The sequence below is a fragment of the Papaver somniferum genome, unplaced genomic scaffold (assembly GCF_003573695.1).
Source record: "Papaver somniferum cultivar HN1 unplaced genomic scaffold, ASM357369v1 unplaced-scaffold_21, whole genome shotgun sequence".
NCBI classification, from domain to species: Eukaryota; Viridiplantae; Streptophyta; class Magnoliopsida; order Ranunculales; family Papaveraceae; genus Papaver; species Papaver somniferum.
The window spans coordinates 17,675,496-17,819,674 of record NW_020631041.1 but is presented as its reverse complement, the minus strand read 5'-3'; the positions used below and the strand labels follow the sequence as shown (position 1 = coordinate 17,819,674).

General features: G+C 36.7%; 6 protein-coding genes, 4 long non-coding RNA genes and 1 pseudogene across 11 annotated transcripts; 5 read left to right on the top strand and 6 right to left on the bottom strand.

Annotated features, from left to right (window-relative positions):
- Positions 1-27,835: 27,835 nt before the first annotated feature.
- On the top strand, positions 27,836-31,407 carry LOC113340003. Its single transcript, XM_026585214.1, has 8 exons — positions 27,836-28,021; positions 28,169-28,514; positions 28,662-28,859; positions 29,002-29,274; positions 29,473-29,575; positions 29,656-29,774; positions 29,890-30,066; positions 30,252-31,407. Exons 2-8 carry the CDS (start codon positions 28,200-28,202, stop codon positions 31,095-31,097), a joined length of 2,031 nt encoding a protein of 676 aa, XP_026440999.1. The 5' UTR covers positions 27,836-28,021; positions 28,169-28,199; the 3' UTR covers positions 31,098-31,407.
- Positions 31,408-31,672: 265 nt separating this feature from the next.
- LOC113340004 (polyadenylate-binding protein-interacting protein 7-like) lies at positions 31,673-35,692 on the bottom strand. Its single transcript, XM_026585215.1, has 6 exons — positions 35,467-35,692; positions 34,064-34,921; positions 33,465-33,915; positions 33,295-33,365; positions 32,742-32,866; positions 31,673-32,427 (listed from the first exon to the last, which is right to left on the bottom strand). Exons 2-6 carry the CDS (start codon positions 34,817-34,819, stop codon positions 32,133-32,135), a joined length of 1,698 nt encoding a protein of 565 aa, XP_026441000.1. The 5' UTR covers positions 34,820-34,921; positions 35,467-35,692; the 3' UTR covers positions 31,673-32,132.
- Positions 35,693-49,677: 13,985 nt separating this feature from the next.
- Positions 49,678-50,904, top strand: LOC113339812. Its single transcript, XM_026585036.1, has 2 exons — positions 49,678-50,093; positions 50,189-50,904. The coding sequence occupies exons 1-2, from the start codon at positions 50,087-50,089 to the stop codon at positions 50,629-50,631; spliced, it is 450 nt and encodes a 149-aa protein (XP_026440821.1). The 5' UTR covers positions 49,678-50,086; the 3' UTR covers positions 50,632-50,904.
- Positions 50,905-73,736: 22,832 nt separating this feature from the next.
- LOC113339701 lies at positions 73,737-74,543 on the bottom strand. Its single transcript, XM_026584934.1, has one exon. It carries the CDS (start codon positions 74,541-74,543, stop codon positions 73,737-73,739), a length of 807 nt encoding a protein of 268 aa, XP_026440719.1.
- Positions 74,544-84,441: 9,898 nt separating this feature from the next.
- On the top strand, positions 84,442-85,439 carry LOC113339790 (copper transporter 5). The gene has a single exon (XM_026585018.1). The coding sequence runs from the start codon at positions 84,557-84,559 to the stop codon at positions 84,986-84,988; it is 432 nt and encodes a 143-aa protein (XP_026440803.1). The 5' UTR covers positions 84,442-84,556; the 3' UTR covers positions 84,989-85,439.
- Positions 85,440-85,912: 473 nt separating this feature from the next.
- LOC113339357 lies at positions 85,913-87,995 on the bottom strand (annotated as a pseudogene).
- A 3,980-nt stretch (positions 87,996-91,975) lies between these two features.
- Positions 91,976-93,787, bottom strand: LOC113339433. The gene is made up of 2 exons (XR_003355085.1): positions 93,655-93,787; positions 91,976-92,319 (listed from the first exon to the last, which is right to left on the bottom strand). It is a non-coding gene; the product is annotated as an uncharacterized LOC113339433 (long non-coding RNA).
- Positions 93,788-101,761: 7,974 nt separating this feature from the next.
- Positions 101,762-102,983, bottom strand: LOC113339761 (protein LURP-one-related 6-like). The gene is made up of 3 exons (XM_026584988.1): positions 102,611-102,983; positions 102,255-102,497; positions 101,762-102,064 (listed from the first exon to the last, which is right to left on the bottom strand). Exons 1-3 carry the CDS (start codon positions 102,854-102,856, stop codon positions 101,921-101,923), a joined length of 633 nt encoding a protein of 210 aa, XP_026440773.1. The 5' UTR covers positions 102,857-102,983; the 3' UTR covers positions 101,762-101,920.
- A 2,058-nt stretch (positions 102,984-105,041) lies between these two features.
- Positions 105,042-109,317, top strand: LOC113339422. The gene is made up of 3 exons (XR_003355079.1): positions 105,042-105,330; positions 106,349-106,651; positions 109,256-109,317. It is a non-coding gene; the product is annotated as an uncharacterized LOC113339422 (long non-coding RNA).
- A 21,815-nt stretch (positions 109,318-131,132) lies between these two features.
- On the top strand, positions 131,133-135,696 carry LOC113340326. 2 transcript variants are annotated; one of them, XR_003355443.1, is made up of 4 exons: positions 131,133-131,427; positions 131,533-132,682; positions 133,570-133,604; positions 133,702-135,696. It is a non-coding gene; the product is annotated as an uncharacterized LOC113340326 (long non-coding RNA). The 2 variants fall into 2 exon arrangements; XR_003355442.1 differs by having other exon boundaries at positions 133,570-135,696.
- Positions 135,697-138,511: 2,815 nt separating this feature from the next.
- LOC113340327 lies at positions 138,512-140,191 on the bottom strand. The gene is made up of 3 exons (XR_003355444.1): positions 140,041-140,191; positions 139,269-139,518; positions 138,512-138,857 (listed from the first exon to the last, which is right to left on the bottom strand). It is a non-coding gene; the product is annotated as an uncharacterized LOC113340327 (long non-coding RNA).
- Between the last annotated feature and the right edge of the window lie 3,988 nt (positions 140,192-144,179).

The following is a 144,179-nucleotide window of genomic DNA, read 5'->3' as shown; positions in this document are numbered from 1 at the left end:
GCACGCTCCATTAGGGAGCTGAATTGTGTCAAAAGACGTCAATATCATAGGGCTATGACTCAAGGGAGAGTATAGGCCAGTTGTATTGGTGTGTCAATTAATACATCCTGCAGAGGCTATAATACGAAAGATGATAAGGAAAAATCAATGGGTCATTGCATGAAAATGTAAATACCACGTGTGATTTTGCCGCCCGGCTGATAGACACATTTTTGTGTCTAATTTTTCCTCAATGTCAGTATTGTTGGAATTCTATTTTTGTACTAATATTGTGTTTTTATGTATTTTTAGGAAATAAACATTTTTGGAAAATTTGGCTCGAAAAGTTGATTTTGGTACCCGGAGGACACGTGTTATTCGGACTCCGAAGTTTGGATAAGGGGTAACCTAATTACTCAGGGGCACCCCCAGGTCACCCCAAGGCATCTGCTATTCGCACCCCAGTCCAGGATAAGGGGAACCTTCTTCAACAATTCAAATTCTCAAAATTGGCGGGAAAAATGTTCACACACAGGAGAATTTTCAATCGAAGAAATGAAGTAGTGGTAGGTCGATTCAATGGCTCAAACTTGGTAGGAAGATGTGATATAGCTTAAGAAACACATTTTGGGCATATAATTCGATCGGATTTGGCTGGATAATCACCAGGTGATGAAAACATCAAGAACAGTTTTGGCGGGAAAAATTGTCTTGAACTGCCGTTACTAGGGTTGATGATTCGAAGGTGTTCCAGTGAGATTCAATGGCCCAAATTAAATGGGTTTGTTCCTATGGCCTAGACAGAGCTGGTATGTGTGTTGTATTCGGTCAAGTTTGGTTAGATAATCGGTGGGAATCAAAACAGGGAAGATATTCTCAAATAGGGAAGATATTCTATTTTTGGAATTGTTGGATGGAAGAGACGTGCATGAGTTAACTCTATTGGATGGAAACTTCTCCTACAACTCAGAGATGATGCGTGAAAGAGATAAACCAGGAAACAATCCGTAACGAATCAGAGAAATAAAGAAAAAAAAATATCGGAAAATATTCTTTTATGGTCGGATATTCTTGGAGTTATTACAAGGATTGGAGTGACCTGTTGTGTATAAATAGGTCCCTAGTGTCGAGCAGAAGGGGCTAGTCAAGTTTAGGGAGAATTGGGAGAGGTTTAGAGCACTACAGAGAAAGAAAATTCAAGTTGCAGAGATTCTGGTTCTGCTGCTGCTGCTGCTGCGAGGAGGAAGAACGTGAAGAACAGACTCTCCAAGACAGTCGTTTATCGACAGTAACATCGACTTTCTCACGTGGGTCGTAGTTCTTCAACGACAACAGCACTTCAGCTCTGTCGTTGATTCTGGACGCCTTCTGTGGGTCGCATAATCCTGTTTTACATCATTTTCTTGTCTTTCTCTCATTGTAAAACACTTTTGAGCATCAATGAAATATTTTGAGAGGTTTTCCAACATGATGAGCGGCTAAATTCTTGGTGATTGAGGCAATGGAGGATCTATTCACTCATGTTTGATTGGTAATATTTTTATTTATAATTTCTTTAATTATTTACTTTATTTAATTCACTTGGATAAATATAAAAAAGAGGATAAAATGGTTTTCTTAATTAGTTGTGAATCAGTTTGATGTTTTATGCTTAGAATAATTCTTTGATCAATCATGCTTAAGGATTACAACTTAATATTTGGACACCTTTTAAATTAAAAAGTGATTTAATAAGAAAAAGAGCTTAATAATAATTTATGAAATATTATTTATAACCAATCAACTTGGAGTGGTAGTGAATCCTGAGCCTTAATCCTTCTAAATCTTGACATTACTATTAATTTACTACATTTCTGAATTTATTTAAATCTAAAAAAAAAAAGAGTTACCTTCACAAGTTCGAAAAGAACCCAGTTTTTACCACTATCTACAACAACATTTGAAAATACATCAAGTTTTGTGCGCCGCCGACGCGGACCTGTGCTTAGGTAGATTTTTTTTTTTTTTAGGTTTATTATTTTTTTTCCTTTTTACTGGTTCTTTTTGTCTTTGATTTGCAGGTTCGAAGTGGAGTACTAAGGACCTTGGAAGGAAAAGCTTAAAGCGGAAGGAGCGAAAGAGGAATTTTCTTTTTTTTGTTTTATATATAGAAGAGAAAAAAAAAAGAGAGAGATTTTTTTTATATTTTTTTAGGTTATTTTTCTTTTTCTTTTGCACTTTACTTTATTTGGACTTTGGACTGGACTCTTGGACTTTATTAATTACGGAAGGAGGGTAGTTAAATACAAACTGTGTGCAGGGAAGGACGGTGATTACAATATCACCTCGGCCCCTCGGGTTCGCACACGGCATAGGAGTCGTGGCCCGAGTCGACGACAACGGTTCATCCCCCGTCTGGTACGGGAGGTAAGTCCAATCGAAACACTCGCGAATCCCCTGCAAGCGAGTTACTGTATTCCTTAAGGTGATCATTGATTGAGGACGAATTTGGACTGTCTTTATTTTCCTAGTAAAGGGCAAGGCCTGGCCTAAACAAGATAAGGGTTCGGATTTCATCACCGCTCCCTTCTTGCCCGCTTTAGGAGAACAAAACCTAACGCGAACCCAAGCTTTAAAATCTGATTAGAAAGAGACCTATAGGGTATCGAGCTTGTTAGGAAAATTTTTCGAAGGATATTGGTTATTCTTTTAGCATACTTCGAAGTTCATGACGGTTTCTGTGAGTTGAATGCGTGACTGCGCCGCCTTGTACTGCGGTGAGGCCTTGGGTATCAAAGCTCCACTAAGCTTCCCTCGCCTCGATTCAACTTACTTTGACTCGGATTGATTCCAGAGGGGTTTGCTTAAATTGTAACGAATTCCCCTTCGAGAGATAGAAGCTGGTCTAGAAACAATCTAAGTGAGCCATCATGCTTGTTGTTTGCTAGAATCTCTAGGTTTGCTGTGGTAAAGTCGAGTCAGCCTGCTGTGTGATTGCTAGAACCTTCCTGTTAGGATTTTTATTTTTTTGATTTTTTTTAGTGTATGCCCGATTTTGTTAATAGGGCTTGGAAAAGAGATACTCTAGGTCGATTGATTAGCGAAAAACCTAGTAGTTCTTCTGATTTAAGCAGGGAGCTCGAAGATTGTTCTTTTGAGAGCCCTGTTTTTGGAAACTTCAGTTTTGAGAATCTGTCTCTTCGTGAAAATCTCATAACCCCTAGTACTTCTGTTGTGCCAGCGATGGCAACTTTGAAAGATTACATGTTCCCAACTAGGACCAACCGAGCTTCGTGCATTAAATTGCCAGCCACTACGGCTAATTTCGAGATAAAACCTAGTATTCTCCAAATGATCCCTATATTCTTAGGAAAAGATGATGAGAACCCTTATTTCCATATTAGGGACTTTGAGGAAATTTGTGGGACAATTAGAATAAAAGACCTTACTGATGAAGTCTTGAAACTTAAGATGTTTCCCTTTTCCTTGAGAGATAAAGCCAAGACCTGGCTGAACAACCTACCATCTGAATCCATTGAAACATGGCAGGAACTTATTGCCGCTTTCTATATGAAATTCTACCCTAAGCATAAAACTGCAGCTGTTAGGCAGACAATTAGTGCTAGTGTGCAACAAGAGGGAGAGTCTCTTTATAGATTTTTAGAGAGATTCAATGATCTCCTATCTCAGTGTCCTCACCATGGATTTGATAAGATGAAACTCGTACAAATTATTTATGATGGTTTAGACTATTCGACCAAAGCCATGGTTGAGTCTATGTGCGCTGGTGAGTTCACTAGTAAAAGTGCTGATGATGCTTTTACCTTCTTAGAAGTTATCGCTGAAAAATCCCAACAGTGGGAATCTTGTGTTGAACCCCCTAAAAGACTCTTGGTCAATAGAAGTAGCACCAATGTGGTAGATACGAGTTTTGCGTCTGATGCTAAGTTTGCTGCTTTGTCTAGAAGGTTAGAAGCTTTGGAAATGGGTCAGTCTAAAAATAGGTCCCTTGTTGAACCTAATAGAGCCTCTCAAGTCTCTAGTTGTGGAATAGAGCCCGATAATTCATTTTGGGAAGGTCAGGTTAGTGAAGAGCAAGCTCATGCTGTCTATAACAATGCTAGGTTTGAGAACCGTCAGAAGATTGACCATACTCGAGACCTACAATCCTGGTTGGAGAAACCATCCTAATTTTTCTTGGTCTAAGGGTCAGAATCAAGGACAGTCTAGTAATTCTCAGCCTCCCCCAGGATTTGGTTTTAAGAACTCTCGGGTCAAACTCAGTTTCAGAACATTTCCGAGAAAAACATCTCTGCCTTAGAGGAAAATCTCATAATGCTATCAAAGAACCACATGAGCTTTCAACAAGAAACTAGGCAAGAATTGAAGAATTCTCAAAGTCTTGCCGAATTAAACTTCAAGTAGGACAAATAGCTAAGTTTATAAGTGAGAGAGAAGATGGAAAGTTCCCTAGTCATACTGAGCCTAATCCCAAAGGGGAGAAATCGTACATCATGTGAATGCTGTCACAACCCTTAGGAGTGGAAAGAAAGTAGACAACAAGGTTGCCATGCCTGATAGTGAACATGTTGTAGTTCACCCTGACCAGAAATGAGGAGACTGATAGAGTCCAAAGAGACCAATGAGGGTCTGATGAGTCGGCTTTGTTCCCAGAGCCCCGTTCCCCCAGCTGCTAGTTCCGACTAAGAGGGAGTCCAACTTTAATGATATATTGGAGGTTTTTAAGCAGGTTAATATCAACCTTCCATTATTAGATGCAATTAGGCAGATTCCCTCTTATGCCAAGTTCCTTAAGGACTTGTGTACGCGAAAGCGTAAGCTCAGTGTCCAGAAGAAAGCCTTCATAGCTAGTCACGTGAGTTCTATTATTCAGAATACCACTACTCCTAAGTATAAAGACCCAGGGTCCCCTACCATTGCTTGTACAATAGGTAAGTACCGTGTTGAGAAAGCGTTGCTTGACTTAGGAGCCAGTGTGAACTTACTTCCATACCATGTGTACCTTAAGCTAGGACTTGGTGAGATGAAACCTACACAGATGACACTTCAGTTAGCTGATAGGTCCGTTAAAATTCCTCGTGGTGTGATCGAGGATGTTCTCATAGAGGTGACAAGTTTATTATCCAGTGGATTTTGTTATCCTAGATACCCAACCTGTCCCTGACCTAGAGAACCAAATACCAGTGATTTTAGGTCGCCCGTTTTTAGCACGTCAATGCGATCATAACTGTCGAAATGGTATTATGAATTATCTTTTGGTAATATGACTATTGAGTTGAATATTTTTAATGTCAATAAGCTACTCTGAGCTAGATGACACGTGCATTGAAGAGGTCAACATGATAGGAACCTTAGTTCCGAAGTCTGTACCAAACACCGAATCGGAAGATCCATTAGAGAGTTGTCTAGCCCGTTTTAGCATGGATTTCGACGATGATAGCAACATTGAACAAGTAAATGCTCTGTTGGATTCTATTCCTATGTTAGATACCGATAGATGGAAATCTAGGTTTGAACCATTACTAGCTACCGAATCTACCTTAAGCCCTTATTTCGAAGAGCCTAAAGATCCTCCTAAGTTGGACCCCAATTATGCATTTGTAGGCCCATCTGAGATTTTGCCTATAACTTCCGATTTGGATAGTGATCATGAGATTAGGCCAGTAACCGTGCTTCAACACAATAAGGAAACTCTAGGGATGACCATAGAGGATATGAAACATATAAGTCCTATAGCTAGTATACCTCAAAAGAATTTAGAGGATGAACCACCTGATTATAACTCAGAGAAAGCAATTGACCTTTTTCAGGAACCGGATGGTCTAGAAATTAGGAATATTGTGACTAGTTTATCTAGAGACACCCAAAACTCTAATTTGGGGGTAGAGATTGTCAATTATCCCCAGTAGAAGTCCTAACTTGGGACTCAAGCCTAGTGCATCTGAGGTATCGCTTGAGTCTATTCAGACTCCACAACCTGATCCGCCTGATACTGTTCAGGAGGAATCCATATATTAGAAACCCGTTTTTCGGATGAATCTATTTTTCAAGACACTCTTATGAAGCCCAACTGGAGGCTCTGGATAGATCCGGTTGTCTTGCAAGAAACCTTAGATGAGGATGTGCTCCTTCTGTTCATTTTTCTGACCAGTGCAGTTGTCTCATATTGGTGTTAGCTCTATTTGGTATTATGGACCCACAACTTTTTCGGCTATTGGTATATGACTTTGGAAGGTGAAGATCCTTTTTGAGGTATTTGATGTCTGGCTGAAGACTTTAAACTTAGCACTTCTTGGGAGGTAACCCAATCTCATGCAACACGGTAATATCCTTCCTTAACTCTTTTGCTTCAATAGTAACCGTTTCTCCTTGTTCATGCTTTTAATTTCATCTTTAGAACATTGAGGACAATGTTAGATTTAAGTTTGGGGGTATGGGAGAAACTTTTTAGTTGCAATAAATAAACTCCAGAGCCTAGAAATTTATGCTATTAGGATGGCACTAACCAATCTAAGTGGATGGAAACATTTTTGTTTTAGGAGTTGAGGAACCAATCTGACTAGATGGAAACATCTATAGAGTCTATTCATAAAAGCACAGAGCTCAGGTGTTAAATAACATGATAGTTTCGCCATATCTCGTCGAGTCCTTTTCACTTTCTATTTTTAGTTTTCTTTTATTTCAAGTGATTTGGTGGGGCACACGATTCAAGTTGTTACCTTTGCTAGGGTGAAATAGAGTGACTGAGTTACCTTTTCAAAAAAAAAAAAAAAAAATTAGACCGACCAGTAGACCAATCGGAATAATACTAACACTTGGATAGCAATATGTGTGTGTTCTCCCTGTTTCCGTCGCCTAAGCAAGCGTGGAATGCAGGACCCGTGGGAACTATCGTGTAATCTGCTGACAAGAAGCATGCGCTTGGATCCAAAAGATCTATTCATGCCGTTAAGTTAAAAAAAAATGATTATTGTTATGTGTAGTCAACTGCTGGTTCCCTTGTATTTGCCAGTTTGTTGATCTAGATTTAAGTTATTGACCATTGGTTCCCTTGTATATGCCAGTGTGTTAATATTAGTCAGACCGGTATCTCAGTCATTTAGGTTAGGTTCATCTTGGCAGAGGCCTTCAGACAGATATGGGAAACACCGTTCACTTTTCAACCATCTACATTTTTCTTTTTCCATCTTCTTAATCTTTTCATGTGATTAGTCTGACTCCGAGTATGATGTCCATCGTGAAACTATCTTAGTAGAGCTCTGTCACTTATATGAATTTTAGTATGCTTGAGTGCAAACTCGTGTACAGCAATTGGAATTTTGCATCAGGGTTCTTCCTCTTAAAGTCAATTATTGTATGCCAACCAAGGAGGTTCTTTAGTGCTTTCCAAGGTTCTGCGTAGATAGCTAGGGTCTGGAGTATTGGTTTTTGTGGGTACACCTCTGATAAACCCACCCGAGATTTACTCGGTCACTTTTCAAGAATAAATTTGCTCGAGGACTAGCAAATAATAAGTTTGGGGGTATTTGATAGACACATTTTTGTGTCTAATTTGTCCTCAATGTCAGTATTGTTGGAACTCTATTTTTGTACTAATATTGTGTTTTTATATATTTTTAGGAAATAAACATTTTTGGAAAATTTGGCTCGAAAAGTTGATTTTGGTACCCGGAGGACACGTGTTATTCGGACTCCGAAGTTTGGATAAGGGGTAACCTAATTACTAAGGGGCACCCCCAGGTCACCCCAAGGCATCTTCTATTCGCACCCCAGTCCAGGATAAGGGGCACCTTCTTCAACAATTCAAATTCTCAAAATTGGCGGGAAAAATGTTCACACACAGGAGAATTTTCGATCGAAGAAATGAAGTAGTGGTAGGTCGATTCAATGGCTCAAACTTGGTAGGAAGATGTGATATAGCTTAAGAAACACATTTTGGGCATCAAATTCGATCGGGTTTGGCTGGATAATCACCAGGTGATGAAAACATCAAGAACAGTTTTGGCGGGAAAAATTGTCTTGAACTGCCGTGACTAGGGTTGATGATTCGAAGGTGTTCCAGTGAGATTCAATGGCCCAAATTAAATGGGTTTGTTCCTAGGGCCTAGACAGAGCTGATATGTGTGTTGTATTCGGTCAAGTTTGGTTAGATAATCGGTGGGAATCAAAACAGGGAAGATATTCTCAAATAGGGAAGATATTCTATTTTTGGAATTGTTGGATGGAAGAGACGTGAATGGGTTAACTCTATTGGCTGGAAACTTCTCCTACAACTCAGAGATGATGCGTGAAAGAGATAAACCAGGAAACAATCCGTAACGAATCAGAGAAATAAAGAAAAAAAAATATCGGAAAATATTCTTTTATGGCCGGATATTCTTGGAGTTATTACAAGGATTGGAGTGACCTGTTGTGTATAAATAGGTCCCTAGTGTCGAGCAGAAGGGGCTAGTCAAGTTTAGGGAGAATTGGGAGAGGTTTAGAGCACTACAGAGAAAGAAAATCCAAGTTGCAGAGATTCTGGTTCTGCTGCTGCTGCTGCTGCGAGGAGGAAGAACGTGAAGAACAGACTCTCCAAGACAGTCGTTTATCGACAGTAACATCGACTGTCTCACGTGGGTCGTAGTTCTTCAAGGACAACAGCACTTCAGCTCTGTCGTTGATTCTGGACGCCTTCTGTGGATTGCATAATCCTGTTTTACATCATTTTCTTGTCTTTCTCTCATTGTAAAACACTTTTGAGCATCAATGAAATATTTTGAGAGGTTTTCCAACATGATGAGCGGCTAAATTCTTGGTGATTGAGGCAATGGAGGATCTATTCACTCATGTTTGATTGGTAATATTTTTATTTATAATTTCTTTAATTATTTACTTTATTTAATTCACTTGGATAAATATAAAAAAGAGGATAAAATGGTTTTCTTAATTAGTTGTGAATCAGTTTGATGTTTTATGCTTAGAATAATTCTTTGATAAATCATGCTTAAGGATTACAACTTAATATTTGGACACCTTTTAAATTAAAAAGTGATTTAATAAGAAAAAGATCTTAATAATAATTTATGAAATATTATTTATAACCAATCAACTTGGAGTGGTAGTGAATCCTGAGCCTTAATCCTTCTAAATCTTGACATTACTATTAATTTACTACATTTCTGAATTTATTTAAATCTAAAAAAAAAGAGTTACCTTCACAAGTTCGAAAAGAACCCAGTTTTTACCACTATCTACAACAACATTTGAAAATACATCACCGGCCAAAAAGAATACCTTGGGGAAACATAAGGCCTATCAACAGGGGGAGGCATAATAAGACCTCTATTTAGGGAGGCTCAATAAGACCTCATAAGAAACACAAAGGGACCTATAAAATGTTACTAACATTATTTTGCAGAAAGGCAGATCAATTGACGCACAAATATATGAAATGGAAAAGAGAAGAATAGACAGATACTAAAACGCGAAGATAACACCTGAGGCATGAACCAACAAAGACGCATGGGAATGTATAAAAAGGTAAAATAAGCAAGAAAAAATTCAGGTACTATACAGAACTCATAATTTCATTAACGCGAAAAATAACGCACATATAATACGGATAGTAATTTCATTACACAACGCACCCATATGTATGTAAGCAAATAGTAACGCACACACTTAAAATTAATCAAATTAAGGCGAATAACAGAGGCAAGAATGGGAATGCAAGCATAAATATGAAATTTTATTCACCTTCATATGATAGATTTTTGCAATATGTTATTATCGCTGGATTAATTCTAATTATTAGAAAGAATAGCACTTTGTTTTTGGCTTATGGTTAAGTGTAGGATTATAACACAAAGATAAAGATAGAAGAAGAATTCGCATTGAAGAAAAAAGCCCCAAAAGTTTGAGAAGATATATATATACATCATATACAAATGAAGAAGGAAAATGTAGCACAAAGAAAGGACGGACACTATACAAGAGAAAAGTATAGCAAGCGAAAGCAAGGCTATTTCCTGCCCATATCGACTTCACTACTTTTGGAGGAATCTTCTTCGAACTCAGATTCTCCTCCAGCAGTCCCTGAACCGCTACCATCTTCATCATCAGTTTCTTCACACTCCTCATATTCCGCTTCGCTATCAGAAATTTCAGAGTCTTCTTCATTAGCAGGAACTTCAGGAAAATCAAAATCCGGTAAAGGAATGTTATGATCAACACAGATTCTCTTTGCGTACTTCTTAACGTGCGTGTTACGCAAGCGAAGTGCATCCTTATTCAAATTAGAGACAGTAACCATTAGCTTATTCTTGAGCCTGCGGTATTTAGAATCTCTGGAAGAGAATTTCACCTTCAAACTTTAAATTTCCTCAAGATGCTTCTTCTCGGTGTCTACAAAGGAAAACAAAAAGATTAGAACCGTATGAAGATCATAAAGCAGCACAAAAATTGAAGATGTTATCAAAGAAATATGAGCAACCTTCTTTTTCAGAAATAATAGTCTTAATGATGAGTGCTAAAAAGTGCATATTTCTATATATTTTTCTTGGCATTTAACTCATCTTTTGTGCATTAATTCTACATTTTATCCCATATTCTGTATTTTTTTTGTTTTCAAGAATAAATATTTTTATTAATTAATTTTGCATCTTTAGGTAATAAATAAAGTTTGGATGAATAGCGGAGCGGAAAAGAGCAGAAAAGCGGTGAAAAGCCGGGAGGAATTACACAAGGAAGCCGCGAAGAATGTTGTGCACAAGACCAAAAGGCTAGAAGTGGGCTTGAAGAGGAAGAATTGTTCTTAAATAAGATATGGGCTTGGCATAACCAATGCCCAAAACCCTCACCCAAGTCCATTTCCTATATCCATACCCGTTTCTCATGTAGCCGTCAGATTGGATCCATATCATCATCCAACGGTCGCCTCCTCTTCGTGCATCAAAGTCTGAAATTCCTGACCAACACTACAGCACCTAACTCCATCTCACGCCGTTAGTTTCGTTGTATCTCTTCATCCGACGGTCGCTGAAGGCTATGTTCCATCTTATCGTTGGATGCATTTCAGATGTATCGATCCAACGCCTATCACTCGCCTAACATCGAAATCTGATGAGCCCGCCTCACACTCGAACAACCTAACCCTATACCCTTCAGACAAACACACCCCTAATCCCATCGACCTTCTCTTTCTTCTTCCCCCTTCTTCTCTTCTGCAACTCGATGTCCAGCGCCATCACCACCACCTGCTCCGTCTGCCACCACCTCATCCACCACCAAAGCCATCATGGCTCCTACCAACCCTAAAACCCATCATCACTACCACTTTCACCAACTCTATAGACTTCTATTCCACCAATTTCACGCCTCACCAATCTCATGAACCCTAGATGTGAAATTGGTAGAATATGTTGAAATAGAGTTGTAATTAGAGCATGGGAAAAGCAGGAGAAGAAGAGAAGGAAGCATGGGTCGAGACTATTGAGATGAAATCAGAGAGTTAGGTGAGTCAATTTCACTTTTTGGTGAAACCCTAATTTTCTGATAATTTGGGGATTTTTGGGTTTTTGCTTGCTTGTATAAATAGAAGGTGTTGGGTGTGAAATTGAGGCATACCTGGACTAGCCAGTGTGTCAATTAGGTTTAGTTTTAGATTTCTTTGTTTTCCAATTTCAATTTATGTTTCACTGTTTGGTTCTTAGGTTTTGTTTAAATGTTAGTTTCTTCAATTAAATATCAGTTTCATCATGTGAATGTATTGTTCATGTTATGTTTGTGTTAATTAGCATGTTTGTATTGTTTCTTCACATGATCATGTAATTTCCCTGTTTAAACCTCAGAGAAGACAACTGAACTTTGATGGTTAGCCATTAGGATAGTTTTTGTTGAACTCAAAATAGCTTAGGCTAGTTAGATTCCTAAAAGCCCAACTGACTTGTGATTAGTGGTGCTGTAAGAAGACCACTAATTCTAGGGGTCAGTGGTGGCTCTAAGGGGTTAATTAGCTACATCAGTTAGTAATCCACTGCCTAGTTGACCTGTGATTGCTTATGCCTTAAACAGACAGCCAATACTAGGGGTTAGCTAAGGCTGTAAGGTTAGTTAACTAGCCATATGACAAAAACCTGACCTAGGCAAACTAGCTAGGTGAAGGGAATTCTCATCCATCTCCATACACTTCATTCCCATCCACAATTTCTCTCCCATGTTCTGTTTTGGTTGAGTTTTTCTTATTCTTTGCCACTGCCTTTGGCTCACTGCCACTGAATTTTCTTTGTTTCTTTGTCTCTTAACTTCACTGCCTGTCACTAGCTCAGACTATCTAGGAAACTTTAACTCACACACACCTTGTCTCTGTGGATCGACCCTGCTTGCCCTGTTCTATACACTAGACCATGTGCACTTGCAGGTATAATGTTTGTGACTCTTTTAGAGAGCCACCAAGTTTTTGGCGCCGCTGCCGGGGACTTGGTTGTGTTGTGTTGAATTTTTTCTGGGCTGTTTTTGCATGTTAGTTCATTTGCATCATTGCATACTCTTTTGCATATTGTTTCATTCTAGCATACTCATCATGCATTGCATTCTTGCATTTTAGTGTAACTTGCTGTTTTAGTAGCTGCTGTGTAGTGCAGCTGAATTTCTTAGCTTCTAGCAAGAAACTTACATCTCTTTTTGAGCCAACAGGTGTTGTTGCTGCTGCTGATTCCTGTTGCTTCTTTTCTTCCTTGCTGTCTGCTGCTGCTGCTGCCAAGGCAAGTGCTGGAGAAGCTGCTGCTGTGCCTGAGAGCCTCTTGCTGCTGAGGCTGCCCCTGAGTTGCTGCTGAACTGCCCCTCCTGAGACTTGCTTGCCAAGAACTGCTGCCTGAAGCCTACTTGTGCTGCTGCTGCTGCTTCCTGTTGCTGCTGCCAGCCTCTGCTGCTGCCAAGACTGTTGTAAGATAAAGCCCAACTGGGCTTGTGAAGTGAACTGATTTGAACCAATCCCAACTGGGCCTTAAGTATTGAAGCCAAAGCTTAGGATGATCCAAGGCCCAACTGGGCTTTTGCAACCAAACTGAGCAACTGGGATGTGCTTAAGCAAGTAAGCCTAAACCCATTAAGAGAACCCAACCTGTGGGCTTCCATTTTTAATTTGTGGGCTTGTAATAATTTTTTCCATTTTTTTTTGTTGGGCTTGTAATTTAAGTTAACTTTTGGGTTTGTATTTGAGCTTAACTGTGGGATAGTCCCTATCAAAATTTTGGGTTTCAAAAACCCAACAAACAACCTAAACAAGGTTAACTGAACCTACCAACTCAGCTGGGCTTCATTAGTTTCTGGGCTTACTGAAGTCGTTAGTGGGCCGTGTACCCAAACTCTAGGCCGAAAGTTGGGCTCTGTTTCACAACAGTTCCCCAAACCCATTGCCTCACCAAAGCACAACCAAAACAGTGGGCTTATCCCCATAAAAACCAAATGTTTCCCATCAAAAACCAAATGTTTTTCATTCCCATAAAAACCAAATTTTTCCCAAAAAGCCAAACCCATTAAAAACCAAATTTTGGGCTTTGTAACATAGTTACTTAGCTTTTGAGCCCAATCATGTCTAGATCTTGGTCTACAGTTGGGGAATACAACAAATCCCTTAGAGAACTTGCGTGTGGACATACTTCACGTTATGAACCTCCCATAGACCATGATGTCAATAGTCATAGGAATTATTATGGACATTTTCAAAGTCCCGAGCCTCAATACATGAACCCTAATGACTATTCACACATGCATCATTCGCCACAACGTGAAAATGAACATTTTGCTAATACCTCACTCACACAATCATCACTGATCGATCAATTAGAAGCTCGAATCGCAGCTTTAGAAATGCAATCACATGAGGAATCTGTCACATCTAAGTTTCTTAGGCAACCTGAAATCTATGCATGTCCCGCATGTGATGGCTTAGACCACACTATTGCGAATTGCTATATTTTCCATGAATTTAGGCGGACTGGAGAAATTCCAAGGTTTGTAGAACCTACAGATTATTATGATGGTGGTTATTGGGACCATAATCAACCTTTTCAAGGTTGCGATCAACCATTTATAGACCCTAACGATCATGCACCCATGTATCAATCACCACAAGGGGAGGACGAACAATTTCACATGAGCCCTTGTATGCAATCTATAATGGAAAACATCAATCTCCTCAAACAAAACACTGCTAGTTTAGAAATACATACATTGAATGATCATAGCAGCATCGTTATCCCTAATGAAATTAATTATCAAAATAGTGTTTTTAACCCTACTCATGATAGTCATATTGAACATGAACCTAATCTAGAGGTAAATGAGTGGAATAGAAACACTATAGTTTTTAGGGAAGGACACTCTTGTTTTGTTGAGGATGATAATAATTATGATGTTATATTAGAAGAACATGTCTATACTGATGATGTTATGGAACCTTTGGGTTCAAATACATTAGGCTTCTCTGCCCAGACCTTAATGAATGATATCTCTTCTAGTATTCCATATGATGTTTCCATTGAATTGCCGATGCATGAGGACAAATCTGTTGATGATGTTGATGATTCTGATTGTGAACTTGCTAATTTGATTGATGATTGTGAGTATGATGTGACATGTGTAGATGATTTAGGAGATTTTGATTTGATTGATAATGACGTGCCTATTCTCCTACATGAGTCACAATCTGATGGCCTTCCACCCAACCTAGATTTGGTTTGTACCAATATTGTAAAACCAATTTTTCTGAGAATGCCTAATCTAGGTTTGGAACTGTGTGCTTCCCAAGTCCTCTTGGACCATCTTGCATTTAAATATAATATCTTTGAGGAACCACGGTTGGAAATTGCATGTTTGCCCGTCCATAGCAAAGTACACTTTGAGTTAGATCTTGTGCATGATGAACCCCCAAAACTGCGCGATTTTGTTTTCAAAATTATATCTTCTATAAAATCCAGGTTTGGGGGTAGCTCATTTGGTTTCACATCTTCACGTGCTTTTCTTTCATGTGTGAAGTTGTTGAAACCGCTACACTTTGTCTTTTGGGTTGATCCTCAACTCTTTAGACTTTTGGTGTATGGTGAATTTTTTGTATATAATCCAGTAGATAAATTTTAAAACTTTTTGGTTTCTTTTGTATATATTTTTGCTAATCCAATATTATCTAAGTTGAAAATGTTGGATTCTAACCGGTGAATAATGGAGTTCGGTTCGTGTTTTCGACGAATCGGGTATTCTCTCTCCTTTTACTCTACTTAGCATGTTCCTCTTCATATGTTGCATTATAATTTTGTTATCTTTTGAAACATTGAGGACAATGTTTAGTTTAGGTTTGGGGGTATGGAATGGATACCATGATAATATGCCATAATTGAAAACAAAACTCCATATTTTTGAAAAAATTGAAAAATCAAAATAAAAAATTAAAAAATTAAAAAATTAAAAAATCATAAAAATGGAGCTCATTTACCTTGAAATGTTGACTCTTGTGCAAATATGTAATTTTTAGGAGTCTTAGTCTAGATATTTAGGCACCCTGATTCTAGCACAATTCACATAGTGATAAGAAATTTGCACGCGCACGATCTACCAATACATGTATAGCCTCGATCTTCAAGGTGTTTGATAGGAAGTCACGATTGCCAATCACTTTAGAATACTAAATGAAACTTGACTAGCTTGTTCTTTGGTTGGTTGGGATAGAAGGTGGAGGTTACATTAAGAAAGACAACCATCGAATTTAACTGGGTGCATCAAAAAGGGCTACCTCTTGCAAAGTGTCATGTAATTTTTTGTTTCCTTTTGTTTATGTATCAAAAGTGTTTCCTTATTCAAAAAAAAAAAAAAAAAAAAATTAAAACGATGTATATTTTCAGAAAAAATTATCAAAAAAAAAAAAAAAAAAAATCAAGTAATTTCAATTCCATCATCTCTTGTTCCAAAAATAAAAGAGAGTAGTCAATGTAAATAAGAGTCATGTAAATAGTCATTTTGTTGTTTCATTGTAATAAGCAAGGAGGGTGTATGCCATTGATGTACAACGCGAGTAATTGTGAAATACCTCCAACTCATTCACAATTCTCGTAAAGTCCGGACAGCTAGCTAGATTTCGACCTTGGTTCTTAGCCTGAGAAACTATCTCTTGGTGATTAGTAGTCATAACTTCAGATCTTTCTTTACACATGTGTAGATACACTTTACACTCTTATCACATGTCTTTTTTTGTTATCAGTGCTAGGATTGTGCCTTTGATAGCTAGATTGACATCTCCATTTTGCTGTGAGCTTCTACTGTCTTGCACATGTCACATTTGATGGAATCTGAGCTTATATTTTGACCTAGAACTTTGTAGGTACGTTCTAAGCAAACCTTCACGAGACTTCACTCGTCCACTAGGGACACTTAGTGGTTTAAAAGGCTTAGTGCATACGCTAAATGCATTCGAGAGACCAGCGACAGTGGTATAGGTAGGATTTCCTTAGTTTTATTTTACTTGAGGACAAGTAAAATTCAGGTTTGGGGGTATTTGATGAGTGCTAAAAAGTGCATATTTCTATATATTTTTCTTGGCATTTAACTCATCTTTTGTGCATTAATTCTACATTTTATCCCATATTCTGTATTTTCTTTGTTTTCAAGAATAAATATTTTTATTAATTAATTTTGCATTTTTAGGTAATAAATAAAGTTTGGATGAATAGCGGAGCGGAAAAGAGCAGAAAAGCGGTGAAAAGCCGGGAGGAATTACACAAGGAAGCCGCGAAGAATGTTGTGCACAAGACCAAAAGGCTAGAAGTGGGCTTGAAGAGGAAGAATTGTTCTTAAAGAAGATATGGGCTTGGCATACCCAATGCCCAAAACCCTCACCCAAGTCCATTTCCTATATCCATACCCGTTTCTCATGTAGCCGTCAGATTGGATCCATATCATCATCCAACGGTCGCCTCCTCTTCGTGCATCAAAGTCTGAAATTCCTGACCAACAATACAGCACCTAACTCCATCTCACGCCGTTAGTTTCGTTGTATCTCTTCATCCGACGGTCGCTGAAGGCTATGTTCCATCTTATCGTTGGATGCATTTCAGATGTATCGATCCAACGCCTATCACTCGCCTAACATCGAAATCTGATGAGCCCGCCTCACACTCGAACAACCTAACCCTATACCCTTCAGACAAACACACCCCTAATCCCATCGACCTTCTCTTTCTTCTTCCCCCTTCTTCTCTTCTGCAACTCGATGTCCAGCGCCATCACCACCACCTGCTCCGTCTGCCACCACCTCATCCACCACCAAAGCCATCATGGCTCCTACCAACCCTAAAACCCATCATCACTACCACTTTCACCAACTCTATAGACTTCTATTCCACCAATTTCACGCCTCACCAATCTCATGAACCCTAGATGTGAAATTGGTAGAATAGGTTGAAATAGAGTTGTAATTAGAGCATGGGAAAAGCAGGAGAAGAAGAGAAGGAAGCATGGGCCGAGACTATTGAGATGAAATCAGAGAGTTAGGTGAGTCAATTTCACTTTTTGGTGAAACCCTAATTTTCTGATAATTTGGGGATTTTTGGGTTTTTGCTTGCTTGTATAAATAGAAGGTGTTGGGTGTGAAATTGAGGCATACCTGGACTAGCCAGTGTGTCAATTAGGTTTAGTTTTAGATTTCTTTGTTTTCCAATTTCAATTTATGTTTCACTGTTTGGTTCTTAGGTTTTGTTTAAATGTTAGTTTCTTCAATTAAATATCAGTTTCATCATGTGAATGTATTGTTCATGTTATGTTTGTGTTAATTAGCATGTTTGTATTGTTTCTTCACATGATCATGTAATTTCCCTGTTTAAACCTCAGAGAAGACAACTGAACTTTGATGGTTAGCCATTAGGATAGTTTTTGTTGAACTCAAAATAGCTTAGGCTAGTTAGATTCCTAAAAGCCCAACTGACTTGTGATTAGTGGTGCTGTAAGAAGACCACTAATGCTAGGGGTCAGTGGTGGCTCTAAGGGGTTAATTAGCTACATCAGTTAGTAATCCACTGCCTAGTTGACCTGTGATTGCCTGTGCCTTAAACAGACAGCCAATACTAGGGGTTAGCTAAGGCTGTAAGGTTAGTTAACTAGCCATATGACAAAAACCTGACCTAGGCAAACTAGCTAGGTGAAGGGAATTCTCATCCATCTCCATACACTTCATTCCCATCCACAATTTCTCTCCCATGTTCTGTTTTGGTTGAGTTTTTCTTATTCTTTGCCACTGCCTTTGGCTCACTGCCACTGAATTTTCTTTGTTTCTTTGTCTCTTAACTTCACTGCCTGTCACTAGCTCAGACTATCTAGGAAACTTTAACTCACACACACCTTGTCTCTGTGGATGGACCCTGCTTGCCCTGTTCTATACACTAGACCCTGTGCACTTGCAGGTATAATGTTTGTGACTCTTTTAGAGAGCCACCACTTAACCAATTCAGCATGATCAGACTCAAATCTAACATTTGTAGCTAAATTATTCCTAGCATTATCAATGACCCTAGCATCCCATTCAAACTCATCGTCATTTTCTATAAGTAGTCGAGAGCGGATCAGATTCTCTCTTTCAATTAGTGCGTTCTTTTCGCTAATAGCCTGATCTCTCTCCACTTGAACTTGAAGTTTAACCTCATGAAACTCCTTTAAATCTTTCGCACCCTTAAGAACAGCATTATCCTTCTCGGTTATAAGAGCACTATTTCTCGCCTCCAAAATTTTAATCTTTTCCTTGGATTTACAGTAGCGACGCCTAAAGACATTGCTAATGGATAACATGCTCCTATGCTCAACTTTAAGAGTTTCACATTTCGACTTCAGTTCCACAGGGTTAAGAGTTCTATTTCATCATCAACAATGTTATTTAAGGAGGATTTAAGATGCTCTAAAAGAATCTCATCTTCAACCGGGTAATTAATGGCTTTATCAGTTAAGTTGTAAATTTCTGCAAGTACAGACAATTAAAAGGAGGCGAACATCACGCATCAAAATAAGAATGGGAGAAACAAAAGAATACACACCGATCAATTGGTTATTCCTCTCACGGAATCAACGACCTTATCAGAATAAGTAGAGACCTCAGCTTTGAGTTTAAGATTTTCATCTTGAAGAGAACGAAGCTTTCTCTGAAGATCTGAAGTAACGGCGTGAGACATACGGGCACTCTGCGTCAACATAAGATGGACGTTATAATAAGCACAAAGCATGAAAGCATCATACTAGTAGGAGAGGCAGTGTACAAATCACCAAAGATCCAGGTGAAAACTGAAAGCTTGGACTTAACGCAGAGGCAACTCCGCGCAAAGACTCATGACTTAAAGAAGCAGCGTCACAAATTTTAGCAACCGCTTCACATGTACGAGTCAGTGCATCGTCATTAATGGCTGAGAAAAAATCATAGAAAATACTCGACAACTGCCCCATAGAAGATTTGGACACGGAGTTGTCCGGAAGAAGTAGAGCATCATCATCGTAATGAGAGTCTAAAGGAACTGGAGAAGATCCTTCCGCTTCTTAAGAGGATTCCTAGAACTGGACTTAGAGACAGTCTTCTTACCCTTGCCCTTAGATGGAAGAGCACCAATGTTATAACCCTCAGCGTCTCCAGCCTCCACCTACACGCATAATAAGAGATAAGAAACAGAGGCAACAATATTGTTAAAATTCAAATAAGAGTATTGCTTACTTCATTATTACGCGAATTTGACGCCTGAGACGCATTTTTGTTAGCCTTCTTTCCCTGCTTCGCGATCTGAAATCTAAGGGAAATGAAGAAAAACAGAAAGGAAGTAAAAAGAAAAATAAAATTAAAGGTAGCATACCACATCCTTTATTTCTGGCCATTTAAATTCCAAGGGTTTGTACGCCGCAAACTTCTCAGGGAGAGGAGGAATTGACTCATCAGCACCCTTACCAGTGATGTAAGGACCTTCCATAATAATAGGATATTCTACCCAATGAGTATCCTTTGAACGACGCGCAGAGTCATTAGCCGAGTTGTGAAAGTCAACGTCCCGTATGATCCTCTCCTTCTCTGCGGTACCATCTGATCTCATTAAACGGATTCCCCAGTGGTATAGATCGTTTTTCACGATGACGACATCATAGTGAAGAAAGAAGTTCTCCACCGTATATTCCTCCTTATTGAAAGATTTCGCCCACTTAGGATAGGAAGATTCCAATCCATCCGCACGACGGGAGTATTCAACCATTATCCTAATACAATCACCGCTCAATCGAAATACACCGCGCGAAAACCTCGCGTCATACAGAAGCTCATAAAAGAGAGGTTATAAATTTGAGGATCATAAATGGGAATAGGAAGACCAGCAGAAAGTTGGTCGAGCGAAATAATGATTTTATGATTACCCCATTGATCAAGCGAAAACCATTCAGGTCCAAGCGCAGAAGTAGGTTCTGATCCAGGAGGAACTGATAATTTGAAACCTCTATGCTCGAATTCTCCTTTTAATCTATTGAATTCCTTAAAAAAATTCCAGCCGGGTTTAAGACCCATTATTAGAATGGGAATGAAAGATGAAAATTAAATCAAGATGATCAAGATGATGATGAAAAATAGAGGTTGAAAACGAGAAAAGTGAGAAGGGAAGAACGATTGGAAGAGAATGCGAAGAAAGTGGTAACGAACGATCAAAGATTAGGCGGAAAAAGATGAACAGCAGTAGCAGATGAAAGTTGCAGAGAAAGAGAAGATATGAAGAGAGAAGGTAAAAAGAAAGAAAAGAAATCGTGTCACAGTAAATAAAGGATTTCATCCCAACTCCCGAGATATTTCTTTCCATCAGTGCATTAATTAAGAACGGACGGACATGAGAAGGCGGTTATCAATTAAGGACGTGTCAGATAGCGGGTGGTGGAGTTAACATGTGTAAGCTGTCATGCCGAAATTCCGGAAAAATTGTCAACCAAAAGGAATACGAAAAGATGAACTGGTGCGGCAAAATAACAAACTAAAGTTTCTCATACCGCTCTTTCTACCAAAACAACGATACGAGAAGAGGAAAAATGTGGGTACAAAATACCGCACACTCATTTAGTATGCGAAACAACCCCTTTAATAGTAAGCGAACACAAACGTGTACAACATATCCAAGATGACAAACCAGATGACGTCACCAAGTCACGATAATAGTGTGAATATCTATGCGGCGGTAAAGAAACCGTGCATTAATATAAATGCCAGAGCGACATTGACGCGCCCCAGATCCGAAATTAGGGGCTTTATTTGCTGTCCTCCACTATGTAAACTCTTATAAAAGGATCGAGAGACCCTTGTGGTAGGGAGAGATCTTTTTGGTAAGCTAAGGATAGATATTTAGGAGAGAGAGAGAGTTATTTGTTTTCCAAGTTAGGATTTTTTCTTATCATCTTTGTATTTATTCTACGTTTTAGTAAAAGATCTTGAGTATTTTATAATGGTTTCTTAGATTATTTCATAAATTATCTTTAGGGTGTAGTTGTAGGATTTCCTGCAACTACATCCACTTACAAACCCATGGATGATGATTGGGACGCCATTGTTTCTACTTACAGCTTTCTTCCAATATGGCGTAGACACTCAAAATTCTTCCAAGAACAAAACACTTGCACGTATATGTGTTCCTATCGCTATTGGTGTTGGTTGTAAAGATTACATACATGGTGTTATAGCTAGCTCGGTTCTTGATACTATAGTGCTCTTCTTATCTATCACCCAATGGTGATATATATCTTTGGGGAAGGTTTCGTTGGCATGGTTATTATGTATTATATTAACTCATAATCGGGACATTAATTTTTTTTCTTATAAAATCCAAACGATAATAAAATTAAAGTTAATATTGAGTGATATGCTCCTCTTACAAAGCTCTATATTCATATAAAAATTAGAATAAGCGGTTATTATATAGCCGCATCATATACCACTATGAAAATAAGACATCACACACAAATGGTCGAAATTAAAATTGGTATATGGTATTTATTCCTAGTACCCTCTTAAAACAGTAAGACTTCTCTTAAATATAACCCATATTTTTATTAACCATAGCCCATTTGACTTTGGTTAGTAGATATTTACTATTAATGATATTTTTCAATTATTATTCATAGCTCATTATAAATTAGATTAGTGAGTCACTGAATGTGAACCACTGAGTTGAAAAATCAAAACCAATAAAGATCATCATTTTCTTGTGATACTATAGAAGAAGATGCAGATCACATTTTATGTCACTGAGCAGATGTTGTAGAAATATGGTTTTACTTTATACAAGCTTCCAAAATATCCCGGTGTATGATAAATCTCCCTTGCTAGTTTGGGGCCTAGTACCGTTATTTGGGGCCTATAGATTTCCACATCCACCCAGTGGAGAAGGATGTGGGGTGTCTAAATTTTCCGAAATTACCAATCTACCCTCTAAAAAATATTAATACTACCAATTTGTCCCCATTAACTCTTAATAATAAAACTTAAAAACAAAATCAGATTTTCATTTTCATCCCCTCATAAACCAATTATTCTCTTCTTCTTCTCCCTTTTTTTTTTCATTTTTTTGAAACCAAAAGATCGTCGATTATCGAAGATCCAAAAACGATTAACGTTTTTTTTCTTCTATATAATGACGAAACAACCGCGAGTGAAGCATGCATGCTACTAACCGGAACTATCCTAGTGCGAGGTCCCGGAATTGTTCAAGCGATTGGAAACAAACCGAAGAAGAAAATGGTTGAGGAAGACGAACCAACTTTGATCGCACAAGAGGAGGAAATGGGTCGAATCAGGTACTTTTCTATAAACCCAATCCTCTAAACTAGGTTTTAGTAACATGCAATCGCTCAAAAATTAGAAATTTTGAAATCAAATTTTTCCGGGTTTACCAGAATCAGACGATGTTAATGTGCTTGTGAACCGATTGTATTAATAATCGGTTGTTGTCCATGCCCACAAAGAATGATTGCCCTGTATATGTTTTATGTTTCGAGAAATTTGAACCATAATCGGTCATTGTTAATACCCACATATCCCGATTTTGTAACTGTATGGATAACCGTTGTCCTGTAACTTTTTTTCGTTAGAATCGGATTACATATGTGTCGACATAAACTGATTGTGTATCCTCTGCTTAACCATAATCGGGTTTCATTTGTATTTATAAAATCGATTGTTGTTTGTATTGTTAGAATCGGGTTTTATAACAATATCGAGTAAACCGATTGTTGTAAGAAAGAATGCCCAATGTTTCTGTAACTTTTTCTTGTTAGAATCGGATTACATTAATACTTATATAAACCGATTGTCGATGTGTTATGTTAGCAATCGGTATTTATACGTATATCGAGTAAACCGATTGTATACCTTGAATTCAAAAAATGCATTGAATTTCATTGTTGTTTGTCGCTTATCTTCGTATTTTACAAGCCAAACAAGGAAAAACAACAAAAGCAAGCCGAAAAGAAATATAAGAGGAAAAATGACTTTGATTCTCCTCAGAGTTTGGGACCTCGTCGATAGGGAGGTAAAAATTTGAATGCTTCCCACCAAAGGAGCTCGAGGAGTAAATCCAAATTAATCTGCATCAATAACCCACCACCTCAAGCGGAGAAACCAAGACAAGAAGAATATGATTCTGATACACCTACTGCAGAAGGAGGTGGTGATAGAGAATTTGTTGAAGAAGAAAGTGTTGAGGGGGAAGTTAATGAAGAATAAAATGGTGGCAAGGAGATCAATGAAGAAGAAAGTGGTGGCAAGGAAGGTGGTGGAGAAGAAAGTGGTGTAAAGGAAGGTGATTGAGAAGAAAGTGAGGATGAAGGTGATGGAGAAGAAAGTGAGAATGAAGGTGATGAAGAAGAAAGTTTGAATGAAGGTGATGGAGAAGAAAGTGAGAATGAAGTGGATGAAGAGATAGGAGAAGTTCAAGAACAAGTGCAAGAACAAGTCCAATGAGGAGAATTTCAACAACAAGTCCAAGGATGAGACGCTCAAGAACAAGGTAAGACAGATGGTCCAAAGAAGAAGAAAGGGGACCACATGACCGACACGGAGAAGATGTTTCCTCACGGCCCTAATGATCGTGTTTACGGGTTACCCGGTGATGGAGGACGGGTGTTATGGGGGTACAAAGAGAGTTGGGCCGCGGTCGTCTGCCATAGCATAGTAACTACCTCAACCTTATGTTATGTAACATAAAACTTATTATCCGTGTAGTGTTTTGATTATTGTCCATCGTATTTGTTTTGTTTTATAGGATCACAGGGATGTCGTTCGTCGTATGAAGCCAGGAATGTCAGTGAGTATGATGAAGAATTGGCCAATGCAAGGAATAGAATTAACCGTCGGAGAAGTTGAGGAAGTAATCGATCTAGTCAAAGCTACGGGGCGGTTGTCTGCGGTCGAGAATTTGGATCTTAGTTACAACAAACCTCTTTGTTACGCCTTTGCCGAGAGATATTACGGTGAAACAGATACTTTGCATCTTCCATTTGGAGAAATGACGATAACTCCAAATGATGCGAAGTTCATTACCGGGCTAAGCATAGATGGTAAAGTCGTGAAACACGAAGAGTACGCGCAAGAGCTTATTATTGTCGAGCAGCGCCCAACCTGCTAAACGAGGACGAGGTGGTCGCCTCAGAAAAGAATTCTGAAGGTGCATCGAGCAGCGCCCAACCTGCTAAACGAGGACGAGGTGGTCGTGGACATGGTCGTGGTGGGGTTGCTGATGAATGAATGGTTTCAAACTTATGTCTTTAACTAAGGATAATTATGGTGTCAAACTTATGTCTTAAACTTATTGTCGTATTACGTTTGGTTATATTCCTAGTTTATGAATGGTTGAATCTGGTTTCTTTTGAAAATTGTTTGTGTTTGTCTAAGACGCGACAAAAGAACCAACTACAATGTGTGTGTGAAAAAAATGCATGATTCTGGAAGTTTTTTCTGTCACTATCGGTTTACATTTACCTGTATAAAATCCGATTCTGACAGTTCTCCAGGGGCACAATTACAAAATCGGTTTTGAAGGATACTTTTAAAGTCCGATTCTGACAAAGCAAAAAAATCCAGAGATTTGATATCCTTGAGAATCGGTTTATGTGGGCATCCCATGTAACCGGATTCTTGTGAGAAAAAGTGGCAATGTTCCTGTATCTTTTTTTTGACAAGAATTAGATTACAAGTGACATATTAAAAACCGATTATTGAGAGGCAGATTTTGACAACCTTTATAATCGGTCTATGTTGGCATCACATGTAATCCGATTCTTGCAAGGAAAAGTGGCAGTTCTTCTGTAACTTTTTTTTGCCAAGGATCGGATTACATGTGCAATATTAAAAACCGATTATTGAGAGGCACATTTTATTTGATTTTGCGAGGATACAATCAGACTATATGGACATACCTAAACTCTGATTGTTTGAATTGAATTTGAAAAAAATAGTTGTTGAGTCTTTATCTATATAAAGACAACCTCTTTGAGCCACTCCAACATCACACACTTAGCTAGCCTAGAAAATGGAATGGGATCCGAAAGTAGATAAGCAACTCGTAAAATGGGAACCGTATGAAGATTTGTGTCTCGTTAAATAGTTTGCTAATACCTTCCGTGAACGTCCGAATGAAATCTATTCAATGATTTAGATGAGAGTTAAATAGTTCTTTTACGAGCGTACCGCGAATCCGAATAACCGCAAATGGAGAGACTTGGAATTTCGATACAACTATATAAAAAGCGCAATGCGAGAGTATGTTAAAGTTAGAAATATGGTGTACCAACATCATCCACAAGCTCCTCTTAGGGAAAAAGTGAGTAATCCGATAATATTTATACTTATATCGTCGTTAAAAGTTTGCATACTTACTATCATTTAAGAATTCACTAAATTTCAGCTGGAACGTTTCAATGGGTTTGGAGAATTCGTAATGGGGAAACTAAGTTCATTCACCACAAAGAATATACGACGTTGTGCCAGCGTCCTCGGAAGTTCATTGACGAACATTTGATGTGTCAAATTCTAGAATTCCCATACTGAATCCTATATATGTAATGTGCTAATTTCCTAAACTAAGTAATGAATATTTTGTTTCTGAAAGTAAGGTATAATAGGATTATGTGGGCATACATAAACATCGATTCCGATAATCATTTTATGTGGGTTTAAAAAACCCGATTCTGGGTTTACTTCGTCATTTGAAAAACTCAACCCAGAATCGGTTTACAATTGCACTAACATCAACTGATTCCGGATTGAGTTTTTAAAAAAATAAATAATCTTTTTTCAAGTTTTGATGATGAATTAATGGTAGTTGACTTTAGGGTTAACTTGATTAAACATCATTCAATCACCCAAATTAGCACTAACCAATCAGGGGTAGTTTTTCCATTTAAATGGATAACGGGTTATCCATTTTACTTCAAAAATACTCTTTTTTTTCTTGTAGTCGTAGGCCCAAAATAATCATACTAAGCCCCAAATTGGCCAGGCAAATCTCTCCGTTAAAATCTAAAGATGGAAATCGATGGGACTTAGTGAAATATATGAAAGCGTTTAGAAGTTACTTCCTTATGCTATCATATGGACAGTTTGGAAGAACCAAAACTCTAAAACATTTCTATGCAGTAAGGACCGTATATGTTAGTTTTATGGTCTTCTTGATAGCACTTTTTGCTTGATTCATATCAATTGCGTCCTAGCTAATTGAGCAGTGATTTCATAATGTAGTAAACCCAAGTAACGGTTATATACCTTTTCTTATTCTTTTTTTTTAATTATGCTAACCTTTTCATCAAAAGAAAAATATTTTCGCCTCCGGAGCAGTAAAATATTTTGATCATCCGAGTTAGACGTACAGCGCGTTTGTTTTTCTGACTTTTAAACCTACATATCTAATGCTGGATCCAGTCAGATATGTTTCAGTCCAATCAAGTATAAAATTTTACTTAACTTATATGTTTCGAAAAACCAAATCTGACATTTGAAAATAAAAATGAGAAAACAAATAATTTGATATCTGAGTCCGCCCGAACCAGACTCTAAGTACTCATCTTGAATTAACCCATTCCATTCCATTTGATTTTATTTATTTTTTTGATAGGTTATAACAGTGGTCTCTAGAACTACACCTAATTATATTAACTTAGGGTTTTTGTTATTACAAGGGTTCGATCCCCAACCTCCTTATGGGAGGAAGCTTGAGAACCATCGGATCACTAGATGGTTTTCGCATTCCTCAATGACGACCCATTCCATTTGAATCAAACTTATGTTATCTAACTCAAAATTTATTATTCTGAATCCAGTATGGTACGGGCCTAACGAGTCATATACAAACTCAACAACCGCATTGTTATTTGACCACTTGTTCAGACATTTCTAACGTCTTTTCTAATGGAGCGATACCGAAGAAAAGTAAGGTTCACTAGATGTTTGAATTAAGGACCGCCTTACTATCAATATTACAAAGATTCTAGCTAACCCACCTAAAAATTAAAGTCTTGCATAAATTATATCCGACTTAAATACTTCTGGGCTAGATGTACGAGCCAGGTCAGATCTCGAGTCAGACATCCGACGGAAATGAAAATTATACCCAACTCAAATACGGGTAAGATGTACAAGCCGAGTCAGATCTCAAGTCAGACATCCACGGGAAATGAAAAAACAATTGGTTTAACGTGCGACTCTGATCGAGTCAGACGCTGAGTCACGACAAGGTGTTAATCAAAACACGAGTACTGATTTTGGAAGAGTCCATATCCAATAAGCTGACTCATAAAAACCTTGGAAAATATACTTTTAACACGTATTAAACGGAAGCATCGTCGTTGTTTCAGTTTCTTGGAAAATATACTTTCTCAATTTTCTCAATACAAAAACCCTACTTTCTTGAGATCTCAATTCTCTCATTTTCATTTTCATTCACATCCGAATACAAAACTATAAGAACAAACAAATCAAAGGGTTACAGAAATTTCATTTCTTTATCATACACGCACACAGTATCGACAGGTTTGTGATCTCTCCCGAATCTCAATTCAATTAGGGCTTTTCATGTTATAAACTATTAATCATAAATTTTATGTTTTTCTGATTCTACTATCTTACATCTTTACTGGGTTTATATTAGATTTTGATTTAGTTTAATTTTTGGCATAGGAATTTGATTTTTCATTGCATGTGAGAAGTGATGGCAACAGCAAGTATGGCAACTGCAGCTGGTGCTGCTGCTTTATTGTATTACACATTGAATAAGAAATTACAAAGCAATTCATCTAGGGGAGATGATGATGATGAGGGGGGAAATGGTGGCGGTGAGGTTACCAAGTCTGTTACTGTTGTAAGTAATCGAGTTTCATCGCGTAGGCCGATACAAGCACCGGCAACTTGGTTGGAGACTATATCGACTTTATCGGAGACACTGAGATTCACTTACTCTGAAACATTAGGGAAATGGCCTATTGGTGACTTGGCTTTTGGTATCAATTTTCTCCTTAAGAGGCAGGTATGAACACTGGCACTTTTTTGGTTGTTGTCGTGCAGTCGCATGCAGGTTTAGGAAACTTGAATTGAGTTGCTCCTTGATGGGCATTTAGTGGCGTGGTTTGTTGTTCGATATATGCTGAGGAGTGTTATTTGTGTCGCTTTTCAGGGACACTTGCATGTTGCTAGTGTATTTGGTGGTAAAGATAGTTTACAGCTTAAAGGGCCTGAAGTACTGAATGAGCTTAGACTACTTGTACGATTGTTGACATTTTGTTGGCATTTCTCAAAGAAACCATTTCCATTGTTCTTAGAGGAGACTGGATTCTCTCGAGAGGATGTTCTTCTTCAGGAGCCCAAAGCCGGGGTGAGTTATGATTTAGAATCTATAGAGTTTTGCATCGGGCTTGTAACTTCTGCTGAATATATGTGTGCTTTTGAGTGTTTTTAGTAATGAGCTTGTTTGGTTGAACCGTCTAAATGGGGCTCCATTGGTTTATGTTGTGCAGATATTGAAACCGGCATTCACAGTTCTCGTAGACAAAAAAACAAAATGTATTCTCTTAGTGATCCGAGGAACTCATAGTATTAAGGACACTTTGACTGCGGTAACTGGTGCAGTTGTTCCTTTTCATCACACTGTGGTACATGAAGGAGGAGTTAGCAATTTGGTTTTAGGTTATGCACATTGTGGAATGGTGGCAGCTGCTAGATGGATTGCGAAACTTGCTACGCCTTGTCTGCTTAACGCTCTCCATGAATTTCCAGATTATCAAATCAAGGTAACAAATTTTATTTCCAGTATGACAAATCTCTAAAGCTAGAAGCTCAGGAAAGAACCATTCCCTGGAGATGTATTTTGATATCGAGTGTTGTTCAGTTTTGTCTTAAATATTCTAGTGTTTTATGGACACTATTGACTATTGTTGCAAAATTTCATGTAACCTCCATGTATAAGTTTCTCCCTTGGATTTTCCTAGATTATTGGGCATTCTTTGGGTGGAGGCACTGCTGCGCTTTTAACATATGTGATGCGTGAGCAGCAGGAGTTCTCAACAACTACATGTGTATCATTTGCTCCAGGTATATATAGACATCGCAAGTACTGCGCTTATAAAGCTAAAAAATTTCTAATGGCACTGGATGGGGATGACATTTTGCAGCTGCTTGTATGACTTGGGAATTAGCTGAATCAGGCAATAACTTCATTACGTCAGTAATTAATGGAGCTGATTTGGTGCCTACATTCTCGACTGCATCAGCAGATGACTTGCGTACTGAGGTTTCACTCTCGCCTTTTTCTCTCTTTTTTGTATGAATTTAGTTTATACACGGTTCTTGAGCAGGAAACCATTACGTGTAATGTTTCTTTTTGAATTTAGCCTGTATTTTTGCAGGTTACAGCATCCGCATGGCTGAATGATCTGAGGAATCAGATTGAGCAAACCAGAATCTTGAGCTCCGTTTATCGTTCTGCATCAGCCTTGGGATCTCGTCTTCCTTCTATGGCTAGTGCTAGGGCAAAAGTTGCTGGGGCAGGCGCAATTTTGCGTCCCGTGTCTAGTGGCACACAGGTAAGCCAATCGTTTTCTACCTAAGGTAGTAAAAATGAGTTCAACCCATGAAACCAAGAACAAAGCAGTTGCATTTTAGAAAGATATAAATGTCCTAGTCTGAGTTTAAAATTTTCTAACGGAAAAAACATGTGACAGACATATGTTACCATATTAATTGTTAACGTTGAGTTGATGTGTGGCAGGTAGTGATGAAGACAGCTCAAACTGTGGCTCAGGCTGCGTGGAGGAGTCCATCAATGAAACTATCTTCATGGTCATGCATGGGTGCTCGTCAGCGAACAACGACGACTACTTGTTCAAACTCAAAGGAAGATGAGGGCTCAACAGAGCCTCTATCTACCACCACAACAGAACATGCTGAAGCCTTTATAATATCCCAAGAAACCACAAGTAGAAATAGCACCGAAGACTTTCCAGTATCTACATCTGAAGGAATTGAATGGAGTACTGAATCACGAACTGGATATTCTTTTCCAGATGATGGTGAAGGTGAAGATTTAATGGGCCATGGAAGAAGCGAAGATCGCATGACTGAATTGGAGTTGTGGGAACAGCTCGAGCAAGAGCTCTACGAACAAACAGAAGCTGAAGAAGAAGAAGAAGAAGAAGAAGAAGAAGAAGAAGAAGAAGAAGAAGAAGAAGAAGCTGAGATCTTAGAGGAAACAAGGGAGCAGGAGGAAACTGCAATTGCTGAGGTAAGTGAGATGGTACCCGAAAGCTCAATGCCAGACATAAAAGAGTCCCACCGATTTTTTCCTCCTGGAAAAATCATGCATATTGTCACCTTACCAGTGGAACCTGAGAATGAAGGTGATGGTGAAGGTGCAAATTCAACTGACACATCTGATGTATCGACGGGTGGGAAAGTCAAAATATTTGCCACTCCAAGATCATTGTACAGTAAACTGAGGCTTTCACGGAGAATGATCAGCGATCACCTCATGCCAGTTTATAGGAGACATATGGAGCAGTTGATACTTGAACTCAAGGAAGAACTTTCCTCTAATTCTTCAGCTGATAGTGATTAGAGTGATATAAGAGTTGCATGGTAAAGTAGGAAAAGGGTTCATTAGTAACAGAACTGTTTTTCAAGTGTCCTAGAATAACAGTTTTTCACGTAGGAACAGAAAAGGCTTTTTTTAATCAGCGAGTTCTCAGAGTTCAGGTTCGTCGCAGGGATACACTTTGAGAGTAGCTCTTGATACATTTTTTCCATGGATAGCTGTTGGTATACGTATTTGGGCGAAGGACCAATGATCAGTTTTCTTGTAAATTTTAGGATCTAATTGGATGTTATATGTTGGAAAGTCTCTAGTAAAGGTGGTAGTTGATTTCTCATTTCTCTCCTATTTCACTTAACTTTCAAGTGAATCAAGTTCAGCTCTACCATTCCCTTTGTGGGAGTTTTACCGGAGGGTCTTAACTGAATGTCCATCTGTTAAAGAGTATTACATGTCCAAAAAGAGTAAAGTCCTCCACTGAATGCTGTTTATCTGTTAAATTTTTCGTTTTGAATGTCATCTGGTAATGGTTACAGGATCAATAGAGTGCAGTTTCAGAGACTAGCAGAATGCTGGAAGTTGAAAATTTGACAGAGAGACACTAGTAAATTGGGTCTATCATGTATAAATCTATTGTTACATTGAGACTAAGAATAAAAAAAGAATTCTAACAAAAAATATAGCACAAAAGTACAGGAATTCAAATTAACAAAAAACAGCTTCTACTAAATCTTCCCTTCTGCTGCTAAGAACTTCCAAAATGTGACTGTGATTGTCACCATGTTAACATACACAATTTTCCTTCTTTTTTTTCCTTAAATATTCCTCTCCACATTCCTCGTCTTCTTCTTCTTCATATTTTTTTTTTTGTAATTTTTTTCTGACAGGTTCTGATCCTCTATTTCTCTTCGACTACTGTATACACATACAAGAATGAAGATGAAGATGAAGATAAATGGTGAGGTGGTGACTATGATGGGTTTTGAACGTGTTGTAAAATCTTCGTATACCTTGTACAAAGTTTTGAGTTTTTTTTTTGGTTGTTTTTTTTTTTTTGAATCATCAATATATCACAACTCGAAGAAGTCCTGGCTGAGGTTCAGTATAATCAAGACCTTCCTCTTGCAAAAGGTATTGTTCCACGGCAACTGGCAACCTTGCTGGAGTGCGAGATCCTTTCGTGTGATGGCCTGTTCCAACACAAATATATACCTGGAGTGGCTGATCTGCATTTCTTGCTGCACTCCTCAACACGTTCAGCTCACTTCTCAGCCTGTGGATGGCCTCACTAACGTGCAACCCGTGAAGGTCAATCATCCGCTCCTGTCCTCTTCCATATGCCTGGATATCGGGGTTCCTAGATAGAAGTTTCATCCAATCAACAGTCCATTCAGTAGGTGATAGGCACAAGAAGTTCAAGCAAAGCCACAATTAACACTGCTCCAACACCGTGTTAAAGGATGTGGCATGTACAATAAGAAAGATTCTGCACAAATCAGTGACTTTTCCCTTACGAGCATACAATCCACTATTTGGGCTGGGACACTGAAGAGGTATGCAATAGTGCAAATATGCTGAAAGTACATCCTTCCACAATCTACGTTGACTCACATGCACATTAACTAGTATACGAGAAGTAAGAAATGATGCTAAAGATCTGGATTAACAAACCTTTGGCGGTAGATGGATTCTTGTGCTTTCTCATGAGCTGCCTTCATATGCATGTTGTGTAGCTGCCCTTTGACACTCAAGTCTTTAGCTAGAGCCTTGTTGCCTATGAGATACGCCTGTCGTGCCTGTTGCATAAAAATGTCATTCATAGTGAGCAAGGAACTGAGCCCCCACACTGTGTTTGGAATGCCTACCATGAAAATCATGCCTTCTCAATAATGCATCAAAAATTTTAGTAAGTAAACTACACAAAAGTCCCTAATCTATTGAATAAATCAGTACTACACCACTTCAAAAAAAGAAGTATCAGGTCAAGACCGCCATTTACAGTGCAGGACAATGAAAGGAAGCTGAATAAAATGAATAGAAACTAATTTTAGAATGCACGTTAAGGTTTCAATGATACTAAAAAGTTCATCGAATAAAAGGGGCCTGTCTGAACGCTTTGCCTACAAGCATGTGAACACCCGAAAATGTTCCACTTATGTATATTGTAAATGAAGTAATCCACGAGAAACAAACACACGAACAGGCAACTTTTCAGATACAATACCTGCTCAAAATATGCATTACGGAGGCGTGCATGATCACGAGCAGCTTCCCTGGATTCTGAGTACATATTCGCTGCGATCCCAACAGGAAAATGGCACGTGGTATAAACTTCCAAAGAGAGTGTATTATATCAATTGGAAAATATGACAAGACATCGACACAGAATATTACCCACTGAATCTCCCGTCTCAAGCCAAGCAGGAGCTCCCCGAGCTGAACCATAGTTTTGCAACCTATCCCCATAAGTGGGTTTTCCATGCCCACCACTGTAGGAGCTGGCTAAAACATGAGAACTTCTACTTGAACCAATAGTAGCACTGGCTGAACCATTTTTCTCGTACTTCCATTGACCAGAATCCTGAGCTGCCAATTTCTTGACAGCTGATGCAAAATCTATAGCGCCTCTAGGTGCACCAAAGGAGCTGGTCCTAAAAAGGAGAAGATTTTCTTTGTCTGCTGATCTGTAAGGATTTGGATTTTGTTGAGTGTCATCTCCAGCATACTTTGGCAGACCGTTCTGACTGTCCGGCTCTGGAAGAGCAGGGAAATCCATGGCAGTAAGGTTTGGTGCTGACAGTGTCTTTGAGCTAAGATTTGGACTAAAACCGCCATCAACTTGAAGCTGCCATAGCAATTAAGGTAACTTTATTCAGCAAAAAAACACTATATAAAAAGAATGCAGCATAACCAGCAAAAGCAGCTAAGCTCTACTCACTTTTATCCTTCAGATAATTAGATATGTCAAGATAAGCAGGAAGAACGAAGCATACCTCCAGTTGGGCGAGCATCTCAACCGTCAGGTTCATGTCACATCCGTTGGCACAGTAAACCTCTGCAAGGCTTTCAGCAGCGAAACCAGGGAACTGCAGAGCCAAATACTCCACAGGATTCACCTCAGAACCATCAAAACTAGGGTTTTCACTCAGCATATCATTCAAGTATCCACCATTCCCATTATATTGAAAACCCTCCTTCCCAATGCCAAGCTGATCATTGCTGACATTTTGCTTATCCCAAGGATTAGTTGGCAAATTCAGAAAACCAGCTGATGATTGATCTTCCACTCCATAAGGCGAAACAGAATATTTCATCTTATCAAAACCGTGAGAAGATAATTCTTGCTGCTTAGTCAATATCTGACTGCTACCGGTAGATCCAGAGAACATCGACGCTTCACTTCCATCAAGTAATGACAAAGATGAGAATGCAAGACCTGCAGGTCCCTGCAATTCATCATCCCCCGCGAAATTAAAATCCGGGGTGATATCATCAGGAAGCTGGCGACGCCAATATTGAAGAGCTTCTTCATCGGAAACAGTTGACTCACTTCTATCCAACACTGCTTTTCCCGATGTTCCTGGAGTTTCAAGCTTCGGGGTCGTCACCACTTCCCCAGTGCTAGTACTACCTGGTGAAGACCTAAGAGCAAATGGTACAAACTCTGCTGCATTTGGATTCAAATTTGTGTTCGGAACCACACTTAACTTAGTCACATTGTTTGAAACACCCTTTTTCGACAAGTTCATTGTTAATTGAAAATTCAACAAAACAAAAAATTGTTCATAAAACAAAAACGCCGCCTTCCCACGGAGACAAGATGTTTCCTCAGAGAAAATATTAGCCAAACCCTGCAATAGAAATCCAACTATCAGCAATTCTACACAAACATATAGCACAGCACAAACCGAAGAAAAAACAAACCCCGATAACTATGAACTACAAATCCTTAACAACCACAAAACTAGCCGAGTTACGGACAAACTATACACACATCAAGATACACACCGGATCAATAACAAAACAAGAACCCTTAATTGAGACAAGTACTAGCTTGTTATTAGCAATTCAGCTAAACATTGATAAAAATAACTTCTTTTTCTTAAGATTATCCAAATCCAAGCTCAAACTTGATAAAATTCAAGTAATTTAACAAATCATACATCTGGATCTTCTCCACATCATTCAATTCTCATCCAAACAAATCCAAAAACAAAACCCTAACCCTAAAATCACAAATTCAGTAACATAAAACAGAGCATAACATCATAATTTAAAGAACACGCATCAATTTGATAAGATCTCAATCCTCAAACGTTAAACAACAAAACTAAAGCAAAACCCAGATTTTATTTCATAAAACTCGAGATCTAAACATAAAAAGAAGTAATTTTACCTTTACGAAGCTCGATTAATGGTGAAATCGAGTCAAATCTTCCCATCAAAAGAAGAAAAAAAAATCAAAAAAATTCTAGAAAAATAAAGTACATGAATAAGATTACAAACAGAGACAAAAACCCTAATCTAAAATTCTAACAAAAAAAAAAAATAGGGTTTGAGAAATTTCTCTGGTTATTTTATCACCACCACAGAAGAAAAAAAAAGAGCTATTTTTTTCATATGAAGGAGAAGACCCCTACCCTTTCATCACTCTATTTAGACCCACTGATTATTTAATGGCATGAAATGACAAAATTGCACTTATTTTTGTGTCGATATTACTAGAAATACCACGACTAAGGGCAATTTTTTCTTGTACTTTATTGAAGTGCTAAAAAAAATTTGTGATTAAGTGCGCATTAACATTGAGATTAGAGTCTTAATGGAGAGGATTAGTTTAATGTATTTTGTGGACAAATCGTTTGTTGGAACGTGGCAAGTGGGTATTTGGGGCCGAATCGGGAAGAAATCGGTTTGAGTTTAATTGGCCAGGAGCCTGAGTCTCATGATTTTGATCTGGTGTTCGGAAACGAGTTTCATTGGTCACTAGCCTGAGTTTTATCTTTCTAATCTGATGTTCGACCATGGGTTTAGAAAATGCACTCTGGACTGGAGTTGAAGAAGAAAAGGAAGGACAACCATAGCATGATGATCTATAAAGATTTGTATTATGTGTCGTCGTTATCATAATATAATTCGAAACATTTATATTAGTGTTTCATTGGTGAGGAAACATCAATGTCAATCATAATTTGACTAATGTCTCGTAAATAAGAGATGCTTCTGTTTTCTAGATTTACTAGTAAAGTTTTTTATCCTCGGCAGTTTTTGATCTAACAACATCACAAATCAGCTATTTTAAGAAACGAACAACATCTAATCAATCCAGATGAGTTGGGAAGGTTTTCATTTAACAAATATTTTTACAAGTATAATCACAACTAACTATTTCTAAAATGTCAGTTTATGATGCCAAATAGTTAAACGGATAGTTTACAATGCTATTGGATAACAAATGTTCGAACAAAATATTTTCCCATATATATCACAATTTTAAGTAAATTTTGAGCATTTGAAGTTAATGTTTGTAACTAGAAGTACAACCATTGAAATGTCCTTATTGAGCAACTAGTGGAGCAAATTATACAAATAAAACTCATGTAACAAATTATAAAAGATTAAATATTATTATTTGGGAGAAAATTATCCAAACATACTATATTTTCGTAATGACTATTAATGCTAAACAATTACTCTACAGATCAAAACAAACAAAAAAATGCAATAGACTTTTGGATATTAAAAGCAAAAAAAAAGAAGCTAACTTCAACTTCTAAAAGCAATAAAACTAGAATTTAGGTTGAGAATAAAATTTGAATATGACTGGTTCTAGAAGCAAAAAAAGAACCGTTAACTTTTTGAGAAACAATTTTCTTTTTATTTTTAAGTTCTGGAATTAACTCTTTTTTTTTTTTGAGAAGCAGAAATACTATTGCTTCTGATGTTCAATCATGCTATAAACTCTATATTTGAATGTAATGTGAGCTTAGATTCAAGGCACCTAAAACCAGTAGTGATAAACTTTACCTATGTTGTCAAATTGAAGCAAATATAAGCCTCTCTTAGTGTTAGTCACCCAAATGACTTAATTTTTACCTACCTTAACAAAAACAATGGAGTTTGCTTAAAGTCTAGTTGATGTGGTTCAGTGAATGTGAAATTGATTGGAATTAAGCTTTTTGAGTCCTAATCTAAAGTCTAAACCCAAATACAAAATATCATTAGCAAACAAACCTAATTTAGTTTCTTAATCACTTTTTTGGTTTTTCACCAAAGCAGTCAAACTACTTGGACTGTGACACTATGTTTAATCCTACATTAACAGTGTTTAATCCTACATTAAACATGTTTTTCTCGGGGTTGTGTAATAAAATGTAACTAATAAATTTCAAGTATATGCTTTTTTTTTCTTTTTTCTTTAGTAGTATATGCTTATTTTTTCCATTTTGAAGCATGAGTATATGCTATTATGGGTATACAGTATTCATTTTCCTACTCCACAAAGAATAAAAATAATCATAAAAAAATAATATACATGAAAGGAAAAATTAAATTAAAATTGAGTAGACATTTCAAGGACTCTTCATTTTGGGGGACTTTGTTCTTCGATTATCGGATAACCACACATTTCATGGCTCGTAATCTCATAGCTTTCTAGTGAGAATGATACTACTTACAGAAAATTTATTTGGGATTTTCTCGGTAGATGCAGTATTATTCATTCTAGAAAAGTCGTAATCTAGCTATAGTTTCGTATGATTGAAACAAAACCGCACCATGCTAATCAAGAGTGCTTCTGGACAGACCGAGCGCCAGAACCACACAAAACCGAATTCACTTTCCATCTTACATATTTTTTTGGTGGGTCCCCGTGGGCCACGCGGAGGACAGCAGGGGGTCCCGCCTTTGGTTTTGTGTCTGGCGGTTTTTGGGATGGTTTTTTTCGTAGTTCATCAAGAATTTTTGGCTAATCAAACCCAAATTTCAGTAAGGACTAAACACACTTTATTGAATACAAGATTTTGTGCCCGTGCTACGCCCGGGCAGCTTCTCACACTTGGTTCACCAATTTAATCTGCAACTACAAACTACAATTACTATGCATCAATGCCTCTTTCTTTGAACCATATTTTTTATTTGGTAAAGCCCGGCTTCGTCCCGTCCCGATATGATTTGGTAAAGCTCGGCTTCGCCCAAGTCCGCATTTGATTTGGTAAAGCTCGGCTTCGCCTCCCCAGTCCCGATTTGAGCTTGCAGTACGGGAACTGGCAGTAGATGAACTTGGGTGTTGAAGACCAAATGTTCTGAAAATTTGATTTGGTGTTATTAATTAGATGAGAACATTTCTTCAACTAAGAAGTGTTAAAATCAAATAAAAACAAATAAAGAAAGTGACGGTGCAGATAGATTAATAGTCCATAAACTGCAATAATATTAATTAGATTCAATGAAATGTTATCTGAAGTTAGCGTTGCATATGGAGCAATCAAGCTCGCCATTACAGCACGTTACTGTTTGGTAAAACTTTAGCTTTCTTTACAAAGCATCTTTGTAGTTACATAGCATAGCATCTATATATATGTAACCTGCTGAACAGGTTGGTAAGCCATCGTTTCAGGGACATTGAGATTTTAAACCATTGTTTTTTCAGTGTGGCTTTTAGTAATTACTGCACAAACTCGTTGCTCAAAGAATCCACCTGCTGCTAATAACACTTCCTGCAAAATTTGTTGTACAGGAATTTATTTAAAAACACAACCAAATTAGTCATACAACATTAACTTGGTTCACTTTAACAACAACATATTATGAAAAGAAGCTAATATTTGAGGTTTGTGCTTACTGTTGCTCCAGAGAATCGAATTGTTGGTAATCCTTGTTCCCGCTAATGTTTAGCACTGGTGGAGGATGGGAAAATCTCAGGCTTACCCAGTTAACCATTCGCTTTCTTTACAGCTTACTCTAGCTTATGAGTTTCTTTACAGCCAGTTCCCATATCATCAGTAAAATTAGACCATAAAATTGTTGTTGCACACTCCAGAAAAAGAATAAAATCTTGAAAATGAGTTTGCCGGACTATGAAAGTTATACCTTCGTTATGGCTTCTTTCAAATCTATGCTTTCCTGGTTATCCAACAACGGTAATTCTCTTTGCGCCCAATGTATTACATCTTAGCTTTCTTTTTAGATTTTCAGAACCAGAGTGACTCAAAACCATGTTCATGTAATGACAGTGAACCTCATTCATGGATTAGTATGGAAGTTAAATTGATTAGTATGTAATTTGACTTCCCAAATCTAAAGATAGAGAAAACCAATATTTTTAGGTACTACATACCAAGTCTACCCTACCATCATTAGAACTGACTTTGCATAACGCTGAATCAATTTTCTTCTTGGAATCACAGTAAGCATCAAAAATTTAAGAAATATAAACGTAAATCATGTGATTCGTATAAAAGAAATTGGGGACCAGGTAGAAGGAATAATTACCTTGTTGGTAATCTACGAAACATGGATGCAGGAAAAGGCTTGTTGGCTATTCCAGCATCATTCCACTATCCATCTCATCATCATTTACTGTCTTATTTTCATTTGTTTTCCCCTGCGGACGAAGTGAACGAACATATTAAACCCAATTAAGCTTATGGCCTATAAAAGTATACACACATAAAATATAAATAACAATCAGATATCAAACCCCAAGCACCAAGAACTGAACCCATTAAAGTTTTGCGAAATCAGATATCTTTATAATTTTCATGGTTCTATTTTCTTCCTTCTTGAATACTATGATTCATCTCCTTCACTCTCTTGTCGTGCACACTGTCAATTCTTAAATATTCATTATTGCTGGCAATAAAAAATAACAACAAAAAAATCAGTAACAAAAAAAGCTAAACGATGTTGAAAACAAAAATCTCAAGGAAATTGAATATAAAAATATGAAATTTTCAATTGTATCAATACAAATAAGAAAAATGTTGCAATATCAATAATCCAAATAAAACATTTCAGTTTAGGTATATGATATGCTTACTGTTTTTGGCACTTGCAACAATCTGTCGGGACTCTTGTTCTGCACTCAGTAACATTTGTACACTAAAGTATCCATTGCAGTTTACTGATGTAATTTTCTCTGAACAGTGCATGAATCAGAAGGAATACATTCTCATACATAAACACTTCAGAAGTAAACCATACATATTGGAAGGTATTGCAATCCTCACTTACAATGACATCCAGTAAGATCTTTACATACACCGGTGAATAAATAATGTCTTCACGTGCAATTGCTTATACATACCATGGAAAGTATTAGAAACCATGGACTTGTAATGCTTCTCAACCCTGTCCAAGCAACAAAAAAAAATCGTACCTGCAAAATAAAACAAATGGGTTAGGGTGTATTGATTCAGAGAAACAGAAAGACAGAACGAAAAAATTTCAGTCTTACCAACTGCAAAAATCGTTCACCTTTTTTACTTTGTATTGAAATCCCCAGACCTAAGAAAACAAACTCAGGTATTGATCAGAAAAAGTGCAATTTTTATATCTTAAATCCGCTAATTAACCACAACCCACCACTTCAAATCAAGAATTCAGGTATATTAGCTAGAAAAATGAAAGAGATGTGAAAGTAGAACCAAAATTAGGGTTTACGTATTTAGTGTTCCTGAGGTTTTTATTTCAGTGTTCAGAATCATCATATCCGGAAGCCAAATCAAAATCTTTAAAAGAAACCATTAATAATAATATAAAAAAAACGATGATGAATTAAAAGGAGAGAAGTAGAACATGTAGAGGAGAGGAAGAAGGCTGCAGAGAGAAAAAACCCCACTGAACATCTATTACGCCTACTGCCCCCATTTGTGGTATCCACTGTCTAATGGCACAAAAACTATCGATCTAGCATAGTCTTTCACTTCAAAACAGACTGGGAACCTATGTTAAACATTTCATGTTTGTTTAAACATTAAAATAATTAGACATAATGAACTACATCACCTTGGAACATTAATCGTGTTCTTAATTTGGAGCATTAACTCTTGCCTTTGTGTTATACAATTTCTTAAATGTATATTCATAATTAGTTTTGTCCACTCCTCCTGTGAACGTCACAGTCTCAGCAGCAAGCCCAATCATCGTACACATACTGACAATCAAAAATATACTTAATTAATCATTTGGGTCCAAGTGAACACATAATTCACATAATTGGCTTCTCATCGAAGTAACAAATGTGTTGGCATCATTTGGGTCAAAGTGAACACGTAGTTCGCTTCTCATCCAAGTAACAAATGTGTTACCAGTTTCTCAAGGAGCTTTTGGTAACAAATGCATACCATATACCTTCTTTTCGTCCAAGAGATTAGTGTAACATTTTGGGACTGCCGCTGTTTTGAGTTTCAAATATACCTGCTTTTCTGCCAAGAAATTATCACTGTAACATTTTGGGACTGCCACTGCTTTGAGTTTCAAATAGAAGGCCTCAACATCCGGTATCATCTATTCTTTGGATGATATGAAATTCAATCAGTCAAAACACCTGCCAAATATGGGGAAAGATAGAGCCTGGTTCCAATGAAAAACAAAGAGTTAATGTATAAGTACTGAGACTGCAATAATACCAACCAAGGTATCCCGATAAAAGAAAATCCTGCATCCAACATAGACGGGAAAATATGCTTGTATGCAAACGGATCCTGCACTTGTACTAATTCAAATTAACGTTCAAAAATCAATCAAAGCAAATGGTGTCGTTTCATAAGAATGCCATCAGTTATCTAAAGAATCAGCCATCAAAGTGTAAAGTCTCAAATTTATTATACTTGTAACCGGTTTAGTCTTACTATTTAATCTTACTATCCTACAAATATCCTACAAATTAAACCACCTAAACAGATTGGACCTAACCACTGTAATTTTGTGTCAAGCTTAAGGGATGCCATTGGGTCGAATCCAGTTCCATAAAGAAGAATCACATGGCATATAACGAATGCAAATGAGGGGGACTCACCAGGTTGAATTTCAAGTGATGTATGTCTATACAGATCTCCAAATCAATTGAAGGCCAAATAACATATAAAAGATCTCCAATCAGGCTTACTTTACCACTCTATACAGAATTTAGAATTGAAAAACTGAAAAGCAGAGAAGTAAAGAGAAAAGTGATATACCTTAAAAGATATATCTTCAATGAAGCAACACACCAATGACCTAATATTGAAATTAAAGAAACAACCAAAAATTACTCATATTATATCACCAAAATAAAATTAGGGATTAAAAGTTGGATAAAATAAATTAGGGTTCTTTTTGAAACCTACCCAAAAACGAAAATCGGAGATATCATCAGAGATTCTTCAAATTTCGCTTCAAAGACCTGACGAAGAGATTGCGGTCGAACCAAAAAAAAACCCTTCACCTAATTCTTAAAGAAACTTAAATTGAGCCCAATACATCTAATTATATTTCAATCAAGAGCAAACCCATCATAATTTGATCAAATTATAAACCCATCTAATTATACAAAGTTAATTAAAGAAACCCTAAATTACCTGGTTTTGTGATTCTTCATCAGAATGGTTCCCTAACTTCAATTTATAACAGCAACGGGTTTTTCTTCTTCTTTCTTCTCTCGTTGAAGATGTAAAGACGATTTTTAGGTACGGCTTGAGAGATTTGGATCGCGATAAGGTTTTTCTTCTTCGGCTTTTCTATGTTTTCGTTTTCGTTTTTTTTTTCACGGATATAAAAAAATTTCTTTATTTTGTGAGAAAAAGCCTTGTTTTTCTCTCCTTTAAGGAAAAGTGAAACGGAACAATTCTATTTGAGGGTGAGGGTCACCGTTCAACGTGGAGCCTAAGGAGCTTAGGATTTTAAAGGAGTTAGATTTTTATTTTTGACTTTTCAGCGGTAGCAAATAATACCATATCTCATTCTCTTTGAGAAAAAGAGCTACAGCTGCATGGGGGATACACAAACCGCACTAGCTAGCCCAAAGTTTTCACAAAAATAGTTACATCTCTCAGCATGCAAGAATTGAACGTGCTGCAGAACACCTCCAATGATCATATGTAGCTAGCCCCTCTTCAAATGACTGAGGTTTCGGACCACTTATCGACAACTCCATGAGGAACACCCATCCCCTTGTGCTCACTCCAACCCCTGCATAAATATCTCCTATAAGACCTGACCCTCATGTCTCTAAAAGCCACTACATAATGTTCCAAAAACAGCTGTATTTCCTAACAGGAAAACCATATCACAATATGCCCATTCTTTCACAAGCTTTCCTCCTACGTACGCCAGAAAAGGTTAAAATCCTCCACTCCTTCACTGTAACCAACTAATCTTCATATCCACAAGACTAGACCAAGGCAGCATTTATGGCCATTCCATGACTCCATAATTGAATGGGCCGACCAGCTTGGGTTATTCCGGTTGGTCAAGGCCTGACTTTCATACTTGATGTTCAGGTACCTAATTTAAAATCATAACGTTGATATTTCAAAACTAAATTATTTGTCTTTTGAATTTTTCTAAAAACATAACGTTGATATTTGTCATATGCTACCATTAACAAAAAAAATAAAAAAAAATTAGACGTTTTCATTTGCATTTTGCTCTTAATAAATGAAGTTTCTATATCTACCATTTTATATCCTTCCTAGTTTGAGGCTAGGCGTATTATTTGAGGCCTATCACTACAAGACAAAAAATTTTTGAAGCAAAGTGAAAAGTCCTTATCCAACTATTTTACTAAATGGCTAAATTATCACTAATTAATTAGTGTCAATTTGGATGATTAAGTGATGTTTAATCAAGTTAACCCTGAAATCAATTACCATTAATTCATCATCAAAACATGAAAAAAGTTTAATTTTTTAATGAAAAAACTCAACCCAGAATCGGTTGATGTTCGTGCAATCGTAGACCAATTCTGATAGAGTTTTTTCAATTGACAAAGAAAACACATAATCGGTTCTTATAAATGTACACATAAGCCGATTATATCAAACGGAGTTTATAAATGTCCACGTAACCCAATTATACCATATTTTCATAAACAAAGTATTCATTACATAGTTTAGGAAATTAGTGCATTACATAAATAAGACAATTGAGTATGCAAATTCTTGAATATCGCACATCAATACATCATCAATGAATCTCCGAGCACGACAGTACAGTACCACATATTCCTTGTGGTGAATGAACTTCTTTTGTCCATTACGAGTTCTCCATAGGCCGTTGAATCGTTCGAGATGCAATTAAAGGAATTCCATGTTAGTATACAAACAATAAACGATGACATGGGTATAAAAATGTTGGATTACTCACTTTGTCACTTAGAGGAGCTTTTGGATGATTGTCATACATCATTTTTCTAACTTTAACATACTCTCGAAATGCACTTTTTATGTATGCGCATCGAAATGCTAAGTCTGTCCATCTATCGTGTTCTGGATTCGTGGTGCGCTCATAATAGAACTCTTTCACTCTCTTCCAAAACATTGAATATAGTTTGTTGGGACGTTCATGAAAGGTGGGAATAAACGATTTATTCCATTCCATTTTCTAGGCTCAGTGTGTGATATAGGAGTGCTCAAAGAGGTTTCATTGATAAAGACTCAGCGACTATTTTTTTTCGAAATCGATGCACACAATCGGTTTTAAGGAATGTCCACATAGACCGATTTTGGCTTTTGCAAAATCATACAAAATCTGCTTCGCAATGATCGATTTATAATATTACACATGTAACCCAATTCCTGTCACAAAAAGATACAAGAAAAGTGCCACTTTTCCTTACAAGAATCGGATTACATGTTTCACCACATAGCCCGATTATGAAGGTTGTCAAAATTATGGGTTTTTTGTTTATTCAGAATCGTTCTTTAACTATATCCATATAAACTAATTCTGAACACTTACAAAACAAGTGAATGAAATTCCTAGAATCGGTGTATGTGGTGAACCTGTAAAACCTGATTCTGAAATTGAACCCTGAAGAAATGGTAGAATCGGTTTTTATGTAGGTAAACCTAAACCGATTTTGACTGAATAAACTGCCAGAATTCCATATATTTTTTATACATTTTGTAGTTCTTTTGTCGCGTCTTAGAAAAATTAGCATAAACAACTTTCAAAGGTAACCAGATTCATTCATTCGTAAACTAGCGAACATAACCTAACATAATTTGACAAAAGTGTAAGACATAAGTTTAGACTCCGTAAGTATCCATAGTTAAAGACATAGGTTTGAAAAACAAAAAAGCCGTTCATTCATCAACATCCCACCACGACCATGTCCAGTACCACAAGCACCTCGTCCCCGTTTAGCAGGTCTTTCTTCGCTGGCATCATGTTGGGCGCTGCTATGTTCACCTTGAGAGTACCTTTTTGTAAGGACTTTCCTTCTCTCTGTCTTTGTCTTCTCCACCATCGCTTCATCAATCAATTTGTCATTGACCTCAACATCTTTTCCTTCCCTACTACAGAGCCTTGATTAGTTTATCAAATGCCCAATTCGTCTTCTCTGTTTCCATTTTAAACAACAAACATTCAATAATTCATGTTAAAATCATTAGCAAAACCATAATTGATAAATAATGCGACCAGGTATTCGAGAGTTGTATCTTTGTTCGTGATTTGGGGCCTCTCCTCTACTTGTATCACTCGAGTGTGCGAAACATTTAGGTACCATAGCATGTAATTCGGAATTGCCTCATCATCTGTTTCCAATCCATATCATGTTTGTTGTACCTTCTCTCTTCACAGTATTCAGATGCAGGTAAAAGTTTGTGAACAACCTCAGTATCATTATTAAATGACTTGATTTTGGTCTCATCGATTTTTAAAATTCTTGTGATCCTCCTCTGGGATTTTTAGTACGTATCTGCATTGTCTTGCGACTCTCCTCGGGTTGTACATTACATATGCTCTTGGGTGAAACAAATGCCCAAAATAACGTTGTTGTTCGTCACGCCCAACTATCTTTTCTTTAGCCAAATCCTTCTTGTAAGGGTGAAAGAAAACATCTTCCGTAGTCAAGTTGTCTAACTGGCATCTCAACTCCAGATATTCCTCATCTTGGACTTTGACTTACCGTTGAAGGTGTACTTGTCTTCAACACTGATCGTCCCATTGCTTGTTATCAAAAGCTCTTTCAACAAACATTGGGAAGTGCAAATATATCCACACCTGCAGAAAATATATATTCCATCTGATTTGGTTTTTCGATCCCTAAAAACCTTTCTCAAATCGTTCAACAAGTGTGCAAGAATGGCAGAGCCCCAAGAGTAGTCGTCAATCTTGTCAAATGGTTGCACCAGCAGAATAAAGTTGGCGCTCACACGGGAACCGGAAACGTCGAGGAAGATAACAGCTCCCAAGATGCAGAAGACATATGCGTTGGTCGTAGCAAAGATACGTTCTCAGGTCACCTCTTTTCCCTGTGCACAAATCTTCTTTGTTCCCATGAAGCGGTTCCTCAATCCCGCGAGATGGAATATCCTCTTCTTTGCATCACCTACTCGCATCTCTAACTTGGTCGTCTCCTCATTCCATGCGAATACATTCTTGGTGAACTCTTAAATCTTGTCCCGTTCAAGCTCATTCGGGTAGTCTTTGTGACTTACGGATTTACCTTCTATGCTTAGCCTGGTAATCAACTTCACATCATTTAGAGTTATCGTCATTTCGCCAACCGGAAGATGGAAAATATTTGTTTCCCTGTAAAGTCTCTCGGCGAAGGTGGAAACAAGAGGTTTGTCATAACCAACAACCGAATTGTTGACTGCAACTAACAACCCCGCAGAACCGACTAGATCGATTACTTCTTGCACTTCTCTTATGGTTGATTCTATTGCTTCCAGTGGTCAATTCTTCATCATAATCGCCGACGTTCCTGGATTCATACGACGAACGACATCCTTGTGCTCTTATAAAACAACACAAATCCGATAAACAATAATCAAAAGACTAAACATATAATAAGTTTTATTTTAAATAACATAAGGTTGAGGTAGAAATTATAGTGAGGCAGACGACTAAGTCCCAACTCTCTTTGTACCCCCGTAAAAAATTTCCTTCATCACCAGATAACTCGTAAACGGGATAAGTAGGGCCTCGAGAAAACATCTTCAGCGGGTCGGGCATGTGGATAGCTTTCTTCTTCTTTGGACCATCATTCTTACCATCTTTCTTCCCTTGTTGTTGAACTTGTTCTTGAACTTCTCCTCCTCCTCCTTGTCCTCCTTCTTCATCAACTTCCTTCCCAATTTTTTCTTCATCAACTTCATTGCCACTTTCTTCTTCATCACTTTCTTCTTCACCACTTTCTTATTCAGTAGGTGTAGCAGAATCAGATTCTTCTTGTATTTGCTACTCTGCTTGAGGTGGTGGTTCATTGATGTGGATCCCTTTGGGTTTAGTTGCAGAGCCCTTTCGATGAAAACAACCAAATTTTTACCTTCCTTTCAACGAGGTTCCAAACTTTAAGGAGAAGCAAGGTCATGTTTCTTTTTTATGTTTACTTTCTTCTTGCCTTTGTTGCCTGCCCTTGTTGTCCCTGGAGAGTATGAAGATAAACGACAAACAACAATGGAATTCAAGGTTTATAATTGTTTTACACGATACACACATAAAGACTGATTCATAACATTGCAAACAACAATCAGTTTATATAAGTGCTCATGTAATCCGATTCTAACAAAAAAAAACATACAAAAACATTGGGCATTTTTTCCACCAAGAATCGGTTTACACGATACACACATAAAGACTGATTCATAACATTGCATAACAACAATCAGTTTATATAAGTGCACATGTAATCCGATTCTAACAAAAAAAAACATACAGAAAAATTAGGCATTTTTTGCCACCAAGAAATGGTTTATGTGGACACCAAAATAAACCGATTATGGACAAGCAATTAAGAAACCAAAGTCTGCATAGTCGATTTATGTGGACACTCATGCAATCCGATTCTAACAAAAAACAACTTACAGAAAAACGGTTATCCCTACCATACCATAATCGGGCTATGTGGGAATAAACATGAACCGATTCTGGTCCAAATCTCCCGAACCAAAAACACATCCAGGAAAACCGGTCTTTGTGGGCATGAACATCAACCATTTTCAGATACAATAGGTTCACAACTACATTGACGTAATCTTATTCTAATAAACCCAGAAAACTTTGATTTTCAAATGAGCGATTGCATATTATTAGAACTTAATTTAGAGGATTGGGTTGACAGAAAAGTACCTAATTTGAGCCATTTCCTCCACTTGTAGTTGGATCAAACTTGGTTCGTCTTCCTTAACCGTTTTCTTTTTCGGTTTGTTTCGGATCTCTTGAACAATTTCAAGATTCCTCTAATTCTATTGGCCTGTTTAAATCTTGGTCGTTTCGACATTATAGAAAAGAAAAGAAAAAACGATTAATCGTCGATGATCGACGATGTTTTAGTTTGAAAATGGAGAAAATGAGGGAGAAGAAGAGAAGGAGAATCAGTTGAAGAAGAAGTATAAATGAATTTGATTTTAGTTGGTTTTTATTATTAGGATTAAATGGGGTAAATTGGTAGTATTAATATTTAATAGAAGATAAATTGGTGGTTTCAGTAAATTTAGACGCCCCTTATCCATCTCTATTGGGTAGATGAAGAAATCCATAGGTCTCAAATAATATGCCTAGGCCTCAAACCAGGAAAGTTTTATACCTACCTTTTATTATAGATCCTGCCCAATGTAGTTAATTTCAGATTCCGGTTCGTCTCGATTGGGACCGAGACTGTGGGACAACTTTATCTCAGGGAGATTCTCCGTGAAATCTCGGACTAACTACCGAAATTTCGTTTTCAAATTTTATACTTTATCACACATTTTTGAAATGTTTTTCACACGTAATTGTGTGTATGTACCATCAATTTTTTAATAGAAATAAGTTTTCATTCAAAATAATAGAAAATTTTAGATCCATACAAAATTCAAAAACTTCATTAAGATTTTAACCAAAATTTCCGATTAATTCCGGCAAATTCCGGTTAAATCAACCATGATCAACCAAAACTTTTAATCAAATTCCGTCTCGGCATAATTAAGCATTTCGCTATCTTGAAGGCCTAAATTGAAATTTCCAACGAATTCTCCACCATCTCTGGCGAGATGGACTACATTAATCCTGCCTCCATCTCCTCCCTATATGACCAATACGTTCGAGTCAAGGGGGCTTATGCCCCTCACTGCCAGCAAGCAAGACGTATACCAAAGTCAAAACCTAAAATGGTGATGATGGTGTCTATTAGGAAAACCTAATCGTGGGACCCACCATTAGAGCGTTGAATGGCTCAAAATAGATGCTCTGATCTGATCATCATGATGATGATGATGAAAGGCAGTGCGACACCTAGCTAATCCTACTGCTACACATTTTCTATTAAGCAGGACCCACCATGGATATAGATTGCTGACTAGGATTATGTCCTATTGTAAATTTCAGTGCTCCATGAAAGGACTGAATCACCAATCATTAGTCCTTTTCTTTTTCTTATACGTTACAAAATTATATAAATACAGAGCCAATTTCTCTCCTTAAATTTGTACCATAAGAAACAGAGTTTGATTAAACAGAGGAAATTTAGACAAATTTGAAGATGAGAGATATCTTGAGAATAAAGTCAATTACTGAATCATAATTATAGAAAGTTTGTAGGGTTTGTTTGAGATTTTTGAATTTAAAGATTAAGATGTATTTCATGTGTGAAGTTCTTGATGAAGAAGAAAAAGTTGAAGGTCAATGGGAGAAAGAAAGATAGCCGCTAAAATACAAAATTCAGATTGAAATTTGGTTGGGTTTTTGAAGAATTTTATCATTGATTCAAAAACTGATCTGGGTTTGTGAAGAATTTGAATTTGAAGTAGTAGATATTCAAGAATTTAGTCGCAAAAAAAAGTTTGATAAGAAACAGAGGATTTTACTGTAACAGAGCATTGAAAATGGAAGGTACGTACTAGTAATATGGTTTGTATATTTGAAGTCTCTTATAATTTTGATTCTTTGTTTATGATTAATTCTCATTCCAGTCAGTGTTTTTCCAGGGATGTCAATGGCGATTACTGATCATGAATCTCAGATATCAGGAGAACTAGAATTTGAGTTCGTAAAATGTAATTGTTGTGGAATGAATGAAGAGTGTTCACAGGAATACATAGAAAAAATTCGAGAAAGATATCAAGGGAAATGGGTATGTGGATTATGCAGTGAAGCAATTGATGAAGAGATTATCAAGAAACGTATATGTATCCAAGAAGCTGTAAATCGACATGAAGATTTCTATAAGAAGTTTAGTTGCAGTAGTCCACCTACAAGTCCAAATCTGGATTTGATTTTCGCCATTAAACAACTTTGTAGAAAAACCTTGGATTCTCCGAGAGGTTTACGATCAACTCCGAGTAGTCCGAGTCGCCGGAGTAATGAAGATATTGGTGTTGGGCATCCACTTGCTCGGTCTGAGAGTTGTTTTTCTTCCCTTGGTAGATAAATAATTCAGAATCCCTTACCATTTGCATAGAGAAGAAAAGAAAAAAAAAAAAGAATTGCTTCGAGAAGAAAAGAAAAGAAAAAATGTTAGCTTTTGTAGTGTTTGATTAGGGTTTTAAAACTCATATTTAGATTGATGTGAATGCATTTCAGCTTATGGTGATATTTAGTTGTTTTAATTCTACTTTCAAATGTAAATAGATATGGCTTGACGAAATTATGATTGTTGTTCTTTTAATTTTTATGGGTGCAAAAATGTTAGAATGCATGCACGTTTGGTAGAAGCAATGCTTCACCGATGGCAGACATTCATCCCAACAAGGTACATAATGTTTCGGGGTTATCTGATACAAATTGTTCCAATACTGCCCGTAAAACTTGAGATTTTATAAAAGCAAATAAATCAGAAGTTATTTGGGCATATAATTTCAAAATACTGAAACTTATAGAAGCAAAAATTTTTTTTTTTTTTTTTTTGTGAAACAAATAGTTTTATTCTCGCATTGGCTTTTACTTTAAGGAAAGTAGAAGTATTTCTGCTTCTGATATCTAAACACCTTCTTATCCTAACAGGTTGTCAATCGCAATAAACAAGTGCGTGTACCGCGTGGAAAACTCTTGAGACGACTTTACACTTGGAAAATTTTGTGCACATGAAAAATGCAGAGAGTTTTGCCAGCAGTGTTGCTTCTTTTGTTTTGATTGAGTGACTGAGTTTTCAACATATTAGAAAATTAGTACATAGAGGAGCATCCAGACAGGTTAGGTCTTTTGGTAGTAAGGAAGACAAAGTCATAATATAATTACAATGTGATTGTAGTGTTGAAAGATATGGCATTTGATTGTGTCTGAAATTTATGCTCATGGAAAGGACCTAATCTTTTGGTGAGTGACTATTAGCAAGGCAACAGCACAGAATGAAAAGGAAGGTTTTGGTGTGATTTGTGTATGTCTGATTGAGAGAAAAATATCAAGTTTCATTACTTGGTGCTTGGTTGTGTCATGTGAGTGAGACATGGCTTGGACCCTACTACAATTACGATGGAACGGAGACTAGTGATGCCGATGATATCTTTCTTTTATTTCCAAGGCCAATGAGTCCATTCTTTGGTTTAGTATACCATGGTATGCAGTCCAATCGGGCTGCTGAACTCTTTATGATCAAAAGGTGGCCTTTGCTTGGTACTGGTAAATCTCGTAGAATTTGATAACTAATTCATGTATCACTTAAATGATGCATTTTTGGGTACGCGATACGATGTATTTTCATCCCCAAATGATGCTTCGGCAAAATGATGCACTCTGGAGTAAGCGACATGTAGATACTAAATACCGCACGTCTATTATGTGTGTGAAGTAATGGTTCGATGAACGAGCGAAGGTTATCACGTACAGTATATTTATGATGACGCATCAGATGATGTCAGAAGAATCACGAGTAAAGTGTGATGATCGTGCGAAGTTATAGAGTACGTGCGAGAAGAGTCAAAATAAGCGGATCCGAAAATAAGGGCTTTATTAGCTATCATCCACTATGTAAAATCCCTATATAAGGGGACCGAGCGACCATGTAAAGGGAGAGATCTTTTAGACAGCTTAGACTTGGAATTTATGAGAGAGAAAGATTTTTTGTTCTCCAAGTTAGAGTTCATCTCAAATCTTGTAACCATATTGAAGATTCTATGAATGAATGTATGAATTTTAAGATGATTACTTGAGTTGTTATTAAGATTTCATTAAGGGTGTGGTTGTAGGATTTCCTGCAACTACATTTTGGCGCTAGAAAACAGCTTGGAGTGATATACTGTGGTGGTGAAAGTTTAGAAGTTTAGATCTAAAAGTTCAGAAGAATAACCTCAGAAATTTCATCCTCATTGTTAAATTTTTTAGTTCTTTACAGAGTAGTTCATCTTTTAATTTGAAACACAAGAAAGCAAAAATGGTAAGACAAAATTCTGCAGAAGGACAGGCGGCAACGGTTAGAAGGAGAAGGATACTCGCTGGAAGAAGAAGGAGTGAAATTGCATAGTCATCCAGGATTGGGTGAAATTAAGACATAATCAAGAAAATCAAGTCCATCATCCGATTCAACGATAGCTTGAACCTCAAGAAAATCAAGTTCGTCATCCGATTAAACGAGCGCCTGTACAAGAGAACGCTATTGACTACGATAGAGTGAGTGTTCATACTTCGCAAACAGATTCAACAGAAGAGGATGAACAAAGAACTGGACAGGGAGAACTCATAGAAGGAACTGGTGAAGATATGACAATCGAAGAACTACGACAGAGGTTGGTTGCGGAAAGAAGGCGAGAGGACGAAGAGCGAGCGAATTTGTTGCGCCAGAATAATGAGTTAAGAGAACAGAATATAAGATTACGGGAGCAGAAATCGAGAAGTACGACTCGCTCAAGGTCAAGATCGAGCAGGAGCACATCACAACGTAGTCAATCTAATCGAAGAGATCTCAGACTAGAACCACCTTTGGATAATATTATAGAAAATATTCGAGAAGATGATGGTTTATAATATCGACGCGATGAATATCGCATAGAGCAAACCCAAATAGATGATCGATATGTGTTGCATGGTGAAAATCAGCAAGGCGAACGATATCAAGGAGAACAGAATATCCCAGAACAAGGAAGAACGATACTACAAGGTGGAAAAATGTTAAGAGACCAACGCGAACGCGAAGCTGAGGTTAAAAGGAATATGGATGTATAGAATCACGCACAAGATGAGCGAGAAAGGCGCAGGAGAAGAAGACAAGAAATTGAAGAACAAGAATTGTAGGATGTTGTATGCGAAAACAACCATTACAATCGATTGAGAAGACGTGAGTTTAACTGCATACTTCCAAATCAGATTGTGGAAGGTGAGGAAGAACAGAGAAGAGATAGGTTGCAAGAAATAGAGATGCTAAGGGATCGACACGATCAAGTAGAAAAGGATGAAAGAGAAAGACGGAGACGCCGGAGAGATGCTGAAGAAGAAAGAGAGATGCAGGAGGCTATACGTCAAAATATGCATGACAATAGAGTAATGCAAGCAAGACTGAAAAGTCCAATGCAACAAGACCAGGTGGTGAATGAACAAATCTTAAGAGAGTTAGCGGAAATGAGAGAAATGATGACAACAAGAAGAGAGGGCGGTAGGAGACAGTTGGATGAGGCAATTGAAGAAGCAGAGAAAACACCATTTGCAAGACAAATACAGATGGCGGGAATACCGCATAAATGCAATTTACCAGCATTCACCAATATCTTTGATGGAACAACCTGTGCGATACAACACATAAAAGCCTATGTGCGAACTTTATTGCGATGAGAAGATCATGATGCAGTTCTTTGTAAGTATTTTCCCGCAAGCTTGTCAGGAGAAGCTTTGAAGTGATTTGAAGGTCTATCTACTGGAACAATCAGATCATTCAATCATTTACAGTCAATATTCCTAGGAGCATACATCAACAATAATGTATTACGACCAGGCATAGAACAAGTATTTGGTTTGCGAAGAAGAACAAATGAAGATATGCGAAGTTTAACCACAAGATGGAGAACTATGTGCAGTGAAATGGCTGGACGAGTGGATGAAAAAAACCTCATATTAGCGTTCATCAATGCACTCTTCGCAACAGATTTGTTATACACAAAAATTTTCAAAATTAAAGAAACCATATCAATGACAGAGCTACGCGAGTATCAAGAAGAATACATCGCTCTTGAGAAAAAGCAGAAGGAAATGGAATCTTATCCTGTTGCAAATACAAGCACAAAAGCTGGGAATGCGAGTTTACTTCCTAAAATAGCGAACACAATCGCAAGCACATCTCAAGGAAGATACGAAAAGGCGATGAATGAAGATCAACAAAAAATGGTAGCAATAGGTAGTCGAGATCAAGAAGAGTGGGAAAGAGAAAAACAATTCAATAATCGTGGAGGAAAAAATAAAATTCAAAGACTTGATAACCATCCAGAAGGATATGGGGGCCAAAAGCAGTATTTTAATCAAGGTCAAAGAGGCAATAAAGTAGTTTGGGAGCCTATAAAGATGCCGTATCTAAATGTTACAGTAGAAAAAATATGGGAAGCTATAATTTTGATGGAAGAAATACCAGCACCACAAAATGCGGGAAATGAGCCACCACCAGGGAGGAGAAGTAGAGAATTTTGTGCTTATCATCGGTTCCATGGTCATACAACAAATAATTATAGGGACATAAAGAAAATCATACTGCGAATGATATATCAAGGAAAGTTAGATCACTTTCTGGTACAACAGCAACAGAATCTACCACCACCACCTCCAGAAGGTCGCACACAAGGCACAAAGACAAGAAGAAATACATATTTGATAGAGGTGGGTGCGAAGGCGAAGAATCTTTACTGTAATTTGATAATACATTCGTTCAAGAACATATAATACTTTCATGATTATATCTTGAGCAGAGTTTACGCGAGAGATGGTGATGGAAGAGAGATACTGAATCTTGCGAAAGTATCGCCCTTAAAATATTGGCAAAAGCAACTTATTTCCTTCAACGTCGAAGAAATGCCTGGAGGTGGAGAACCGCACGAAAGTCTATTAGTGGTAAAGTTGGAAATCAATCCAAAAGCGAAAACTGATGAAAAGGAAGAGGAAGACACAAATACATGGGCTATCAACAGAATACTAATAGATCCTGGAAGTTCGGTAAATATCTTATTTTACCACACATACAAAACCATGGGTGGTCGAGATGAAGAGCTTATTCCCTCTACTTATAAGATATATGGTTTTAATGGCACGGCTATTAAACCGAAGGGAGAGATAACTATGAGAATTCCTTTAAACACCATATCATCTGAAGTACTATTCTGTGTTGTTGATGTAGAATCACCTTAAAACGCTTTGATTGGAAGACCGTGGTTACATGGCATTCTAGGGGTGCCTTCTACTTTCCACCAATGCATCAAGTTTCCTCTTCCTCAAGGCGTAGGAGTAATAAGAGGAGATCCAAATGAAGGAAGAACATGCCATGAGACTGACATTGACAAATGTGAAGAACGCTCAAGCAAGCAAAGAAACTGGAAACAACAGATAAAAGAGAGTCAGCATGGTGAAAGGTTGATGGTAGATGTTGTTACTAAGGAGAAGGAGATAACACATAATTCTACACGAGCGATAACAACTGCACAAGAGCAAAGGTGCGAATTCCAAGAAGGAGATCTAGTGTTGAGACAGAAACCTAGATATCAAAGAACTGGTAAAGGAAATATGGAAAACATGTGGGAAGGCCCATATAAGATCAAAAGAATTGTTAACAATGGGATGTATGAGGTGATAGATAAGAAGGGTAATCCATCTGATGAATTATGGATTCGAGTATACCTGAAGAAATATGGTTCATGCGAAAATGTGAATCAGTATATCCAATAGCATATGAGAACTTAAAGAAGCATTGAAGGTCAAAAAGGCAAACTAGTTATCTCAAATTATCAGTCAAGAGAATAAGAAAAGAAAAATGATGTCAGAATTGTATTAATCAAGAATATGAATGCAATCGAAAAATATCTTTTCATTATAATGATATTATATGAGAAAAAGGTAAAAATAAGGCTCCCATTAAGGCACCAGAAATAAAGACCTTCACAGAAGGCATCAGAATTAAAGACTCAAATTAAGGAGCCTAGCTATCTGTTTGTGGCGTGCACCTTAGTTCGCATAAAGAAAGAGGAAACAATAAGACCTAACGCACGTCATAATTCGGATGCTAGTTAGCATGGCTCAAGTGAAAGCTACACCGACCCTGGAGCTTGAGTCATGGAGATTTGGGGTGAAATAAAAACCCATCCAGGAGAGACGCCTAAATCGAAACATTAAGGTGACAAGGTATCTTCTAAGGAGTGCAGAAACTCGATTAAGGCGCCAAGGTACATGGTTGAGTCAAGAGTGCCTGGGGCGTCTGGAGCGTACCTAGCCGCTCTTGACAAGTCTTGACTATGATGCACTCGGTCCGAAGAAACCCCACTTAGGGTGCGGTCTTGTAAACATAAGCCATATCGATGGAGGGATAAGAGGCCACGAAAACAACTGATTGTTGTATTACTGGATGGAAGGAGCCTACCTTAACCCGGTAGGGGTACGCCTCCTTGAAGGGGCAGTTAGGGGGAATATAAGGACGACACCCTCCATTAGGGAGCTGAATTGTGTCAAAAGACGCAAATATGATAAGACTTTTTACTCACGGGAGCATTAAGACTTATCATATTTGCGCAACAATAAAACCTGAAGAGACAATAATACAAGAAGATGATAAGGCGAGATCAATGGGTCACTGCGCGAAAGCGTAAGGACATCCTGCGATTTCGTCGCGAAGAAACAATAATATATACTAGGAAAAATAAGACTTTTAACTAGGAAGGCTAAATAAGACCTCATGAGAAAAATAATGCATGGCTTAATACTGCCAGTGAGTTGGAATTATATGGAGCAGTCTGGCGCTTATAATTCAAATCGCACATGAAAGGTACTATATAATACCTATCTGCTGCAGATGAATATAACTTGTGAATATAGTCGCATGGTTATAAGACAAAGAGAATTTCTCACAAGAGAATTTCGCATGAAAATACGAAGAACATAGTTGAGACAAAGGTAAATTTGTAAGAGGACGAAAAGGTATATAATTTGATATATAATAAGAAAATGTATTATCACATAAAAAGAATATGTATATTTATAATAATCATCTGTTGTCGAATAACAAAGGCAAGTATGGGAATGCAAACATTTTGAAAGGTGTTATTCGCCCCCACATGATAGATTTACGCATAAGTTATTTGTCATTACACATAAGATATATAATCTGCTAGATAAAAGGATGTTATCCCAAGTTAATTTCATTTGCTGGAAAATGAAATTTTTATACAGGTATATAACAAGGAGAATATATACAATAAAGGAGTACCAAATATTCAAAAAGATTACATTAAAGAAGAAGTTTTCAGAAGTTCATGCGACAAGATAAAAAAGATCTTCAAGAGAAAAGAAATTACTTCTTGCATGTGCTATCTTCGTTAATCTCATCAGTCTCAGAATCATCAACTTCAGATTCATTATCTCCTTCATCAGTTTCCTCATATTATTCATCTTCTCTTTCACTATCATATATATCAGAAGTTTATTCATAAGGAGGAATATCAGTAAACTTATACTTTGAAAGAGGAATGTTGTTCTCAGCACAGATCTTTTTAATTGCAACATCATGAACACGAATGGCATCTTTGCTATTATTTGAGACGATGGTAGAAAATTGTTTCTTTAGCTTGCGATATTTAGAATCGCATGCGATAAGCTTCGCCTCCAGATTTTTATCAGTGGCAATCTTTGATTCCAACTCCTGAATTTGACTGCGAAGTTCTTTCTCAACCACTGCAAAGGAAAAGTAAGAAGGTTAATATCACTTACAAAAAATTGATCAAGAAATAACAAATGGAAAGGCATAATGAACGACCTTCTTTATTGGAAATAATATCTTTAATCAAAGAGGAATGATCTGACTCAAGGCTAACATTCACAGCTAAGTCATTCCTAGCATTATCTAAGACTCTAGCAGCCCAATCAAATTCGACACCGCTTTCTATGAGAAGTCGAGAATGAATCATGTTTCCTCGTTCAACAAGTGCGTCCTTCTCCCTCAAAGCACGATCTCGTTCCACTTGAACTTGAAGAACAGTCTCTTGAAATTTCTTTAAAGATTTCGCACCGTTAAGAGCAATTTGATCCATCTCAGCGATAAGAGTGCTAACCCTGTCTTGTAAAGCTTTATTTTTCTCTTTAATTTCTAAAAAATGACGTCTAAAATCGTTACTATTAGATATTTCACTCCTATGGTGAACATTAAGATCTTGATACTTCGCCTTAAGATCCTCCAAGGAAAGGGTTTTCAACTTGTTATCAGCAAAGCTATTTAGAGAATCATTAAGATACTCTAGAAGAATATCACCATCAACAAGATGAGGGAGAGAATGAAATAAAGAAGTCGCCTCATTAGTAAGGATGTAAATCTATGCAGGAATATATAATTACAATGGGAGAAAATGACATAAATAAACAGGTTGACAAAAGGAGTAAAGGATTACGCACCAATTAATTGATCATTCCTTTTTTGAAGATCATATATCTTGTTTGTACAGGAAGAGATATCAGATTCAAGTTGATGGTTTCTCTTGCGAAGATCAGCAGCGTCATTCTCATGAATAGAAGCTTGGGACTTAAGTTCATTATTTTTAGCTGCAAACTTGCGAAGCCTTCTTTCATAGTCTGAAGAGACGACATATGATGAGCGAGCCACCTGCGAGGTTATTAAATAAATGTGAGAAACTTTCGCATGATGCAACTTTAAGGAAAGTGCGAAGGTATACGAAATTACCATAGAAGCAAGCAATTATTGAAAGCTGGGGCTCAAAGCTGAGGCAGCTCCGCGAAGAGAATCATCATCCAAAGTAGGAGCATCTATTATTTTCAAAAGAGTCTTACATGTATGAGCCAATGAATCATCTCCAACTGCTGTCATGGATTCGAAAAAAATACTAGATATCTGATCCATTGCAGATTTAATAGAGGGATCTTCACCAAAAATATTGTCATCATTATTGTCGGACTGAGAACTTGAAGAAGAAGAGGAATGTGCTTTACGCTTCTTAGAAGGATTCTTGGAAGAAGATTTGGAAGCAGTCTTTTTACTGCGAATTACACCTTTTCCTTTCACGCTTACAGATTCACCAAAGCGATGAACCTCTTTAACAATCTCCTTCTACGTAAATAATGGAATATAAGAAACAGAGGCAACGATATTGTTAAAATTAAAAAAAAGGTGTATCTTACTTCATTTTTGTGCGAAGATGTCGCTCGAGATAATTTTCTGGCCTTTTTTGCTTGATCAGCCATCTGAAATGAGGAAAATAGATAAGAGTGGTAGAAGATAAGAGGGAAAAGAGGGAAGTAAAGATAATTAAAGATAGCATACCACTTTCTCTTCTCCGGGCCATCTGAATACCCAAGGATTATAAGCAGGAAGTCCCTCAGGAAGGGGAAGAATTAAGCCATGTTCATCTCTACCAGTTATGTATGGGCCCACCAAGATGATTGGATAATCTTACCAACGCGTGTCGTTCGACCAACGAGCGGTATTATTTGAAGGATCATGCCTATCGACATCTCGCATGATTCTTTTCTTTTCAGAAATACCATCTTTTCTTGACAAGTGAATACCCCATTTAGAGGCGCTACTTTTCATGATGGTAACTTCGTAATTCTTGAAAAAAATTTCAAGGGTATATATAATCAGCAGAATTAATTTCCTCAACTCGATGATCAGGATTTCGCTTCTCCACTGGGTATTGAGATTCTAAACCTGCTGCGCGACGAGCATATTCAAGAGCTATTCTAATACTATCACCGCTAAGTTGAAATATGCCACGCGAAAAATTCGCATGTGAAAGGATCTTATAAAACAAGGGAATTCTGGGATCATAAAGCGGAATTGGAAGACAACAAGAAGTTGTCCCACCGAAATGATGATCTTTTGGTTACTCCATTCCTCAAGAGAAAACCATTCAGTTCCTAGTTTGGATGAAGATTTTGATCCAGCTGGGGCAGATAACGAGAAACCCTGTGTACCAAATTCTTTCTTCAATTTATCAAATGCATGTTTGTTCTTCCAACCAGCTTCAGTAATTTTTAAGTATGGGAATGAGGAATAATGAAGAGATAATCAGAGATGATCAAGAAGATCAAGATCAAAATGGGAGAGAAGAAATCAGAGGAGTAGCAGCAGAAGAAAATAGTTGCAGAGAATAAAGAAAAGACCAAGAGTAAAAAGAAGTATGAAGAATAAGAACAGTAAATAAGATAGTTACTCTCGATTCCCGAGATATTCACTCATTAATTCGATGATTGAGAATGAACGGATAAGAAAAAGCGGTTATAAAAGACGTGTCAGTTCAAGAGTAGCTGAAAAGACACGCGTAAATTCTCACACTTAAATTAGGGAAATATGTCAGCTGAAAAGAATATGAAAATATGAATGAGTGCGATTTTAAACTGGAGTTTCTCATATCGCTCCCTTCCAAAGAAACGACATGAGAAGAGGCAAAATGTAGATACTAAATACCGCACATCTATTATGTGTGCGAAGTAATGGTTTGATGAACGAGCGAAGGTTATCGCGTACAATATATTTAAGATGTCGTCAGAAGAATCACGAGTAAAGTGTGATGATCGTGCGAAGTTATAGAGTACGTGCGAGAAGAGTCAAAGTAAGTGTGCGTTAATGACGCACGCAGATCCAAAAATAAGGGCTTTATTAGCTGTCATCCACTATGTAAAATCCCTATATAAGGGGACCGAGCGACCATGTAAAGGGAGAGATCTTTTAGAGAGCTTAGACTTGGAATTTAGGAGAGAGAAAGATTGTTTGTTCTCCAAGTTAGGGTTCATCTCAAATCTTGTAACCATATTGAAGATTCCATGAATGAATGTATGAATTTTAAGATGATTACTTGAGTTGTTATTAAGATTTCATTAAGGGTGTAGTTGTAGGATTTCCTTCAACTACATTTTGGCGCTAGAAAAGCTTGGAGTGATATACTGTGGTGGTGAAAGTTTAGAAGTTTAGACCTAAAAGTTCAGAAGAATAACCTCAGAAATTTCATCCTCATTGTTCAAATTTTTAGTTCTTTACAGAGTAGTTCATCTTTTAATTGAAAACAAGAAAGCAAAAATGGTAAGACAAAATTCTGCAGAAGGACAGGCGGTAACGGTTAGAAGGAGCAGGAAAATCGCTGGAAGAAGAAGGAGTTAAATTGCAGAGTAATATTCAAATCACCACAGCTAAGTGTTACACATAGATTTCAAATTGAGATTATAGATTTCAACATTCAAAAACTTAATTTATCAATCTTTTACAAAGGCATCAACTCAGTTATTGATAGGGTGTTAGCATACAAGAAGAGATTTTTTTTTGCGATTTTCGGAAAGTAGCACTTCTACATAAAAACAGAATCCAATCCCAAAAGCAGAAGTAAAATATGTTCCCAAACTAAATTCTGCCTTAAGTAAAAAAATAACTTCTCAGGCATATCCGAACAACTTATAAGAGTCAAGATTGTTTAAACCGAAAATCTTAAAAGTAGTTATACAATAACTGCAACATTTTGATCGGTAAGCATCAAGAAATCGAATATGACACACCACTGATCCAAATGATGCGTTCTCAAGTACGCATCATAGTAAATGATGCATCTTCGAGTATCGACACAACCTCGTGATTTTTTTTTATCGATCAAATATAATAGATTAAAGTGCACACAAGTCGTGTGCAAGCGGATACAAATAAAGGTGAGTACAAACCCCAAAGAAAAACAAATAGCACGAAGCTAGAACTAAAGATAGACAAATTCTAAGCACACAAGGAAGATTAGCCGATGAAAATACACCTTGACGTACCTGAAATTCAAAAGCAACTTGCAACTTGCAAACAAAAACATCACCCAATATCAAGTAGAAGACTCGTCAACCTCCCGAATCGTCGTGATTATTCGCTAGATTGTTAAACATGTCTTGACGATGTACCTCCACAGGGGGAAAGTCTAAACCCCATTGAGAACCAAATTCCACAAGTTTAGTTGTTGATATCTTATTAGGAGCTTTAGGTTTTTGGGACGTTTACAAAATGATGCAGCCTCAAGTAAGCGACAGGATGCATCTTCGTACCCTAGTAATGCATGTTCAAATGATGCATTGCAATTTTCAAAAGATGCATTCTCAACTAAGCGACAAGATGCATCTCCATATCCAAATGATACATTTACAAAACGATGTGTTCATGAATAAACAATATCCAATATCCAAAGCCCATTTTCCAGTAGCACGTACCAGGTTGGGCAGAGATAAACCGCATAACGATCTTATCTCCAAGATATGGTTAAGTTTCTACACTGGTTCACCTGCCTGGGCAACCTGTCGAACACAATATTAAGTCCTTGGCACCTTCCGTGCCGCGGGTGGAACAGGGAGTGGTCACACCATTTTAGTAGGGTTTACGCATTCGCGACCGTTAAAATAGCATGCCCACTTTATCCCTGCCCAGAGAAAGAAGGGCTACAGGGAGTAGTCCCCCCTTTCACGATCCTGCTGCCTCGCATCGCCACAGGAGGGAGTCCCTCCTTTCACATATGCTAGGATGGTTTCACATGTTCACTGTTATAAGGGACAATATTCGATAGCTTTTCTCCTGCTAGGCACAGGGAACCAAACTATTCTTTCTCTCGGGTGATCGAGGAAAAAGTTGAAGAGGTAATCGGGCTTGTTGTCCCCACGTGAAATAAGGTCCAACCAGCACCAAAGACCAAACACCACTCATACGCCAACACGTGTTGTCCATCGAACACAACCGTCTCAGAAAGAACTAGCAACTCATGTCAGTGGTGACAAGAGGAACATGAGCTCCGGGCTTAAGTCATTCTCAATGAACACGCTGAGCGTTCACGAATAAACAACATATCCAAATGTGCCCAAGCCAAATTGAAAAAATAACAGTTCTCTCCATAAGAGCAAGTCTTATGGTGGAATCCAACCTATTCCAAGTGTGGAAAAACCATGGAATGTCAAGTCTAATGGCTTTCAAGTTGGGGCTTTCACAAAAAATCCAAGGAGAGTTCCATGGTTTGGTGGAAGGGTTCGTGGAATCCATCTAAACGGCAATAAGAATAGCGCTAAACGCAAATAAGATTGGCGCTAAAAAAAACGCCATTAAGAATCGCGTTTTTTTTTATCCGTAGATTTAAAATGAATTGTTGAAATCTAACGGCTGAAAAAAAAAGCTCCACTCTTAATTGCGTTTTTTTAGCTCCATTCTTAATAGCGTTTTTTTAGCTTCATTAAGAATAGCGTTTCTACTATTCCACCATTACACTTGCGCTTCCATCCACAGTTCCAAGTGTTGAGGTGGCGTGGAAGATGGAAAATGGATGGATTCCACCATAAGACTTGTTCTAATAAGACTAATCGATATAAGAGCCTCCTGTTTTGTTGTTGTAAAAAAAAAAAACTGCTCCCTTTTTTTAAACTAATGAACTTGGGAGACCCACTGACATTGCTCTAATAAGGGGGTAAATTAGGATGTTAATAATTCAATATGATTGCACCAATTTGAGCCAAGAAAGTAACATAAGTAAGCCCCCAAATGAGCAGTTAAAACCTCTAATATATTAGACTCCTTTACTTAAATATATGTAGTTTACCTACACATAGCTTGTGACTGTTGTCTCTTGTCTTCAGTTCTGGCCACTTTTCTCATTTACGCTACTTACTCTACAACACTTTCTTGGGTTTGGTTTGAAATTTCAATCTTGAGGATTTTGCTGGTAGATTGATAATACATGATGAGTGTGCTCTCAAATAGTCTAAGTTGTATTACTGCCTTTAATTAACCTTTCAATACACACCAACACCAGTGTTATATCAGCCGTCCTTTCCATTTGTCAATGCATTGGACTTATTCATAAACCAGCTAATAAAATAGGGTTATTTGGTTTTTGGTACCTAGGTTTTGTCCAATGTTAGTGTTTGGTCTAATATTTGTCCAGCGTTGTGTTTGGTACTTGGAAATGACGTTGACTACCGTTAACTCAATTAAATCTAACTTTTTTTCTAAACAGATTACACGATTTTACTATTGTATCCCTTACGCAAATAACATTTACGTAATAACCTACCACTATATTTACACCCTTACAAATTAACCTTCATTCAATACCACCACCACCAACTCCTAAACTAACAGCACCACAACCACCATCGGTCCACTACAGAGTAAATAAGAAACCGGAGAACTTCAACTCCACAACATCTGATGATTTTGTTATTAGGTACTGATTAAAGATCATCTACACGATTAAGCGTAGAGAGAACATCAAAAATTCAGAAACTTTCCGCCTAAAATCAAAATCAAAATATAGGGTTTTGTTAGAAATTGAATCATCAATCACAGAAATGGTGTCTTGTTATTCGGAGGATGAAATGAAGTTGAATTACTCCATCTGTTCGCGAATTACCCAATCAAACAGATCTACAGAAACATATTGGGGAAGACAAATGTTTATGCAAGTTGTTCCCTCCATCAAATCTTTGCTCATCCAAAATTATTCCTCTGCTTCTTCATCTCTTCACAAATCAATTTTTGAAAGAAAGGTTTGGTTTACAGAAAATTAAAATTAGGGCAAAAATTAGATGATGCTAGGGTTAGTTTGTGCGTTGTTGTATGATTGATCTTCAAATCATGCTATACAACCGAGCATGCTTTGATCGACGACTTGGGGGTTGACGACTTGGAGTTTACTTGTATAATGGATGATTTTGAAGTTCACTTTTGAATGATTGTGTTAGATCGACCATGGTCTGTGAAGGGCGGAACAAGAAGAAGAGTAGATAGTTAGGTGAAAGGGATATTGCATCGTGACCACACACTTAATGCATTTATTAAAAGCCGTTGGATCTATGCCCACTACAAGGTTATAATTGTAAACTCAGAATTATTTATTTACAAAATAAATTAAAGTCAAGTCAATAACGGTCAACGTTATTTCCAAGTACCAAACACAAAACTGGACAAATATTAGACCAAACACTAATTTTGGATAAAATTTAAGTACCAAAAATTAAATAACCCAATAAAATATTTACAAGACAGGTCTCAATATCTTAATTCCAACTTGTTTTTTGACTTATTATATCTAAACATTTTACATTTTATAATGTTTTAGACTAAAGATTAGGTAATGGAACAAAAGAATCATTCTTCACATGCGGGTGTACATTTCATATGTGAAACAATAGTCTAATTTTCCAAAAGAGTCGTGATAGACGGCCCGCAGTTGTACACGATCTTGCGTACATCTTATTCAGTTTGAGCGAAAAAAATCCGTCTAGCTAGATGCCAGCAAGCTGTGAAAACAAAGAGTCGGAAATACGCTTCGTAAGGCTAAGGCTAATCCCTATAGGCTAGATTGGAGTATTAGATTGGCCAAAAAGTGTCAAGAAAAAAATGTTGGAAAAAAGTTAACATTCATAGTTGATAGTTCTCTCACCTAGCAAGTGCTCGCAGTCCAACCATTCGGCGCTCAAAAAGTGACATAAACGCCGAACCATTCGGCACTCTATATATTTTACTAATTTTTGAGAGAGAAGAAAAAGAGGGGGAGAGAGAGGGAGAACATGATGGATGGAGGAAAAAAAGGGAGAGAGAGGGGAAAAAAATGGAGAGTGAGAGGAAAAAGGTGGAGAGAGATAATGATTAGTTTTAAAAAAAATAAAATTATGTAGCGCCGAACCATTCGACGTTAAGCGCTGTTTTATTCAGCGTTTCACTGCTAGATTAGCAATACCATATGACTTAGGAGGTTGCCCAGGCTGACGTGGATGGTCAATCTAGCAGCTAGATATCTATCCCATATGACTAAGCCTAATCCCTATGGGCTAGATTGGAGTGCTAGATTGGCCAAAAAGTGTTACAAATCAAGAAAAAAGTTAACACTGATAGTTGATAGTTCTCTCACCTAGCAAGTGCTCGCAGTCCAACTATCACCGAGATTGAAACGCTGAACCGTTCGGCGCTCAAAAAGTGACATAAACGCCGAACCATTCGGCGCTATATATATTTTACTAATTTTTGAGAGAGAATGTGATGGAGAGAGAAAAAAAGAGGGAGAGAGAGAGGGAAAAAAGAGGGAGAACGTGATCGAGGAGGAAAAAAAATGGAGAGAGAAGGAAAAAAAATGGAGAGAGAGATAATGATTAATTTTAAAATAAAATAAAACTATGTAGCGCCGAACCATTTGGCGTTTAGCGCTGATTTATTCAGCGCTTCGCTGTTAGATTAGCAATACCATAGGACTTAGAAGGTTGCCCAGACTGACGTGGATGACCAATCTAACAACTAGATATCTAGCCCATAAGAATGATCCTAAACACTAGCGAACAACTGGCCTGTCTTCTATTAATCTAACTTTGACTTACAAAATCTAATAAGAGAGCGGACTATTAAACATTTCCATGATGTAATTCATGCACAATTTTCTCAGTTATACGTCAACGACAGTGCTTAATTGTGTGGATAGATAGTTCGTTGAATTGTGTAATTTAGGCACCAAGTTATCTAAATTTGACTTGAGTTGTGCACGCCTAATACCTATGTTTTCGTTTACATTACACACCATGACTGATGCAATTATCAAATAATCTACACTAATAAAAAACCAAATCGTAACTTAAGCAACCACATATGCCATATGTGGTTCATTTGCTATATACTTTTCTTTTTGATGGAAAAGTTCATATATTAAAAACTAGCAAATGTAATACAAAAGATTTATAAAATCATTTTTCTCAAAAGTATTAGAATCAATGCTAGTTTCATGAACTTTTTGATTTAGGTTTTCCGACATGTGCTGTAATTTTTTAATCCTTGCCTCTTTTGCAATGTAGTCCGCTGTTTTGTTGTTTTTTCTCTTTATATATTTCACTTTCGCTTGAGGTATATCGCCCAATAAGTTCCTTATTTCCTGCAAAGTATTTTCTGCCGACCACGAAGAATCAATAGTAACCATGTTAATATTGTCTGCCAAAGTTTGCAGTCTGTTACGATGGACACACTTGATAAAATATTTTCTTTTAGCCACGTAAGAGCCTTTAGCAAGACCTTTGCTTCCGCGTGGAAAGCTGACGTTGCCCACTCCGAACCCGCAGAAAGATGCATGGAAGACTCCTCATTAGTAGAATAAAGGATGAACGCATATCCCATCGAAAAGTCCTCTTTTTTATAGGATGCATCAATGAATATTATCCAATCCGAATTTATGTTGGACCAATCAGTGTTGGTTGATATTTTATTTTGATACATCTTATTGCTCTGAGGAGTATTTGACGTGGAGAAATATAAGAAACTGTTGATTTGTCCTATTATGCTGACTGGGTTTGGGTGGATTTGTTCAAAAACTACCGAGCATCTATATTTCCAGATGAACCAAATTGTGGTGGATATTTTAACCTGATTATGGCTCAAATCATCTTCCGTAATCCACCATTTAATCCAATCAATAATGGTGTTGTGAGAGTTTCTGGGTATAATGTTGTGAAGGGAGAGACCAAACCAGACGGCTCTTGTAAAAGGACACTCGCAGAAGAGATGAGCTTCTGTTTGTTACATAATTGGCAAAACGGGTCGATTTCCTTATTGTGAGCACCTAGTCTAGCCGATGTTGGTAGCATTTTTTGAGCTAGTTTCCAGATTAACAGTCTGATTCTTGGGATGGCTTGAATTCTCCAGATTTTGTTCCATGGGAAATCTAGGAAATCATTATTATCAATATCCTGTTTGGCTAAAAAAGTATAGACGTTTTTGGCCGAGAAATTTCCCGATTGATGGTGTCTCCATCTAATAATGTCTTCTTCATGGTTCCTTGGATTTAAAGCTTGAATTTTTTCCTTGTCATCTGGGTAGAAGAATTGGTTTAGCTTTTCCTGATCTCATCTATTTTGATCGGTTATTAGCTCTTGAACTCTTGTTGGCGCATGTTCTTGAATGTTAGGGACTCTTTGGATTATATCCGCATTAGGGATCCATCTGTCTTCCCAGATTTTCACCGAGGCTCCATTTTTGACTTGCCAAATAAAGTTACCTTTTATTAACTCTAATCCTTTTTTTACGCTGGTCCAAATCCACGATAGATTCGAAGTTCTGGATTTCTCAAGAGGGTGGGAATTTGGGAAATATTTTTCTTTTAAGAGTTTGACCCACAATTGGTGTTGTTCTGTTACCAGCCTACTGTCAAGTTTAGTGAGGAGAACCAAGTTGAAATGACGGGATACATTGATATACATTGATTTTAGCTTTTACCATCTTGACAAGAAATCTTCTCTTTTATTTTTATTATTCATTTTTGGTGATACGCCATCTTATTGAATTTTGAACTCAGATATATTGCAAAGCCATCGACAAAGACAACTCTTCTTCTGTTTCATATTTCTTTTTTTGATTTTTTTCATGATTCATGTATTTGTTTTTCTTTGGGAGAATATACTAAGAATACAACACTAGGATTCTCAACAAGAATGCAAACTGGACTGATTAAAGGAATTATTCTAACTTTTTATGTTTCGATGAATATTTCTTTATGTAAACTACTACTTAGTTGATTGTGATTGAACGGTGAAGTAAGCAAAAGCAATAATTTCAAGTTTAATATAGAGTGATACTCTATGGCTCCTGGACAAACCAAATCCGAGCAAAAATGTGTGTTTTTTAATTGTCTTGATTCCATCACTGGGCCAAAATAAGGGGTGCAGAATCTACGAAAATGCTAGAAACGAACTTTGGTATATGCTAGCTTTAGTAACCTAGGTGGGTTCTGGTGCAACAAAAGTAGGATGCTAGAAACTATTTTCATTTAGAAATGATGTAAAGAACATCATCTCCTTTTTCAATAAAAGTGGGATCAGATTAGCCGGTTCAACAACTCTAACTTAGAGGATTGTCTTTGTATTCTAAATGATTTTAGCTATATTAAAAATGAGTATGTTAATAGTTGGGCTGATAAAACAACTAAATACTATATAGTAGAAGATTCAATGTATCGGGGTGAATAGTTGGACAATAATCATCCATTCGGCCTTAATCTGATGTAATCTTTTTTTATATCAATATATCTTTCTTTCTTTTCTAGCGAAAAAAAAAAAACACTTACGTGGTCATGAAACACACTAAGAACTTATTATCATCGTATTTGTAACGATTTTATTGGTTATTGGAATCTGTTTCATAGTTTACGTTTCCAAGAAACATCTTGTTGGAAGATTAGGTTAAAGTTGAGGATGAAAAACCATCGAGAGTGGTGTAACATTGATTTTAAGGATCTTTCTATAACTTTCGACAATAACTCGTCTTTTCCGGCTAAATTCGTGATTACAACAAGTTAATCCATGAAAGCCTAACACCAATAATTGAATTCAAGAATTATATTTCCTTGATTCGACCAAGAACACGATGTTTAGAAGTTTCCGATGATGCGGCCCATCAGAGAAGGAAAGTTGTAAGTTTAAATGTGATTTTGAGAGAAACAACCAGGACCGGCAAAGCACCCAAAGCACCGCTTTGGGCAACAAATATTTTGGGGGCATAAAAAAAGACTTTTTCTGTCCGTTCTTCAGTAGAAAGTCAACAGCATTTCTAAATATTAAGGAAGCAAAAGATGAATTCCTTAGATAGATTTCCGGCGCGGAAGATGGAGTGCACTTTTGTATCGGTGAAGTGTTAACACCCTATGGAAGGAAATTGAGTTTTTACAGTTTCTTTTATACGTGGGACCCACCTTGGAAGTTTTTAGAAGAGAACAAGAATTAGAAAATACTTTCTCTTTAAAACAATAAAATTTAAATCATTAATTTTCTTAAATTATTCGTTCACTAATAATCTATTCGGGATCTCAAAATGGAAAGAAAGGAGGAAAAAGAAAAAGCAAAAAATGGTCAATTAGCAAAATATCTTGCTAGGTTTTTGATCTACCATACCATAAAAGAGGTTTGATGGATTGCCCATGATAGTCTTTGAAAGAGAAATAGTCGAAGTACGTGGTTATAATTTATTTTTGGAGACTCTGTTTCGGAGTACATATCCAAACACAAATTTTTACACCAAATCAGTAAATTTAATAGATCATTAGAGTTCATTTTTTGATTCCACTACGCTTATAAGCATGATCTAAATAGTCGTTTAGTTTATTTGCGGTGTTAATCAAATAATCTACCATTTATATATAGCCATGCATGTACAAGGGCATAAATTTGTATATCAGCTTCGGGGCATCAGCATCTCAAGGCCGTCCCTGGAAACAACCACCATTATTTACAAGGGGCTAGCATCTCGTTGAAATGGATGGTCATCACCAACAAACACCTTTAATGGGCGTCGGCTATTGGAAAAGGTTGCGTCTGTTTTATAATTCAAAGCAAATAAACCCCCTCGACCTGACTTGTCATGAAAAAATACTTACGTTTTGAGAATATCCAACACCACACCACCAAAGGTTGTTGCAACGCTAATTTACTTTCACTCGTATCATTGTAGGGGGTACTTAATAAGCAATAACAATAGAATTCCCAATATCACTTCAAAAATTCTTAAATAGTCAAGACTAACAACAACCATTAGATAATCACAAATTCACAGTTGATATCAAAGATTACACCTAAAATACTCATATATGTTTCATTAAGCAAGTTTTTGATATAAGTTTCATCTGTAATCCAATGCTCCCAAGGATTTTTCCCTTTTCTCCAACTGGAACTGACTAAGGGACTGAGAGATCGATCGAGTTCTAAATTTTTATCCAGGCTTGACTATATGTGTACCTAGGCTTGAGCTAAAATATATATCCAGACATACATCTGCCCCTGCTTGAATGCAAAACTCGTCAACTGATCTTTTTGTTTTGGTAAACAAAGCTAAACAGTGTTTTCGCGGGATTGGAAACGGATATTAAGTGACTTTTAATTGAGTTTTTCAATGGAGAGCAAAATGTATAGATTTTCTATTTATGCACGTGTTCATTTACACCAACTTGATATCAGATAAACAAACACATTATATCAGAGAATTTAACAAAGTATATGTTGAAACTAGTCCCATATTGATGGACAAAGATCCTGCAGTTAATATGTTTTGGAAAACCCTAACCTTTAAAGCCGGTTTTCAAGGTAAGTTAGGTATATGGACTTTAATATGGTATCAGAGTATGCAATTTGTGATGAGTCATTTGACCACACCACTTCTGCATCATCCAATTTATTGTCAACGTGTTAGATTCAAAAAAGCTGCATGTGAGGTGAGTTAGGCCCATGGACTTCAGTAAAATATACTTTTAGGATTTAGCAACGTTTTTTTAAGTTGATGGGCTCTATTTAGCTTGTGGTTTAGTGATACTTGCACTCACTATCACAATCCATCAACAACCGAATAATAACTTTTGGCACGTAGATTCCATTATTAACAGGGGTTAGTCAATTGAGATTTTTAGAAATATGGAGAAAATTTTCTTATAAGAGATTTGGAGAGACTCTCTATAAGTCTATTGATTTTTGGGGACTTTCCGAGTGATTTTTAGGAAATCTTAGTGAATCATTGAGACAAAAATATATAGGAATGTTGCCTTGCATACATCAAATAAGAAGAAAAAGAATTCAAAAAGATTTTTATAAAATTATCATATAGTAAATAATTCATAAAATTTAATACAAAAATAAAGAAGGAAGAATATAATCAACGAAAAATTATAAATTTACGCGTGCCTAATAGAAATTGTCAACCGAAAATTAAACCAAATTGAATACGAACATAATGTATGGGTTGAGATCTTGCATATTAGTTTTTTTATATGCATGGTATTATAGTTTATTTGGTTTATTATTATTTCTTTCTTTATTTATAATAATTTCTCATTATGATTGGATAAAGAGTATTACATTAACTAGTTGGAAGCCTAACAAGCTAAGCTCCAACAACATACTATTACATTAATTGAACAGGTTGTTGTGTTAGCCTACCAGCGAGTCTTATGGGTGACCTAACCAAGGGAGCCGAAGCGAGGGGGGGGGGGGGGGACTAACTCTACCTTCCATGTTAATTTCTGCAATATTACGCCATTGGGGGCTTGAACCTGGGACCTCCTAGAACGCATGAAACCTCTGTGGAACGGGGATGACTTTGTATCACCTATTATTTTAAACAATTGTATTATTTCTTTATTGTTTATTTATTTTATTATTTTAAATATCCTAAAGTCTCTCCAAATATCACCTATTTTGGAGAGACTTTGATTAAGCCTTTTATGGTGTATTTTCACTTAAAAGTCTCTAAAAATCCCCTATAACCTTAAATCATTGATTTGGAAATCCAAATCCAATAATAAAGAATTCTAACGACTTTGAGAAAATCACTATCCAATAACAGAAACTCTCGAAGAATTAAAAAGACTCCTTATCGACTAACAAGAGATTTGGAATGTCTCTAAAATTCTCTATAAATCTGAATTGACTAACCCCCTGTGACTATTGCAGACTGCGCGTCTACCTGAAGTTCCACAAGCAAGCTAAAAATACATTCCCAGGATTTCTAACGCTGCAGTCCACACCTTAGCCAAGGAAACCAGAATATGCTCCATACAATATAATTCTGCGAGTTGTCTCCGGACTCTACGGGTGAACATTGGGCCGGTATGCGCCGTTTTTTACCTCATCCGCATCCAATTCAATTTATTACGGCTTTTAAATTTGACATCCACATGCAATCCAACGGGGTTTGCATCAAATGGATTCACGGATGTACGAATTGGATGCAGATAATCCAGAGGGTTTGTTTTATAGTTAAATTAAACTTTATAATAAAGAAATACAACCAACGAAAATGACTTCCAATAAGATCTACACATCATTGTATAATAGGAAAAAGATGGATAATAACGGTCATTTCAGGAAACAATTATAGTATGGTTCCAATCTTTATGAGAACAGTTCAAGTTGATCATGGACGATTAGAGTTGACAAGAGAAACAGTTAAATCCGTTGGGAGAAGAAGTTAGGCATCACACCATGCTTTGGCTATGTGGCAAGATAACATGTGGTCTGCAGACATATAAGCTGCACTGTAGATAATGTAATGTGTACCACTTGGTCAACACTCTGATTCCAGGTTATATATATATATATATATATATATATATGAAATTAAGTTGCTAATGCACGTGAATGTGAATCACACGACTAAACTATGCATTTGCATCAAACCGTAAAGACAACATAGTATAACAACCAATAAAAGTGTTTGAACTAATTTTTTCATCTCCTAACACATCTGAACATAATGCAGTTCAATTGAAAACAATGTATAATGTCCAACAGATATTCATGGTTGCACCCCGACCCTGGTAATCCCATGGTTGACTAACCCTAGCTAGATCTAGCCCCCTCCTATTTTATTTTGAAAATAATACTTATATTGTTGGGCATCCGTTAATCTGCGGATTCAGTCTCTTCAGAGACTAACTCATGTTGAGTAGCTCTTTCAATGACTGAATCTCTTGGATTAACATCAGCAGGAGAAACTACAGAGATATTGTTGTTTAAAGTACATATATCATAGGCTTTGACATTGTCAAAAGAAATTGAAGGAATTAAAAAACTAGGAGATTGGTCATTCCAAGAAACTGTAGTGCTTGTGTTTCTTCCCTTCTTTGCTAACAAGTCTGCCACCTTGATTTCTCTCCTGTCTACATGATGAAATCCTAAAAAATAAAATAGTTGATCTGCTAATATCTTAACTTCTTCTAAAATTGCTAGGCATTGCCATTGGACTGTTGCTTCTTTTCCTTGTAGATAGTTGGTTGTAACCTGGTTATCCCCTTCTATCACCAAATGTTGTATCTTGTGCCTGAAAGACCATTGAGTTGCTCTGAGAAGAGCTACATCTTCTACCTCATCTACTGAGAAGGTCCCACAACTTCCCATTGCTGCATCTTGGAAAGTTCCTGTCCAATTACAAAGTATAAAACCAAAACCAGCATTAGTACTTTCAGACAACCATGAAGCATCACAATTAAGTTTGTTTGTGTTTACAGCTGGTAAACTCCATCTAATGTTTGAGATCTGAGGATTACTGCTAATTGCAATATTCAGATTCGTAGTTTCTTGGTGCCAATAAGCATAATGTCTGGTGATATCTAGAGCTAATTGTTCCAGTGTTCTTCTACCTTTGTTTTCAAACACTCCGAGGCACCTTTCTTTCCATATGAACCAACACTTAGTAGCTTCCAAAGTCATAGATATGGTTTGTAAATTCCCTTTACTCCAGTCATTATAATTATCAAAAAAATATTTTTTAAGAGAATTAGAGTTTAGATGAACTTCCCGTGTAGCCGTTGGAGGTAAATTCCAAACAACTTTTGCGCAGGCGCATTCGAAAAATAAATGATAAGTAGATTCCTCCACTGTTTGATAGAAAACACAGGAATTATCTTCATCTATAGCTGAACCTAGCTTTTGTTTGGTTGGTAGTGTATCTTGCAGACATTTCCAGATAAACAATTTTATTCTCTGGGATGTGTCCATACTCCATAAACCTTTCCAGAACTTCTTAGAAGAATGAGAGGCCAGATTGGAAGGATTTAGAAGCTTGGCATATAAAGACTTGATAGAAAATTCACCATTCCTGGTCAATATCCATCTGAGTTTTTCTTTTTTCAAATGTCCATTCCTTGTAGTAACGAGATTGATATTCAGAATTTCCTGCACTACAGAGTTATCAAAAATAGATTGAAGTAACAAAATGTTCTACTTCTTTGTGTTTGAGTCCATTAACTCAGACACAAGTGTTATGTGGGTGTTTTTCCTATGGACAGAGTTTGCCAGAGTCTCAGCTCTGATTGGTAGCCATTTGTCTTCCCAAATATTTATGAAAGAATCATCGCCTACCTCCTAAATACTGTGTTTCTTGATGTGAGCAATTCCTTGAAGAATGCATTTCCATATCCAAGAAGCGTTTGATTTCTTCTTAGATAGTAAGGCTCCAGTTTTTTTGAAATACTTTCCTTTTAGTATTTGTTCCCATAAATTTTTTGGATGACTAACTAACCTCCATGCTATCCTACTGATCATGGCATGATTTAACTTGTTTGCCTCTTTAAAACCTATCCCTCCTTGCTCTATAGGTTTGCATAAGAAATCGAAAGCTTTTATGTAAATTCCCTTAGAATTGGTATGTTTACCCCACCAAAAATCTCTTTGTATATCATTGATCCTTTTGGTTATTTTTTTTGGTAAGACAAAGCATCCCATGCTAAAAATAAGCATGCTAGAAAGCACAGCTTTGTCTAAAACTATTTTACTAGGTTGTGACAGGATTTTTCCTAACTAAGTCTTTATTCTTTGTTCCATTTTTCTATAATGTTATCGAAAGCTTTGAGTTTGGATCTGTCAATGAAGAGAGGGATTCCTAGATGAGTGTCTTTGATGTTGATTTTTTTTTCATTAATCTACAAATGATTCTCTGATATTTGTTATGAACTTTCTTACTGAAGAACGGTCCAGATTTTGTGAAGTTTATAACTTGACCTGAAGCTTTACTAAACATCTTTATAGCTTCAAGTAAATTGTTACAACTAATAAGGTCTGCTTTGGTAAACAACAACAGATCATCCACATAGAAAAGGTGAGAGATTGGTGTGGCTTTTGGTGTTAACTTAAAACCCTGACCCTTCTTTTGTGATTCTAAATGGTTTAGTAATATAGAAAAAACTTCTATACATAAGCTGAAAAGGTAAGGGGACAAAGGGCCCCTAGTCTTATACCCCTAGCTGGTTTAAACTCATCACAAGGATTCCCATTAACTAAGACAACTATTGAGGTTGTTGAGATGCATTGTTTGATTAAGGTGCACCATCCTCCCGAGAAGACAAAAGATTTTAAAGCTTTTAGAAGAAAGTTCCAATTGACCTTATCAAACGCCTTGGACATATTGATCTTAAGACCAATATTACCAAATTTTTTTTTTGCTTTTCTTCATAGAGTGAACTATTTCATGAGCAACAATGCTGTTGTCTGAAATCTACCTAGAGGAAAGGAAAGTTGATTGTAGAGGAGATATTATGTTTTCTAAAGACTTTTTAAATCTGTTGGCCATCAGTTTTTCTATTACTTTGTAAGGAGTATTGCATAGCCCTATAGGCCTGTAATCCGTCGGAAACTTTGGATTTTTTGTTTTAGGAATAAGAAAATGGAAGGTTTTGTTGAGATTATTGTCTAACTGCTTGTTTTTGAAAAAGTCTTGAACTACTGCTACTAACTGTGGACCTACAATATCCCAGTTATGTTTAAAAAAACTCACCGGGAATCCATCTGGCACTGGTGCTTTATTGGATTTAAGCTTTTTTAACACTAACCAAATCTCCTCTGGAGATGAAATCTCAGTTAAGAAAGAATTTTCTTCTGGTGTAATAGTGCTTTTAATGTGTGTGAATATATCTTCTTCAGTGTCAATAGAAGATTCAGTGAAGAGTTCAGAGAAATAAGAAGTTAGGACCTCATCAATTTCTTCTCTTGATGATACTACATTGTTATTCTTGTCCTGTATGCAATCTATGTGATTTATTTTTCTCCTTTTTAAGGTTTGAATGTGAAATTTTTTTGTGTTTCTTTCACCTAGAGCTATGGTTTTGTTTCTAGACTGTTGTTTTGCTATTTCTTCCTGTGTATCATATAATTTTTCTAATTCTAGTATCCTTTTGTTTATCAGGTTTTTTGTGATATGCGTATTTGTTTTTTCTTCTAGAGTTTCTATGGTTGTGAGAAAACCCTTAATTTTTTTATTTGGTTTGCCAAAAACTGTTTATTTCCAAATGCTAAGATTCATACCTGCATTTGATTAATTCTCAGTAAGATCTATGGATGGTCTATTGGTGTTAGTAATACAAGATTTCTTTATAACCTCAATATAAGAAACATCTTTGAGCCAAGTATCATAGAACTTGAAGGTTGGAGCTAAGCGAGAGTATGAGGGGTTTAAAGTAGACAGATTTGCCCATGATCTGGACCAATAGCTACCAGATTTTGCTAAGATGATTGTTGGAACTCTTTAATCCATTCTGCATTTGCTAAAGATCTATCTAACCTTTGTTTTATATTAGCATTTCCTTCCCTTTTGTTACTCCAAGTAAAGATATTTCCATTGAATCTTAGATCTTCTAAACCTGTTCTCTGAAATAAGTTCATTATTGGCTCTACTTTTTTTCTATCAAAAGGAAGACCTCTCTGTTTTTCCTCACTATTGAAAATTATGTTAAGGTCACCTATCACAAGCCATGACATTGCACTTAAGTTTATTCTCGGAGCTATGTCTTCTAGATACCCCATAATTTTTAACTTATTATCATGTTTAGGTGCACCATCAAAACAAGTTAATAGTCACTCCTTTGCATTAAAATTATTTTTAACAATGATATTGATCATGTTAAGGTTCCGTTGAACCACTTCAAAATGAAATCCATCCACCCAAGCAATTGCCAGACCACCAGATATACCATCTGGGTCTACAATGTGGGTGTTTGGGAAATAGTTAAGAATCTTTCTCATCAAGCTCCTCTGAGACTTGGTTTCAGATAAAAAAAGTATGTCAGGTTTTTCAAAATCAAGCAAGGAATTTAAATATTGTTGTGTTTTTTTCTGACTACACCATTGTGTGTTCCATGCTAGAATTTTCATGGCCAAAGACTCAATAGAAAGATAAAATACACCACGGAGTAAAGAAGCCAAACCTGAGCCCCTCCTAATTAAAATCATTAAAACTGCATAAAAAGTAAAAACATTCTATTTTTCTTGTTTTTTGTGTTTAGCCCATCAAATATTTGGTGTTTTAGTCCACCAACATCTTTACAAATTTTTCAGCCCCTCTTTATATATTTTACTAGTTCCGCCACTGGAATGTAATCCGTTGGATTTCAAATTTCTCTTCCGCATCTATCATCGCCGACTCTTTCTTGACTGCCTATACGTTATCTGGGCCTAATATGAAGTTCTTAACCTTTCCATCGGGCTTTCAAAAAATCAACATTAGCCCTTATCTAAATGGACCAAATCCTCCGACGCATAAAGAAAGAACGATTTTTTGGGGGCCATGGGTTTTTTTTTGGGGACCATGGTTTTATTTTGGGTAAAGACATTAGAAGTAATTCTAGGTCACCCCATATCTAGTTATTTATTTAATACCTAATCTACCCTCTTAATTAATTCTAGGTTATGATTAGTGAAATGATTTAGTTAAAAATAATTAGTGAGATTAAATTAAAATATGGGTTTATTATTAGTTGAGTAGAATTATTGTGAGAGTAGAGTTAGAGAAGATGAATGAGAAAAACATGGAAAATAAAAAAAAAATTCCAATTCACCCTCTTTGAGTATTCAAGTGACGAATACTCATCTGATTCTTCATCTCCACCTCTCCTAGAATATTTGTTAATTTTCAAAATGATCCGGATTTGGCTTATTTCTTAGATGGTGATTGTATTCTTCCCCAAAATGAAACTCAAGATGAAAATGATGGATTTTATCAACCACAACCGGGGAAGAGTATTTGGGTGAACAGGTACGCTCCAAACTTAGATAATGTATGTTGAATTGGTAAAAACTTCCCCAAAAATGTAAAATTTTGAACGGGATTTTGCACAGTTCGGTTACATTATATGAAGAACATGTAACCGAACTGTTCTGAAGGTGTAGTTCGGTTGCCTTGTGAGATGAATAAGTAACCGAACTCATTCGAAGATGTAGTTCGATTACTTTATCCAAACACGCAGGTTACCGAACTCCATATTAATGGAAGTTCTGAGATGTAGTGTTATGTTCGGTTGGTTCGCAATTAACCAAACTGTACGTAAAAATAAAGTTTAACTAAGTGTATACAGTTCGGTTGTTTCTCAAACTACATGTACCAACTATCTAACCGAACTATGTTTAATAAGTTCGGTTGTTTCGCAAACTTGAACCTAACAGCATAACCAATCCAACTTAACAAACAAAAAAAAATCTGAAGTTCCAGTGTCTAGTTCGGTTATCTACATAAAATACAAAGTAACCGAACTCTGTTCCTTTTATTAGTTCGATTGTTGCGATAAAATTCACATGTTACCGAACTCGGTTCCTTTTATTTGTTCGGTTGCTTTGCAACTTGCTTAACCAACCGAACAATGAGTTCGGTTTTCCCGATAAAATTATTATGTGACCGAACTTATTTGTGATTGCATTGATGTTGTTACATTTCTTGTAGATGGAATCCAACCTATACCAATGCATGATCAACCTTCTCCGATTGGTATGTTGTTCGAAGATACATCTACTCTCTATGCGAATGAGTTGGTATTTGACTTGACTATTGATGCGAAGAATTGGGCTAGAGAACATGCCAAGAGAGTCAATTGCGTCTTGGTTTTGAATGGAAAAGAAAGCAACACTCGTTTTGAAATGGTTTGTGAGAGAAGTGGAGATCCCGATGTTAGTCACAAGAGGAAGGGTTATGAGTATAAAGGAAAGACGACGAGGAAGAACACAACGTGCTCAAAGAAAATCAAATGTCCATTCAAGATATTATTTAGCAAGAGCAAATTAACGACGAAATGGTTTCTAGCTATGGATAAGGTGGTAGGTCGTCATAACCACCCTCGTCCGGATGATCTTGAAGGGCATGCAATGGATGCAATGCGCACTTCTCGAGAAATGGAAAAAATAGCCGAGTATAGGAAATTGTGTATTCCACCTTCCACAATGCTTCGCTTATTAAAGCAAGATAACCCGGGTAATGTATCATCTTTGTACACAATTTACAATACAATTGAGACGATTAAAAGGAATGAATGAAAGGATAGAAAAGTAATGCAACAATTATTTTTTTTGGCTCAAGAGAAAGGCTACGCGGTTCAAAAGAAGGTAGGTCCAGAAGAAGAAATAACTCATCTCTTCATTACCCATCTGAAGAGTGTTCAATTGCTCAATCATTCCATGAAGTTCTTATAATGGATTGCACTTACAAGAAAAACAAATACGAGATGCCATTGTTGAACATTGTTGGTCGTACGTCGACGAAGTCACCGTTTGCCGTTGATTTTTGTTTTCTAAAGGACGAGCAAGAACCAAGTTACACTTGGGCGCTACAAAAAGTGAAGGCGATCTACCGAGATGATGAGATCCCCGGGGTTATCGTGACGGACAATGACGTAGCATTGATGAACGCAATAGAGAAAGTCTTCCCATTAGCACATAATATGCTTTGTACATTTCATATATGGTGCAATGTGATGAATAGGTGCAAGCCTCAACTTTGTCCACCTAAGAGGAAAGGATTGGAAGAGATTAGTAAGCTACCGAAAGATGAACAAGCGGATGCAAAAGAGGAATTCGATAAACAATACGCCATAAATCACGCTAAATGGGTTGCCTTCTTCGGGGAATGGGAGACATTGACTTGGTCTCTCACCGAAGAAGAGTATTATCTAAATATTTCCGAATTTAGAGAACATTGGTCTAGCCCCGAACATCCGGAGGATATAATAACGTATGTGGTGGAGAAATGGTTGGAACCGCATAAAGAGCGCTTCGTTTATGCTTTTACCAACAACTATAAACACTTTGGGAATCAAGCGACAAGTTTGGTAGAATCGTCTCACCACCGGTTGAAGAAAAATCTCTTTGGATGTGTCGATAATTTTGTGGTTGTGTTTAACGCAATGGAGAGTTACTTCAAACGCGATATTGAGAGAATTAAAGAGAAGTTCCAAAAAATCCGCATCATGAAGTACACAAAGATTGTAGAAAAAGATGGTAACATCAAGAAAATGGCGGACCTTCGGTTGTTTAAGGGACTCCACTATAATGTTTCACATGCTTGCATCAAGAGGTTAATGGTTGAGGTGAATTTGATTGACATATGGGGAACCAAGCCGGACGAGGTGTGTGTTTGTAACATGATGAAGTCTATGGGACTCCCTTGTCGCCATATGATAGCTAAGTATGAACATGGCATAATCCCTTTAAGCGATATTGATCCACATTGGCAACAATTAAGTTTTGTCCCTCCTCCAAAGGGCGATGTCGGTGAAGATTTTGGTGACAATGAAATGGGAAGAGAGGTTATCGAAATGTACCGGAACACGAACAAAATCGAAAGGAAAATCTTTTGGGACGACATGCGGCCAATCGTTTTTCCGCATACTTCGGAGAATGTGCAAGAACCGGATAAAGGCAAGGGCAAAGGTAGGCCAAAAACCAAAGAAACAAAAAAACAAGTTAGAGAATATGCAAAGGTGTTGGCTAAAAGGAAAAGTGAAATTACTCCTTTTACTAGAGATCCTTCGGGGCATGAGTATACCGCGGCGAAGTACCAAGAAGATTTTAAGAAAAGGGGAAGGAAAATTATTGAAAAAGGCGAGTCAAGTGAACGGGATATGAAGAAAAAAGGACCGAAGTTACACTATCAACCTACTCCGTCAGAACCGATCCAACCAAGTCAACGAGACGTGAATCTAAAGGCTCCAATTGATACACCACCTCTTGATGATAAAAGGTACTTGGAAGAGCTAACTCCTTACATTAGAGATTATGTCATATCCACCCATGACGTCCCTTCGGATGGTAATTGAGGTTTCCATGTAGTCGTACAACATATAGGGACTTTCACTCAAGGTGCCAAGCTATATGATTATAATCAAATCACTTATGTCCGTCAAAGGATGTTGATGAAGCTAAAGGAGAAACCGTAATTTTACAAGACAATGTTGTCCGATGATGATGCTAGTCTCAATGTTCAATTTGTTAGGTTTCAAATGCGTCTCCACGGGGCCCATCCAATCACAAGTGATCATTGGATGGCCATGCCGATATGCGGCACTTAATCACCGACGCATTCAATTGCGTGGTTCACTATTTCTCAAAAGGTGCTAGTTTCACATACACTCCCAAAACAACCATATGTGTCGAGAAACTTAGACGTAGGAGAGTGGTGATTGCGCTCGTTAACCACAACCATTTTATAGGCCTTCGGTTAGAAGACAATTGTCCATTGCCTCCGATATGCGGATGCTCTTATTGGAATGGATTTAACCCCGACAGAATGTTGGGTTGGTGCATTATGTATGAACATAACATGGAGATGTGGAAAGCTTTGGAGGAATCTGACAAAATTATACACGAAGGTTCAATTTCCCTTGGGGATGATTAAATGTACCCTTAGCTAGAATATGTATGCTTTGAACATCATCATAAGAATTAAAGATTGTGTTTTTTGGAATTTGGGTGTATTATAGTGTGTTTGCATAGTTTACTTTTATACAAAAAGTCACTCTTGGTTTACAGTGATAGGTTCAGTTACCTATCAAATTTATGGTGGTAACCGAACATATAGTTCGGTGGCATACATATATTTGAGATACTACCGAACTAGAAGGTCGGTTGATCCCGCAGAATAACGAACAAACCGAACTTCTTACGGACAGAGCATTTTCACTAATTCGGGTACTTAAAAGTTCAATAATTAATTAAAATACAACACCAAAATAACAAACAAAAGTTGTGGGTGATACTAAAGCTAAAATTGCATAACATTTAATATCCGAAACGCGTTACGAAAAAGTGCACAAGGAGGCGGAAATGATCTTCTAAGAACACACCGAACTCCACATGTGTGAAAATACTGAAGAGTTCGGTTTGTCAAGGTTTTTTGCGAATAAACCGAACTCAACATTGGTCACTAATAGTAAAGAGTTCGGTTTGTCAAGGTTTTTTGCGATCAAACCATACTCCACATGTGTGCAAATACTGAAGAGTTCGGTTTGTCAAGGTTTTTTGCGAATAAATCGAACTCAACATTGGTAACTAATAGTGAAGAGTTAGGTTTGTCAAGGTTTTTGGCGAATAAACCGAACTCCACATGTATGCAACACAACATAGTTGGACAAGTTCGGTTAAATTGAAACTCAACGTATAGGGCAAAATAACATACTTCGGTTATATTAAAATTTGTTTTTTTATTTGGTAAAGTTCGGTTACTAAATAGTTTTAGAATATTATGCGAACCAACCGAACAAGATAGCTCAGTTCGGTTACACAAAAACTCAAAATAGCAGGCAAAATTGCACAGTTCGGTTACAAGTGAAAAAAATTTGTTGCAAAACTGGTGAAGTTCGGTAGAAAAAAGTTTTAGGCTTTTTTGCGAACTAACCGAACTGGTAGTTCGGTGACCCGGTTTTGAATCCTATAAAACCGAACCGTTCTTCATGTTCTTCCTTTCAGGAAGTTCGGTTAACAAACTAGGATTTTCTAGAAATTCGTCCTAACCGAACAACGCACTGTAACTCCCATTCGAACCCTATTTTGATGATTTCTATTCAATTAAACGAATCAAAATCAAATTAAAAGTATGGGTTTGTTGGAAAATACATGCGAATCGGTCCCATGGTAGAATCAGGCTTCTTACTGCGTCTATTATATTGGATTATGGATTCACTTGGCTCTTCCACTTCTTTATGAATCTCAAAATCACTTGGCTGATTTGCTAGATGTCCTAATGGGGGACCTGTTCCTGGGAGTCTATTGGTTTTCTTTCGAAGAACCATTCTTATAGTCGATTGATCAATCGACGATGAAAATTTTATGAATCGACGATTAATCGATGAAGATGATGTTGAAATGGGGGAAGAGGAAAGAAGAAGAGGAGAACAGTTCCTCAAAACTGTTTTTTTTTTTGTGCGGCTAGGTTAGATTAGGATTATATTTAGATTTTTCTTTTTGATTAAGTTAAATGTAGTTATTAGGTTAGGATTAATTTAATTAGGATAAGAGCCAAATTAATAATCTCATCTGATTTTAAGACATCCCTTAACATTGTAGGGTAGGTAGCCTAATAAGATCATGATCCCAAAAAAAACCATGGTCCCAAAAAAATCGTTCTAAAAAAAACTTCAAAATTATCATCTCCAAAGTCCAAACTGATCTGTGTAGTACAACTAATACTTGCAAGTATTTTGCTGTACATGTAACAGTACTGCACTATAAATCACCATTTCCCTTTTTACCCCTGCTTACCTCAAATAATACCACCAATCTTATTCCTAACCCAACACTAATTGTATCATCTACCGAGGGTATTTCTATAAAACCCAGTCCTCAACAACCAATAACTGTTGCAAAGAAAAAAAAAAAGAGTCTTCTTCTTTATCATCAAAATCAAAAATTCTCCACTCTGCAATTATAATAAATCAAAATTCCAAAATTCGAATTCTACCCCATCAGGAAAGATGATGCACATGACATTTTACTGGGGCAAAAACGTCACAATCTTATTCTCATCATGGAGAACTGACTCATGGCTGAGTTATGCCATAAGTTTACTGGTTTGTGTTGTTTTCGCAGCTTTTTATCAATACTTGGAAGATAAAAGATTGAAATTGAAGAACATGGAGCGCGCTAAGAAATCTCCATCATCAACGATTGAGACCCCTTTGTTGATACCGATTCTTGGTAAGAGAAATCTTGGGAAGAGATTCTGGTTGGGTTTGTTGTTTGGGGTTAATTCGGCGATTGGGTATCTGTTGATGTTGGCTGTTATGAGTTTTAATGGTGGGGTTTTTATTGCTATTGTTGTTGGATTAATGATTGGGAATGTGTTGTTTAGATGTGATGAGGAAGATGAAGATTTGAGTTTGGATAATCCTTGTGCTTGTGCTTGATTTTCTTTTTTCTTCTGAATTGGGGGTTTGGTGTTTTTTTTTCTCTGTATAGTGTGAGTCAGATTCTGACTGGGGGTTTGAAGATGTTCTGTACTTTACTGAAATTTATGAATATAATTTCTGGGTTTGTGTTTAATTCTGAGATCTCAGTGTGTTTTTCTTCCTTTTCATTGGAGTTATCATCTCAAATGTGGATGAATTGGAGGGTGAAACTGAAATTGCGCAACTAATGGATATTTTGAGTCAGACTCTGATTGGGTCTGACTAGGGGGTTGAAGATGTGTGCTGCAATAGATTTATGTCCTTTGAATAACATATATACTTTCTGGTTTGTTTGATCAATTATGTGATTTTATTGTATGTTTCTTCTAATGTTGCTGGAGTTTATCGTCTGAATTTGAGGGTAAATTTGTAATTGTGTAATGAACCAATTGTTGAATGACTTTTTTCTTGAGATTCTATAATATCTGATCATTCACTGCAGCAAAATCTATAGTTTCTTGTATTGTTCTGTTTTGAGTTTTGAAAAGGTATGGGTTCATGTTGATATCAAGAATTTATGCATTTTGGTCCCAACATGGCAAGCAATTTGCACAAAAGTGTGTGGCACAGCACAGGAGTGGAATCCTTTTTGGTAACTCTTGGGAGAACTCATAGGACAAGGGTTTCTCAACATTGCTAATCGGGGTACCAGATTATTGACAAAGGCATCGAATATCATATTATAAGATAAACTGAAAAGCTTTTTTTTTTTGTGAAGAACATATTATTAGATTAATAGCTTCAAATTTATTATTTTTTGGATTTTATAAATAAATTAGTACCGTAATTTATGAGATAATGTGAGAATAACCTGGTCAATGGGTTTTTTCTTGCTTTCTTTTATATATAACTATATGACCAAGTTGATAGTTACATGAGAAATCAATAAACAGGACAACCATCAACAATGACACCTTTGGCAGTCGGACATTCGGCCAACTCGCAATGCTCACCTCTTGTACCCCACCAATCCAAGTTCCGGTCTTCCATGGTTACCGCGAAATACAATAAAACAGCCATGAAAGCAACTCCAGCGTTCTTCCTATACCTAAAAACGAAAAAGTTGAAAAATGTTCCGACCAGAATCCAGGAATTGTAGTTCACAGTTGTTGCAGGCGGCATATAAGATGTTGCTCCTAAAAGTACAGGAAGGTTAATCAATGGAATCCAAGATTGCTTAGGGAAAGCTTTGTGGAGGAGCCAAACCAAAATTGGCCCAACTGCACCACCAAGGAAGAACCAGTTAAGAGCTGCATAATTCCCAAGTGGACCAAACATACGCCTTGGTCCGACTAGAACCCAGATGACAGACGCATCAAAGAAAACTCGGTCGCTCGGACATGTCCATGGACTATTAGGTGGTAGCAGTTCATCTTAGACATATATTCTCCACAGAAGCCAGTAGCCACCATGCAACTCCAATGTTGATTGTTCCAGCTACGATGGTTCCTATGAACTGATCCCAGCAATATAAAAGCAAAACCATAACGTTAGGACATTGAGTACTGCAGTACTTGAAAACCAAAAAAACACTCAATCGGTACCTGAACTAGGAACATTGATCTTGGTGGGATTTTCATGTAATGACCTAGCTTGAAATCAGCAAGGAAGGATACAGCCTGAGCCATACTTATATACCCGTAGGTTTTAAAACAAACATTGGCAATTGGTTTCCCAGGCAAGATGATACCCATTACATATTCCGTTATGATATTTAGTCCCGGTGCCTGCAATCATTGCATATCATTCATACTGCGTATTCTGATAAAGTTGCCCGAAGAAGAAGAAGAAAAAGGAAGTTACCTGGTTTGTAGTTGCAGTTATAATGCTGATGGGAAGAGTGAAAACGAAAGCAAGGACACATGCGAAAAGAAGACCCCACCATGGCATTTGCACCTCATCTTTCAGGACCGTGCATAGTAAAAGAGAAACGACAACTGTTGCCGCAAGAAGGACATTAAACCACCAGTTCGGTATATCTGGGTACCTTTTCATCAATCTTGTGTGAATATCCATCTTGCCTTTACATGATAAACGGAACCGTTCATAGATCTCCCTGTACATTCATTTAGTTGCATATAAGGCTTTTAACAATTGTATCTTTGGAAAGAGTACGAAGAACAATAGACTTGCCTTCCATAGAAGAAACCAACATGGGTGAGGGTGGCAGCAATGGTGGCAAAACCAAATCCATAAGTGAGTGCAAAAAACATGCTCAAATTGATCCGTCCTTGTTCCTCGTACTTGGGCATATCAATCTCAAACTTACTGTTCACAATAGCCGTTATGTTGTATGCTTCTCCCGTAGCTGTGAACAAGTGTGAGGAGAATATAGGGAATGTCTTGGCATTGTACAAATTCAAACCCCAATAGGCAAATGGGATTGCCATGTATATGGTTAACACATAACCGACGAAGACGTTTACTATTGCAAAGAAAGGACATATGAGAGGACTAGACAGGAATGAAGCAACAGTAGACCAATCAAGTGAAAATGCGCCAAGTCCTAAACCACTCATGCCAGAACCAAGCTGTTGTGCAGTGACTGATTTGGAGAATGTCCAGCATACCCATGAGACGCTTGTTAGAGTGGTAAACAGATAACCAGGAACTGCGTACCACACAAAGCTGCAAACTAATGCAATTACGAAGAACTTTGTTCTTGACATTCTTCGCTCATCTTTTTCATGTAACGCCCTGCAAAAATGGGGAACAGAATTTTAAAACACCCAAGCTTGAGCTAAACGAATGCAACTTAAAGGGTTCGTGAATATTAATCAGGGACGGACAGTTCAGCACTATTCGTTAATAATTCGCCATTAAAATGGATTAAAAACTTTCCTCAAATTCAAGAAAACAAATAGAAGAAAGAAATTACTTTCAATTCTGGTGAGAAAATCAAAACATACCGGAATAGAGAGACCTGAACTAGGGTACTGGGCCACCACATGTGAGCAGGCCCCACCACATATTTCCTTAGCAGCCCTGCCCAACCATATCCTAAAACCTGCGGCACCACCGCCCACCACCCTAAATTAGCAGTGCTGAAATCCGCATGTTAGCCATCCAAGTAAATTGCCAATTCGGTCAACTATATGTATTTTATTTTGAAGCATTATTTGGTCGACTATATTGTCAAAAACACTCATTGAAGGAGAGAATCGGAGCACTACCAATAATAATATAATCGTACTTGATGCGTTTTACAAATATTAATGCGACATAAAATCACAAATTTGGTCAATTAATCCAATAATGATAATTCCCGGGTGAAAAAGACATGTAAAATTTGATACTGTTTAAATGGACGAAAATTAAAACGGAAAATTGGTCATTTGTCCAAATATTTTTAAAACATGGTTCAAATGGACGAGTAAAAATTAGTATTGGTGAAATGGACATAAAAAATTTAGCAAGGATGAAACTGGATTCATCCTGGCTTAAACTTCAAATATAGCGAGGATGAAACTAGATGCATCCTGTGTAAATTAAAAAATAAGAAAAAGTATTTGAAAATTGGCAGGATGAAACTGTTTACATCCTGGCTATTTTTACATTTTTGTCCATTTAAACAATATCAAACTCTAAGTATCCTTTTCACCCCGGAATTATTGGTTTTGGTCTTTTTAACCATTTTTGTGAAATTAAAAAATAGCGATGATGTAAACAGTTTCAGCCTACCCATTTTCAAATGTTTTTTCTTATTTTTAATTTACATCAGGATGCATCCATTTTCATCCTCGCTCTTTTTCAAGTTTAAGCCTGGATGAATCCAATTTCATTCTTGCAATTTTTTTTGGTGTCCATTTCACCTAATCTAATTTTTACTCGTCTATTAGAACCATGTTTTAAAAATATTTGGACAAATAACCCATTTTCCGACATAAAATCCCGGTATATGTAATAGTTGATACTCTAGAGATATTTTGTAAAAGGGTTGTATGTTTTTGGCTATATTAGGGGTCTGAGTCGTAAAAAATGTCGTTGATGTGATAGGGTCGTGGACTGGCTTTGACCGTCTGATATTTTTACTAAAATACCCATGTGATATAGTTTAATGACCTATATTATCCTAACCAGTTAAATACTTTAACTAACCTAACCTTACGACTACATTTTGTGATTCCGGGGGTTCTAATTTGATGGGGCAGTTGATGTTGCCGTTGGGTGGTTGAATAATGCTAGTCAGTTCATGTACGAACTTACTCATTTTATCTGAAGCATGAAACCCCGGTTTCCCATAACAATTGGCACTTATATATTATTAAAATTTCCAAACTTGTTTACTAAATCCCATCAATTAGCCGCTAACTACCAGTTTTCTGGCAAGAATGTATAACCCATAAAAATAGTAGAATAGCCTAAGTCATCATTCATCAACAGAAACAAATTTTATTTCTTTCATGGAAGATTGATACGCAGATACGCTTCACAACCTGGTCATAAAGTGGAGGACGACGAACAAATGGGTTCTTATCATATCCAGTCAGGATATGAACCCGAGAGATACAAGGAACAGATGGTTTCTAATGTTGTTACTGTCGGTGATAATGAGATTAAATGGAGGAGATTGTGAATGTCTTTGAATTCCTGATAGACTGGTCGATGGGTTGTTTATGAACTAAGTTTGCAGAAATTAGACAGTTAGAGAAGATGATTTCTTAACACAGTGGTACAATCAGGTTCTGCTCATCAAGTGTTCGTGATAATGTCTAAACCGCAAAAAAAAAGTAGTGGAAGAGAGAGATCTTTCACCAGATGGAAAAGGACCATATGGTTAAGAATTTTAAAAATATTTTAATTGTCAACGCTAGTCAACTGATGGTCAGGGTATTTGGCTAAATGTGAAAGTCGACTAATAATTTTTAACGTTCTTTGGTTAGTCTACGACCCTATCGCATCAATGGCATGTTTTACGACCCAAATCCTAATATGGCCAAAAGCATACGATATTTTTACAAAATATCTCTAAAATCTATGGATGAATCTTTATTAGCAGTTAAAAATAATTCTTAAGCATTTACCACTCTAATTTTAATTGGAAAACATTGCCCAAATGATTGATTATGGTTTGCAAATTGGTGGCATAATTTTTTTTTTATAAATATCTCATAGATAAATAGATAAAGAAGAGGAGAAAAGATTATGTTTCAGCAAAAGCAAAATTACAGAGATAAAGAAACAGACAAAACTGAGTAGTGATAACGAGTAACCAAGCAGCAAGAAAAGAGATATTTCTGTGGTAAAAAGCTTTGATGATAGTTACAATGCTAACGGCATAAGCATAACCACTCCCAAAAGAACTCCCAGCATTGGCAAATATTGATATCAAAAGATGTGCTCCGAACATGAAACATTAAATTACTAAGGAATGCTTTATGCAAACCGTGGCTATAATGTTCATGAGCTTATTCAATCGAATGGAATCATCTTTGTTTTAATTGTGTCTTGTGTAGTTACATAAGATCTCATAGCAATTGAACAACTCTTTAACTAGTTCATTTGAGTCAATTGAACTAGTTATGGTGAAGAAGAACAAGGTTAATATGAAATGCTCATATAGTTAACCTTTTGGGTTACTATGTTGAACCAACATACACGTACACGTTTGGTCATGGTTTTCACGAACCCAGTAAACGCCTACCCAAGTGTGTGTGACAAGATAAGTTTTCGATCTAACGGTTAAGAAATATTAGCTTGAATCTAAATCAGGTTTTCATCTAACGGTGAATATGGATTGCTTTGTAACTAAGGCAAAACCCTGATTTCAAGGCTATATAAATGAGACATCTAGCATTGTGCAAAACTAATCCCCACACGTCTGTGTGCTACTAGTGCGCCCGCTAGAGTCGATCTCCATTAACCTTTGATTTTCTTCTCTAAAATCAGGTTAACGACTTAAAGACTTCATTGGGATTGTGAAGCCAGACCGATACTACTTTATCGTAGTTGTGTGATCTGATCTTGCATCTTCTATCGTACGAGTACAATCGATTGATTGACTTGAGATCGTGAGATTTCTCCGATAGGCAAGATAAATAAGTCACAAACATCTTCGTCTCACTGTTTGTGATTCCTCGACAATCCGCTTGTGTAGTCAGGAAGGATTGTAGAGAGGTGATTGATTAATCTAGGGTGTTCTTCGGGAATATAAGACTGGATTATCAATTGGTTCCTATTACCTTGATTTTATATCTAAAGAAGGAACAAAACCTATGGTTTATCTTTGGGAGACAGATTTATCCTCTTATAGACTTTTCTGTGTGAGACAGATATGTTTATTATCAAGTCTGTGATTTTGGGTTACAACAACTCTTGGTTGTGGGTGAGATCATCCAAGGGAATCAAATGCGCAGTATCCTGCTGGGATCAGAGGCGTAGGAGTACAACTGTACCTTGGATCGGTGGGAGACTGATTGGGGTTTAACTATAGTCCAGTCCGAAGTTAGTTTGCAGTAGGCTAGTGTCTGTAGCGGCTTAATACAATGTGTATTCAATTTGGACTAGGTCCCGGGGTTTTTCTGCATTTGCGGTTTCCTCGTTAACAAAATTCCTGGTGTCTGTGTTATTTCTTTTCCGCATTATATTTTATATAATTGAAATAATACAGGTTGTGCGTTCGTGATCATCAACTTCTCTAATCCAACCTTTGGTTGTTGATTGTAGTTGATTGATCCTTGGACATTGGTCTTTGGAACCGTCCAAGTTATATCTCTTTGATAAAGACTCGCAGATTTCTATTTGCTTGAGTAAAGATCAAATCGAGAGATTGAGATAATAACTCCTTGAGATAATTTCTATCTAGATTGAGTCTGACTGTCTTGTTGATTCTCTAGCAAAGTGTTTCGGAGTTAGTCCATACAGATTGCTAATCGAAATATTGGGTGGTGTTGTTAGACCCCCGCTTTTTCAGAAACAATAATAATGGTGTCATTGAGAGCTCTCTTCAAACAATAAATTGACTCAAGAACCTGATAATTAAACAATAATAATGGTATCGTTGGCTCAAGGAACTGACTGTTAAACAATGTAATGGTGTCATTGAGAGCATGCTTCAAAAAATAAGCTTATAATAAAAGTGAGAATTAGTGGGGAGGAAATGTCTTATAATCAGGTTAGGCATGGCTATTCATTTTCATATAACTGGTCATCGTTAAATAAGGGCAGAAAAATTCAAAAACAAATTAATTTGCAACCTTTCTGAGCGAGGAGTCATAGCTTGGGGAACCCCTTAATCAGGATAGGCATGAAATTCATTTTCACAAATGGCCCTCCACCAGACGTCCTTCCTGTTCAAAATGTAAAAAGAAATATTAGCTCCAAGAGCAAGGTGATCAAAACTCTGCAGCAACTTTTTTTATGCACTCAAACCAACAAAACAAATCCTAACAAAAACGCCTGCATATTTATATCCCCTAATGAAGGAGCCCCAGAGATGATTCATGTTACCTATATGATATAATCGCAGATAATGGTTATTAAAGTATTCTCATCACAAATAATGGTTGTTAAAGTTTAATGAATTTTGGGAGATTACGAGCATATAATCTTCACCATCCAACTCATCGTTTTCCATAGCTTCACTGCCTTAGGCCATCTCAGGTGGCTAAAACCATGTACACTGCCATGTGCTCCAGATCCTTTACCGACATTACTATAAGACCCGTAACCGTGATTCCTATTATACGAAACAAGCACCTCAACATTTATAATATTTCTCCTTTATTCTCCATTGTTGCTACTTTCAACACTATATAAGTTTGACAACGGCTTATGTGGTTCGCACAATTACATATTTATATGTTTTCCTTTCCTTTTCCTAACCTGGCAGCAGTATCTCTTCTTTTTAATCTTAACTCTGTTTCTATGGTTTCAGGAAACATGAATCAATTTTAGCGGACTTAAAGAGGTTTTAAAGTCTGAGAAGCATATTATCAAACAGGTTATATGAAATATGGGGGCTTAAAATGTGACAGTTCCTGTCAATCTTTCTAAATGTGACTAGCTTAAAACAGATTTGAATCTGATTTCACTCTAGCATAAAATGTGATGATTCCTGCCACTTCTTAATTTGAGTAAACTACCTATAGCTTCATTATATATTTGGAAGGTGTCTTCCTAGTATAATGAATAAATTCATGGCGAACCAGATCAATGTGGTATTAGTTTAACCATATTTACATACAAATTTTCAGTAACAAATGGATGCTCTAGATTCCACATTAGATTGCAATCCTAAGCTTAAAGTATCATCGATCTGAAATAATTCCTCATGCAAAGCAGAATGAACAAAGAATCTAACCTTTTTTGAAAACTCAACTAAAACTATAATCAACGCAACACGAAATCTACATCATCAGAATTAATTCCACATTAAACTGGAACCCCAAGCTTAAAGTATGATCAAATTTGAAATCCTTATGCAAAACAGAAAGAAAAAAACATCGATGCTGAAGGACGTTGAGAACTAATTGAGAAACTATTGAAAACCAATTTTCTTGGTAGAATCGAAGCACACCTTGCACCCATTCTTTATCTGGGTATCAAAAAGGGCAAGGGCTTCAAAAAGAAAAAAATTGCTATTACAATCACCTTTCTATGAAAAATTAAATAGATGTACATACCAGTACCATCTGAATTTGATGAATTCATATATATCAGTCTTTGACTCTGCAAACTTTTATATGAAGATGAACATGGTGAAACAGAAAGTGAAGATGAAGATGACAAACATAGAGACTGAAACAGAAATTTGAGAATAGTTAAACACCTGACTAATTTAACCCAAACTAACTCAGGTTAGTTTAACCGACTCGACTAGGGAGGTAGGTTAGAGATTATCCGGTTTGGTAATTCACTGAGTCAAGCTGAGTCCAACTTGCACATTGTTGTTAACTTGTTGCAGAGTTGGACTGTGAGCGCACCTTTCCAAGGAATATCAAATTTCTTTGACATTTGCTCTATTTAGTTCAGGTATAAAATCGGTTAGAAAAACTGGAACCCTGGGTGCAGCAAAATACAGGAACACAAAGGGTAATGGGTGCTTTAAATCAAACATGGAGAAATAATAAGAGAGACAAAAAATAATAACTACACAACCACAATACAAGATATATGTAGTTCACCTTTACAGGCTACATATACGGCCTTCATTACTAGAAATTTTCATTATATCAAGACCATTATTCTCTTTGCACAATCCACCAGAGAAGACCCTAAGAGTTAATAAGAAAAAATGCCTGAGATCACCATTGAAAAAATCCTAGAAATTAACTCTCTAAAACATTATTCAAATCATCATAATATCTGCTCTTCCGCACTTTCTTCATAGTTGCTAATAACAGAGTAGAAATATGGAAACACTCTAGAAACATGGTTTATGGAAAAGACCAGATCCCTAAACACTAAAACACCAAAATCCTCAGTTTACAAATTCTCTCAGAACGGTTAATGGTCGCGGTACCGCTCGACCCTCTCCACCAAAGAGATCAAAAATCTAAAACAAAAGGCTTTACCACTCTTTTAGGTTGGATCTATACGCCTTAATAATCCTTTTATATAGAGAACACAAAATTGGTCACCAAGTATATTAGTCTCTTAGGAATATTTGAAAGTCATGAGCTCTTTCATAATCCAGTTAAGAAACCCATCTCAATTTAGAAACATGCCAAAACAGGAAATCCACTATTTTCCTTACAATTCTCCACTTCAGATAATGCTCTGAAGCACGAGACAATCACATGAAAATTACCTCTATTTTTCAAGAGTTTTTTTTTTTTTTACCAAATCTTTATACCAGTAGATATACCTTGAGGCTCATACCGAACTTCCATATCCGTTAAACTATCTCTTCGACCAAAATACCATGATGTTGTGAAAATCTTCAAACCATCTTCTCCTTCAAGAACATTTGTGAAACCGGCCACGTTTCACAAGCACCATGAATATTTTTAATCACCATCAAAGAATTCTTGCAAAGACTCGGCCATTAATCACTAAGACAACCATCCAGAGAAATCACCGCTGGCTCCACCTAATCAGTAAGCTAACAACATAGTAAAATCTAACCCAGAAAGGAAGAATTATATTCAATATCATATTCAAGCACAAGTCATGATTACCATATATCTGAAACATACCACCATACATATCCACTTTAATTGACCGACGTAATTCTTTAAGCGATTCTTAAACCCATCACTAATTTAACATATTTTTTACCATTATCACTCTCAGCATACTCGCTTAGAATATGTATTGTGTGAATGCTCGTACTATTCTGGAACATGCATGCACATTCTTGATACTACATGTAAGCCATCAGAAATACTTTAACATGTATTTCACGACATAAATAGATAACATCTCGTGCATAACATCTCCATCATCAACAATTAACACCCCTTTGTTGATACCAATTCTTTTTAAGAGAAATCTTGGGAAGAGATTTTGGTTGTGTTTGTTATTTGTTGTTAATTCAATAATTGGGTATCTTTTGATTTTAGTTGTTAATGGAGGAGTTTTTATCGCTATTAATTGTTTTGGGATTAGTGATTTAGAATGTGTTGTTTAGATATGGTGACGATGAGGGTGAAGGTTTGAGTCTGGATAATCCTTGTGCTTCTGCTTGGTTTTTTTTTGTTTTTTTGCATCTGAAAGAGGGTCGTTTGGTGTTTTTTTTTTGTATAGTCTGACTTGGGGTTTGAAGATATCGTGTACTTATGAAATTTATGAATATAATTTATGAGTTTGTGTTTAATTCTCTGGTTTCAATGTGATTTTCTTACTCTCTTTGGAGTTATCATCTCAAATGTGGATGAATTGAAAGGTTAAACCTTAATTATGTGAGTAATTACTTAATTGGATATTTTGAGCCAGACTCTAATTGGGTCTGAGTGACTGTGGGGTTTTGAAGCTATGTACCTCAGTGAATTTCTTGTAAATAAATAACATATACATGCTTCCTGGTTTGTATTATAATTCTATGATTTCAGTATTTTTATTTTTATTGAAGCTATCATGTCAAATGTACATGATTTAGAGGGTAGAATTGTAACTGTGTGTAATGAACCCATTACGGCTGGTAAATTGACCAATTGTTGGATGCCTGTTTCTTGAGATTCTATAATATCTGATCACTCAATGCAGCAAATATGGTTTCTTGTGTTGTTCTGTTTTGGGTCGGAAAAGGCATGGGTATATCATAATAGCAAGAATTTATGTAATTTGGTCCCAACATGGAAAGCAATCTACACAAACGTGTCTGGCACCGGAATGGAGTCCGTTTTGGCAACTCCTGGGAAACCTCATAGGACAAACAGTCCTCATCGAAACTCCATAGAGCCTTGGGAGAAATATGAGTATTACTATCTTTTTCAGGAATGATTTTTTTTTTTGGAGATCATTCTTTTTTTTTTTGGGACCATGATTTCTTTTTTTTTTTGGTAGGACATTAGAAATAAATTTAAACCATCTCTTATCCAAATATTTATGATAATGTTAAAATTACCCTTCTTAATTAACCTAGTGTACTGATTATGTTAAGCTAATTAATGATTAGTATAAGATTCAATCAGTAATTTAAAAAAAAAATGAAGTTATTGAGAGAGAAAAAGAAGAAGAATATAAGAGTTTTGGAAAAACTTATTTTTTTTTTTGGAATCCGAACCTTCAAACTACCCATGCTTACTTCAAATTTAGTTTTTTGGTGCTTGAATTGGCCAATTTTTTTTGAAAATAAGAACTTTTGTAGCTTCATTTGGGCTAAGTAAAACACGTTCGGATACAGGATATAAAGAACAGGTAGCCGAACTTATATGCAAATGTAGTTCGGCTAATGTTTATGGATGCAAAGGTCGTCCAACTTAGTTTTAATGGAGCTTTTGCTTTCAGAGAAAAAGTTCGGTTAGGGGAGAAAAATTGCGACGTAACCGAACTCAATATATAAGTTTTCAAAGAAAAATTTGGTTAGGAGAAAAAATTGTGACGTAACCAAACTCAATATACAACATTTCAGAGAAAAGTTCGGTTAGGAGGAAATAAATTGCGACGTAACAGAACTTTTATCTGAAAATTCGGCTAGGAAATCAAAAAGTTCGGCTGGAAAATTAAAAAGTTCGTCTAGGAAATTAAAAGTTTGACTATGATTTTTTTGTGCTAAATAGACTAATTGTTCTTCATGTTCTTCATTTCCATCAAGTTCGGCTAGTTCGACAAAACTTTTTCACAAAATTCCTAGCCGAACTTGTAATACCCCGATATTCGGCAGTGGTTGGCCTAATGTAATATAAGTAATGGTTTGTCCTTTCTTAACACCGAGGCCTTTTCAGCACAATTGGCTCCAGAGTTGGAAGAAAACTCTGCAGTTAAGCGTGCTCGGGCGGGAGTAATCCAGGGATGAGTGACCATCTGGGAAGTTTCTGCTGGATTACCGCAGCGAGGCCCGTTGAAAACTCCACACTGCCGGATAACCGTAGTGGATAAGTGGGGACAGTATCGATGGAGGGACGAGTCATTATAAATGGTATCAGAGTCGGGTCATTATAAATGGTATCAGAGTCGACGACGGGTCACCTGCCGAGGGTGGGAAGGTACGCTGGACGGGTTGGTCCAGGTGCTTCTCATGAGGGGCAGGAACGTCGGAGATCTGGGCTTGCGAATATATTCTGGAGCCGAGGAAGGCTCCAATTTAAGGTGGTGGTATTGTAATACCCCGATATTCGGCAGTGGTTGGCCGAATGAAATATAGGTAATGGTTTTTCCCTTCTTAACACCAAGGCCTTGTCAGCCAATTGACTCCAGAGTTAAAAGAAAACTCTACATTTAAGCGTGTTCGAGCGGGAGTAATCCAGGGATGGATGACCATCCGGGAAGTTTCTGCTGGATTACCGCAGCAGTGCCCCTTGAAAACCCCACACTGTCGGATAACCGCAGTGGATAAGTGGGGACAGTATTGGTGGAGGAACGGGTTATTACAGAACTTCTCTCTGTAACTTCAATTTTTAAGATTACTACTCACTCAATATATCAATCACAAACGTATAAAGAAGACATGGGTTAGTCAGAAAGTTCCTCTAATATATAATTTCTTAAATCCGGATCTAAAACAATTATGAAAATGAAAGAGAAAACAAGAGAATAAAATAAAAGACGAGTTTAAAATAAAATTTGGTTACTAGAACAATTGTGTTTTTGTATCAATGAATTAGAGTTTTAATTAAGTTAGTAGGTTTAGGAGGGAGGTTATTAGGTTAGTCATAATCTAAACAAAAGTAAAAGATAAGTTAGTCATTTTCTAACTTTAGGGCACCCCTTATAAGAATAGGTAAGGTGGCCTAAGTACATCATGATCCCAAAAAATCGTTCTTTTTGAGGATTATAGTGGTTCTAATTCTAGGAGGAATTTAATTTTTGGAGCATGTTCGAAAGGTGAAAGGTAATCTCATTTACGAAGATTATAATTGGGAGGGAGAGTTCTGGACACAATGCCAGCATCAAGGGTGCATCTAGGAAGGAGTTAGTAGGAAAACATGATAGAATGGGCTTGGAAGCTCGTTTCATCGGCATATAGGCTTGGGAGCTAGATGGAAAAATTCACACTCATGCCTCAAGTTGGCTCCGGCCGTGATCATCGTGAGTTTTGAGTTCTCATATTTTGGAGGATTTTTTTCTTCGAATATGAAAAACTTATATTAAAGAGAAAAAGTATATGAACCATACAAAGACGGTGAAAACAATGCCAACAACATCCCCCTTACACTATCAAATTACATATGAATCGAGAAATCCCAAATATGCAGGATTTGACTACTATCCAAGAATTTAAAGGTGTCAGTATCACAACTCCAAAGAACCAAAGTTTGTTTAGTTAGAATTTTGATTTCAGCAACATCTTTAGGTCTTCCACCAAACACCCTATTGATCCTTTCTTTCCAAACATTCCATATGATTGCATGATGAAGGATGTCCCCGATTTTCTTACATCTACCGTTTAGAACATTCCATCTCCATGCTTCAAAAAGCTGTAATATGGACCCGAGAACTGGCCAAGAAATGTGTAGTGATTTAATGAAATAATCCCACAACTGGAATGAGTACTCACAGTGAATCAACATGTGTTCTGCAGTCTCCAGAGTTACATTGCAGAAAGGATATTTAATGCTCTGGAACTCTACCCCTCTACCTCTCAGCATACTTCGTGTTGGCAGAGAGTTGTGGAATATTGTCCACAACATGAAACTAACTTTTGGTGGAACGTAGTTTTTCTATAAAAACTTCGAAAAAGAGCAGTCCGGTGCATTCCCTGCCAGATAGTCATAACACGTCCCGACACTAAAGTTGTTTGGAAACTCGACTTCATCTTCACCCTCCACCAGATTTGGAACATTTTCAAGATCCCGTCTCAGAAAGTCCCACTCCGTCCGCTCGTTATCATTAAACCTATCCCTGAAATCTCCATGCCATCTACCATTTCGTATCAGTTCTGCCAGAGTAGCTTGTTTCAGAGAGCAAGCTTTGTAAAATGCTGGGAACATATCCTTTAAACACCCATCAACCAACCATTTGTCCAGCCAAAATCTTACATCTTCCCCATTTCTAATCTCTAAAGTTATTAGGTTATTAGTTTCTGACACCACCTTGACCACATTTTTCCATAGACTCCTTCCTTGAGGTGAGTTATCATCGACAAGCATAACCATTTCCATTTTTGCTTTCATTTTTTGCCGAATAATCTTTCTCCACATAGCGGTCTTTTGATTTGTGAACCTTCCAAATCCATTTAACAAGAAGAGTTTTATTGGTGATTCTAAAGCTTAATTTTAACTCCTAAATCCCCATTCTCATCTGACAAAGAGATCTCTGGCCAAGCTACTAAGGCCTTTTTTCTTTTACCTTCCACAACACCCCAAAGGATGTTTCCCATTAGTTTTTTCATCTTCTTCTCTACAAAAACAAGTAGATGAAAAAGTGACAAATAATAAACTGGTAAGCTTGCTAAGCAGCTCTTAATAAGTACCAATCTACCCATTTTATTCAAGAATTTCTTTTTCCAAGTGGCCAACCTTTGCTCCATCTTTCCTAACACAGAATCCCAAATAGAAGTACTTCTTGAAGTAGTTCCAATTGGCATGCCAATGTATATTTTGGAGGAATCTTATTCATATCCTCCGCTATTCCTACATAAGAATAAGAACCACATTTAGGATTTGCTTGGCTATCCAAAGTGTTTGCTATAAGGTTTATTGTATCCTTGGGCCTCAAACTTAAATTTTCCAAAGCAGAGTCTTAAAAGTGAACAATGGATCAGTTTTAGCATCACCCGCATCCAGTCTAGTATATCAAAGATTCTAAATTTGATACGTTGGATGTATATATAGGCGGATTTGATGCGGATGTTCCCAATGAATATTTTTTTGTTATATAATTGATATTTGAATGAGAGAAACAAAATTTCATAAATGACTTGAATTTCTGAACCTACACAACAACGTAATATAACAAGTGCCATAGATAACACTTCCAAAAAAAACAAGTCCTTGCAACAAAATTTAAAAATTCGATGAAAGTAAACGTTGAGGAGATAAGATGGATCATACTAATCATATGTAAATACGATACCAGCCCCATATTTTACGAAAATTTCATATGCAACCTTAATATAACAGATATAGGTGCCCAATAGATTTTTAAGAGAACCACTTCCAAACATCTATACCCATTCCATTCGTTAGATCCAACAAGTTACACCCTCGTCCAGTCCATTAATGTACGGGTAAACATCCATCCCCAACAGGTCATATATAATTTTTGTTTCCTATTGATGTAGAGGAGGATCCCTCACAATTTTATTATCACACTATCTCACATGTTGGACGTCATTTTTACGAATAAAAACCAAATCATAACGGATCTGAAGCTCATATTTCGAGGATGTGTTCCTCTTACCAAGTTCTACATGTCTACCAAAAATGAGCACATTCCGAGACGTATAACACCACCATATACTACTTTGAAAATGAGCCGTTAAAAATCAACGGATTTCTGGCCGTCGAAATTAAGCCCGATAGATTGTGAGGTTTTATATTTCGGAATGTGCTAAATTTTAGCAGGCATGTAGAACTTGGTAAGAGGAACATGTCCTCAAAATATGAGCTTCAAATCCGTTACGGTTTGGTTTTTATTCATAAAAATGACATCAAATGTGTGAGATAGTGTGATAATAATAGTGTGAAGGGATCCTTCCTCATTGATGTAATATTTTTTTATTTATATTTTTTTTATTGATGTAATATTTTCTTATTTAACATCGGGCACCTAGCTCAGTTGATCATCCCCGTTTCCCAAAATTTCATGCGCTCCAGGAGGTCCCAGGTTCGAGCCCCCAATGGCGTAATATTGCAGGAATTAACATGGAAGGTAGAGTTAGTTTGCCCCCTACCGACACAATCTCAGCCCCATCCACTTCGGCTCCCTTGTCCAGGTTATCCATGAAGCTCGCTAATAGGCTAGCACAACAACCTGTTCAATCAATGTAGTAGTACGTTGTTGGAGCTTAGCTTGTTAGACTTCCAACTAGTTAATGTAATATTCTTTATTTAATAATAAAATTTGAAAATTAAATTTTAAAGTTAATAAAATAAAATTCAACTCAACGAAAGCGTAACAAAGAACGTATGGACGTATTTTATTTTATTTAGTTTTCATGATATCCAAATTTGATGGTGACGAAATGATAAGTCAATACAAAATGACTAATTACAAGAAAATAAAATGTACAATTTCTGTGGCAATCAAAACTCCTAAACAAAAAAAAAACATTGCAAGCAAAAAAGTTTACAATATACAAATCACCCCGTCATGCGGGTTCTTTTTTATGGATAAGAGGCGGTATCAACATCTTGTAGATTCTCCATATATGTTGTCAAGCACGGCAATGACTCCAACTACAAATGCTTGATCAACCCCCTTTTGTATCACCACATGATACACATCCATATTGCTTATCTCTTCACCTTCCTCCTTCGTCACTCCAACCTACAGTACAACCATGTTCAACAAAATCGATTAAACAAACCAAATTGTCATGACACTATTAACCCAAATGCGTTTCTCTTTTCCATCTAACACAGGGAAGTAGATTGTGTGCACGCTATATATGGATTCTTTAATTGTACTGGTAGCTAGAAGAATATGTCTTTGACAAGAGATAATATTACTTACGTACCTTTGCGATAATGTTCCCGTTAGCGTCAATGATACTACAAGCTTTATCAGGGAAAGAACCTACGATCTGAAAATCCCATTCTTTGTTATGAAACTTTCGTGGTTCGACATAAGCACTGATTACATTCTTCATAAGCCATGATTTTGGAACTTTTAAGGTAAACACCAATCTTTGAACTCCTTCATAGTTTCTCGCATACCCTCTCCATTGCTTATGAACACTCAATGCTTGGACAATACCTCCCTGCAAAATTTACATATACATAAATTAGTCAAATCAACTGAAAAACACCATGAAGAACGTAATCTAAAGAGAAAGAGGGCGAACGAACGAAAACGAACGGATTATGTAAATACCTTTTCACGAATAAGAAGCAAACAATCTCCATCTCCATCTTTAAGAACCAACTCTTTATCAGTACCAAGGATTCCACAACCTTCAACCCTAAACAAAACTTGAAGACTGCAATTTGTAACAACAAAACCTCCTCCACTCACTACATGAGGTCTTCTTCTTATTGTTAGTATTGTCTGTGATGATTCACAACAATATTCTTTGCTCACTATTGGTTCAACATGGACCTTATCATTCCCACCCTGCATTTTTCTCTTCCTTACTGGCTAAGAGAATTTGTGATTTCTTCTTTGACACCAAATGTACGTATATATGTAGGTGATCAGTGAAAAAGCAACAATATAGCTAGGTATGTAGAAGCTAAGGCTGTTGAGTCTACTGATTGGTTTCAACACTCTTCTAAGATTCAAAGTTTGGCAGGTTATGTAGAAATTAAGCTTGACCTAATCTTAAAAAAGAGGAAATTTGGAACTTAATTATTTGTATCAATATTTCTACTCTTTGTGTTATATATAATTGTGGTTACTGTTAAGAATGTACGTGTTCTTGGTGAGAGGGAAATTCTTGGAGTGTGGCTCACTTGCAAGCGTGGCCATGCATAAACACGTTTTATTAAGATAAGCATTTACATTCGGACACATTTAGCTTAACAAAAATGACATTTTGGATAGTTTATACGAGAGGAATCAGACCCGTTGACACTCCTAGTATTCGAACACATCTTCTTTGTCAAATTAGTCGGTGGAATGAGCAAAAGAAATCACATCCAATCCTACAATGCACGCTGTATGATATATGCTAGGGCCGGGGGCTCGCCATCAACATTTTCTTTTACAGTATTGGCCGTGTCCTGGAGCAGTTATGGAAGTCGTTCTATGAATTATCGCATACTAAAAATGCAAGTTTCATCATGAGAAAAAAGCTTCTCACTTTTTACCAAAAACAAGGAAGTATAAAAAAACGTCATCATATGGCAATAAAACAAAAGAACTTGACACTTCAAATTTGGTTTTTGAACTTTTCTCCAGTCCACATGGAGAAAAGATCATGGAGGGGAGACAAGTTGATGTGAAGCACACATGGGGGCAAAAAATGAAATGATGGTAAATGAAGCTCGAATATGAATTGCCTAATCATTTTGCCATAGCCATTTTCGACGAGAGGAAAATAAATAAAAATTAACCTGGTTGATTTAGTTTATAATTATTTCATTATTTTGCCGATTTAACCATATCACACTGGTAATGTCTTTGGCTGATCATACTAATCATCTAAGTTTGAAATTAGAGAGAGAGAAAAAACCATGCATGGCATCACATAATAAGCCCCTCGACTCGACACATGTAGACATACGAATAAGTTTGCGTTTTGGAAGTGAGTTTAGAAAAGAAACACAAATCCTTTCTTGGTAATTAAGGTGCCGGATATGAAATAATGCAGGTATTGCGTGGAAGATATTAAGCCACGTAATTCTGGCATGCGTTAATCTTAAATTAGGCTTAGTGACATATTCGCTTGTACCATTGGTAAAGCGTATAGCCACGTCGAATTTGCCAAACAAAATGAACTTTAATATGGCCACCCATTTGATTTTGCTGGTCAATAAGCCTTTTCTTTCAAAGTCGTAAAGGTGTGAGAATTATACTTTCTTACTTTGTTGACAAATGATCTTATGAAAAGATGGTGGCAACATTTTTTTTTTTTTTTTTTCATTTTTAGTTGACCCTGGGTACCAAATTATTGTTCCCACCGCCTTCCCTGCACGAGTGGCCGAGAGAGTTTGCGAACTCGACTCTAACGTGAAAAAGAGCCCAAAGGTAAAATGGAATGGTCAAATGATGTTTTTCCCCCTGCACGAGAGGCTGAGAGAGTTCGCGATTTCCACTCTAACATTCAACTCTAACATCAAAAAGACCCCAAATGTAAATTGAATCCAATGATGTTAACCCCTGCATGAGAGGTTGAGAAAGTTCGCGAATTCGACCCTAGCATGAAAAAGATCCCACAGGTAAAATGGACTGGTCAAATGATGTTTTTCCCCTGCACGAGAGGTTGAGAGAAATTGCGAATTCGACTCTTATGAAAAAGTGTTGGAAAATTGGAAATCAATTTACATATGAATGAAAAATCTAGGTTAAGTGCCTTAGTGGATTTGGGAGATGGGTTTTTGGGCCTTATATGATTTCGGTCTTGGAAGTTAGTTTCACGGAAGTTTCACTTCGGAACTAACATACGCCTAAACACAAAAGAACCTTTCGTAGGGAAAGGACGCAACCCTTCGTGAAACCAAATAAGGATTTCTGCTTAGCATCCCTTGAAGAATCTCCATGAAACATCACGTTGTTTCAATGAAGAGGTACTTAACATCTATAAATACCCTGCACACAGTCAGATTAGAATTCAATTATACACCTAATTATCATTCCATTGCATTCTAAAATCATCTTTCAAGTTCTGTGTTAAAGAGAGAGTTCATCACTTTAAGTTTGGTTCGTCGTTTCTCGAAGTTTGGAGTGCTACTACATCGAGAAGATAGTCGTTGTATCCTGGGAGACAGACATTTATAATCCGTAAGCACCGGTGCGGGGTGAATCTGTCTTAAGGCTAGAGGATATAATCCTTGCCTCGACTTTAATTTCGTTTAATTGGGTTTGCGTTTCTCTTCTTCTCTGTTTGTTTAATTGCAGTTTATACACAAGATTGCAAACAAAAAGACCCAAAGGTAAAATTCAATGGTGAAATGATATGTTTTTTTCCTTCATCTCATGTTTTTTTTCTGTGTCTTCGACCAAGCTAACAACATCCACCAAGTAAGTTATAATAACAAGGAGTGTTGTCTATTTATCTTGTCTTCCTTTAGCTTTTGAGTGTGTGTTTCGTTTGTACTGTTATCCAGTCTGTCATTGGTCTTCTGTGTCATGTAACTACCAATGTTGTCTCTTTATAAGAACAACCTACAAGTCTATTTGTGTGTAATGAGAAGAACTTTGTTGTTTCATTTTATCAAATCAACTATGGTATCAGATGGAGAAACAAAGTTCTCTGATAAGATATTGGTCATCATTTCCGCCCATTCTTCATTCTTATCTGATTGTTTCTTCTGTTTGATTCTTCTAGATCATAGATCTATTTTTCCATTTCTTCATTGATCTTTTTTTCAGTTTGCTTTCTTGATTTTAATCTGTCTCTCAAATCTATTTCTTGATTCATTCTTATCATCTTCATCACCTTTATCTTCTGATCTTTTATCATTCATGAATTTACTTCCCCTTCAATGGAAAATCCAACTTACTTTTCAATTTCTAAGGTTTGTTTACATCAGTTAACAAGCATTATTCATCTTAAACTCAAAGATGATAATTTTTTAACCTGGAAGTCCCTCATCATTCCTGTAATTTGCAAATTCAAAATAATGAAGTTTCTCGATGGATATATCCATGTCCTGTTCAATTTACTTCTACAAGGAATGAAATCAGTGGAATTGAAAATCCTTTATATTCAGATTGGACGGATGAAAATGCGACTATTATACTGTGGTTAAATTCAACTATCTCTGACTTTGTAATTGCATACTTTGCTTCAGTTTTTTTCTTCACATGAATTACGGGAATGTATCAATGACAGATTTTCTTCAACACATTCAATTCAGTTGAGAACCAAATTACTTTCAATTAAACAAGGTGACAAATATGTTCCTTTTCTTCTAAATGAGATCAAATTACTTTCTGATCAACTTGCAGCTGCTGGATGTAAGGTTTCAGATGATGAATTGGTTGTCGTTACTCTTGGTGCTTTAAATGTTGAATATGCTTCATTTACTACTTCCACTCGTATTCGTTCTCCTCCTGTCGCAAGTGTTGAACTACATAATTTGCTTTCGAGTGAGGAATTTATTATTACTACTAGATCGAAGGCATCACATGAAGCATCCAATCGAGCTTTTGCTAATCAATAATCTCATTTTCGTGGATCTGGTAGAGGTTTTGGTCGTGGTTACCATAATCCTAACACGCGTGGTCGTGGTCGCAATCAGTCTTTCTCAGGTAAAACTTATTCACAAGGGTTATTAATTACTTTCTCCTACAACACAATTTTTATCTAGACCTCCTCCTTATGATTTGTCATCTGGAGATAGACCTACATGTCAAATTTTTCGTAAGTATGATCATGATGCTCGTGAATGTTGGAATCGTCTTAACTTTTCCTATCAAGGTAATGATCCTCCCATAAAAATATTCAAGAAATGCTTGATTCTTCCAACATATATGGGGAAAATCCATGGTACATGTACTCAGGGGCTACAAACCACTTAACTAGTGATGCTGGTAATCTGGATAATTTTGCCTCAACTTCTTATCCTGGCAATGAATTGGTAACTATATCTAATGGTGAAGGTATGTCAATCTTGAATCATGGCTCTAGCACTTTATCTTTTCCTTCACAAAAATTTCACTTAAACAACATCCTCCATGTTCCTAAAGATTGTCACAATCTCATCTCTGTTCACAAATTTGCTAGAGATAATTCTTGTGCTCTAACTTTCACATCCCCTGATTTTTTCATCAAGGATCTGAGATCAGGGAGGATTCTCTTCAAAGGTCCCAGTGAGAATGGACTCTATCTTTGCATAAGCACATTCACTATAAATCAGCTTTGTCTTGTGTTGCTGCTTCTTCAGAAGTATGACATAGAAGATTAGCTCATCCTTCCTTTGAGTTTTTTGGTAAAATTTGTAGGTCAATAAAGCTTGACAATGTTGTGTCAAAGCCTCTTCTCCGTAGTGAATGTCAAATAGATAGATCTTATAAACAACCTTTTCAAATGTCAAGTTCTGTTTTATTTCATCCTTTACAATTGTTACATCTTGATGTTTGGGGTACTGCTCCTGTAAACTCTGTCAATGGTTACAGATTCTATGCCAATATTATTGATGGTTTTTCCACTCACTGTAAAATCTGATTTTACTTCTGTTTTCTTACAATTCAAAACTACTATTGAAAACCAACTATCTACTACTATCAAAATTATTAGAATTTATGGTGGTGGTGAGTTTGTAAATCATAAACTTGATTCCTATATTTCTTCTCATGGAATTCTTCATGAACTCACATGTCCTCATACACCAGAACAAAATGGTGTAGCTGAATCTAAACATAGACATCCTCTTGATATTACTAGAATTTTTCTTATTCAAGCATCTCTGCATCTTTGTTACTGGTTTGATGCTCTTTCCACAACTAACTATACCATTAATAGGCTTCCAACCAAATCTTTGAATTATATATCTCCTTTTGAGAAACTTTTTCAAAAACCACCTGACTATCATTTTCTCAAAAGTTTTGGATGTCTTTGTTTTCCTTGGTTAAAGCCTTATGTTTCTAACAAAATTTATCCAAGAAGCACTAAATGTATCTTCTTAGGTTACGACTCCCAGAATAAGGGTTATAGATGTTTAGACCCAATTTCTCACAAAGTATACATTTCTAGACATGTGTGTTTTTCATGAACATGTTTTTCCTTACTATTTTCTTACATCTACTACTACTTTTATTGATGTTATTTCTGAATTTGATATGTCCATTACTATTTTGGATCCTCCAACAGTCACCTCCTCACCCACCTTGTATTATGACATCTTCATTTCTCCCATGCCTCATTAACTATCTATTTCTTCTGTCACTCCAGCTTCTTCTATTTCTAATTCTTCTCCTGTCTCATCTCCCACCATGCCTCATAATACTCATACAATGACTACTAGAGCTAAGAATCATATATACAAAACCAAAAGTTTTGTTCTCTACAAGACATGAATTACCAGTTGCTTACATTGCAACCATTGAACCTCCAACACCAACCTGTTACTCTCAAGATAAGAAACATCTAGTTTGGGTCGTTGCAATGGATAAAGAACATACTGCTCTTCTTGAAGCTGATACTTGGACAAAGGTTCCCCCTCATCCATCTCAGAATCAGGTTGGCTTCAAATTGGTATATAAAGTCAAACATAATACATATGGTTCTATTGCGAGGTTCAAGGCCCGATTAGTGGCAAAAGGGTTTCATCAGCTAAAGGGTCTTGACTACAATGATACCTTTAGTCCAGTTGTTAAACCCACTTCCAATCACATTGTTCTTGCTCTTGCAGTAAATTTTAACTGGCATATTAAACAACTTGATATTTACAATGCATTTCTGCATGGAGATCTCAAAGAAGATGTTTATATGGTTCAACCTCCCGGATATGTAGATGCTGACATCCTGAATATGTGTGCAAATTAAAAAAGTCACTGTGGATTGAAGCAATCCCCAAGGGCTTGGTATGAAAAACTTGTTGATGCTCTCATTTCTGTTGACATCACACCATGTCTAGCAGACTCATCCTTATTAATTTGTTCAGAAATTGGGGTCTAAAGTCACTATTATGCTTGTTTATGTGGATGATATTTCTCATTGAAACAATATTATTACTCACTTGAAGACTCTCTTTCCTGTCAAAGATCTTGGTGAGTTACATTTCTTCTTTGGTTTGCAAGTTACAAGAAACTCAAAGGTCATTGATAGACACATTTTTATGTCTAAGTTTTCCTCAATTTTCTCTATGTTGGTACTCGATTTTGTACTTATTATGGTATTTTGTGTGTTTGTAGGTGTTTTTGGAGAAATAAACATGTGTGGAAAAATTGGCTCGGAAAGTGGTTTTCGTACCCCCGGAGGACATTTGCTATGCAGACTCTCATTTTGGTTAAGGGACACCTCAATTACTATTTACACCCTAGAGGCGCCAACTGCTATTCGCACCCCCATCTCTGTTAGGGGGAGGTCGTCCCCTTCATTTGAATTTCCAGTTTGGCGGGAAACTGTGTTCATCAATGGAAGAATTTAGGGTTCACTCTTTAGACTGGATTTAACGAGACTCAATGGCTGAGATTTGTTGGGATGACTTGATTAGTCTTAACAGGCGTGGTAGGGTTGATGGAATTGATCCAAATTGGCTGGAAATTCGAGATTGAAGAAAACATAGTGACACGGTATTTTTGGCGAAATTTGGAAGGATTCTGGCGAGATTTTCTGGCGAGATTCTCTCGGGTTTTGGTTGGGAATATCGTGTTAAGTTAAAATAGGAGTCGTAATCGTGCTGGAATCCCATAAAATGGAAGATATCTCTTTATTTTCGGAAACATGGATAAATAGTTACGTGAGATATTCTCGTGACTGTGAGTTATCCTTGAAAGATTTTTATATGTTGTTGCGTGTTTGGATGAAGATTGGAGCGTGCCAACTAGATACAGAAGCGTGAATAATTCAAATAATGAATTAAAATCTTCATAACACACATGGAGGAGAATAAAAAGGAAAGACAATATATTTTCTTTATTGCCGAGTGATGACAGGATTTCTTGGAGTTATTACTGTGATTTTGAGGCCCTGTCGACTATATATAGAGTGTTGAGGAGTTGTAGGAGGGGGATAGAGAGTTTGAGAGAGGTACAAAGCATCAACAGAGCGAGAAAATTAAGTTACAGAGAATCACCATTGCTGCTGTTGTGAAGAGCACGAAGAACATAAGACACACATAGAACAGTCGTATTTGCTACAGTAACAGTGGCATTTCATATTTATCGTTCTCTGTAACAGTTTGGTTTGTAACAAAAATAAGTGTTACAAACCCGGCTTTATTAATTTTTCTCCTATTTCATCATTTTTAAACCATTTTTGAGCATAAATGAAATCAAACTTTGAGCGTGTTTCCATCATGATGAGAGGCTAAGTACCCGGTGACTGAGGAAACGAAGGAAACTATTCACTCATGCTTGATTGGTAATTTCTTTTTACAATTTCTTTAATTATTTATTTTATTTAATTCACTAGGATCAACATAAAGATAAAATTGGTTTTCTTAATTAGTTGTGAATCAATTCGATGTGTTATGCTTAGAATCAATTCTTTGATAATTCATGCTTAGGCATTAGAATTTAATATTTGGACACCTTATAGGTTGATAGTGAATTAATGAGAAAATAGCTTAATAATAATTTCTGAAATATTATTGTAAACCAATCAACTTGAAGTAATAATGGAATCTGGAGCCTTAGTCTATTTCTAAATTTTGAAATCAATTTTGAATTAAGTTTTCTTTATTTTTAAGTTTTATTAATCCTAAAATCTATTGCTTTCACAAGTCTCAACGAACCTATTATAACAACAACTTTGATACCCCATTAGGCATATTTCCGTGTCAGACAAAATATGTTATTGAACTCCTATAGAAGTGTAATCTAGTAGGTATTAAACCTTGTTCTTCTCCTTGTTCTGCAAACTTCAAGCTCTCTGCTTCAGAAGGTGTTTTGTTAGACAATGATGTGATTTTAATTTGTTGTAGAAAGTGGTAAAAAGAGTTCGTTCAAAGACTTGTAGAGATTCAATTTTAGATTTAAATTGTATAAATAACTAGAAAATTAACGAAAGATTGTAACAAGGTTGAGAGATAATGGGACTTAGGGTTCCACCAAAATTCATGTTCATGTGGTTCGAATATCAATTCTTAGACAATTATAGGCCCAAACATTGTTGACTCTAATCTTTGCCAAGGTAGATTTTGTAAAACATTAATTGTAGATGGTAAGCATGGACTATCAAAAAACTTAAGATAAGCATAATCCATCAAGCTAAACCACAACTAATTAATAAAAATCACGATTCAATTTAAATTAATGCAAAAAGTCATAAAAAAAATTAATCTAATTACCACAGTGACGGAAAATGGCTACCTCCATTGTCCCGGTGATGGGGTTTAGCTCCTCATATTTTTCACGTGCTCAAAATAGGTGTTCATAGCTCAAAAGGGTGAAAAACAAGAGAAAACCAATAAAGCAGACAATTTGCAACCTTTACTAGGTGTTACAAATTGACTGTTACAAAGAACTGTTGCAATAAAGAGCTGTTACAGGAAATGATAGAAGGGATATGCTGTAGAATAAAAGAATGTTTTGATGCGTCTTATGTTCTTCGTGTTCTTCAGCATCAGCAGAACAACTTTCCTGTAACTCTTCATTTCGTCTTTTGTTCTGCTCCAAACTTCCCCAAACACTAACCTCTTCTATTTATACTTCATAGGCCGATTGAATCTCCCAAAATTCCGATTAAATTTCCCCTTTTCTCTTTTCGTGCAAGTCACGGAAAAATCTTCTTTCTTGATTTTCTTACGCGTATCTGAGATGTTTAATTCCTTCTAAACACTCTATTGGATCGATACAAATCTTCAGAGGAGTTATCTTCCCAAAAGTCTCCCTGAATTTCCAAAAATACTCGAAACATACCAGATATCTTTTTATTCCATGTTTTATAGAAAATCCGGTTATATAGCCAATTCCAATCGATTAAAACAACCACGTAAACCCTGTTTAGGCCTAATGAGTTCAGCCCATCAATATCAGCGATTTAATCTCTTTAAAACTGCCCAGTATTCAAACCCTAAAATCTCCCTTAACTAATTTTGTTTTCCCGCCAATTCTTGTTTTCGAATGAAGAAGATGACTGCCCTCATCCACATCCGGTGTCCCTTTAGCAATTTGGGGTACAATTAGCAAAACTTGGGGTGCGAATAGCAATTTGTGGGGTACGAAGAGTAATTTTGGGCTGTAAATAGTGACAACTCCTGAGTGCCTTTATCTACTCCTCCGGGTGCCTTTAACACTTTTTGAGGTGCCTTTAGTAATTCCTCCGGGTGTTGCAAATGCCACTTTTTGAACCAATTCCTCCGCAAAAGCTTATTTCTCCAAAAACAACTACAAAGACATAAAATACCAATATAAGTACAAAAAAATGGGTATTAACAATACAGATAATCGAGATCAAAATAGAAATATAAATGCGTCTATCAAATACCTCCAAACTTATTATTTGCTTGTCCCAAGCAAATATAAAAATAAAAATCCTAACTCACTGTCGTAGGCATCGCTATTGCACTTAGCGGGTGCAACAAGCCTTTAAACCCCTAGGTGTCCTAGTGGCCGAGTTATAGTCTCAAGAGGGTTTACTAGAGATATACCCACAAAACCTTTAATCCAGACCCTAGCTATCTACGCAAAACCTTGGAATAATACTAAAGAACCTCCTTGGTTAGCATACTCTCATTGACTACAAGAGGAAGTACCCTGATGTGAAATTCCAATTGTTGTACACGAGTTTGCTCTCACATACTAAAATTCATATATAAGTGACAGAGCTCTACTAAGATAGTCGCACTATGGACATCAATATCCGGAATCAAACAAATCACATGAATAGATTAAGAAGATGGAAATAGAAATAGATGGTTGCGAATGGACGTCAATGCCAAGATGAATCCTATAACCTAATGGATTGAATACCGGTCTGGACTAATATCAACACATCTGGAATATACAAGCGAACCAGTGGTCGATAATCCTAATTCTAGATTAACTCGTCTGGCATATATGTAGCGCCCCCTAAGCTAGCAGTTGACTAATCCAAGCGATTAACTATAATAATGAGGGACTAAGAATCTAAAACGTCTATTTAAACATTAAGAAAGAAGTTCTAAACAAAGATTAACCCAAATCTAAACCCCCTCTGAAATAAATACAAGAACTCCTCTCAGATGTTACATATATACAATAATGAGTTGGTTTACAAATAAAATATAAACACAAAATAAACATAGCGGAAGCTAACCAACTAACGCAATCAACTCCTCGAAGCTTTCATCGCCACGTGCACATCTTGAATCTGTCTCTGAAACTGAAAGTGGGAATGGGTGAGCACATCATCCCTAAAAGGGGTGCCCCGTAGAAATAACAACTAACATTCAAATATTCACTAGAATGATTTAAAAATAATGCAGGTTTTACTGAAAACCGTTAAAACACAGAATAAAAATCAACATATTAGAATAATAATAAATATAAAATTTTACCAACAAATAAACCGGCACACATTCACAACACAAATAATAGTTGAGCGATCTCTTCCTTCGGAGTAGCAAGGCATGACTGTTGTGGATTCTTCAATGATCATTAAAGCGCCCATGAGGTTTCCGTCCTCAATTCATAAACGATATGTACCTTACCAGTACCTTATTCTACTCGCACTCTACATAGCAAGTATTCAAAGAAAACAAATGGTAACAACATTATATCCGACCGAAGTGCTTACACAGTGAAGATCCCACAATCCACCCACGTGTAAATCCAACAATCTTATATAATATTCTCAACATCATTCTCTCTAAACACCAAAACATAATAAAATAGCTTTTGAAAGTAATTTAAAAGAACAATAAACATTCATGTATGAGACATGCGTTGCCCGTACAGAAATAGGGAAAGTAATATTCGGTGACACGAGTACACACCTAGATAGTTTATTAGTTGGCAACAATTTTCACTCCTTTAGCGCATAAATATAGATATAACTTTTGGGCAACCACATCACACACCAATAAAATGGAAACCTTCTCCCTTTCATGCTAACAATAAATAAAGAATGTAACCACTTTCCAGTCAATGGAAAGAATCACTTTTCGAAAATAAGTAAATACTCACAAAACACAGATACTAGTTGTTTCTAAAGATCCAAGCTCATCCCAAAATGTAAAAGAAAACTAGTTTGTATTGTACACAGATAATACATGCATACACTATCATATAGTAACAAAGATACGCATGAATTTCAAAAAAGATAGATTTGTAAGACACTAATAAATACAAGATAGTTCGTTATCGATTCACACCTCTTTTGATGACAAGCCTCGCCCACCTCTTTTGATGACAAGCCTCGCCTACCTCGAGATATTCAATCCACTGGATCATCCTTTGGATCGATCGTTGTTAATAACGACTGATTGTTAATCACACAAGCACTCTAAAGATTAGCCAAAAGGCTCATACAAGGCTCAAAACACAAACTCATACAATTCTCTAAATATAAGCTAAGTGAACTATCTAATGGTTTTAAGCCTACCTATGGTTCGACACAATTTCATTATCTATCTTTAGCACATCTAAAGGTTTACTAATTCTATTAGACTGGTTCTAAAGTCCATTTGATAAGTCTAAAGAATATCTACAACTTTGTAGAAGGAACTAAAGTCTAATTCGGACCATAAAGGATTCAAACATCAAACTAAGAATAAATTGTACTAAGCCCAAGTCCACTAAGGCCCAGTCCACTTGGGTCAACTAAAGGTCTCTAACAGTCAAAGTATCAACTAACAGTCAACATCCAAGGTCAGGTCAATAGTCCAGGTCAAAGATCAAGTCAACGGTCAATTGGTCAAGGTCAACTGGGTCAAACTGATTCAACTCAGTTTAATTGGGTTAACTCGACTCAGTCAGATGTCCGAGTCAGGCTAGGAACTTGTTTGTTTGCAGCTAACTTGGCGTCTGAATCTGAGTCAACCCCTGACTCGGACCGAGTCAGCAGTCAGACCGTTTGTTTTCCATTTTGAGTCAGATCTGACTCGACCTCTGACTCAGACATAACCCCTGACTCGGACTCATTTGAGTCAGGTAACAAAATACCCCTGACTCATGGGACCAAACCACTGACTCACTTATTTCTGAGTCAGATGAGTCAGATCTGACTCAAAACAAACATATCGACTCAGATCCAGATGAGTCAGGTGATTTCACTCAGATCCAGATGATGCAGATCCAGACGACTCAGATGAGTCAGGAGTAAACAAACATGGTGTAGGTCAGGGTTCTGGCATGGGACACAGCACAGGCCAAGGCACTATAACATAAACACATGAAAAAGTGAATAATCAAACCACAAAGGCAACATACAATCTCTATCAACATAATTTCTCAGGCTTGAATCAAAATCCAACCATTACAATCTGCTCTAAGACATAACCTCTTCATATTCAATTAAACTTATACCCAAGCACAACAAGGTTGAAACTGTAACACCACTAGCCATTACTTTAGCTAGATCATAACCTAACTCCATGTACAAATCAATCCACACATCTTTGCAACACAACTCAGTTCATACACACCCCTGTAACTTTAACTTCGTTAAATTACTACTCTTGTGACTCTGCCATATCAACATCTCCACCACTATTCTCATACTCAACCATCTTCCATCATTTGCACCTGTCATTACTCTTCATCTCATTTCTTATACACTAGCTCAGTCTCAACCCACCTCTTGTTCCAAATTCACCATATTATGACTAAAACTCTCATTCCTGTCACCATCTCTATTCGTTCAGTTGCAACTTCAGTTTATCTTAACTGCAATACAGTCCTCCCATAACAACAAAGATCTCATCTTCATTAACTCCATCAACACTTTCATATCTTGAAGCTACAAGCCTCTACTAAGTTACTTCATGTATCATTCTAAATACCACAGCCTGCTAATACTTCCACCAACGCCATTAACATCAACCACTTCAAACAATCAACTACACTAGTTTGCAGTTCCTACTTCAATTCATCAACACATGTATAACATTGCCAGTTCACTCCATGGTTGTCCCAGCCATTACCTTTTCATAACCCTGTAATCTCACTAATTACTACCACTCCATTTTCACCACAATTTCCATGAACTGCAACCACTTAAAGCATCCAATAAACTTGATTTAGCTCCAGCTGCGATAACACGGCTTCAGCCAACCTGTAATAACCACTCCATGAACAAAATCTTAAACATTCATATATAACCTCATTCTCTACTCAACAGATCCCAACTTCATCATTCCCAGGTCACAAATATACCCAATTCTAAATCACCAACAACAACCTAAATTCACCATCGTTATTAACAGTTTAACTTCAAACCCAGAAGCCAAACATTACTTCTTATTTTCCAAACCTCTCATAAGCTATAACACCTCTTAATCAATACTACCAGCACCACCAATTAAAATTTCATAACATCTTCATCGAACCAAACCCTGTTATCAGATCACCTCATTCCAAATTGGGGAAGAACATGGTAAACCCTAATTTCTCTATGAATCAAAATTAAACTCAATATACTCATCTCTACCTTAAATTAAGACCAACCCCACTTATAATCAATCACTACAAAGAGATTTCATAAAGAAACTTCAATCAAATCGAAAGCAAATTAACATTCAAATTAAAGAACCCTAATTTACCTTTTTCTTCATCCTCTGAGGTTGAATCAATACTTGATTTAACAACACCATCATCAACCCAGGGTTCTCAACTGATTCCTCATCTTCTCTTGATTTTCACATCTCCAAAACAAAACCTAATTCTCGATTTACAGCAGAAACTCAAACTTCTTCTTCCCGTGCTCAAACAATCATAACATCAACACCTACTTCTTCATATCATCAAGCTAACCAGGTTCACGAGAATTTCTCTAACAAAAGAATCTCAAATCTCATAGAAGGGATTAAACAGAGAGGAAGAGAGAAAGAACGGAAGAGAAAGAACGGAAGAGAAAAAGAAAGAGAAAATGATTTCTCTTCGACACGTTTGGTGATGATAAGAGAACAAAATTTATAAAGGCACCCATTGAATTGATAAGGGCAACCCTGCGGTTTAGGTGTAAAATGATTATTTGCCCTTCATACTAATCCAGTGATATCTTCTTCGTCCGGTGTCTGAATGACACGTTCGAGTAGTCTATTCCGCATAACTTTTCTAGATCTATCTAGCGATACTAGTTTCGTAACCAGATCGTTGTTAGATTAATTACTATTAATTAAGGTTCATCTCTAATTAATCGAGTCATTAGCGGCTTAATCGACTCTTGGCTGGTCAAATAGCGTTGACGAGCTTGAGGGTCCTTAGAATATACAAGGGAACCAGCGGTCGATTTTACTGAACAATTTATTCCGGTTGGTCTGATGTTCTGGTCTCAAATTTTTTTTTTCTTTTTAATAACTCAATCACCCTATTTCAACCCAGCATACATCAACATAAAAATCGTGCAAAAAATAAAAACAGAAGTAATAAGATGATTCTGAGATACAGTGGAACTATCATGTTATTTCTAACACCTGAGATCTGTGCTTTTATGAATAGACTCTATTTAGATGCTTCCATCTACTTATATTGGTTCCTCAACTCCTACAATCAAGATGCTTCCATCCACTTCGATTGGTTAGTGCCATCCGTAATAAGCATAAATTTTTAGGATTTGGAGTTTAATAATGAAACTAAAAAGTTTCTCTCATACCCCCAAACTTAAATTTAACATTGTCCTCAATGTTCTAAAGATAAAATTAAAAGCATGAATAAGGAGATATTGTTACCATTTGAAGAAAAAGAGTTAAGGAAAGATATTACCATGTTGCATGAGCATGGGTTACCTCCCAAGTAGTGCTAAGTTTAAAGTCTTCATCCAGACGTCAAATACCACAAAATGACTAATTACCTTTCAAATCATATATCAATAGTCGAAACAACTGTGGATCAACAATACCAAATAACACTGCCACAATTATGAGACAACTGCACCAGATTAGAAAAATGAACAGATGGAGCACAACCCGATCTGAAATTTCTTGCAAGACAACTGGGTTTATCTGTGGCTCCCACTTGGGCCTCATATGAGTGTCTTTACAAATAAATTAATTCGAACAACAAGTCTCTAATAGCTGGATTTCCTCTTGAACAGTTTCAGGAGGATCAGGTTATGGAGTCGGAAAATACTCAAGTAATACCTCGGGCACACTAGGCTCGATTACCAAGTTAGGGAATTTTAATGGGGATATTTGACCATCACTACCCCCAAACTTAGGGTCATTATTACTCTCTATAAGACCTAGAACTATGGTTTGAATTTGAGGGTCCGTAGCGTCCTTAAAGTACTCGAGATCTTCTTCTAGTTCAACAGTTTGGTCACCTAACTGACTTAAGAGAATCTCATCAAATTCATCCAAAGAATCTTCCAATAAACACTACACCATATTCTGCGATTCGTAACTAAAATTCGTAACCAACATGTTGCCGTTACAAATTCGTAACCGGAAATTTCAGTTACGAAAATTTAGTAACAACAGCTGTTTGGTTACGAAATTTTACTAGTTTAGTGACGGCCCAGCCCGGGTTACGATTAGTAACTGCTGGAAAAAAATCGTGTGAAAGAACCGTGTACATAGTAGCACTCGGTAACACCCTCCTGAGCAGCGTGTGAATGAACCGTGTACATTTTTCCCCCTTTACCTACACCGCAGAAATGTTATCTTCTTATCTCTTCAGTCTTCTCTCCCAAAAACTCCATCTCCATTTACTTCTCCCGTCTCCATGTCAGTTTCTTAACTGAGCTCTTCTAACTCCCATATCAACTACTCTCTGATGTGCATTATTTGCCGTCATTAACCTCCATAGATCTAGATCCGCCAGTAATTATTTGGTAAGATTGATAATTAGGTTATCTTCTTTTAAGGTTTTGATGATTAGGTTTTGATATCTCTGCACGATTGATAATTAGGTCATCTTTCTTTTTGGGTTTTGATACCTCTGCAAGATTATTAGGTCATCTTTCTTTTAGGGTTTTGATAATTAGGTTTTGATTTTAATGATTCTCATTTAATTTACTGCAGGTAGAAGCACTAATCTGGGATTATTTTACTGCAGCTGTTTGTGAAACAATGACCCATGTATTATCCCTTTTCATGCCTTTGTTTTATTAATTGGGTTTAATTGTTAGGTCAGTTGGTTGTAACTGAGATTTGGAGAATTTTGAAGACTTGAAGTTTGAAGATTTGGAATGATGTTTTTATCATACTAAATCGTGTCGTTCATATCGGAATGTTTGATGAGAGCTAGAGCACTCTCTTTCATTTGAGTAAGTCAATTGCTTAAGAAGAAAGGAATTGATTCTCTCATATGAAAGTGAGTGCACCAGCACTCTCTAGATTCCATTTTGTATGGGCTTAGATGACTTATTCTAGTTTTGGTTGAGTTGGGACAGCTAGGAAATGTGTTGATTATATTCGTTAAGTTGTTATGTTTTACTATTATCTGATTTTTTTTCCAATAAGTGTCATAATGAACTTCAAGTGTGAGATTTTTGAGCTTCTTGGTTGGGATGAAATGCTAGTGACAGCAGCTGTCCATGATGAGTACTGGATTTCGCATTAGTGTGTGTTGTTGTGACATATGCTTTGGGTTTATCATTGCAGAATAAATGGATGATTATAACTTCACAATGTTGAATAATGTACAATATCTTCAAAAGAGCTTCAAAGTCGATACATTTTAAAATTTTGGCTAATGTTGTTCTGTATCTTTGGTATTTGCAGAGCCAGGAGAGGATCCTTTTGGCAAGAGCCAAACAGAAAAGAAGCAGCGGTAACGGAATCTGTTAAGGTAGTAACCTAAATTCCAGTTTGTATGTTCCATAAATATGCTCATCATGCTTTGAACTTTTACTTCATGTTAACGTAGTTTTTTAAGTTTAAATGAACTAAAGTTAGGAAGTTTTATTTTGATATTGACTGATTCTCAGTGAGCATGGTGATAACATTCCTAGTGGTTATTCGCAAAAGCTACTTGTAGCTCATTCTCTCTTCTTTAAGGGGATGTTTCTGTCGCTAACTTGCAGGGCTTCGGCAACCCTGTACCATTAGGACTAAGTTATTTTATTTGGTTGATTATAATAGAAGGTGGTATTAGCAATATTATATTAGTCTGTATGTTAAGTTGTGTATAAATAAGTCTGGTTTTATGTACTCTGTGAGCATGATGATAACAGTCCTAGTGGTGATTTACAAAAGCTACTTGTAGCTCATTCTCTCTTCTTTGAGGGGATGTTTCTGTCGCTAACTTGCAGGGCTTCGGAAACCCTGTACCACTAGGACTAAGTTATTTTATTTGGTTGATTGTAACTGAGATTTGGATTTTCAATTTTTTACACGAATATATATTTTTGTTGAATCATATGCTAAGGGAAACTTGCAAATACATATGTGCAAGTCCCCTGCGTAACCACGTCTTGATCATGGGAGATTAGATATCATTTAGTTATTACAGTTGTAGTTATTACTTTGCCTGAATGTTAACATAGATATCATTTAGGTATCAATGTTTGATAAAGGTTGGATGAAATGTGTGTATACTTCTGTTCAATACTTAGAAGGTATAAGATCATTTATAGAGTTTGTGCGTGAAAATGCTTGTGGCAGGACGAAGTTCTCCCGTCCTTGTAACAGTTGTAAGAATGGTAAAGGACCTCTGTCTCTAGGTGAAATTGATTATCATTTGGTCAAGAATGGTATTCAGTTGACCTATACATTGTGGCGTTTCCACGGGGAGAAGTCACATGAAGGTAAACCCAAAAGTGATAATGTAGGAGTTGCAGTTGACAACGTAGGAATTGGAGACAATCTAGGAAATTCAGCTGACAATGTAGAAGTTTTTGCTGAGAACAATGTAGAAGATTTTGCTGAGAACGTTAATCCCGCTTGTAGTGTTGATGAGAATGTTGGAGTACACAGTAGGGTTCACGAGGAGACTAGTAGTAGCAAGAAAAAAAGAGATTTTTATGAGCGTGCTAGAGAACCTTTATATCCCTCATGTTCTAAGGAAAAGACACCACTGTATGCTGCTATCAAACTAAATAACATAAAAACCCAATATGGGTTTTCTGACAATGGTGTCACTGCACTCTTAGAATTGTTTAAGGAGTTGCTTCCTGATGGAAATACACTGCCGTGTAAGTTCCATGATGTAAAAAAGTTGATACAAGAAATGGGGATGGACTACATAACCTATGATGCATGCATCAATGATTGTATTTATACTGGAAGGATCATGCATCATTGGTTAAGTGTCTTGTGTGTCAAGAACCTAGGTATGAGAAGGTCTATAATGACGAGAGGAAGCTTACGCAAGTTGCTCGCAAGACGTTAAGACATTTTCCATTGATAAAAAGGCTGCAAAGGTTATATAGTGTACCATGGATAGCAGAGGCAATGTATTGGCATTCCAGAGCACAGTCAGATGGAAACCTTATTCTTCATCCAGTCGATTCTTCATCCTGGCGATCTGCGGATAATTTTTCACTGGAGTTCGCCAAGGAACCAAGGAATGTAACATTAGGGATATCAATTGATGGTTTCAACCCGAATTGGTGTTTTGGTCCTAGTCACAGCTGTTGGCCTGTAATTATTTGTCCGTACAACCTGCCTCCTTCGTTGTGCATGAAATGGGAGTTTGCAATGTTATGTTTGCTCATATCAGTCCCAAGAGCACCATGGAAAGATATAGATGTATACTTTCAACCACTAATAGAGGAATTGATAGAGTTATGGAATGAAGGTGTAATCACGTTCGACTCTTTCACTAAAACTGAGTTTTTGATGAGAGCAGGATTATTGTGGCCTATTCATGATTTTCCTGCACTAGGGACTTTAGCTGGATGTGTCACTTATGGTTACTATGCTTGCCCAACTTGTGGAGAAGGAACAGTTTCTGAACATCTTCTGTTCACTAGAAAAAATTGTTATATGGGACACCGAAGATGGCTGCCAGCCAAGCATAAGTATCGAGATGATAAAACCAATTTCCCGGGAGGGGTAGAGAACGAGTCAGCACCATGGCCATTGACAGGATTTCAGGTTCAAGAGATTGTAGCTAATATTAGAACCAAGGTTGGTAAGGGAAAACAACCATCAGTAGCAAGTCGACAGAAACGTAAAAGAATACCTGAAGGCGAAATTGATGCTGATGTAGAAGCTGAGGTTCATGACCACTCCTTATTTACTCGAAGATATATCCTCTATGATCTTCCTAATTGGAGTTCAAATCTGGTGCGACATAATGCAAATGTTATGCATACAGAGAAAAACATAACTGAGCATCTTGTTAACACGATCATGGGTGGAAACAAGTCAAAGGATGGTCATAATGTGCACAGAGATATGGAAGCAATGGGGTATAAAAAGAAGCAATGGTTGAAAGTGGATGATAAGTCTGGTAAAACAACAATGGAAGATGCTCCTTTTGCAATGACGAAAATAGAGAAACTTGCATTTTGTACTACATTGAAGAACTTAAAGGTGCCATCTGGTTTTTGTTCCAATCTTCGCACTTGTGTCAGTGTTGATCCACCTGAGTTGAAGAACTTAAAGTCTCATGATTATCATGTCCTTATGCAACATTTGTTTCCGTTACTAGTTCATGCATCGCCTTCGCTACCTAAAGATCTGCGGCTTTATCTTCTTCGGATAAGTTTGTTTTTCAAAATTTTGTGCGCGAAGGTAATCAACAGAGAACAACTTTTAAAAGCAAAAGCTACTCTAGTGGAAGCAATATGTGTATTGGAAAAATACTTTCCTCCTTCCTTCTTTGTTATAAGTATCCACTTGATGGTGCATTTAGCTGACAAAGCTTTGATCTGCGGTCCTGTCATATTTATATGGATGTATCCCTTCGAGAGGTAATTACCGAACTTACCTTGTTAGTTAATGTGTAACTTGAGTGTTTTATTGTCATTACTGAACTGTTGACTTTTATGATCGACATTTGTAGGTTGATGAAAGGTTACAAAGGTTTGGTGCGCAATAAAAGATACATCAATGGCTGCATTGCAAGAGGATATGTGTTGCGAGAATCCAGCTTGTACAGTATGGAGGTCATATCAAATGATGGTGGTGGGACTCATAAACATACTCGACAGGCCTTTCTAGATGATTATGATGAGTTTGCCGATGAGATGCCTTTGAGTTCTGCCAAAGCTATTACTTTAACTCAAGTACAATATTAGCAAGCTCGTAGGCGGCTTCTGTCTAAGTATGTGGGAATAGATGAATGGCAAAGGCACAACTTCTTAACTTCACAGTTGTTAGATGTTTTTTGATTATTGTATTATCAATCTAATTGCCGCTGAACTGTTCTTTCATTGTAGGAAGTATGATATATACGTGAACAACGACAACTTTAATAGTCAGGAAAATATTTCTTCCAAGAAAGGGCCAAAAATCTTTCTCTTATGGTTACACGATGAGGTACCATATATATGTTAGCTTCACAGTTGGTTTGTCTCCGCTTTCCCTTATAGTTATTATACATATTGTGGTAGATTTTGTGATAATATTACACTACATTTAGATTTTGATGATCGCTCGTATCATGTTTCATGGTCCATGGTTTTTGTTAAAACTACATTTAGATTTTGTGAACATGGTCCATGGTTATAGTTAAAACTTCATCTTTATTTCCTCTGTAAATATTGTGGTTTTTGTTGTGCAACTGACACACATGTTCTCTTACAGATGATAGAAGCCAAAGAGACAAAATCAATACTTTGGCGACTAGTGCAAGGACCCCTCTTCAAGGCGCAGTCGTATAACAAATACCAAGCCAATGGATTTTTTTTTTAGCTGTCATGATTACGAGGAGGGTTTTGTAACATAGAACAGTGGTGTGTCTATGAAAGACATTACAAGACATAGAGCAAAGTCCACGGACAGAAATTTGGTGGAAGCTGAAATTACTTATTATGGTGTCATTAAACAGATTATAAAGTTGAACTATATGGAATTCGAGGAAGTTGTTTTTTACTGTGATTGGGTCAGAGTTGAAGATAAGAGTAATGGGTGCAAAGTTGATCCAATCTCAAACTCAATAAAGGTCAACTTTTCTAAGCTACAAAGCACTAAGAGAGTGATGGATGAGCCGTTTATTCGTGCATCTGAAGCGACTCAAGTATTTTATTCAAAGGATCCTAATGAAGTGGGATGGTTTTTGGTATTGAATTCACAACAAAGGTTAACATGCGCAGTAGATCATCTAGAAATCCCTACTAGTTATCAGTCAGCTCTTACTGACAATGAGAGATTGGAGAAACTGTTATGTGTCGCTGATGTAGTTTAGAATCATGTCTGTCATCGTTGCAAGTTGTGTGCTGCATTTCTGGTTGTGATCCTTTGCATTTATTCTATACATGGATTTTGTGTTTTATCATATTTGATTCTCTGTTTTATCAGGTTTGATTCTCTATTTTATCATATCACTTGCGCTATCTTAGTAAGTTGCATTTCTTCTATACATAGATGTTTTTTTAATGCTACTTTACAGGTTACTATGGCAGCAAGTGGTGCTGGTAGATGAAAATGGACTTCCCATTTCTAGAAATGCAACTAAGGCCGGCCATCGGAAGGGAAATTTGATTTGTAATCTTATCCCTGTCTCCTACAAATCCTTGAGGGATGTGCCAGATAACTACAAAGAGGATGTATTGAATGAATTGCGGGTAAATACTTACCTTATAACTGTCAAGCTGTTTCAGGTAAACACTTGGGGTATCTTGATTTATGTCAAACTATTATTTAGAACTGAAGCTCTGTTTTTTCAGAAATCATATATAATACCGGAAACTTCTAAGCTGAATTTGATAAGGGGAATGGCTCCTATATGGAGGAGATTCAAGTGGGAGCTGAGAATTGACTACTATGATCCTTATAACACTCATGAAGAAAGGATCGCTCATGTTCCTCCAACTGTAAAAGAAGAGGACTGGATAAAATTCTGTGACAATGAAAAAGAGGAAGCCCAACAGAAAAGTAGAGCAGAGCATAAGAAGAAAAAGAAAAGATATGATTACGCTCATACTACTGGTCGCAAGCCTCTTAGTTTGGTAAAAGCTGAACTGGTATGTATATCACCTAATAGCTAGTTTATGAACTATAGATCTAATGTTATCATTCTGAACATACATTCTCATTCCCTCATATCTTAAATGTCTCTGAACTTAAATGTACTCGATTGATTGATCCTACTTATCGTATTTGTAAAATTAGGAGAGCGAGAATCCTGGAGTTGAGATCACTCCATCTGATGTGTGGATTAAAGATCATACACAAGAGGGTGGGAAAATTCTACCTTGTGCGCAACCCTACTATATGAGTCAGGCTATGCTTTATTTCTGTTTACATATTATTCTAATTTATGCAATCCATCTATGTTCACAAAATGTGCTCTACATTACAGAATGACCTTAAGAAGGCGCAAGAAGAGATCAATGAAAAACTACGTGCTGGTGAACCTGTAGATGAAATGGATGTATTGATTAAAGCATTTGGAAAGGATTCTAGGGGACGATTTCGTGCTGTCGGTTCTATTTCTCGTACACAATATGATTATTCTGCTCCTGCGCGTGCCAAAGTTGCTGAATTGAAGTGCAAAGATGGAGAACTCAAACATGAGGTGAAGAAGATAAATGTCAAGATGGAGGTTCTGCTTATCAGCTTTGCATCCTTATGTAACGTTGTGCAGGACATCCAATCTGGACAAGCATCATATATTGCCTCGAACCACTTTGATAATGCATATGGTTCTGCGTTTTCACCTACTCAGACTGCTTCAGCTGGTCAGAAGAGTTCACCTGCTCAGGCGCTTCCACATGAAGCTGAGACATCACCAGCTCAATCAGCAGGTGCCCCTGATGGAGCCAAATGTTCATTGTTGAACATGGATGAAGAGGCTGTTGCTGTTGGTCGACTTTGTACTGGTGAATTTGGACGTACGGCTCATGGCTCACCTGTAGATGAAAATCATGCAAAAGTGTTGGTGGACCTCATACTAATGCCAACTGCACCGACCATAAAAGTTAACCAGTTTGCGAGGACCTTTCAAGAAGTTGGAATTGGAGGCTATGTGGTTCATCCAAAAGTCTACATCTGATATGATTAGAAGGGTCTATCTGTGTTTTTGGAAATGATGTGGATAACTCAGCCAGCAGCCTATGCTTTTTTGCTATTTTGTCAGCCATCTTTTTTGTTATTATTCGCACTTTTATATTTAAGCTGAACAAGGTGATATGTTCTCATAGGTAAACTCTGAGTAAACTCCGATGCAGTTGTGCTTAAGGGAGATTCTTATTCAAATGTGCATAAGAAACTACTAATTTTAACTGACTTTGAATGTTAATATATCTTTTTTGTGAATTTTACTTTGTGTATGAGTGTAGTTTTTGTTTCTATATATGCGTTTTTGGTTGGGCAGATGACTGCAGTTAAGGTTTGCTGAGGAAATAGGAGTCATCTGGGGAATATCAATCCCTGGTAATTACTTGACCTATTTCTGCTTGTACATTGAAGTTGCAATTTATGGATATAGTTTTAACCTTCAGTTTTACACTTTCTTGCGAGGTATAATGTTTAATGATCAAACTGCTGTTGGATTATGTTGTTGGTGACCTTCATCTCTGTTAAGTATATTTTGTGATCTTCTTGACATCATGCACAACCATGTCTTTCTTCTTTTATGTTATCTACGCTTCTGAGATCTAAGAAATTCTTGTATTTACTTTTCGACGGCAGCAATGGCGAAAGGAGACGATGCAGTTCGTAAGAAGAAGAACAAAGTCTTAAGAAAACGACTTAATGCTGACCCTTCTACTCTGTCTACACGTATTGCTGGTATTATTTCTGCTAAACAAAGACGAAAACAAGGAAAACATCGCCAGTGTGAGGTACTTGTTACAAATTTTTCATTCATTTGTATCCAAAATTAGGGATTAGTACAACATGGGTTTGGTGTTTACTGCTAGGACATTTCTTTTGTATGTGTGTGTGCAATCAGTAAAGTCAGGGTTTATTGAACAATAGAATCTAGAGTGGTGAAAAACTGAGTAGAGATAAGGAAACTTGGTTTTTGTTGGTTTATAATAGGGTTGCTAGAGTAGAAAAGCTGTCGATTTCTTTTGTAATCTATTTGTGAATAATATTGTGGATTAGTGAGGCAAGGTGAACTCTATGAGCACAATCTTGGCTCTTTTATGTATTCTTAGCAAAACACGTACAAATAGCATTTCCAGTGTCAATACATATTGACGTATGGAGAGATAAAAAGATATTTTGCAAATCTGAATGTTAACTGTGTTTTTCATTGGGTTCACTGTAATTGTCGATCTCTTTAAATGGACTTAGATCGTAGTCTTATTTATACATGTTTGTATGATGCTGCCAATTAAAAGGATGGGATCATGAGTGAAGCAAGGATTGGATGGTAGCCTATATGCAATTTCTGATGGAAGTAGTTTAGAAGTGTGAGTTATTTAGACCTTGTGTGATAATCTGTATCTATGATGGAAATAGTTTCTGTGGAAGCTCATTTTTGCTAATTGATTCAAGTAATGTTGTTTTTGCGACTATGTCCTGCATCAAGAATGTAATTCTGGTAATTCATGACTGCAAGATCTAACTTGAATCCATTGTTGTTCTGTTCTCCCTTGGACATACGCGAACAAAATTTGATTTTGTATCTCGTTTGAATCTTTAATGCCAATGCATGTTCATAATTTTTTGTGGGTGTTTTCTTTTGGAAGGTGTATCTCTTGCATTTGTATCTAAGATGGAAGTGTTTTATGTGGTGTAAGTACGAAGTTTGTGAAGAAATGAAGTGTTTTCAGAATTTGATGTTCCGTATCTGTTTATTGATTTATAATGTGGTTCAGTGTGATATGCTCATTTTACTTTGGATTACCGTAAGTTCAGTTTCCGTAGATAGAAATTAGTTGTTCATCTTTTGATGTGTGGTATAGATATTTTCTGATTGCTGTGCTGCTAGTATTTTCCATAATGTGTAATGTAACTTCAAGGTTTGCTTTTCTCAGAAAAACCACTTATCTGGCATGCGAAAGTCATATCTCAAGATATCCTTCGACACTGTTCAACATTTGAACTACTTCATTTCTTAGAACAAATTTGTAATGTGTGATTGCTGACACGTCCGAGATCTTTATCTCTTAGTAGTATTCTTTGTATGTTTTATCTCGCGTCGATATGGTATGCGAGAGTTTGTGAAACTCTATTTCTAAAAGCATTGTTTTCTTGTTTGCAGGTGAAGCAGTTATAAAGAATGTCGAGGACAAGCGGATATTGAATAAATAAACAAGTGGATCCAGGTAAACTTATTGGTATGATGGAACTCTTAGATTTTTGGATGATAAGTCATCTGCCTATACTTAGCAGTTGTGGCACTTTTATACTTAGCAGTTATGACTCATGAACACAACAGAAATTGGATTGAATGACTTCTTTTGAATGTTGGAATGTTAAATTGGATTGAATGACTTCTTTTGAATGTTGAAATGTTTGAATTGGATTGTATTGTAACAATTCCAGGGGATAGAGTACCTGCAGGGTAAAATGAAAGGGATGGAACATTAATATTGACAAGGTCAATAAAGACTGACTTTTTTTTTATTACGAAAGGATTCGTAACAGCAAAAAAGTGTTACGAATTTTTACCAGGATAGTAGGAGTCAGTCAACGTTGACCTGGTCAAACAATTAGTAACCCTGGTAAAAATTTAGTAACAGAAAATCCTTGGTTACTAAAATTTTACTAGAATATTGAAGTCGGTAAACACAAGCTTAGTCAATTTATTTGTAACCGCGGAAAATTTTTCGTAACGGTCCGGTGTTTGTTACGAATTTTAATTTTGTAACGGTCGCACGTTGGTTACGAAATCAGTCACAACCCTAAATTCGTAACGGCAACATGCAGGTTACGAATATTTGTCACACCCTCTTTTGTAACGGCTTTTGTGCGTCACAACCCCATTTCGTGACTGAAATAGTGGGTTACAAAACGCAAAATATGGTGTAGTGAAAGTGTCGTCCCAATTATCCTGAACTAGGTCCTGAACTAAAATGCTAATCATATTCACTTCCTCTGATTCATCAGAAGGTTGTCTAGTAACATTAAATACATTCACTTCAGTGGTCATATTACCAAAGGATATGTTCATAAGTCCGTTCCTACAGTTGATGACAACGTTAGCTGTGGCTAAAAATGGGCACCTAAAATCACTGGTATTTGAGCACTAGGGTCCTGAACAGGTTGAGTATCGAGAACAACGAAATCCACTGGTTAAATAAATTTATCAACCTCAATTAGAACATCCTCTACGACATCACGGGGTACTTTGACAGACCTATCAGCTAACTGTAGGGTCATTTTACTCGGTTTCAACTTACCAAGACCTAACTGGTTGTAAACATGATATGAGAGTAAGTTAACACTAGCTCCTAAGTCAAGTAGTGCATTGTCCACTGAATAGTTACCGATCACACAAGATATAGTGGGGCATCCAGAGTCTTTATACTTGAATGCATGACAGGAAAATCCTGGCCAGAGATGTACAAGGAAATCCTGACAAGAGGAGGGAGCTGGTCGCACATGAAAGTCATGACCAGAGGAGGATGAAACTGGTCGCGTAGGAAAATCCTGACAAGGTGGAGGTGGGCATAAAGATCAAGCTGCCACGGATTTCATTGCACAAATGGAAACAGTAATTTGGGAGTACATCAATACCTTAGAGGTTATAAAATAGAATATTAGTGCTTGAGGTTAAAACCTTTGTTAAGAGTAAAGTACGAAATATATTCAAGAGGAACTTTTTTTCTTTCAGTCATGACATGAATATCACCACAATATTGTGGGCGGGCTATAACAAAGTGAACAATGCATAGAGTACATTTTTTATGGCTTGTAGTGTCGATCTCTGTCAATGTGGCACAAAGCTGGGCGCTCATCCTCTATGAGGATGGGTATTGTATGGACGACTGGGTGGTTTATATGGAAATGATGCAGTCAGAAAGTAGCAAATCCTAGCAATTGTGCAGGACGGAGGCAACAATCGGTTGAGCAAGACACTTCAAAAAAGTTCCTAAAATAAGCAACAAGATAGAGAAAGAAAAGAAATAAAACTTATACTACTGGAGCCGATTGTTCTAAACCACCACGCACATCTCCACTGCACACTTTGAGACCCTAAAATCATGTGAAAAAAGGTAGTGTTTGGTGTGGTGTTGGGTGTTCCCTACTAGAGGTGGGGCAATGGCAATTACTGTAAATCGAGGAAAAAACAAAAAATTAACAAAAAAAAAATGGTACAACTCTTCGACCAACTGATATATTTATATATAATTGGGACAATGGGGTGATGTATGATTGAATGTAACAAGTGTTTCACCTTTTATGGGTGATGGGGTTCAGTCTTTTGTTTCAGGTATGACCGTTAAGAATGTTGTTACTCGCAAGAATGTTAAGTACTTGGAGAAGTGTCCGTCTCAAGGTTATGGTTTTGGAACGTTTGCCTTGACTACCTTAGGGGAGTTGGGGGACGATATTTGAAGCGCTTGCACAATCATATCGCTAGTCATGATGTTAATGCTCGGATTGGAGAATTTCTTTTTTATATGTTAAGTGTAGCCATCCAAAAAGGTGTTAAGAGTTTAATTTGTTGTTAGGCTTCCAACTAATTTATTAGCGGATGGTAAACCTAGTGGGTTGTTTCTTTTCTTTTTTCAAAAAAAAAAATAATAAGAAAAGAAAATAAGAAAACGTCTTTTATCAAAAAAGAAAGAGAAAAATCCCCATGAGTTATAATCGTCTTTTATTAAAAATAAATAAAATAAATAAAAAAATTGTAATAGTCGGACCAATAAAATTTATTAGGGGTAAAATAGTAACCTTGCATGAACCCTAAAATTTCTACGGCTTCTCTACCTTTAAGTCTCTGGAGTCTAGGTCCTCTTCACTCAGTAGTTCTACGGCTTCTCTACCTTCGAAATTTCTCTCTTCCCTTGAATTTTAATGGTCTAAGGTTCCTTTCATTCTTCTGTATTTGTGATTAGGAAGTGTTGGAGTTCTACTAGTCTCATAGATTTTCTTGATTTTGAGAAGATTCGATGGTATCTTCTGAATTTGATGCCCGAATATTTCATTTCCGTAATCACCTAATGGTGGAGAAGAAGCTATTATATGGTGGTCATGAATCAAGTCTGGCCATGAAATGTTGGTTGATACTGTAGAAAGTTTCAGTATCCTACCTCTCCAGATTCCATTGTAAGATCTTATTCTCAAATTGATTTTTTAAGGTAAACCCTTATTTTCATACATTTTTTTTAAATTCCTTATTTATTTTGATTTTATGATTCTGATTCTTGGCAGTGATTAGAAAGAGAGAGGGCTCTAGTGGGGGACCATAAAATTTAATCTATCTGATTTCTTGATTAAGACATGAAGATAATATGAATTAGGTGCCATCTTTTGAATCGTAGTAGCATACCTCCCAAGCAATTATGTATCTAAATCTATGATTCAAAAGTATCTGGTATCTTTTGATTTTATTTTTCCACAGTGATTGAGTCAAAATTACACTTGATATGAGCCTATTGATATTGCTATAACTACTGAGTTTGTACTGAATTTTTGTTATTAGAATAATATTGCACGTATTGGGTTTATTGAGTGTGAAAGCTATGTATTTGTAAAAAAAACCCAGCTCCTTGTTATTTGTCATTTCGTAAATTTACTGTGTTTGTTGCAGTACTATCCCTACTTTCGGATTATGTGTCATTTTGTTGGATTATCTTATTGGAAAAGTTGATTGATATAAGCTTCACATGGAACCGACTAAAAATCCACCCTCTGCTAGTCTTGGGTGGTGAGTCTCACCGCCCAAGAATTATCAGGGGTTGATTTTTAGACCCATGGGTCCTATTATTGGGTCACGGGAAAAACATGCCGAACCCAACCTACGGTACGGAAGATTCAACTACGAATGCCTGAAATGTATTTCATTTTGTATGGAAAAACTGCAGCTAGCATTTTGAGTTCGTATCTTCTCCTGGAGCATTGAAAGACTGCTATCACTACAACAGTATAGTGTGTCATAATCATTTTTCATACACTAAATTGCATGAGAAATTGCAAGTTAGATTTTCATTTGAATCAACATTTTGACATGCTGTTAGTGTAGTTGTATTTGAAGTTACATAAGATGGAGTATGATACAACAATGCTAGCTAGATAACAACAAAAGAAAAACATTTCATAAAATTTGATATGAGGCTAAAGTATTTAACTTTTCTTAGTAAATTTGAATATCTAATCTTCTTTTTTATGATTTAAATTGATTTAATTTTTCTTAGTAAATTTGTAATGATAATAAATGTTGCATTTTATTGGGGTTTTTGAGTGTGAAGGCTATGTATTCCTTTGCAGTTGTGTATACCAATGATGGAGAAATTGAAAACCAGTTGAGATTAGTTTTAACTGGTAGCGGCCAGACAACCGTAGGGATATCCACGGATAACAGGTTTAATTCAGTTCTGATTTTCTACTAACTCCGTCTCACATTTTTTGAGTGCATTTCATTACTATGGGTCTTTTTCTATGTGTTGTTTTAGTTTTTCCATTACAAAATGCAAGCTTCACCCTAGGCTGTGTCTGGCGTGATCAAACACTGGGACCCATCTAACCTGTAAACCCTCCCCTGGTAGTCGGTTGGGGGTCCCATGGGCTGTGTCACGCAAGACAGACTCGTAGCATTGTTTTCATTAGTATGGTGTTATTCCCTTGGTCCTGGTTCATGCGGAATAATCTGCAAGGGTCAACCCACGGTGGGTCTAGAATGCGAGTTTGGATTGTTAATATGGTCCATCTAGCAACCTTGGGTTTGTTCCTACTATGTTCCGTGTGAGACTGGTGGCACCCACTGTCCATAAACCCATCTCCTTGCTACCCGTGTCTTAACTTATTTTATAACTGAAGCACAATTACATCTATTAAATGTTATACACATCTGTATGTCACCTACAAAGCAAATAGGTCAACCTGGTACCAATTTTGTGTCGGAAGATGACTACATGGATTTTGCTTTTCCAAGCTATTTAGCTCATGATGCTTTGATTTCATGTTTGTAAGCTTGGGTAGCCACATTCCTTCCTACTGACTGCATACCATTTTTGTATGTTTTTCGTCTATTGCACTGTATGTGCACTGCTACATTGTTTATAGTTGTTAGTATGTCTACTCTTGAGTATGCAAGTTCAGTTCTAAGACTTCCAATGTTGTAACATTTTGATCTTGTCCCATGTCGGCAGATGACTAAATGAGAATGCTTTCCTTAGCTTTATTCAATGTTGTTTTTGAATTGTTTTAAGAATCCATGACTAACCTTTTATTGTTTCCTTTCAAATCAAGATAAAGAGTTGCATACATCTCTCTCTCTATCTGCGGTAAGATCCTTGACCAGGTAACTTTAGATCTTTCATGGGTTTATGTCATCATTTGGCCCCAATGATATTAAATTACTTCATCTGTTGATTTTTGTAGTGCAGTATTTGGTGCATTGTGATTGTTCCTTTCATGGCACGTTTTTATGTCTTTGGAAACATGAGGGCTGTTACTTGTCTTACTGATTTAATAGTAAGTTGTAGAGGTTCTATGCTATATATTACTGGCTAATTGCATCACTGCTCTGGGCATCAACAGATTTCTCTAGGCAAAATCATCAAGATCATGAACAAATGCTGGGTACATGTCAATCCATACGTCTCCAAGCCCATCGACCCTCTGCTGATAACAGGTTGTGGGCTATGGGACATATGCGTGTCCATTGACCTGTAGTTTGTTTGTGAGATTGTTGAAACCTTTGTATGGGGAAATTTATAGCCAAAATATTTTTGTTATAAAATGAGTTGAAAAATAGTTCTAACTAAAAAAGCCAAAATATTTTTATGTGAATATACATTCCTAGTCTCTAGTCAGATAATAGAGATACAATCTTACTGCTCAGGGAATTGTCAACAAGATAAGTAAACGATGGAATATAATTTAAAAAGCAGGATATATACAGAACTCGCATTTTTAGTAATTTCATTATCTTGGAAAAGGGGAAAATAATCTATACGTCGTGTGCACACAACTGTCTATACAAACACTATAATGGAAGTTGTCGTTAGTCAGATTTAAATCTATGTGAACGCCCCATGTAATAAGGCTTTAAAGCAAAAAAATATTTGTAAGCGTTAGAGGTGTAAACACGTTTACTTGATGAGTTATATACCATGTGGTCATCACTAGTGTACTGAAGTTGAGATTCGATTTGTCTGCCAAATAGAGGTTCTGAAATCTTATCAGAACTTTCCGTGGAAACTGATCCTGATAACATAATTAAGAGTAGTCAAGTAAATATCCATCACTAGAGCCAAAAATGTGCAAATCCCCAAGTAAAATATCATCATTACAGATGGGATTTGCACCTCTCTAACACCACGTCCTGTGGACTCATGCGATATCAGCAGGCTGTTTTTTATCAAAACAAGTAAACCGTTAAAAACATATCAGTACAAAAACAAATCATTGTACAACTTGGTAATATTTTTTGCTTCATACTCTTATTACATGGAGCGTTCACACAGATATAAACCGTACTAGCCAACTATAGGAATGTAGCGACAACTCTACAAAATCCATTACACTAGTTAATGAATGAAAAATATAAACCTTTTAAAATTACTAAATGACAAGTTGTGTATATGCCCTTTTTCTAAATTATATTGCTTCCATATTCCGGCGTTTATTTCTTGCGATTAAAAATGCATACGATAATCAAAATTAAATTAGTATAATATTGTAAGCGCTAGAGGTGTGCATGATAAAATCCATTACACTAGTTAATGAATGAAAAATATAAACCTTTTAAAATTACTAAATGACAAGTTGTGTATATGCCCTTTTTCTAAATTATATTGCTTCCATATTCCGGCGTTTATTTCTTGCGATTAAAAATGCATACGATAATCAAAATTAAATTAGTATAATATTATAAGCGCTAGAGGTGTGCATGATAAAATACAGTAGAAACTCTATAAATTAATGTTGTTGGGACCATCAGAATTTATTAATTAAGCGAGATATTAATTGACGATAAATATTAATTAATATCTTATTAACTTATAGATAAATTGAACTTTAATCAACAAATAATGTAGGTTTAGACAATTCGGATGAACAGTTTAGATAGTGATATCAGTCAAGACTTGTAAAATTTGATCGAAAAGTTGGGTTATCGCAATCCAATGAATGTCAATATGTCGTGAATATCTGGAAGAAAACGAAGTTACGCAATTGTTGACTGATGAAGAAATAATTGAGAGCGTTATGGGAACTGATAAAGATGGGAAAAAAGATGATGAAAGTTCTACGATAGCCCTTCATGAAACGAGGTTGTTAAGGCCACAATCACATTAAATAATTTCTCACTGGGCTATGAGAAACAACACTAGAAACTCTTACGATGATAAATGTGATATTGATTTTAACAAAAAATAGAAGACAACTTATTTATTTTTCTAGAAATTTTCATAAAAAACATTAGTTTATTGAATATATATATATAGTGGATTATTAATTTATATTTCATATGAGGTGTACGTAATTAATCAAAAATGTATTAATTTATACATAATGGATCTTTCAAAAATCAATATTATATTTCAAAAATCAATATATTTCATGCATACCTCTAACGCAGACAATATTATATTGCTATTTAGTTTTGATTATCATATGCACTTTTAATCGAAAGAAGTAAACGCTGGAAGATGGAAGGAATGTAATTTAGAAAAAGCATGTATACACAACTTGTTATTTAAGGCTGGTTTGGTAATGCTTTTATTTTTCAAAAAACACTTTCAAAAAATATATATAGTAATTATTTTCATATTAGTGTTTGGTAAAATATTTTCAAATTTTATCATGCACACCTCTAGCTCAGACAATATTATATTATTATTTAGTTTTTGATTATCATATGCACTTTTAATCGAAATAAGTAAACGCTGGAAGATGGAAGGAATATAATTTAGAAAAAGCGCGGATACACAACTTGCTATTTAAGGCTGGTTTGGTAATGCTTTTATTTTTCAAAAAGCACTTTCAAAAAATATATATAGTAATTATTTTTCATATTAGTGTTTGGTAAAATATTTTCAAAATGCTTTTAACCTAAAGCACTTCCAAGATTCCCTAATTTTTAAAAGCTGAGGGAGAGGAGCTTTTAAAGGCTCTAAAAGCATAAGCTTTGGTCACACCTTATTTTAATGCATGATTTTTCTTTTATATCCTTACTATATTATATAAATGACCCAAATTGTCCTTAAATCTTTGATAATCAATTCCTTATTCTCCACATCATATTATTTAAAGGTTGTTATTTTAAATCTGTGTCACATTCTTCAAAGATTATTATTTTCACTTTCAAATTATGTTTTATATAAAAATAAATAAAATAAGAACCAATATTAAATAAATATTTGATTTTAGTATAATTTTTTTATCCCAAATCATAACAAATAATAAAAAATAGTTACTCAAAATATATAAATATCTAATATGTTTAAATCCTATAAAATAAAATAAAACTATATTAAGAGAGAATGTTTGTTTTTGTCATTTGATACAACTACAATAGCCTTCCTTCAATCCATGCAAAATATGAATTTGAGGAGGCTACTTCAACTGCTTGGCTAATTTTCTTCCTCCTCGTTTCAAACAAAAAAATTGACTAATTTTCTTCCTCCTTGTTTCAAAAAAAAAAAAATGAATTTGCGCCACAAATACGCAACAACAGAAAGATAAAGTAAGAAATTAAAGGAATTTGGGTCTTTAATACACAACGTACACAAGAAGAGAAGAATGTACACAATTTAAAAATTGTAGAATACAATCTCTATGTAGGCGCCACATCAGATTTCTACGTAAGGTAAAACTGATGACTTTCTCTTCACTGCTAAGAAGGGAGTTCTGCAGAGAGGACATATAACTTGATCATCATGAATCCACCGGTCCAAACACGAGGTATGAAATATATGATAGCAAGTATTCAACTGCCTGATTTCATCTTTCCCTTGGAACTGGCACAGACAAACAAAGCAACTATCTTCTTCATAATAAGTTCTGCAGGAATCAGCAATGAAGTCTTCAAAGTTACTAACAGTTGTAACACGTTTTATAAGCTCCGAAGTGCGTAACGAGTCTTTTGATAGATTATGGTCTTCCTCTTCTTCTTGATCTATATCATAACCACGGTGAAGAAAATCTCGTATAAGTTTGAAGAAATCTGAGCTGAAGTATATGATACCTGCTACAATTAAAATTATTAGTTGGATAGAGTTTATGATCTTTGAGTTTGTTGCGATAAATAAGACCATAACGAGGATGCAAAGAACCAATTCTGCCTGCCTTTCTTTGTTAGCTATTTCTCTATGAACTTTGTTTTTTCTTTGGATTTTGATGATATGCAAACAAAATAACGGGTTTCCTAATGTTTATAGACACGCTTTTGACTCGGTTTCCTAATGTTTATAGACACGCTTTTGACTCGGTTCCCGATTCAGATTCTTAATTCTTAACGTATGCAATAAGGAACAAGTTATTATAAGATTTAGTGACGATGAGAATGGGTTGCGTATGATCTTATTAGAAACTTCCGAGCACAAGTGCGTCCAAAAATATTGATTAAATCAAATGTAGTTACTGATTTATTCAAGTTTAGTAGTGAATAGTTACTAATCTATTAAGTATAGTTTAGAGTAATGTATCCATCAAATACTTTTATTTGTCCTCGAAGAAGAGAAGACTGGACCGGTCGAAGAATAACATAGTTTAGAGTAATATTCCCTCCGTTGACGTTTTTGGAGTTTTCACGCAGATTAAAAAATAGAGAGAGATATAAAAAAATTCTATCCATGCCCTTGAAAAAAGTCTTCAAACATTAATTGTTATTAGTGTGTTTAAAAATAAACTTATGGTTCCAAGACAAAATGTGAGGGTATTGATGGTAGTTTTATGGAAAAATATGAAAACTATCAAGTAATGTGGAACAAAAAAATAACCCTAAACACTCATCTAAAGTGGAACGGAGGGAGTACTTTCTAGGGCTGAACATTGGGTCGGGTAGGTCGGGTTTGGACTCACCCGCCACCCTACCCGCTGATGGCGGGTATTTGAAGTTATCACCCGTAGTCGACTCAACATTAAAACGGGTAGGTTTTCACCCCGACCCACATTTCAGCGGGTTGGGTCGGGCGGGTGACGGGTTTACCCGTCGTAAAACAGATGAGAACTGAGAAGTATATTATGTACAATAACTATAGTCTATAACTCTTAAAGAAGATAAAAGCTGACCTCATGTCCAAGTGTTAGGCAGCAATTAAAAGTGTTTAAAGGTGCAGAAAGATAAAGCTAACAATAGTAACAAGAAATGAGTTCAAAGCTCAAAAGAGAAAAGACAGTACATTGCATAGAAATGAGTTCAAAGCTCAAAAAAACAGTGCATTGTTGATCCATACTATTTGCAACATTCTCCCTCAAAAGATTTGGATGTTCTACCCCCAACAGTGAACTAAACCATCACATTGTCTAAGCCAATAGGAATCAATCATCATCTACGATGATGAAAGAAGTAGCAAGGTCACCAAATAGCTCTGCAATTTTGCAAAAAACAAAGTGAACAATTAGTAAAACGAAATTAGCCTTCATGATATACTGTTTACATGCTACAGGTAATATGATCTACAAGAAACCTAACAGGTAATGTGCTCTATAAGAAACAGTTGATGTCATTAATCAAAGCATGCTCTATAAGAAACAGTTGATGTCATTGATTAAAGCATCCATTGCAAACTGTCAAGTAAGGGGTGAAAGATCCAGTTAAATACTAACATTACGATCCATTGAAAACTAACATGTTAGGCATCAACAATTATGAACTGGAAAAGAAAATCAAAAGGTAATTATCTACCAACCAAGACATGTCTGTTGAGTCATTGAAACAATATAAACTTAAAAACAACATAAACTTAGAAGGAACCAAGAAAGTATTAAAAGTAACATACCCAACTCAAGAATATCAATCTCCTCCTCCTACACTCCAAGGCTAGAAGAATCCATGTCAATCGGAGTACGTAACCAATTTTGTAATAAAATTAAGGCCTCAAGTGCCCAGCTGATGCTCCAGATCCAGGCACATGACCAGAACGCGGTGGAAGTTGAGGCGGAGGTCCCATTTGCGATGCAATTCCAAGTACAACTGGAAGATTTGAAGCAGAATCATCTTCTGAGATTTCAACCATGATAAGTGGTAACCTGCACATAAGAAACAAGTGACAACTCAATACAAAATGAAATGACTCTAATGGTGTCACTAAAGACTGAAAACTCAATCCTGATTCCTAAATTACATGAAAAAACTATAGAAGGTATGCTGATAACATCAATAACCAGGTTAAATGATGGGGTCCAAACCCAATTGAATTTATGCAGCATATAATCAAAATCTGAAAATCTAAAAAACTTGAATAGGTATTATAGCTTCGTACTGTCAAATTTCTAGAAATGAAAAAAAAAACAAATAAATCAAGGAACAAAGATAAACCCAATCCATTAAACGAAAAAAGGGAACAAATTTCAACCACAGTACATCGAACAATCAGATTCAGATTAAAATTAAAAACTAGCATAAACCCTAACCATGAGATGGTATTACAAAATCGAACTCCAAGTATCAAAAAATCAAATTAAAATCATAGTAAACCCTAATAAACAAATTCAAATCAAACAACATGAACCCTAACAATCATCTTTGATTGAATCATGAGATGAAATTACCTCACGTTGTTGCCTTGTTGGTGTTACTGGTGATGAAGAGATCGCGGTATTGGTGGTGATTTGATCTTTGAAGAGTGACTCTGAACTCTGGTGGAGAAGAGAAACCGAGAGGGAGACTCAGAGAAGTGAGAACTGAAAAATGAAAAGAGAATCCGAGAAAGTGGAGTCGGTCGATTAGGTATTTAGGTTGATTTAGGTTTTACTCTTGCTAAAGGATTTAACGGCTGGGATTGTGGATGGGAAGTAATCCAAGGGTAATGGATGGATTAATGATTTCTAGGCGGGTGAGCGGGTAGGTCGGGTTTTATAAGGGGTGAGTCATGGTCGACCCAATACTTGGCGGGTTTCAAACGGGGATCGTCATAGTCGAATCGTGCGTTATGTGGGTAGGCTTGGGTGCGGGTAAAAACTGACGGGTGTGGGTCGGGCCGGCGGTAGGGTCGGGTTTGTGCAGCCCTAATACTTACATCGGTAGTCGGAATAAAAAAAATGCACTGTTTTTTTTTTCTTCTTTTTTTGGCAAGTACTAAAGCACATTTTTATCCTCCGTAAGTTTTTTTTCCTGGCGAGATTGTGGTATACCCAGATTAATTAGGGTATACCTAATGAGACAAAACTTGGGTCATTTTGAAGTAAAACAGGACACCCTTAACCATATAGTTTATAAATGGCTGAATTTCCCATGCAATGATTAACACTAATCTAATTGATATGATTAGATTAGTTAAATTAGTTAGTTGATTTATATGAGTAGATTTGGAAATAATTGAGAGTAAGAAAGAGAGTGAAGATCCATTAATGAAAAGTTTGTAATATGAGTGAGATGAGTGATTCTAATCCTGATTTTGAAGTAGGAAAGTCTTCTAATTTTCCTCCTACGGATGAGTACTTGTATGATGATCTACCAAATCATGATCAAATGGATTATATGCATGATCTTCATTTTTATTTTCCTCAAACTCAAGATGGATATGGAAGTGATGAATGTCTTAAGCCAAACGTAGAATCTAATGACCCGGAAGAAAAAAAGGGAGTTGCAAGTAATCAGGTAAGCAACTTACGTGGTGAAGATTGTGATTTTTCCATGCAGATGATCGATTTTTTTTTTCACTTTTGCGCCCAGTATCGGCAAGGTCGACAATTCTCGACCGTGCCGACTATAAGCGTCGGCGTGGTTTTTATTACCAAATGCCACGTCTTTTCCTGAGCAGTATCGTAGTCGGAAAGGTCATAAATAAGAACCCTGCTGACTTTAAGACTTTTGCATCTCAGGATACTGGATTCGAAACATGCTTAAGCCGTCATTGTTTTGAATATGTCGACCCTGCCGACTATAGTTTGGTCGGCATTGTTGTATTCTTCGACCCTGCCGGCTGTGATTTGGTTGTTGTTGTTTTATATATCGACCTTGCCGACTATTGTAGTATATATCAACTAACTTGTGATGTTTTGTAGATTGCATCAGCACCGATGACGAATCAGCCTCAAGCTCATAGTGTTAGGGGTCCTGATACTTCTGCACATTATGCTAATGATTTGGAATGGAAGGAAAAAAAACGACGCAGTCAATTGGGTTGTTGAGAAAGCAAAAGAGAAGATGTGCGTTCTAGTGAAAAACACCCAACAAAAAGATTTGCGGTTTGAAATGGTATGCGAGTGTAGTGGGTTGGACTTAAGTCACAAGAGAAAGGATTATGTGTATGATAAGAAGACGACTAGGGTGTACAAGAAGAAGTCAAAGAAGTGTGGATGCCCATTCAAGATTATTTTTTGGAGGAACAAAGACATCGATAACATGTGGAGATGAATAGAGTTGATGCTGGTTGGCATAACCATAAAGATCCGCAAAGTCTTGTTGGACACTCCCAAGTTGCCATGTTGAAACCGCACGAGTTCGAACAAGTTGGGGAATTAAACCAAGTAAGCTCCTTAGTAAGTTCAAGAGGGATGACCCGCATAACCTTTCTTCATTGCCTACAATTTATGCGGCAAAAGAAACTATCAAAAGAATTGAATGGGATGGAAGAAAGGTAATTGAAGAATCACAATGGTTGACCCACAAATACAACTACACGGTGAGACACCATGAGTCATCGAAGGGGAGGGTGGATCGTATTTCCTGCGCATCCCGATATGATTCAATTATCCCGGTGCTTTTACCAAGTTTTATTCATGGACTTGTTAGACGAATAGGTACAACATGCCTTTGTTCAACATTGTAGGACAAACCTCGGACAAGCAATCATTCACGGTGGCATGGTGTTTTATGGATCGTGAGAAGGATGATAGCTATACTTAGGCGTTGGAAACTTTGAAGCTTCTCTACCACGAAGACGAGACTCCCGGGGTTGTAGTGACCGAGAATGAGCAAGCAATAATGAACGCCGCGAGGATAGTTTTTCCCAAGGCACAAAATTGTCTTTGCACGTGGCACATACAATGCAATCTTAGAAATAATTGTAGGAGTCATATCCAAAAACCAAAGACAAATAAAGGTACTAAACGTGAAAAAGAGGAAGATGAACGTCTTAGTAAACTAACTAAAGAGGAGAGAGAGGAAGAAAAAAAGAAAGAAGACGAAGAATGGAAACAAGGTGAGATCAAATTTGGGTTATTCATGAAAGCGTGTGATAAGTTGGTTTGGTCGATGAGTGTGGAAAGATATGAGATAAACTTGAAGGAGTTCGAGGATGATTGGGGAACTAATTACCCCAGAGTAGTGGAATATTGTAAGAGACAATGGTTGAGGTCACACAAATAGAGGTTCGTGTATACTTTTACTTACGACTATAAACATTTCAAACTTGAGTCCACAAGTATGGTAGAGAAAGTTCATGGGAGACTAAAAGGTCTACTTTTCACGAGTCAAAATGGGATTGCGATGGTGCAACATGCTATCCATGAGTACATTAATAATGATATCAACAAGATAAGTAAGCAATTTGAAGAAAGTAGGTACCGGAAGTTGAAGGAGTTTAAGGAGGATGATTGGTTGCTTGTTGGTATACATTGCAACGTCTCGCATTGGGCAATACGTTTCATGATGAAACATCTCAAGTTGTACCAAAAGTATGACGACCCGAGCACTCCTTGTAAGTGTAGGATAATGAAGGATATCAGACTTCCATGTCGTCATATTCTTTGTAGGTATAAAACTCCAATTCCGATTGAAGATATTGATCCTTATTGGAAGAAACCATCTTTCATCCCGGCACCAAGATAAGATCCAGGTGAAGAGTTTGGCGACATGGAACTTGGGAGAATAATCTTCGGCAAGTACCCCACATTGAATAGGTTGGACAAACAAACTATGAAGCATAAGTTGATGCCGGTTGTTTACCCTTTTATGAAAGAACTTCAAGAACCCATGAAACAAATTAAAGAGTATTTGAGTACAACATGCGATCCATCCGGACATGATTATATCGAGGCGGAATACAAAGAGTAGCCGGATAAAAAGAAAAGAGGTCGTCCGAGGAAAGAAACAACTACACCAACAGTTTCAAACTTGAATCCAAATAGCACTCCACCTCTTGAGAGTCAAGAAAGTGCCGAAGTTATTGTAAAGAAAAGGGATCGGCCGAGGAAGGAAACACCCACTCCAATTGGAAAAACCCATGGAGCCAAAGATTACACCTATAGAGAGTCAAGCAAGTCAAGGAGATGTTTTGAAGAAAAGAGATTGTCCGAAGAAGGTAGTAAAACTGGTATTGGAAGAGTATCGCGTACAACTCCCTCAAATTATTCGAGAGTTCGTTATTGGTACCGACGACGTCCCAAAGGATGGAAATTGTGGGTTTCACGTTGCCTCCAAATAATTGGGACACCTAAGTGGAGCGGTTGGGGAGAATCTCACCCAATGTCAATACATAAGAAAGAAGATGGTTGCCCTGCTAGAAAAAGACAAGGTGTTTTATATCTCAATGATGCTAGAAGGTTCGAAGGAGGACAAACTAGTGTTAAAGGCCCGAATGGAAATGCACCGATTAAATGGGAGCATTGGATGAGAATGCCGGAGTGTGGCCATCTATTGGCGGATACGTGGTCATGCGTAGTACATTTTTTTAGTAACGGATGTTGTGTAGCATTTGCACCGAAATATGCGGTTTGTGTGGAGCAGCTCAAGCATAGAAGAATTG

Excerpts from the sequence above, each read along its gene's own strand:
- LOC113339761 (XM_026584988.1), bottom strand. The coding sequence starts at position 102,856 with ATGCAGGGTGGGAATGATAAGGTCCATGTTGAACCAATAGTGAGCAAA. Across the intron at positions 102,498-102,610 it reads TGCTTCTTATTCGTGAAAAG|GGAGGTATTGTCCAAGCATT; the intron begins GTATTTACATAA and ends TAAATTTTGCAG. Across the intron at positions 102,065-102,254 it reads ACGGGAACATTATCGCAAAG|GTTGGAGTGACGAAGGAGGA; the intron begins GTACGTAAGTAA and ends GTTGTACTGTAG.
- LOC113340004 (XM_026585215.1), bottom strand. The coding sequence starts at position 34,819 with ATGAACTTGTCGAAAAAGGGTGTTTCAAACAATGTGACTAAGTTAAGT. Across the intron at positions 32,867-33,294 it reads GTAATGCATATTTTGAGCAG|GCACGACAGGCGTATCTCAT; the intron begins GTATTGTATCTG and ends TTTATGCAACAG. Across the intron at positions 32,428-32,741 it reads GAATCCATCTACCGCCAAAG|GAACCCCGATATCCAGGCAT; the intron begins GTTTGTTAATCC and ends ACTTCTATCTAG.
- LOC113340003 (XM_026585214.1), top strand. The coding sequence starts at position 28,200 with ATGGCAACAGCAAGTATGGCAACTGCAGCTGGTGCTGCTGCTTTATTG. Across the intron at positions 28,515-28,661 it reads ATTTTCTCCTTAAGAGGCAG|GGACACTTGCATGTTGCTAG; the intron begins GTATGAACACTG and ends GTCGCTTTTCAG. Across the intron at positions 30,067-30,251 it reads CCGTGTCTAGTGGCACACAG|GTAGTGATGAAGACAGCTCA; the intron begins GTAAGCCAATCG and ends GATGTGTGGCAG.
- LOC113339701 (XM_026584934.1), bottom strand. The coding sequence starts at position 74,543 with ATGACTTTGGAAGCTACTAAGTGTTGGTTCATATGGAAAGAAAGGTGC.
- LOC113339790 (XM_026585018.1), top strand. The coding sequence starts at position 84,557 with ATGATGCACATGACATTTTACTGGGGCAAAAACGTCACAATCTTATTC.